The sequence below is a fragment of the Amblyomma mixtum genome, chromosome 3 (genome assembly GCF_055824585.1).
Source record: "Amblyomma mixtum isolate Tamu chromosome 3, ASM5582458v1, whole genome shotgun sequence".
In the NCBI taxonomy this organism is placed as follows: Eukaryota; Metazoa; Arthropoda; class Arachnida; order Ixodida; family Ixodidae; genus Amblyomma; species Amblyomma mixtum.
Window position 1 is genome coordinate 170,350,303 of NC_143014.1, and position 144,179 is coordinate 170,494,481.

Consider the following 144,179-nt stretch of genomic DNA (forward strand, 5'->3'; position numbering starts at 1 on the left):
TTGCGCAAGATATTTAATACATTTGTTTCGTCTTCTTCTGCTATCTTAACATCAACAATAAAAATATCCACAATAACGAGTTTTTTCGCTCTGGATGAGTACAAAAAACGTCTTTCTTTTTATCCACTTTCTTTTCGTCAGCACCACCGTGCCTAGCATAGATAAATGGATGTTAATGATTACGTGGACAAACGACGAAACTGCCTTGTTTGAAATAAAATGATGAAGGAGGCCATCTTGTTCAACAGGTATAATGTAGCGCCACGCTTCCCGTAGGTGTATTTCCTTAGCGGCAAAAGGCATGAACTAGAACATGCGCGCTGGAGCAGTGCCAAATGTGCAGGTCTGTAGTTCAGTAGGTCTTGCTCAAAAGTAACTCATGCAGCAAGATGGGCATACTTTGGACGTGACTATAGCCATGGGCCTACAGTGACGTCGTCGTACCTTAAATGGAAATCGACTGGGTCCGTCGAACGTATAGACACACAAATTCCCTTTCAGCCTTGTTTACAACACACTCTTTCACTTGCAAAGGCATATGACAGTCGGTCGTGACAGCGCCGGCCGTCGAACACTTATTTGAAAAATTTAATACCGTACGGTGACAGCGCTTTTGGCGCCTGTCTTTTATTTAGCGTTTGCATATACGTGATCTGCAGCCACTGGAAAAATATACAGCCCACCGATTTTGCTTCTGTTAGTGCCACGTACATGATGTGTGGCTCGTTTTGCATCGCCAGCGTTCAGAGTGGCTTGAAGGTGAGGGGAATTCTCGTCCTTACCCATACCACGGATGCTGCTACCACGGGTGCTACATAGCCCCACTGCTGGAAAACGCAATTCCCTTTTTTTTTTTAAATGCTGTACGTTTTAGAAGGCAAAATACAACAAAATTACAACAACAAATGTCAACTTCTTGTCACCGCAGTGAGCTGAAATGTTTTTATCGCACTAGATCAATCAATTAACGAAAAATGAACTGAGAACCACTCGGTAACATGCGAAAACCATTCAAAAAAGGCGCGCCCGGAGAAACCGAGGAATTGATAACCAGTCTTTCTTCCGAGGTCAGTATTAAGAACATGATAAAAAAAATAATGGTTTTAACGTGGGATGAAAGCAACGTGTTTTAATTTATTAACCACCTAAGCGGTTTGCGGTGGTTTCGAAATTGAGGAGCTCAGCGGGGAGGCCACCTGGTGTGACCGGGAGGAAATTAAAGGATTTAAAGTGTGTATACATTGTCAGATCTATGTGATAATTTAGAACAGATTGAATCAACTTATCACTGCTGCTTGTTAGTGTCGTGTCTTTTCTAGCCGAAAGTTAGTATAGTACCAAGGTTTTGAATTGCAACCATTGCAACTGAGAGGAGGTGGAAGAGGAGGGGCAACAGAGAGGCTGGTTCTTTGGCAGCTGCTGTGATGTATTCACCGGCTTTCGCTCATGTGTAGCCGTGCAGTTATTGAAGTAGTGTGTCTTGCGTGGTTGTCGATGCCCTGTCTGGCGTGTTTTAAACAGAACTGTAGCATGCTGGAAGCCTGACAGCATTGGATGTTCGTGTAGTCCGCCGCGATGGCATTCATCGAACCTCCGAACTCAGAAAGGTAGGTGTTTTCTTTCGCAGGAACCCCAACCGCATATAAAGTTATAATATAAACACGCACCTCATTTTGGGGTTGGCTGCTTGTAAAAAAATGCAAACTCTTGAGTTATGTAACAAAACAAAGCGAAACAAAACAAAACCAATCCGTTTATTTTGATGTGTAACCCGAGAGCCTGTTCCGCACTTCCCCACTACCTTGGTGCGTTGTGTTACAGGTTGGTACTTGCACCATGGAAAAGTACAGCGATTGCTCCGCTTCATGTGTTGAGGCGGAATTTCTGGAACTCGTGGGAAACGTCGGCAGTAAGCCGTAGTTAGACATTTTGCTTATCTGCAGGAATGTGGCCAATAGTGTGATAACAGCATGATTTCGGTTGGTTGCGAAACCTTCTGAAGCTTTATTTCTTGCACGAGCTTGGGTGTGGCTCCGTGTGTGTGTGCTGTGTTATTTGCAACTGGGCAGCGGAGTGCCCTTTATGCAAACATGCAATTGCAAAATTGCAATCAGGGTAAACACTTCAGATTGGTACCTGCAGAAGTGAGTCGGGAATGCATCCATCTTTTTTGCAGGTTTTCTCTTCTTCTGCTAGAGCCTGGAGAAATTTATTTCAAGGATTACAGTGTGTACCTGTATCCTGATAATCTTAAGGAGGCAGAAGCGCAAAGAAGGTGAGAAGAGACCGACCTGAGCTTTGTCCCTTTGTCAACCATGGGCAATTATTCTATGTCTGAACATTTCATTGCAGGAGGCAAAAGGGACGGCTCAAGGTGTGCTCAAAGTCCATACTCTTTGTACCTGAAGACATTAATCATCCAATACTTAAGGTACGAAAATGACTCTTTCCTGCACCATATTGTTATACTCATCTGTAATGATTGCACCAGCATGCATTAAAGTAAACACAGTGTAGAACTCTTGAACTGGTAAGTCACGCACACTTGCAAATGAATGCAGAGATCAATACTATTCATCCATTGTTGTGAATTCAAATGATACCAATACTAGACTATCTTTAGGGCTAACACTGTGTTCCAGAGTTTTCCATGTAAAACTCTAAATGCATATGGGAGGTTCAGACTCTGAAGCAATGGCAGGTAATGGCAGACTCCATGGCAGCCTCCTTGTAAGACCTCTGTAATAGACTAACAAAAGTGTTTTCACTGAGCTGGGCTCAAAATTTTGGTGCCCTTCAAATCATTGCCCTTGTTGATGTAAAAAATGATCTGCACAGGTTATGACACTATTGCTTGTAGAACTGGACACTAGTACACATGACAAACCTATTTCTAAAAAAGAATGTTAAAGCATTCAAAATGAAAATGGTCATAAAATAACATTCTCAACAGTGTTTTCGGGAGCCTGTTGTCATAGAACCTGACACTTCACCTGGGGCACAAGTACAAGACGCCTATTAAAATTGCACCATACTTGGGTTCTTTCAAAAAGACTGTGCATGCATAGTGTACCAATCAGCAAGGGAATCTGGCCTAAGTCTTCTCGATCCAGTACATAACGTGGGTCTTTGTAGGTCTGCTGGCACCTTCTGAACTAATCCAGTTCAGAGCTTACATGTTGCAGCCAATGTGTGGAGTCTATTCAGACAACGAACATACGTGTCAGTGATGTACACTCTGAAGATCAAATTGCTTAGGCATCACATGTGTCGCATGTTGTTAATTCAAACTTCAGCATCAAAGCCGCATGCCAGCAAACCAAGTTATAAGCAGTCTTTCCTCACACATGAGAATACTAGCTGATGAAATTGATGTGTCCCTTGATGTCTACCCAACAAAATCTATGAATGACGCAGCAGTTCCATAGTTAACTTAACCTATTGAGTGTGGCAAATAGTTTCTTGCTGTTCCTAAGAGGAAAAGCCCACTGTAAGCTATGCACTAGCACTTTCTGTCCCTTCAAGGAAAATATGATTGTGAAGAGCTCTATAGTGATGAGTGATGGATCTAAATGCACAGATTCCATTACGTCTACAGTTGTTGGAAAGTTTCTCTTGGCAACCAAAACCATAAACAAGGACGCTTCTATCTTCACTGCTGAAACAGTCACGATCCTTATGGCTGTAGATAAGATTTTAGAAAACAGAATAACAAAATCTGTCATGTACACGGACTGGCTGAGTGTTCTCTCAGCCCTTTCGGGTGCACAGAGAAATATGAATGCCACTTTCAGCACATTGTTAGAGCGTATCATGGGGTTGTTATACAGAGGTCTTCAAATAACATTCTTTTGGATCCCTAGCCACTGTGGAATACATGGAAATGAAGAAGCTGACAAGGGGGCAGCATCCAAAAATATGGGGTCTTTTGATATTACTCACATTCCTTACCAAGACAGCAGACACCACAATAAACACAGAATAAGTCAAATGGGACAGATTAAATGGGATAAAGAAACAGATGGTGGAATGCATGCTATTAAGCCTCATGTGTGTGACTCGGTGGAATAGCTTAACAATTGCTTTGTTGAGGGGGCTTTGACATGATTGAGGGTAGGCCATACACACCAAACGCACTCATATCTTCTCATGTCAAACCTTTGCCCTCTTTGTGACACATGTGGGTGTAACAAATCTGTTGTGCCTACTTTCACTGAGCGTAATCAATGCAAGAGTAACAGGAGAGCATGTTTTCCAGAAGTGTACAAGCAGTGCATCCCATTTCGCCCTATACTCTTCCTTGCACCCGATTCATTGACCCCATTGACAACAACTCTAATGAACTTTTTTTTTACAATTTGTCTCTTAGGTAAACAGTCGATATGAGGTCGTAATTTTATGCTATCTACACAGTGTACAATTTTGAAATTGTTCAAATGTGCAGGAAATTTACACCTGCCTTTACTATTTATTGATGGTCGCTCATGGTTATATGACACCCATCACTTGCTATAAATTTCTCTCATCCTGAAATAGCTGCCGCGGTGGCTCAGTCGTTATGGTGCTCGGCTACTGACCCGAATGATGTGGGTGCGATCCCAGCTGTGGTGGTCGCATTTCGATGGAGGGGAAATGCTAGAGGCCCATGTACTGTGCAATGTCAGTGCACATTAAAGAACGCCAGGTGGTTGAAATTCCCAGAGTCCTTCACTATGGTGTCCCTCATAGCCTACGTCGCTTTGGGACGTAAACTCCCAGAAAGCCAACAACTAAACCTCTCATTCTGAAATCATTGTGTCAGTCTGTGCCACCCTTTGACCTCAGATGCCCTTACATCAGTAAATACTATTAATCGATATAGCCTGACAAATTGTATGCTAGAGGCTTCAGAAGAAAATGCCATCACTACATTTGCAGTTTCCACTGAATGAAGCAAGTATTGTGAAGAGATGGACTGGGCCCTTGTTGTCCAAGTATGTCACTTTTAATATCTTAAAAAATGTGCATTCCTTTATATCAATCTTATGTGGCTTAATGTGTTCCACTGTCATGCTTTTCACAGGCTGTACAGCAAGAATAGTGTCATGAATCTTCAAAATGACCAGGTGGTGGAGATGCTGGAAGGAAACTTCATTAAGCCTTATGTATTCAAGAGGGTACGTTGAATTCTTATGTGTGTTGAATCAGCCATTTATTCTTATTCTTCCAAATTTCGATGCAATAATAGGTATAGTATTTGTGTGCGTGCGTGCGTGCGTGCGTGTGTGTGTGTGCGTGTGTGTGTGTGTGTAGTGAGCTTAGTCCTCAATGATAAGGACATCTTGTATTTTACTCCATATTTCATAATGCATTCAATGTGGAGTTTTGTGAGGAATTAACTTTGTACAGAGCTTAGCATTTGCTTCAAGTTCCTGATTTCCATGTCAAGTGTGTTAAAAAACTGTTAGTAAGGATTGGGCTTTGGAACCACATTCTTGTGTTCTTGCGGTTACTTGGCTTGCTTTGCCACTTACTGTCAACATTTTTGGCTGTTTACAGATCACACCATTTCTCAGTAGCACTTGAGTTTCATTTATATGTCTACATTTTGCCAGAGCATATGACTAGGTTTCATTTCTTGCCAGCAGGTTTCATTATAACATTAACATTAATGCTACTAATTTATAAGGCTCACAGTATACCAATAATTTGTTACAAATTATTTACTAAGCTTTCAGAAGCCGTTTTCTTCAAGGTATTAAACATGAAAACATGATTTTACAAATGGTAGTGCACATTATCAAAATTTTTCGTGGCAGCATTTGAAATGTTCATTGTATCCCCAAGGGTTGCTTAAGAAATCTGTGTTAATCTCAGGATTTCTGCACATGGAGCCACTTGGTTCTGCACTGTATTAAGACCACATTAACATCTCATCCTGTTGCATGTGTTACTTCGTATTTATTGCACTATGGATTAACTTTGCTAGACTAGTTTCACCTTGGCACATAGTGGGGTCTCTCCTTGTTATCAGTAGAAAGGCTGCACTAATACTGCCCCAGGACTCTTGCTGTTGTCAGCAGATTTATTTAACGCACTCCCATAGGGAAAAGAGAAAAATACTCGAAACATAGCATCACCTTGGTGGCTGTCTATGGTGATCAGAGTTATGTCTACTGCATTGCTCGGTCTAATACCGATGCCACACGGAGACATTGAAATTACATTTTAGCCGAGTGACATTAGAGACTCAAAATGGCAGTTGGACTCAACAGAGTACCACAGTGCTCCACAATAATTTTGCCAGACCTTCAAAAGCTTCAACATTGACTCTTCATATTGCTGTTGCATTGGTGCTGTGAAGTTTCGTTTACAAAACTTTAGTTCAATCTTTGAAACATATAGCCATGCTCCGCAATGAATGTCATTATGGATAACAGAAGGTTATTGACGACAAAATTTGGCATGTCTTTTTTATTTTTGGAGACTTGCTGTGAGCTAGGTGCTTGTCTGTCTGTTGTCTGACACGATTGCATTTTGGTCACTCTGTGTACACACATCATGGAGGAAGGAGAAGACAGGACAGGCCCTTTCAGTACCATGGTACAAAATTGGTACATGCTGCTAAGTGCTGAGGACAGCATGGGAGTTACCAGTTTTTCATGTGTCATTGAGGCACGGATGGCATCTTGAGACAGATGTGTCACAGTATGGCTTCGAAGCACTTCTTTTTACTGTGAAGCTAATTTTCTTACAGGATGTTTGTTTCACTTGCATTTCTTTGTGTAAGGTAATAACTTGTTGCTTCTTGTCATTCACGCATCCTTTACTATTATGCTTGATGACTGCGCTCTGGTTGTTAACCGTGCACTCACTTGTAACATTTTTGTGCTTTATTTTCAGGAGAAAGTCTCCTTTTTGTTTTCACTTATATATGGAAGTATTGATGAATGCCTCATGCATATCTCTCAGGTAAGCCTTCAGGTTTTTTATGTTCCTTCACTAGACACCAGGGACCACATTGGTTTGTGTTTTTTTTTGAGAGGTTGAACTGATTAAGAATAGTTTAGTGGAGAGAACAATAAACGAAAATAGTTTTTCAAACAAATAAGCATAGAAAAACAGAACAAGGGAAACATGACAATTTTTAGTACTGCAGAAAAAAAACTGGTTTCATCCAAACTGTAATTGCTGAAAAGCACAAGAAAACATTGAGGACAATAAAAAATGGACGCATTGATTTCAGGGTGGTATTTGTTTTGTCTTCTCTCTGGCCTACATCAAAACTTTTACTGTGCTGTCAGTGGAGGAACTAAACAGTTACATTAGGAGACACCAAGGGTTTCAGAAGCCTACGATCCTCGGCGTCCAGTGACTGCAAAACAGATGGCCAAGGCAGTGGTCAGATCTGCAATGCTGTGAAGGACGATGTTAATTGGGATTCAGACAGGCCGCCATTGAAAACAACTTGACAGTGTTCACTGCTAGAATTTTACAAAATAAAGCTTGCCTAGCTTTGTGGCTTGGCGAGCTATTAGGTATTAAGCACAGCAATGTAGAGCTTTGCAAGGTTGAGGATTGATGAGAAATTGGGGTGTTAAATGATGGTACTCTTATGGTACAGGAAGCTTCTTTAATAGGTAAGAGCTCTGATCATGGTTCTTGATCCACAAAGGTGTAGTGAGGAATGTTGACAAATTTTTCAATATTAGTGGGAGAGTGCCAGTGTTGTATTAAAACCTTGTAGTTGCAGACTGCAGGTGTACAGGCCTAAAAACAACCAACCATGGCAATGAAGTGGTTGAAAAGTTCTATGAGGATGTGCAGTCAGCAACTAAAGTAAACATTGATTGCAGTGGTGAATGTAGTGAGCAAGTCAGATTTCTTTTTTGGGTTGTTGTCCTTTGTGTGTCTTCAAGAAGATATTTGATGTGTTTGGTTGGGAAGATTTTAGGATAAGAAGTAAAAGGGAGAGGCCTTGGCAGCCTTTGATTTACTGAGCAAGTCGGGAGATGAGTGAGGGCAAATTATTTAGAATCTCGATATGTAAAGTATAACATTAAGTTGAAAATTAATATGAAGGAACTTAAGGTAAGTCGGGCAAGGGGACAACTTCTTAATTAATAAAAACAGTGATATATTGTAAATAGTGAGCAAGCTTATATGTGTGTGTCCACGCTAAACACTTGTGAATCCTGGGCGAGCTGAAGTTAAGGGAAATAATTAGAGAAATACTTTTTCAAGCTGAAGTATCCTGAAATATCCTAGCTGAAGTTAAGAGGGTATGGGCAGGATATGTTATCTGGAGAATGAATGGTCGCTGGTCTTTTAGAGTGGTAGAGCAGATACCAAGGTAAGGGAAAACATTCAGGACAGCAGAGATCGAATTGAACAGTGAAGTTAGATTTGCAGGTGTACGGTGGCTTAGAATTGGTGTTGGACAATGGGAACTAGAGAGCCCTGAGAGGCCCGCTTTAAATTCAACCGAGGGGATAATTGTGGTCACTTGAGCTTGGGATCAGTACAAAATTCTGATGGAAATGTTTTTGCATGTGGAAACAAAGACTACAGACACAATCTAAAACATCATTCTTGGAGGCTGGAGATTTCAGGCATTAATAGAAAGCAGGCACGCAAATGCTAGGCATGCCTCAAAATGCTGCTGTGGAGAGCTTGTATTCAAAATCGCTTTTGTGCTGAAATTAGTGCAGTGCTTTTGGCAGAAGGGTGGTTTGGTGGTATTCAGGTTTCCTTTCGATGGAATTGGTGACTGGCACAGGTATTGCTGGATGCTGTTTTTTTTTTATACCTAAACGTGCTTTCTTGTTTCATAGTTTGTGCTGGTTTACGCAATTAAAAATGTTTTTTTTTTGGTCACATAGTCTTACATTTCTTTTTATGTATTTCTTGGGCACCTTCAGCTTTCAAGGGCATCGACACTGTCACCACCAGAGCATGATTCCATGGTAAGGTTTAAATTTGTTTTTTCATTGTTATGAACAGATTTTGGTTGCTTGCCCAAATCACAAAAAACCTAGTAAGAAAGAAAAAAAATAATAGTTTGAGGTTTAAAAAGGCATCATTTAACCTAGAAATGCAGCACAGTTCACTCCTTTCAAGGTGAACATAACGACAACCTTGGAAATCGGTTGAGCGTGTGATACGTTCAGCTTAGCACGTGTACCCAAATGATCAATTTGAGAGCATATAAGCACTCTTATGACGATTTCCACTGGTCGTGCTGGAGCAGGTTTTCTTGCTCCGTGGGGGCAAAATGCAAAGAAACTTGGCATGTGTGCTGTGTGATGCCAGTGCACATTAAAAAACCCCAGGCGGTCTAAGATATCCTGGAGCCCTCCACTATGGTGTCCCTCGTAGTCATTGTACAGCTTCGGGCCATTAAGCCCACGGACTCTGTCAAATTATCTTAGCATTCTGAAGAATGCTTTATTTCTTGGGGTAATGCTTCTTTTGTCTTTTAATGCGATAGCATTAAAGGCCCCGTTGCCCAGAAAATCCAGCATCGGCGTTGTCGGCGTTGTGAGCGAAAAACTTGAAACTTGGCATGTGTGCTGTGTGATGCCAGTGCACATTAAAAAACCCCAGGCGGTCTAAGATATCCTGGAGCCCTCCACTATGGTGTCCCTCGTAGCCATTGTACAGCTTCGGGCCATTAAGCCAACGGACTCTGTCAAATTATATTAGCATTCTTAAGAATGCTTGTTTAATTAATGTTTATTTCTTGGGGTAATGCTTCTTTTGTCTTTTAATGCGATAGCATTAAAGGCCCCGTTGCCCAGAAAATCCAGCATCGGCGTTGTCGGCGTTGTGAGCGAAAAATCATGAGCATGACTCTGGCAGTTAGTGCCCAGAGAGCCGCCTACAAGGCAGGTGAGCCACCTAGGTGACGTGAGGGTGACGTGACTTTGCGGCATCATCACAGCCTGCCCACCATGGCAAGTGGCAGTTAAATTAATGATTGGTCGCTCGAGAAGATCAACCTGGGCCACACAAGGCCCACCACTGGGAGCACCTGCCATCGCAGGGCAGTGATACATCACTTAACCGGTGCACCACTGCACCAGGAGGGGTATGAGAACTGCCAGAGGTTTATGAATGTATAGTAGAGAATGATATTCTGCATATATGGGAACTAACTCATTATGCTATCGCGTCATACCTTTAAGGCGGAGCTTAAGTGTCCCATTAACTTTTTGGTTGAAATCTTTAGTCTAGGATTGCATGGCAGTCTCAATAGCCCTTAGGCGGATTGCTCATCAGTGTGGTTCAGCTGGAGTTTGTGTTAACTAGTCCACACATGTTAAACGGCTCGTTGTTAACTGGACTTATCTTTCCAATTCTCTCTATAGGAAACTAAACAGAGATTCCTGAACTGTTCATTTTATCAGTTAATTAAACTTAACAGAACTTCATTTAATAGACACTGAGGACAAATAGAAGTTTTTCTGTATTGATGCAGTACTGTGTGTTTTAATCTCAAAGGCCACACTCACCGAAAACTGAATTTTCATAAGTTAGAAAAGACCAAAAAACAAAGTACAGGTGTAGTCATCACCGGCCGACTTCGCAAGTAAGATGTGTGCATCCATGTAAATTTTTGGGCGTGGTTTCACCTCAAAACTATAGTAGCCTACCCTTTCCTGTAAGGACGTCGTGGGGTTGAATCAGCAGGCGGGAAGATTTTTAAATCCAATTTTCTCTGCGATAAATGTACCTTTTTTTGCCTGACAAATGTCGAGAGAAGGAGCTGGAGAGTCAGTTTTTACTAAGAACAATATTTCTATGGAGTTGTCCTCAATGTCCCTTTAAAAAGAGCCCACCATAGTTCCAGCTTGTTGCCATTTGGTTCCAAATGTGCTTTTAATACTTCCAGTTGGTTTTCTTTTACTCGGGAAGCTAGTAAATACTGTAGCCTTTCTTTTATAGGCTCTTTCAGTGTGGCTGCAAAATCTGCTGCATATACGCGATTTGTGTTCTGCCTTATTGACGTACCACAGTGGCTCAGTGGCTTTGGCGTTCAGCTTCGGATTCCAAGGTTGTGAGATCAATCCCAGCTAAGGCTGGGATTGGGTGAAATGCAAAAAACTCCCATGTGCTGTGCGATGTCAGTGGATGTTAAAGATCCCCAGGTGATCAAAATTAATGCGGAGCCCTCCACTGTGGCATCCCTCATGGCCCATGTGTCTCTTCGGACATTAAACTTCATAATTTACAATTTACAATTTTGTTCTGCCTTATTACAAAAGGTTATTTTATTTTGACTGTTTAGTGCCATTGCCACGTCCTTTAAGCAAACCTGTACTGCTGGGTATGATCTGGTAGATGGACAGCTGTTTAACTGCAGTAACGTTGGTGTATGGATAACTGGCGAGGAAAAGGTTAGAGAAGCCTGCTAATTAGGAATTTGTAACTGCAAAATAGAACTTGTCTCAGATTTTTTTTGTGGACAGTGAAGACTAGTAGTTGCCTGCACGTTTGTCAGTATTCATCCTTGTGGAGACTTTCCTTGACCTCTTCTTCTTGCAGTGCAACACCTAGCTAGATTCATTTGCATTCCTTTTTAGTTCAAGCATGAATGGAGAATGTAGAATGGTGTAAAGAGTAGTCTAGCTTGTTGTAGTACTATGCTAACACATACAATTTTACTTTCTTTTCACTATACAGATTGCTGCAATGGTCCTATCTTGGCAGTCACGAATTTCCTTTGACCGGAGCTGGTGAATATATTCAGTCACTTTGTTTTGTCGAAACATGGGGCGGTTGGGTTTGGAAGTGAAAGCTTCACACCAACAGCTTCACCAGCCTCAGGCCCTGTATGCATCAAAAAGTTACATGGGTACCTTTCTTCTTACGTGTGCATGCATGCACAGGTGCCTGTTTGTACAATTTATAAAAGAGGGCATTTTGTAGTCGTGACGCATGAGGGTGCTTGTGTTAAACCATCATTCATTTGACTGCAAACCACCATTCATTTGGCTGCATTCATTAATGCAGAATACAGATGATAAGAATGCTTTTCTGCATTCTTATTTGCAACGTTTCGGACTGACAACCACACCAGAATACATGTATGTCTTCCTTGTTCTTCCGCTACCTAATATCACATCTCAGTAAGGCAAGCGATGCATTTTAACTTGCCCACTTTATCTCTGTGCAGCTTGGAAGACTTGTATGAAAGGATTGTCCTGGAAACAAAAGCAAACAAAATAACTCCTCTTGTGATCAACCCTGGCTTGGTGCTGCTCACTTCACTAAGGCTCTACTTTCAGCCCTTCAACAATGTTGAGCCTGTGAGAGACTCTTTTTGTCTTTACTTCTCTTGGAGGAGTTTTGCCTGTCTTCTCCTTGGGATTCATTTTTCTTTGTATTCTGTTGCCACCTTGCTCTTGCATTGTATGTGCAGTCGCCATCAAAAGTAAATGGAAGGCGGCCTTGTCAAAAAAAATTAATTTCTTTAAATCTAAAGCATAGTGGTCCATGTTTGTTGGTGCACAGTGCAATTCGCACAATCACAATTAGTCTGCACATAAGTATTCAAGGATGCATGAATTGAGCGGGCAATGATTAAATTTTTTCGTTAATATTGCCTTCCATTTACTTTTGACGGCACCTGTACCACCATTATTGTGCAATGTTTTGGTGGCTCGTGTACTACCCTGCACACATTGCAGCAGTGCATGTAGTTTGTCATAAAAAATAAATTACTAAGTCTTCAGTGACCTACTTCAGAGCCCCTAAGAGAAAAAAACCTGAATGTAGGGGTGCGTGAATATTTGAAATTTTGAATACTAATTTCTAATATTATAATTTTGTATTCGTATTCTGTTCAAAAGATAACTCTCCTCTGCATTTCGAAGATTAAAAAGGACACCAGTATTCAAGATAAATTGAATGTGCAAAAGTGTTTTCACAAGTATGAGTTGTCTTGTTGGCAGACAAGGTTTGGTGAGGTTCAACGACAGGCATGCACGCAGCGACATAGTGGCATTGTGTGCTGTTGTTCAGCCATACACTAGTGGTTTGTAACATTTTGTCGTGAATGGCTCACACACATCATGGAGGACAGAAACAATTCCACTTAGCTGTCCACGAAGCAGACAAATGAAGTGGAGATGTATGGCCCCAACGCTTTTACAGCAACATCTGTTAGTGACTCAGACCAAGAGATCTTGGTCGCAGTGATGGCTGCATTATGTGCAGCCTGGAAAGGAGATACGCATATGAAATGGTCTGCGCACACATGGCTTTCATGGCAAGGCAGCTCGCACTAGCGCATGCTGGCTGGGTCACATCAGCTGGATCCTCCCTATTCATCCCTACCATGACTAGTATTGTACCTTAGTAATGATGAAGGTGATTGGGAGGGGTGGTTATGTTGAGACTATCTTTGTATTCTAGGTGGTATTGAACATACATAATAGGTATGAGGAGAGAGGGGTGTCACATGTAGAAGCTGGGAGCAAAGGTCGTGTCTAAACAAGCATGGAATATGTAGAGAGGGGTGGCAAACATGGAAGCCAGCTGTGGTTGTTGTTGGAAATTGGGGATTGGTCACTACCCATATTGATATGTCGCACAGTTTCTAGGCAACTCAGCAAGAAGTGCCCATTTAAATTAGCTGCAATGACAGCCCCTACCACCGATTGAACTGGGTGCGTAGTGTTCCTGCTCTCAGATGTAATCAGAAGGTTGGGGATGCCCGACCCTGCTGCTCCACAGGCAGAATGCTTTCAATGCATCCACCTGCATTCACATTCCATTGCCATGACTTCGACGTCAGTTTTTTTTTTACTTCTTGTTGAGAACATTGGCTTCAGTGGCTCAGTGCAGTAGATAAATTACAAATGCAAGCTTGTAAAATAACAAAATGGCTGCTATGTTGCACTTGATTTGCAGCCTTACAGCATTTTTGAATAAGTTCAGTTTTATGAAACCTATGAGAGGAGCTGTTGCTGTCAATTGCCATGGAACTCTACACTTGCATGTGTGTTTGTGCCATGGATGTGTGGCGACAGACAAAGAAAGGTCAAAGCAAGATGAGCGGCATATCCAAAAGAAACACCACAACAGTTATCTTCACTACCAGCATATAGACACCTCATGCTTAGTGAAAGTTATGAGAGGTTCACCTACTGTCGTACTCCAGACATATGATGCTCTCATGAAATTCGTTTTGCAAAGCTGTAAGCCATTGCACTGTTAACACTGCTGCTGTTGCTTGACGAGATGTGTAGTGGCTGAAGCAACAGATAATTGCCACAACACCTGTGCAGTGGAAATGCAGGTGTAAAGAAAATGCTGCTGGAACTACAAGCTGCAGGCAAAAATATATCATTACCTTGATGTTACAGCTACAGTCAAGCCCACTTATAACAATACTGGTTATAACAATATATCGGATATAACAATGGTCAGTCATGGCACCATCAGCTTTGCCACGTGTTCTATAGTAAAATAAACTGCTTATAGCAATGCTGTCAAGGCACATTATTGGTTATAACAATTAAATCTGGTAATTGAGTGTCAACCATTATAGAAAAAAAAAGAAGGAAATGCTACAACCACACCAGCAAAACCATGCTTACAACACAAAAGCGCTCATGTGGGGGGCCGACCAATGGACTAAGCTGGCGCAGCAACGCCACGAAAGCAAAAGAGGCAGGCGTCATCGCGTCAGGAGAGCTCCTGCATTGGCTACGCGCATTGTGCATACCCCCAATCAGTTGGTGCAGTGCGCACGCATGCAGCCAGCGCGGTTTTTCTCTTGTCAGCTGTCACCGCACCCTTGGTTCTGCATGCTTCTTGAATTTCCCATAAGAATATCTTCTGGAAAGACGGCTTGATTCCTGTGACGTGGAGGTGCGCGAAGCTCCCAGTGGTGCAGTGATGGCGGTGCTTTGGTCATTGGTGAACATTGTTCCGATTCCCTAAAGTTCAAATTAACGAGCTTTTACAGGAATTAAAACAATCAAACCCCTCCAGGTATTTACTGTCAATAAATGCGGTGAAGTTTGTCATCTTTTCTTTTTTTCAGCACAACCCTGTTATAACAATTATTGGATATAACAATGGTATTTCCATGGCACTTGAATATTGTTATAAGTGGGCTTGACTGTATTAATTTTGAGATTTTAGTGGCTGAGGAAGGCTTTTTGTCTCGAGTTTTCCTCTTAAATAAAATTTAAGTCTAGCTTCTGTAGCATTTTTAGCAGTTTCAATGCTATTTATGCTTATTGAATTTATATAAGACTGAAATATGAAGACTTTCATGAAAAAATGCTGATTATTAAAATTATTCAAGATTTTTATTGGGTTAGAACTTTATCTCATGCTTCTTGTAATATGCATATTGTAGTCAATTTCTCAGGGCTAGACATGCACAACTGTCCTTGCTATGCCCAAATAAGCATTCTGGCCTTGCTTGTTGGATCTGTGCGCAGGGCAGTTTGTTCCAGCACTTTAGTCAGAGACTGCGTTTGTCACTTGTGCAGTGCTTGATGTAGCCATGTGCCTGTCGCTTGTTTTGAATTTGTTGAAGCCAAGGACGTCAAGTTCCATTTGGTTTTCATTTGGTCATATTGCTGTCAGTCACCTGGCCAAGTTCAAGAAACCTTTTCCACACTTTGCATCACATTTTGTTTTGTGCTTGTCTGCAGTGGCCACACCTCAAGATCAACCTTTGTGATGTGAAAAGAGTCATTAGGCGCAGATTCCTTTTGAGACAAGTGGTAAGCATTTTTTTCCTTTGACGGTCGGGGCGGAACTCTTGGGCAGCAAGCATAAAAGAGCTTGACTCTAGCTTTGCCCATATTATCTTGGAGCAGTGCTTGGGACTTTGGAATAAAACCAATGGACTTAGTGATTTCTGCATTGATTCCTCTTCTCAGCCCCAACATAGCTTTTGTTTGTTTGTATTGATTCGTCGTGAAAGTGTACCCTTTTTGTGCAGATGGCATTTCCCATTAAGAAAATGTGTACTTGTGGGGTGGTTTATTTTGCAGTCTCTCAAGCTTTCAGTGCTCTGTTCTAAGGTAGGGGTCACACTCCAGCAGCAGGAATGCCCCATTTTAAGCTGTGTTTGTGCGGGAATTCTGCATGTTGGTTCTTGTTCAAACAGCACAATGTAGGCATCATTAGAAAGCTTATGTGTGCTCTGTCACTTGATGCGCACTGTATAGTGTAGCTGCATTATCAACTGCACAAGCGGTGGTATTACAGATGACAAATTCGGTAGTTTTGTTAATATTGTCACATAGGTAAATAGCCTTTGTGGGTGAGTCAAGGACGAAGCCTGAAGAACTAGGCACCACAGTGTTCAGTAAGAACGGCTGAGAGAAAAACACAAGCCACACACTTCTTCCTCGGAAATCTTCGTTGTCCTCTACACTGCTGGCGGCATTGGTCTTCCCGTTCGGGGCCTACTTAGATAACTTTTCTGAAGAAACTACTTCACTTAGGAGAGTTTTGTTTGGCCTCGTATAGAATAGATGTTTATCTAGTATCAGATCGTCTCGTAATGTGTGTTTGTTGAATTGTATTTGATTGGCGGTGTTTTAAATATGATAAAATTAGGCCATTTTGGGCACGAATGTCTGCTCTGTATCGGGGTGCACAGTAGCAGTATTTTACCACTTTGCCTGAACAAGATACTGGTGCAGTGTGCGAAGTTTAATCCAATTATCTTCAATAGTTCATTTTAATTGCCTTTCCAGTTTGAAGATTTCTGTAATGCTGCCTCACAATCAGAATTCTTCAAATTGAAAGGCCAATTAAAAATGAATTAATGAAGGTAAGTTGATTAAACTTTGCACACTGCACCAGTATATTATTTGCCCCAAGTGGTAAAAGTATTGCTGCTGTGCACCCCAATACAGAGCAGATATTCATACCCAAAATAGCCAAATTTTGCTGTATTTAAATGGCTGCTGATCAAATACAATTCAACAAACGCACATTCTGAGACCATTTGGACATAGATAACATCTGTTCTATATGTAGGTGAAACGAAACTGTCCTAAGCTGAGCAGTTTCTTCAGCAAAGTTATCTGAAGTAGGTCGTATCCACAAAACTACCGAATTCGTCATCTGCAATACCACTTCTTATGCAGTTGATAATGCAGCTAAGCTATTACGGTGTGCATCAACTGACAGTGTGGGCATTTAAGCTTTCAAGCGATGTCTACATTGTGCTGTTTGAACAAAAACGACATGCAGAATGCTGGCACGAGCGTAGCCTAAAATGGAGCGTTCATGCTGCAGGAGTGGGACCCTGCCTTAAAATGGGCTCTTGCTAATTCTGTAATAATAGTCCTCGTAGGGCTGGTTATGCAGCCCAGCGTCTTGGTATGTTGACAATGCGAACACGCCGAGCGGTGCGTTTGCTAACGTGGAGGTGCACTGAACATTGTCAATACAAAGCTCTTTTTCCGTGTCGCAGTTGCGTGTCATTGCACGAACTTCGTCCGAGGAGCGCTTAGAGAGGCACTTAGAGGTCCTCTACTGCTCCTTCTTTGTAAATCGAGGCGCATAACGAAACCATGCGGGCGCACAGAATGCATAGCCGCGAAGCACCCCAAAACATACTGAAACTCAAGTGGCCGCCTGTTGCGCCGTCATTTGCAGGTTTTCTTTGTCTTCCCACATTCAGGTTGTCTTTCTTCCATTTTCCTCATGGGATAAAAGTGCACTAGTGGTTTCAAAACAAAACTTATATACTTCAGTATCGATCAAACATGTAACCTTCATGCACCTTTGTCAGCCTCAGAGATCTGTGGTGTCTTTTCTCCTGTTGTGAGATTGGCCTGTGGCAGCGATACCTTTATTTTAGTTTTCACTCTTTTCTACCTTACAACAGCTTCGTTTTCAGAAAGAGTGGTGTTTTTGTGCTTAGGAACTGGTATTCTATCAATACAAAGCAACTTCAATTTCTCCTTAGTGTCCCTTTAATGCTTATGTGTCCTGGAGACTTTTGTTCCTGATAGTACATTAAGCTCCAAATTTATGTCACATGTGTTGCTGAAATTTATGCCTTGTCCAGTGCTGAACTTTCTTTTGTTATTAATGTGACAGTGTTAGAGCGGACGTTCGGAGGAAAAGCCGTGCGCATTGTCACACTAATTCAGGGTCGGTCGAGGGGGTTGTGATGTCATACACAGAGCAGGAAAAGGAAAGTGATTAAAGCTAGAGTTAAATTGCGATTACGCGGTCGTAACATGGCAGAAATGTCATAACTTGGGGTTCGACTTTTCGGTTTGAACCGAAAAACTTAAAAAGAAAGTATGCAAAATTCATTTTTCGAAATTATGTCTTAACTGAAAAAAGGCCAATATTTTTGGCAGCCTTGTCACAACTAACTAGCTATTCAGTACCAGTTACAAGGTTACAGCAAAAAATTAAAGAGCTGGAAGCGGGAACGCGGTGAGACTAAGGTATTTTAGGAATTTAGTACAGTGACTCTGAGTTATGAGTCATTGATCTGCAAACTCAGACGCGCTGTTGCTGATAGGAATGCTCGAACATTTAACTAGGCCTTACTGGCTAGCATAGCGCCATCTGCTCACATTAATCATCGACTTGGGGCCATCGTTTCTCTAAGTAGGTTCTTCCACTGCATGTAAGGACGTTGAAAAGTTTTGGAGCCATAACAAGCAACCGTCAATGCGAAACCATGCATAAACAGCACGAAGGTGTCGTGTTTTGACTCCTGTGATGGTTAAGCAGCAGTTCCATCACTGCCTCACGACGCAAAGGATAGGGTGCACAAACCTTTCGTTTTGCGCAGAATGCAACCAGAATGTGACAATAATGTTTTTAGGGCTAAACTTCCACTTGAGTTTTTGTCTCACAGTCCAGTCATTTAACTTCGGCATTTTTACTTTTTTTTTACGACTGTACGGCTTTTTTCTGCAAAGACAGACGGCCATTTATGTTGTGCATACTGCTACATGAGCGGCTGGTTAAAAACATGGTTAATATAAACTGTAGGTCACTTTTGACCTCACAGGGACATCATATATTTCACCGATAAAAACTCAAAATGGCATTCTGAAATAGACTGAGAATAGTACGCCGAACTTTCGAAAAATAAAAACCCAAACGACCTAATTGTAACATATAAGGATGTAAAGTAAATTATTTACGCTGAAAAGAAAATGGGGTATAATTAGTTGGGAATCAAATCCATGACCCTCGGGTTGCATGTCAGGCACACTACCCCTAGGCCACGGAGGCAGGTTCATGCAACTTAGTTCAAGGGAGGCCTTTTGTGTCTTCTGAGGTATCACGTGGTCTAGTATGCCTACTAATGTATGATAATGAGCGTGTGTAATTAGAAAGAGGTTTCTGTTTAAGAAAGTAGCAAATACCCATTTTGCGCTGTCGCGTCATACCCCTAGGGCAGAGCTTAAGTATCCCCCTAATTTCTGTTCTTCTGACATGTCAGTGGAGCTTTTAGATTAATGATAGCTCCTTGCGGAATGGTCTGTATATTTTGTTCTCAATTTCAAGGTACGCCGTACATCTAATGCAGCTTTGGCACTTACAATGTGATGGAGGCTCCATCCACCTGCACGTGCTGTCTGAAGACTTGCAACAGCTGCTGAAATGCTTCTTGCTATGATTGTCACAAAGAAAAAGTATCTTTTTTTTTCACTGTGAAGCCCTGAATGGCTCCAGTTTAATGGGTCAATACGCTTTCAGCAAGTACATTATAGTAAGCTTTAAATTTCTACAGCAATAAGTGTATTGTTGAGGATTTGGGATCGTGTTAGCAGTGAAAAAAACACCTTTGAAGATATAATGCTGATTGTTAAATGGCCCACTGGAGGTCTTAGTGCTTGCTATTTTGTTTTGTGGCAAGGCAAGTTCTGCAGAAAACTCAGGCTTAACTTACAATCTAATTCAAGGTACAAGTATATCAGAAAATGTCAGATATTACTTGGCAGAGGAAAATGTAATCAAATTACTCTGTAGTTCATACGCAATATTCATGGATTTCTGTAAAGCATTCGATAAGGTGTCACATAACAAACTAATGCATAAATTAAGTTATTACATTAAAAATGACAGGATACTTGCATGGATTAAAGCTTATCTCTCGAACAGATGTCAGTTCGTCACTCTGAACAATATTTCTTCTAGCAGTGTCCGGGTTATGTCTGGCGTCCCCCAGGGATCTGTTTTGGGACCACTCTTATTTCTTTTGTTTATTAATGACATTGTGGCAGATCTTTCAGTTCGCGTGAGGCTGTACGCGGATGACTGTATCCTTTATCAAGTGGTGTCTTCAGTTGACGACCAGGTGCGTCTAAATAATGACCTAGCGAAAGTGGTTGCGTGGTGCAACAAATGGCAGATGTGCATTAATTTTGAAAAAACCGTGTTCATGAAAATTACAAACAAGAAAATGCCTCTTCATTATGTGTACGGTACTAACAGCATATCATTATTAGAAGTCACAGAGTATAAATATTTGGGCCTATGGATTACTAACAACCTTTCGTGGTCAAAACACATAGACGCTGTAGTAGCAAACTCAATGCGGAAGTTATTTTTCTTGAGGCGCTCCCTAAAGTCATCCCCATCTAGTGTTCGTCTATTGGCCTACAATTCTCTCATCCGTCCATTACTAGAATATGCCGTAATCATTTGGGACCCTTTCACGTTAACAAACATTCAGAAATTAGAGCGAATACAGCATAAAGTGGTTAGATTTGTTTTTAACTCATATGGCCGTGCATCTATAAGTGAGCTCGTGAGGCGAAGTGGGTTACCCCCCGTCACTGAGCGCAATCGTGTTTGTCGACTGAAGTTTTTTTTCCAGCTCATAAAAGGACATTATAAAGTTGATACCTCTAATTATTTTTCTTACTCCTCAGGTTATAACACGAGACAAAGGCATGCACTAACAATCACCCCCTTGAACGCGCGAAATAACTGCTTTAAATATTCTTTTTTTCCGAGGACAATTACTGATTGGAATAAACTTAATAGCGAGACTGTTAATCAAAATTCTTTACTTCTGTTTGAAAAGTGCCTGTAAATGTTGTGAATTTGTGTGTGTTTATATGCTTGTATTTTGTTTTGTCCCACCCTGCTATGATCTGTACAAGATCGCAGTATCTATAAATAAATAAATAAAAAAATATAATTGACTTTTTGTACTGTTGGGTTGGAAAATTTGGAGGGAATCATGAATTTCTCTGAATATCCATTTCTTTTATTGCAAACCAATAATTGGTAAGGAAACATCAAGGAAATTTCAGTTTTATCAGAGTCAGGTGGATAGATGAGATCAGGAAAGGATGTAACAGGGCTAAGACTAACCAGCCCATATCAGCCTTCTTCTAGAGATCAGGAAGTTGTGGGTCTAGGGTTGGCACAGCTGGTACAGGACAGGGCTAATTGGAGTTTAGTAGGTACTTCTCACCGCAGCAGCGGCCTAGTGGTTTCAGCATCCACCTCGTATGTGGGAGGTGTGGGGATTGATCCCTAGTGCCTCTGAGTACCTACCGGTTATGCAGTGGGTACAAGCTTTCCCCTGGCCTGATGCTCAGCATCTGCTGCGTGAAATGCGGGGAAAATGGATCTGTGACCACACCTTGTATAGTAATTTGTGCCACGGTGCTTTTTGGCCAAAAGCTGCCTTCGCATCATTGAAACTCATCATCATCATCATCTTCAATGGGTACTTCTCTAAGGTCCTTTTTTTTATATAGTAAATGAGTAATTGACAAGAAAAATTTAGTTCTGTCAGAGTCAGATGAACAGATGAGATCAGGACATTTGTGAGGTTAGGGTCGCACAGCTCGTACAGGACAGGGCTAATTGGAGATTACTGGATGGGGTCTTTGTCTGGCAGCGTGTTTAAGTGGGCCAGTGATGATAATCATGACGACTTTTGCTGCTGTAAGTGGGTTCGCTTTAACTTGGTTAGAAGTGCATGTGTCAGCAAATTGTGGGTGTTCTCCTGAGGCCTTGGAACTAGGGGTGTGCGAATATCAAATTTTTCGAATACGAATCGAATACGAATACTTGGTTCCGAATATCGAATCGAATATCGAATAATCAAGAACAGACGCATTTAACCACTACAAAACATTATTTGAGCACCCAAGTACATCACAGTTCAACTAACAGTGATGAAATGAACACAAAAGATGTGTGTGGCTGCACAAAAAGTATCAAAGTCTCGAACATTATTCTTAGAAGAGTGGAAATATCAGAGAAGATGGCTAGTACACAGCATTGATTAAGGCTATAGCTTGCCATCACCACAAAAGCGCGTTGCTGGGATGAACATAAAAGGTTGCCGTGATGGAAAACCGGCTGCTCCACATGGTCAGGCAGAAGTAGTTAGTTCCCTTCTAGCTGAAGCCACTTCTTCAGACACAAAAATGCACTTGGCACTGAACTGGCACGTATTGCACAGCTCTTACTATACCAGCTGCGCAGGTATAGCTACAAAGAAGCTCACCAGCACAGTCAGCTACTGCATGGCCCAACGTTACGCATTGCTCTGGGCGCCGCCATATTGTTATGAATCTGTTGATAGGACTTGCGGACCGAAGTGAACGCCGGTGCTCGCAATAGAATATTCGGCTGGGTACTAATATTCGTGTAGGGTCGAATATTCGAAAGAGCACGAATACTTGGATTTCGAATCGAATACGAATACTAAAAATATAATATTCGAATTATATTCGAAAATTTCGAATATTCGCACACCCCTACTTGGAACCTCTGCTAAGGCTAGATTGCAATCACTAGCTACTGCTCAAAAACAGCATGTGCAGCTTGTTAGGCCATGGCAATGAGTTATTCAAATAGAAAACATGCAGAAAGGACACCGTACCATACAGAACGAGCACCTTGCCTGGAGCCAGGGGCAATGTTGCCATATATCTTGGTGCACTTGCCTATTGGATGATTCAGCCAATTGGCACAGACTTCTGTGGATGCCTGGTGGTACACGGTTGGGGCCATTCTTGAGGGAAGAGGGCACATTGCTGGCAAAGAAGCCACTTGTCTTATCGTGCTTGGGGAAACAAGTAAAGCACGTGCTTCCTTTATTGTTCACAGCACACTTCATCAGCACTGGAAAAATAGGGCACTCAGTAGTAGTTGTCGCAGCGTGTATTGCAATTTTATGACAGTGGTTTTCTAGCTGCTGCACTTACATTACATACAAATGTGCACTAAAATTTTGAATGCATGCATTGCAACTGTAGGCTGCGTTAAAAATGTGATGAATTGTTTATTCTTCCTTTATTTTCAGGGCCTAGAGCTTTATTGTTCTGAAAGCTCTGTGCTAAAGCACCTGTTCCTTTCTTTCAAGACACAGCAAGAGCGAGATGAGCTGTATAAGCAGCTTACCAGTCAAGAAGGTAACATTTTCCTTCTCGTTATCTCTCATCATGTCTGATACTGGTGATGTCAAGCACAGAAATAATGTCAAGGCTGTGCCTGTAGCAAGGTGGATTTACATTGTGAATATCATTAAAGCACCGTTTGAATAGCCATACATACATCCTGGCTCGCAGAGTGAATTGATTATGACACACGCACTGTAACTGGTCATGATCTCTGTGCACTGTGGCAGATGTTGGCTTTGTAGTTCATACGAGGGGAGATCTTGTGTCGGGGAGTCAAGAATGAAGGGTGCACTGACATGTGGCTAGTTTGCAATCACGAGTGTTGCAACCTATTTTTTTTTTCTTTTCTGCAGCATTAAAGCTTGAGGACTCTGGCCAAGAGAACATGACTTTGCTTTGGCAGAATGGTGTCATTTCAAATTATGACTATTTGCTGTACATCAACAGGTATGTTTTGTGCAAAAATGTTTTTGATGTAACTTGGTAGGCCTGAGTCTTCTGTCGTAGGGCAAGAAATAGGGCCATCGGCTTAGAGGGTCCCTGAACCACTTGTTCATGAGAAATTTCTGGGAGATTGTGGGACACCTTCCTAGCAACATTGTCCAGAAAGAATTGCTCCTAAATGCGCAACAGGAGCAAAGGAATTACATGTACATGATTTAACATTTGCTGTCTCCGTCAATTTTTCCCTCAGCTCCCCATTTCTCCCCTCATTTTTCCTCAACTTGTGCCTCTGGGAGGATTGCCCCACTTAGATAGGCTATAGCTGTTGCCCACAGTAACCTGGCTCTCATCACAATCTTGCATGCTGTCACGGGAAAGTATGTTAAACCTCCCCCAGCACTGGCTATCGTATTCAGCTCCTGTAGGCTACAGCTGCTCTGCCATGGTAACATGATGTTAGATAAGCTGAAAGAAAGAATGGAGAACTTAGATGAGCTCAGTTTGGGAGCATTAGGCACCAATGTAAGGCTCCATAACTTGGCTGAAATGTTCACAGCTGTGCAGTCTTTGCATTGAATAAAACTCACCTAGCTTGGGGCGAGCAGGGTTCAGGGACACCTTATGGGTGAAAAAACTTGCCATGATTCATTTGTAGATATGACCTCACGTAACATGAGGAGTGTTATCTGCTCACTTGACCTTTTGCATTTTTTCCAAAAGTGCTTTTTGCTAAACATCAAATAGCACATTTCAATATTCCTTCAGTATTTGTGCTTCTTTTTAGTGAATGGCTTATTTTTTGGCATGTTATAGCCTTTTTAAGTGCACAGTGCGTAGAGCAAGTACACAGAAAGGAAGGAAACCAGACGAGTCACTATTTTTTGTGTGTGTTTGTCCTTTGCACTGTGCATATTCATAAACTTCGCCATACCAACTAGCCAGTTGTCTGCACTGTTATAGCATAACCTATTCTACACCCTCGGTTACAGTTTGGCTGATCGCAGTTTTAATGACCTCACACAGTATCCAGTGTTCCCTTGGGTGATAGGGGACTACAAGAGCAATACTTTAGGTATGGTGTGAATTCAGTTTTTTCCCTCTGAGTCATGATTATGAAATGCAGTGTTGGTGTACATCAAAGTTTGTTGTACTTGTCATCAGTATATTTGTCGTCACTGGTTAATTTTGATCTTGAAAAGCAGCAGCCCTGCTTGCGTATTCCATGTATTGAGGTAAAGTGTAATGCTCAGACAAAAGTTTGGACTTGTTGCTGCTGAAGTGCCAGAAGACTGCCATTTGAAGGTGTCATTGCAGTGAGGTGTTGCAAAGCCTGTTTGAAAATCAACATGCTTATAGTTTTTCCACTACAAATTGTGTTGACACAAAGGCTGAATAGTTTCCTCTGAATGGTCTGAATGAAAACAAAGGTTCACTAGTTGAAGCATGGCTTTTGTATTGAAAATAATTTTTGATGCAAGAGACATAGAGCGCAGTTCTCTTCATTAACACAACCTTCTCTCCTGTTAGGTAAAAGCAGTGGTACTAAGGGGACCTTTTACCTGTTCTGTTGTAGCTTCTATGCATTGGTGCAGTCCTCACTACTAAGTCAGTGCAGTGGTGTATTTTACATAAAAATTAGTATTATCTGATTATTGCTTGTCTTATATGTAGTAGAATCTTGTAATGCATAGTTGGCATACATGTGCAAGAACTACATGCTAAGTAGTAGTGCAGGTTTACTGACAGCAGTAAATTTATTGAGGAAAAAAAAAAAAACTACCATATGACAATGCGAGAGTTTCAGTTCAATCCACCTTGTAAGAAATTGATTATTTTGCCGCCACTGCTGCCTTGCAGTGACAATGGCAGCATTAAAAAGCATTACACTCAAAAGCCAACTAACTTGTCTGGAAGGTACTAGACTCGTGTGTTTACATTGTCGCAGTGACATTAAGTGGCAGCAGTCACATGTTGGCGTGCCAGCTGATTGTCCAACTCAGCAACTCACCCTCGACATGTCACATATAAAAAGAAGCATGCTTCACATGATGTGTTCAAAATATTGAAGTTAGTTATTTAATTTTTAAGTTCTCAAAATGGTGGTCTTCAGTAGTGTGTTTGGAAATTCTTGAAAAAGAACATCACAAAATCGCATTCACTACAGGTATTCTTGTCAAATCACACAATTAATATTTCATACTACATCAGTGTACTGTGCAGCGTTATTGGAGTGACAGTTTGGGCGCTTTTGGTTTGAAGCTAGTGCATGGAGGAGGCAGGTCAGTCAACTCGTTGAGTGCGTCTGCGACTTGTTGGTTGCAATTCACAGTTGTACATGGCAATGCTGAGTCTTACTGACTGCCGCTGTGAAGGTGCCTTAATCATTGACCACACTTGACTTGGAAGTTACAACAGCGTTAGTTCCTGCTGGAACAGCTGACATATCTAAAAAGAAAATGCTACACAGAGCCACTTTGAGCTAAGACTAGCTGGACTGCATAATGGGCTGCATGCTCGGCAGGGTAATGAAGGCAGAAACTGTGATAAGGCTTGCAGTGGTAAATGTTTGCTATAAGCACACATCACTGCCCCTGATGGGTGCAACTTCATGGCATGCTGGCACTTCCTTTGCAAGAATTGATGGCAAGTTCACAGTTTTCTGTGTCCATTGGTTGGTTGGTTTATGGGGTTTAACGTCCCAAAGTGACTCAGGCTATGAGAGACGCCGTAGTGGAGGGCTCCGGAAATTTCGACCACCTGGGGTTCTTTAACGTGCACTGACATCGCACAGTACACGGGCCTCTAGAATTTCTCCTCCAAAGAAATTCCAGCCGCCGCGGCTGGGATCGAACCCGCGTCTTTCGGGTCAGCAGCCGAGCACTATAGCCACTGAGCCACCGCAGCGGGGTCTGTGTCCATTGTTCTTTGCAAGAGGGTGGAAAGGTTTTATGTCACTGAGTGGCACCACAAACCAGCCAGTCAGCTATATAGTAGTTGGACCTTTTACATGATAGGGGCTGCCGTGATGCCTCAGTGTTAATGGCGCTTGGCTGCTGACCTAAAAGACGTGGGTTCGAACCCGACCGCGGCAGTCAAATTTCGCTGGAGGTGAAAATCTAGAGGCCCGTGTACTGCGCAATGTCAGTGCACTTTAAGGAGCCCAGATGGTTGAAATTTCCGAAGCCCTTAACGATGGCGTCCCTCATAGCCCAAGTCGCTTTGGGACATTAAACCCCCATAAACCATACCTTTTACATGATAGTGAAAATTGTAGACATTAACATGCAGGTATGCGAGAAGCCTGTAAGAAGTAGTCGGCAAGTATGTTAGTTTCAGTGCAGCTACATAGGAAATCCTTCGTGACTACTTTTAAACTGTACCTGCGTTCTAAGCAGTATGTGTAATTAGGTTCCAGTGGGGTTCCACTCCATTTAGTGTTCAAGGACTTTGTTGTGCCAAACAAGTTTGTGGTTACTCAGGCTTCAGTAGCCTGTGTACGAAGCATGTGGGATTTTATTTGGTCTTAATGCTGTTTTAACAACAAGAAACTGTGTGCATGCCTCGTTTTCAAATTTTCGGCAGACCTGAGCAACAGTTCAAGCTACAGAGACCTGTCCCGACCATTGGGTGCACTGTCAGAAAAACGTCTCAAGAAGTTGAAGGCAAGTCTAATGACCACCATACCTGATTTGTGGTATTGAACATGAATGTACCAAATATTATAAAGAGATGAACTTAGTTAACCCTTTTAGGCGCCACTTTTTCGTTCTGTTCAAAGCAAGTAATTTTGCACTTAAATATTATATTTAGGCCCTGGTGAAAATAATTTATTAGTTTTTCTGTGCGAAATTCACAGGGTTGATATTCGAAAGGGATGTGCAAAACTTGGCACAAAGTGTCATAATTGATTAAAATAGCAAAATCTAAATGCCAAGAATTGTGATGTGAACACTCGAAGGCAAAAAAATTTGTTATTGCTGGTGGCAAAATCTGTCTGCACAAAAAAGGCAAACGACGTGTTACCTCGCTCACTGTTTCACGAAATATTATGTACTGCGTTCGCTGTAGGGCTTAGAAAACCATCTTATTTGCAACAAGGATTGTCAAATCACCTGCAACAATGAAATCACTGAATGGTGTAGCACACACGGAGAAAAAGTTGTAAGTTCGCAGTGTACACAATTGTGTACAAAGCACCTGAAAGGGTTAAGACAGAGTGTCAGATATGATGAACAGCGTGAACATTTGGTCGGGTCCCATGTACTCAATTTAAAAAGATCCACTCAAGATGGACTGTTTCATGTGGCCCTCAGTTAAGACAAACTTTTTACAGCTGCCGCAAATTATGGACTTCGCAAAGCAGTATGCACAGAGCATCTTTGCAACACTCTTGATGCAAACAAGATGGCAAAATTAAAAGCACTTCCCCTGTAAGAAAGCACACCCTTCACTAGAGAGCTTCCCACACATTTGCGCAATGGTACGGGGAAGCGTCCTTGCAGGGGTGCTTTCTTGCCTACGCAAGGAAGACTGAGAACCTTTGTCTGCCTGCGTGTAGCGCATAGGTCTACCGTGACCAGATCTCGATGTCACGCACGCGTCGCATTCTACACGTTGGCTCTAGCGGACAAAAAGGCACATAAGTGTGGAGTGCCTCTGCTCATCGACTTCGGACCTAAACAGTTTGATGGGAGCCAGATTTCTAACTGATGCATCATTGCAACAAGTATTCTCATGGCACAGAGACATGTCATCTGTGGCAGATGGGGAGATGTGTGGTGCACCTGCTTGTGGAGTTGGTAGCTGCCGTGCTCCTGAAGGAGCGAGGTAAGAGAAAAAAAAAAGACATTCATGTGATTTCAGAGCCTGTGCCATGCAGCTAGCCAGCTGGGGAACCATCGGAGTGCTTGGAGCTTGAGGAAAGGCAAAACAAAACAGACAAAGAACATCAAATAGTGGTCACTGCAAAAAAGGGAGAGAAAAATAGACGACCGAAAAAAAAAGTAGCTCACAATGCCATTTTCAAATGGTATGATGTGATCGTGTTTCATGCTCTCCTCAGCTCACTTGATGTGTAGTGCAATAATATTCTCTTTGCAATTGTCTTCATTACAAGGTCATTTCATTTGTTTTGTTTTTTTCATTATATTTGGACCTAGCATGCTGATATATCCTTGTTTTGGGGGGGTTTCGAGGGAGTCTACTGTGTATTGAACAGGCTTTTTAATTGCAGAACTGCAGTGCAATAGCTATACCAAACGAGAATATTGGGCATTTGCAAAGGTATGCAACTGTGGTCTTTGAAAACTGCGTGATGCAGTGTGGCTTCAGTTAATTCCACATCATAAATTCCCAACTGTCTGTGTACTTGCTGCAAGGCTTCTGTACGAGCTCAAGTGTGCATTTTATTTCAGCTCTAAAACTGACAAGAGGAAGTTCAAAGTTATTGTGCACAAGCAGCCAAACAGCCAGGATGATATGCAAAAACGTCACAGTGTGGCTTTGAAGCTGTGCACAAATGAACTAAATTTGCATTTGTATCGTCAACTCATTTTTTTTCCTGATGTGAAAATTTTTCAGGCTTATGCTTTGCGCGTTTTTGCCAAGGTGCACTAATGCATACCTCTTGATATCTGTTGGTTTTTTCGCTGCTTGTCTCCAGATGGGTGATGTCTGCAAAAAATTTGTTTATCACTTAGGATCGCTATGCAGAAATGGCTGAGCCCAAATTTCTCTATGGGTCCCACTACTCCACCCCTGGCTTCGTGCTGTACTACTTGGTGCGCAAAAGTAAGCAGGTTACTCTGTCCCATATCGGTGATTGCAGCAGAACTCAGGTCAAAGTGTGGTGAAAGAAAAAACTCCATGACCCTTCACCCGTCCCCATCGGGGCAGAGAAGTGACTGTTGCTGCTCCCTGTACCTGAAGTTTCTCTATTGGCCCGGGGTGCCATAAGTGGACGTTGGTAGAATGGCAGTAGTTTGATCCTTCCTGCCAATATTCAATATACATGGTCTGTTCTGAAAGTAGTAGGACTGGTTTTTTCCTGGGCGAACGGGCGGACGAGAGGTGGTCTGCGCGTGCAGGTTCGTTGAAGCGGGATATTGGGAATGCTGGGGAAAATCGGCAGTCGGCTCTCGGCCGTTGAAGAGAGGAGGTCGCTTGTACTGTGAACCCTTGTCGAAACGTCTCGTCACGCAGAATCATCGAGCGTTTGCTCGATCAGCGATACTCGATCAAATTTTGAGTAAAACTTGGTAAAACGGGCAAAGAGACTCACAACATGATTAAGGAGGCCTACGGTGAGGCTTCCATGGGGAGATCAGGTGTTTTTTGAGTGGCACAAGCTGTTCCGAGAAAATAAGGAAAGAGTGGAGGAAGACGACCGCTCCAGACGCCCTTTGGACCAGCAAGACCAACGAAAATGTGTGGCGAGTGAAACGTTTACTAAACATTGATTGTAGAATGAGTATCAGAATGGTTGCTGATGACTTGAGCATTCATCAAACCCAAGTTTTTGAGATCATGACAGAAAACTTAGCCATGAGGAGAGCGTGCACGAAGTGGTGCCGGGCGTTTTGTCAGAGGAGGAAAAGGCCAACCGGTAGGATCTTCTTCATGATGTGAATGAGGACCCCGATTTTTTGCCCAGCACAAGGCGGCAACGCTGCCTCAGCCCCCCTACAGCCTCGACTTGGCCCCGCCAGACTTTTTTCTATTCCCGAGAATAAAATCGACGCTCGAGGGGAAACATCACGGATCGGTAAAGGTGGTTCAACAGGCCGTGACGAGGGAGCTAAATAGCATTCCGGTCCAGGCGTTCCTGGAGGCGTACGAAAACTGTAAAGCTCATTGGCAGCAGCGTGTAGGTGCGGAAGGGTGCTACCTTGAAAAATTGTAATCGTTTGTACTATTCTCTTGAACATATTTTGTTTAAAAAAATGAGTCCTACTACTTTCAGAACAGACCATGTATTTGGTTTCCCAGTGATAGATGGGAGCACAGGGGCAGATTGATACTATATCTTACATTGATGTGCATATGAAGCAAGGATGTGAGATGAGATTGCATCTTTTGGAAATAATTGCACTCTTTGACATGCAAGTTTTTGTAGAATGCTCATTGTGATGAGACAGTGGACATAAACAGAGTGAAGCAGTTAGCAGTGCATTTTAGGACAGGTGGCAGTGATATCATGGATAAACCATGTTCAGGACAGCTGTGCACAGCTGTGCACAGCTGTCACACTGGTAAATTCAGTGTGTCTCATTCAGATCAACTGCACAAATCAGTAAATTGTGTCAAGAGACTTCTCTGCGGAGTTTGATCATGGGTGGTAAATGTGCTGACATCCCATTTCATCACCATGCCATTTTAATTTGTTCACTTGAGTCTGAAGGCAATCCATGTTGTGGTAACATGGGATGGAGGCGAAATTCTGCAGGCCCGTGTACTGTGCGATGTCAGTGCACGTTAAAGAACCCCAGGTGGTCGAAATTTCCGATGCCCTTCACTGCAGCGTCCCTCATAGCCTGAGTCGCTTTGGGACGTTACACCTCCATAAACCATAAAACCTGCTCCTTGGTTTCGGTGACTGTTGGCTTCCGTCGCATATGTCATAACGAGCCCCTCTTTTCCCTTCCCTTGTCTGCTCAGTAGATGTAATATGTAAATATTGAGGAGATGAATTTGTTAGGGGTATAAAAGGCATGTGGCTCGTTAAACTCTGCATATTTTTGCTGACAGTATAGCTTGTAAGCACATCTTTGTCCTCATTGAAACTGATCCCAAGGGGTATAAATTTTTTAATGCTGCACATTTTTCATATAGAAACAGGAAGACGTTTGTTTTGCATAATACCGTAAATATAAAATCTGATTACATTCATATGGGCAAACCAGGAGTATAGTAATGCCATCAAATGTGTGTTTAATTAAACCTCCTCAGATTCATTTATGATGCCATAGTGCAGTCATCATCCAAGTGCCCGCTTTATTTGCTAATATTGAATAGTCTTTTGAATTTGCCATTAAATATAGTATGCAATATATATATGACCATTGTTTATTTCCCCAGTTCATGTTGGAATGATGACATCACTTTAGAAAGCTGGTGAGCTGCGTTTTCAACAGTTAGTGAATTTCAGACGTAACCTCACTTCAGTTTCACACTGATTATATCTTAATCTCTAAATTTTATTGCAGCACTGCTCTACTGACACAGTGAAGCTAAAAATTTTGGTGATTGGAAGAGGTGCATGATAAGATGTTGCAAGGATGCAGTATAGATGCAGACAGATCCAAGATATTATAATAGAGCTAACATAGAACATGTTGTGTTCCGAAGCACTGGCACAACTGCAGCGCACAGGAGCAGTAATATCAAGTTGTGGCAGACGTAGTGTTGTTTGATGTCAAATTTCCATGTGCATACAAGGCAAAGGCAAACTAGCTTCTTGCTTCAGCATAAAATATTTCATAAGGTCCATTTTGCTAATTAGTGGCATTTTTCATAGAACACACCTCCAAAAGAACTGTAGTTTTGGAGAAACGTGCTGAGAAAATGTGCTATGTATTGTAGTGACATAAGCTTGTAACTTCCTTTCATTTATTGCTTTGCTAATGAAGGTCTGTTTTCTACCTGATTTCAGTGCCGCAGTATATGTTGTGCCTGCAGAATGGCCGCTTCGACCACCCGGACAGAATGTTTAATAGGTGTGCTTTAAGGCTCTCTTCAGTACTGCCTGTCCTTGGCTTTGTTTTGCATGCAGTATATACTAACTTGAAATGATGGTGATAATGCCAACTTTCTTGTTTTTTAGTATTTCTGACACATGGAGGAATGTGACTACGGATGCAGCAGATTTTAAGGAACTTATTCCCGAGTTTTATGACCCTGCTTGCAATGGTGACTTCTTGGTCAACTTACTGGTAAGCTCCATGGTGGTTCTTTTGCCAGGTGTTCTACACACTACACTTTGTTTTCGTGGCCTTGAGGTTAATGGTTTGGTTTGGTTTATTGGGGTTAAACGTCCCGAAGCAACTCAAGCTATGAGAAACGCCGTAGTGAAGGGCTCCGGAAATTTCGACTACCTGGGATTCTTTCATGTGCACTGACATCGCACAGTACACGGGCCTCTAGAATTTCGCCTCCATTGAAATTCGGCCGCCGCGGCCGGGATCGAACCTGCGTCTTTCGGGTCAGCAGCTGAGCGCCGTAACCACTGAGCCACCGCGGTGGGGCTGCTTGAGGTTAATGTCTGGTATTTTTAAATAGAAATATCAGTGTCCATTACATTTTCACATGAACATTTTCATGAAAAGCCAGATAATGACCAATCACAGTCATAGGTGAACCTTCGAACCTCAGCAGTAGGTGCAGTTAGCAACACAGTCATCATTAATCAGATGGCTCTGGTATGCTGCTCATTACCAGGTATGTTTAGTACCTTGGCAAGTAGAGCTAAGCATTGAGCCCTGGGGCATGCACGGCAAAATAAACCTAAGCTTCAGCCAGATTTGGTGTCTGGACTTAGTCTTGACTTGTTGTCGCCTGCATTTCACTTGATAGTTAAAAAATTGAGGTCTTGTTTTTTGAAAAGTCAAGGTTTTGCTGTCCCGCTACCCTCCTTGAATTCGTCGCACATGTGGGACAAGTGGACATAATATTTCTGTGCCTGTTTGTGTCATCATTGTGCAGACATATCCAAACTTTTTTACTCTGGGCAGTTTGTAGCTAGCAGCTCTAACACTTCATCACAGGGACACCTCAAAAACCTTTACAATCCAACCTTTTAACTCAAAGGCACAGAGTGTGCAGCTACATGGCAGAAATGTCAGGTCTTTGCATTGAAGGGCCATGTAGGGGAAGGCAGCTGTCTAAAATCTTTAACCCCAAAGAAGCAGCCTTATGAAACTGTAGTGTATGGCGTCATAAAGAAATGAAAAGAAGCAAAGAAATATTGCCCTTTACATCTGGCGTGAGAAACATTGAAACACCTCCTCTCTGGACTTTCGCAAACCGGTTCTGCTGCCACTTCCACTGTGCTACTACCGGGTCCATACAACAGTCCAGCAAATAATGGGGCCCAGGAAGCCCTTATTGGAAGGGTCTATAAGCTGCTTAAGGTATTTAAAAGCAGTCCATAAATGAAAAAGGTGTCTTGTTCTTTTTATACAGGTTTATTTTTTTTTGCTCAAATGGTAACACTGCATCAAAATGTAGCAGCAGCAGTGAATACGCATGATGACTAAGATGAAAAGAAAAGCTACGACTGTTAACCCAGGAAAATTGTGAACACTTCTTTTATAAGTAACCAGATGTAGATTTTTGGGCACAAAAAAAAGAATGGTATAGAGTCGAATCCCGCTGCAGTGAAATTCATGTGACCCACGAAAAATTTTGTTGAAGCGGAAGCTTCGTTGTCGTGAAATTGGGCCACAACATTGACAGAGTGCACTGGACAGTTCATGTACAACGTTTATTTTACAAAAATTTGTTAGGTTTGATCTTTTGCTGTTTCGAAATTGACATCGTGGCGATTTTCTTGGCACTCCGAAAAGCTAGGAATCACGTAATTGAACGCATCCGCTACATTTGTGATCAAAGCAATTTTTTTTCCCGCATGCGCTTTAAAAGTGCCCTTGCTTTCATTGTGCGAGAACCTGTACTCAGACCACGTTACTTGGAGTCAATTCAGTGTGGACTACGCTTGAGTGTGCCCGTGTCACTGTGCGTTGAGTAGTGGCCACATGCACCTTGAAATCGTTCCTTTAGACGACATGCCAGAAATGCGGTTGCTCCGATTCTTTGAAGACATTTTACGTTTTGCAGCGCGCAGTAGAAACATACCGGTGGAGTGTCGTTCTGTTCAGACATCCGCCAAAAACCACTGACACTCGCAGTGGCTGTATTTGAATATGACACCAAGCAAGTGGCATGCAATGATCCGCTGTCGCCCGCCATGCTGGTGGGCAGCAAGTCATTGCAAGAAGCCTGACGCCGGCTAGGGTGCACTTTAGTCTCGCTTTTGCGCCGCAGGCGAGCACTGCGATAGCTTTTCTTTTTTTTGTTCCCCCGTCCAGTGCACTCTGGCACTGACCGAAATCGCAGGCGAGTGCTGCGGTAATTTTTTTTTTTTCCCGTCTGGTGCACTCCGCCACTGGCCGATGCGGCGCAAAAGTGAGACTAGAGTGCACCCTAGCCAGTGTCAGGCTTCTTGCAATGACATGCCGCCTACTGGCACGCCGGGCGACAGCGGATCGTTGTGCGCCACTTACTTGGTGTTGTTAGGCCTAATGCCTAACATGCTCTGCAGAGAAGTCTAAAAAAAAAGTGCTCTGGAACTAGCTACCGGTTACCATATAACGTTCAACATTTGCACCGATTTCCGTTGACATCATTGCTGTTTCACACTGAAATGAACACTGTAGAACTCATTTCCGTTATGCCCTCGTCAGCAGTGAAGTGAAAAGCCGAAAGCCGCCTTACACCAATGACCGTGGTTTGCAAGCACAGAGTCCAGGCAATTGGCAAAGTCGTCGCAGGCAATCATGCGTCGCATTGCATCTTTATGCACACATGACTGCATATTAATTCCGATTGTCCAGGGAATGTCAGTGCAAACTGTCTTCGGCGGCTGTTTTTGGTGAAACCTAAAGAGATACGGTCATATGTGGACGTGCAAAAAAAAAAAGGATGCTTACCCAGAACAATTTCGTTGAAGCGGAACCTCGCTCTGAAAATTGTTCGTTGTGGGGAAAAATAATTGCTTCGCCTTGTGTGGTATACTTAAGAGGAATCAGAAAACTTTGTTGTGGCAGGAATTTCACTGTTGCGGCTTACGTTGTAGCGGGGTTTGACTGTAGTTCACTTCAGTATGAAAGTCTCTACTGACGCCGCATGCACAGCTAGTGGTGCTAGAAGCTCATCAGCTGCAGTGTGTTTTAACTGTGGTATGTAGCTGGCATGCAGATTCTATTATGTTTTGCAACTTTGGGGAACTTGGGTGTCTTTTGATGAGTGTCATATGAAAGCGAGTATAGTTAGTGCTGTTCATAGTGCGATGCATCCTTTGTGTGGTTCTCTCTTGTTTCATAGACGTGAGTGCTTGTCTTGTCTGAGTGCTTTTGTATTCAGGTGTTAAATGTAGCACTGCGGCAGCTGTCGGTAACATTCTTGAAAATAAGAAGCACGTGATTAGTGTCAGAATCCATATGCAACTACGTAGCTACACACAGCTATACAGCTATACATGAAAACAGTTAAAGCAACTTTAGAATATGTCATCAGAGCAAGCTTGAGCTTTTGGCCAAGAAAAACTTTCATTGTTTACTCCTTTAAGTTGTTCTATGCCCACCCCTGTTCCTTTCCACCTTTGAGACCCTCCGTTCCCTTCAAACTGGCAACAGTGAAACAGTACTGTGACCTCCACCCAGAATTCGGAAAGTAATCCCTTGTCAGCACACCTCTAATATTTACTGTCTTCCCCGGCAGTGACAGTAATTGCTCTCAGTTGGCTAAGAAGCGAGGCACCGCCCAATAATGGCTTAAACTTAAAATGCTTATCATTATGAGCATGAATCAGTGTACCTAATACTCAGCTCTGGTGAAAAGCGTGAGGGTAGCCTAAGATCGCAGGGTTTCGAAATTTGTGCCAATAAAGCATATTGGGTGTTTCAAAAGTAGCACATAATTTTCATACCTAGTTACTTTCACTGAACTTCTATTTTTTTTTTGTTTTGGTTCGATGATCGTGCTTGTTCCACAGTTTTAGGTGTACTGTATCATATATTTTTGTTGTTTTCTCTATGTATATAAGACAGCCTTTCTGTCAGGTGTCAGCAGCATTGTAGGTGTTTAGGAAGCAGACCGTGGTGTGCTGTTTTAGCATTCTTTTGTTGTTGTTTTTGGTTTGTGTGCTTTAGAACCTGGACTTTGGAAAGCGCCAGAATGGTTGTGCTGTTGGTGATGTGGAACTTCCACAGTGGGCTGAAGGTGCGTTTGTGCCTGTTTCCTCCTCGTTCTTTCCTTGTTTGCTTGCTTACTTTGAGCTTGCCAGCCACTCTTCTTCATTACAGGCCCTGCTCATTTTATACGAACATGTAGGGAAGCTCTTGAGTCATCTTTTGTCTCTGAGAACCTTCATGACTGGATCGACTTAATTTTTGGCTACAAGCAGACTGGAGAAGAGGCGGTGTTAGCTGACAATGGTGGGTCTTTTTGCACCCTTGATGTGTGCAGCATAAAGATCAGGTGTTGTAATTTCAAATGGTTTCTAAAAATCTTATTGTGCTGAAAACTTGAAACATGCTTCATAAAATGTTATAAGCCTAGCCTATCATAAAATGTTAGAGCTTTTTTTTCTTTGTCACCATATATACAACTACTATATTACTTCATAAAGTCAGCAATAAAATTCCAATAAGGAAGGTTATCAGGGGGACACGATCTCGCCAATGCTATTCACTGCCTGTTTACAGGAGGTGTTTCGAGGTCTAGGTTGGGAACAGTTGGGGATAAGAGTTAATGGAGAATACCTTAGTAATTTGTGATTTGCTGATGACATTGCCTTGCTGAGTCACTCAGGAGGTGAGCTGCAAAGCATGTTCAATTAGTTGATCAGGCATGATCAAGTGCTCGTGCATGTCTTGTGTGTCCTCTCTTCTGTCTCTCGTCCATTTTTTGTTCTGACTTCTTCACAACGGTCAGTGAGTTAGACAGGCAGAACAGAATGGTAGGTCTTAAAATTAACATGCAGAAGACCAAAGTAGTGTTCAGCAGTCTCGCAAGGGAACAGCAGTTCATATTTGGTAGTGAGATGCTGGAAGTGGTAAGGGAATACGTGTGCTTAGGGCAGGTAGTGGCTGCTGATCCGGATCATGAGAGGGAAATAACTAGAACAATAAGATTGGATGGAGAGCTTATGGCAGGCTCTCTCAGATCATGAATGGCACTTTACCAATATCCCTCTAGAGAAAAGTATACAACAGCTGTATCTTACCGGTACTCACCTACGGGGCAGAAATGTGGAGGCTAACAAAAAGGATTCAGCTTAAGTTAAGGACAACGCAGCGAGCTATGGAAAGAAAAATGATAGGTGTAACGTTAAGAGGCCGCAAGTGGGCAGAGTGGGTGAGGGAACAAACGCAAATTGATGACATCCCAGTCGAAATCAAGAGGAAGAAATGGGCTTGGGCAGGGCATGTAATCGGAGGCAACATAACTGCTGGTCCTTAAAGGTGCACTGAAGAGGAATCTGAACTCGTCCTTTTGTCGCGGGAACTCGATCTACACGTTCTGAGCATTCTTAGAAACTTCGATTGATTGCCCTGTGTGGCTGATTTTCCTAATTAAATGGAATTAACGTCCGGCCCCCTTCTTTATTTTTTTAATTCTCCCTCGTACGGTGGGCGGAGTCGACCAACGCGTGGAGTGCCTTGCAGCCAGCTCCGTGGAGGCTTTGCTTTCGCTTTATTTTGTTTTTTAGGTTTTCGTGAATAAATAGTTTCATTCGCAGATAATATAGCCGCAAAATAAGCCCGCAGAAATAAAAATACGCGCGGACTATTTGCTTCTACGGACTACTACGTATTACTCCGCCGATGGCAGAGCGGCAAGCCGCCGCGGGACTGGCTGAAAGGCACTCCACGCGTTGGTCGACTCCGCCCACCGTACAAGGGAGAATTAAAAAAAAAAAGGCGGGAGTTGGACGTTAATTTGATTTAATTAGGAAAATCAGCCCCACAGGGCAATAAATCGAAGTTTCTAAGAATGCTCGGAACGTGCAGATTGAGTTCCCGCGGCAAAAAGACGAGTTCAGATTCCCCTTCAGTGCACCTTTAAGGGTAACGGAATGGATTCCAAGAAGGCAAGCGTAGCGGGGGGCGCCAGTAAGTTAGGTGGGCGGATGAGATTGAGAAGTTTGTGGGGATACTGTGGCTGCAGCTGGAAAATGACAGGGTTAATTTGAGAGATGTGGGAGGGGCCTTTGCCTTGCAATGGGCATAGTCAGGCTGATGATGATGATGAATTTCGTGACTCAAAGGCCAGAATTACAGGACACTTCACTTTAAAAGCTGTTGTGCTAAACACAGAAAAAATGTCTGCAAGTCTCAATGTCACTTGTCTGAGATGCTTCTAGACTAGTTGGACAAAGCAGTCCAAAAAGTGTAAATGTGGAATAAGTGCACAGATGTGGAACAAGCCTTTCCTACTATGACTGCTGCAGTTGTTAATGTTATTTGAGCATAAGGCACTATGTCTACTGAGATTAATGATGCAGAAACGAATTTTTCTGCAGGCTTTCTTGAGGGTTTCTGTTCTTTATTTTTCTTTGAAGAGTCACAGTAGTTTTCTGCTGTACTGGTGCAGTGGTACTAGTTAGTAAAAGAAAGCTTGCTTTTCCTTAAATGGCCATAGTCGCAGGCAAAGTCCTCCCAGGTATCCACATGAATATGTTTAACACTATGTTGGAAAGAAGTATAATTGTCTGTGCAACTTTGGGGGAGGGTGATTTTTTTTCTGCTGTTTTTAGCCATCATTAGTAGCACCTTGTATTTGGCTCCCAAAGGTAGTTAGCAAGTTTGATGTTGCAGTTCTTTGTGCAGCATGGACTAACACGTCAAAGAAGTTTCTAGCTGCTGCAGAATAGAAGAGGAATGGGATAGTACCATTGTTACCTTTGGCTGTGACAGAAATAGTTTGTTCCATTTCACTTTCATCAGTCACTTGTATGAGCACGGAGGGTTTTTGCACTTGTTTTGCATTTTTCTTTTCTGTGATCACTTTTTGCATTCCTTGAACTGTAAGGGTTTCCCTTCTAATAAGCTTTTTTTATTATTTGACTGTCACTGGGTAATGCCTATTATCTGAATTAGTGAATATGTAGGCATTACAATACAGGTAAATTTAGAGGCAGCTTTTAAAGGCAGCAACATTAGGCATATTGTTTTCGCTTGTCGTATTACAGGTAGCAGCATGATGAGAAGCTAGAAGTAAGCAGCCATCCATCTTATAAAACCTTCCCGAATGAGAACTTTGCATGCTTCGTTTTGGGCTAAATTTGCCTGAAACCAACACTTTTATTTTTTGCAGTGTTTTATCATTTGACCTATGAAGGAAGTGTTGATCTGGACAGGTGAGCTCGTATTTCTGTCACTTTTATTTTTGAGTGTGTATTAAAAGTTATGAATATAAAAATGTAGAAATATGCATCTATTTCAAGCCATTTGTTGTAGTTTAGCCAGAACTAAGAGGAGTTGTGACAACCTTTGTGTCCATTTCTGGTATTTTTTTTCAGTCGCTGCTCACCTTCTGGGTGTAGTGTCAGCATGGCTTTCGTTGCCGCCTTTGGCCAGTTTCCTTGCATAAGCTTATCATCAGCTAGAATAAAAGAAAGTTGGAATTTATCTAATAAAAGCAGTGCATTCATGTATACCTGGCCAAGCATTGGGGTTGTCCCATGTGCGGCATTGAGTATGCAGGTTGTATCCTGCGTGTATGCTGGCACTAGACCTTACGGCATGTTTGAAATGCCAAGTGGTGAAGGGAGACTCCACAGAAAAATAAGCAGTTGTGCAGAAGAAAATTTTTTCAGGGCCTCTTTGATGTCCTTTCCAGTCTCCTTGCTGCAATTAAAAATCTTGGTCAAGAATGGTTGCTTTTGTCATTGTTTGTTTGGAAAGGAGGTATGTTTGAACGATATCATCAATTTTTTAAGTTGTCAGGCTATGCACTGAAATGGCCATTTGTTGTAGACTTTTCCATGACGTTAACCTGAAGTAGCTACGGCTTGTAGTTAGCTTGCCCCTTTGGGAGCAAATGATCACCATGGGAAAACAATGGAGGTTGTTCACCTTATACAGTGAAACCTCGATTATACGTCCCCCGGTCATGCGACGACCCGCATTTTACGACGAATTTGTGTGGTCCCGGCAAAACCCCCATAGAGACAATGCATTAAAAACCTCGGTTATACGACGCAATTTTAGAAGGACCCCGCTTCGTACGACGGCTGGCTCGTACCGTCCGTCAAAAAAGGTCGTCAGCAAACGCAGGCCGGGATGTGCCGTATTTTCGCGATTCTAAGCACCCCCCTATTTTCGGAAAAAAATTTCTGAAAAAAAAAAAAAAGACTGCATGCGAATCTAAGCACCCCCGTTTTTGCGCGGAAGAGAGCGTTGCCGAGGCCGCCAAGTGCACTTGCTCTCTTTTTCGTCGAGCCTGTGCAGTCGGAGTCCCAAGGAGGCGCGGCCTGCGTGTTGTTGTTGCGACTGAGAGAAGGATGAAAAGGAAAGCGCACGGGCCCGCCTACTGGCGTGAGCCAAGCCACCACCGCTGCCGAGAGGAGAGTTAAAAGATCAGAGGAAAGATAAAGAGAAAAGATAAGACGCGCGTCGGTCGCAGCAACAGATGCGTCCGCAGGAGCCGACGCTGATGAAAAAACAGATAAGCGGGCGAGGCCGCGCTCGCCCAAGCGAGGACAGCGGCGTCCACGGCGCTTTTTGTAATGGAAGTAATGGATGCTTGTGCCCCACGATAAAACTTCCGACGAAGAGGAAGTGGACAACGATGCAGAGGTTTGCGCTCCCATTCCTAGTTACGCGGACGTGTTGCAGAGCGTCGACAACATCCGGCGCTTTGCTTGCGCGCGCGACGATGTTGGCGACCTACTGCCGGACGTGGCAGCCCTTGAAAGAAAGTTGATGCGCCGAGGTTGGGCAAAGGTGCAAAAAAAAAAAAAAAAATTACCGATTTTTTTTAAACGGTAATAAAGATTTTTTTGCAAATCTGTTTCAAATAAATGCTGGGTTTTGCCTTTTTTAATCTGATTGGCGTACTTGCCGCGGGCTTGAAGCCGGTCAACAGTTTTCGGCGCAAGGCCAAGCGCCACTGGCCGCATTCTTTGATTTTCGATTATACGACACCCGGATTATACGACGGTTTCGCGCGGTCCCCTGAACGTCGTATAATCGAGGTTCCACTGTAGTATTCTTCAACACTTCCCTCAGCTGTTTTACTCAACATTTAGTATTTCCATAAATAACTGGCTGGTGCCGTGCAGTGGAAGCCAAATTATTTGGTGATGAACCAGCCCTATATTTCCTCTCAGCATCCAGGACATCCACGAAAGGCACTCTCTTGAGGTTCAAATCATGGAATTTGGCCAGACACCAAAGCAAATATTCAAGCACCCTCACCCTCAACGCTGCTGCACTGTTCTTCCGAGATCACTGAGCATGGCAAGTGACTCTTGCCCTGACGCCGTGCTTGAAAATGTCAGCAGTGTCACTGAAGGTTTGTAAATGTTTTCATCAACTTTAAGCCATCTACAGTGCAGTTTTTGCAACCCAGTTGTTGTTTAGTGTGCTGGTTCACTGTTGTACAAAGCATCAATTTGTTTAGCATTAATTCAGAGTGAAGCACGTTGCTTATGTTGCTTATGGTTTCATTATAATTAAAGTGTGCACATAGCTTTGTCTTCTCTGTGCAACCATTTTTTCAGTTTTCCTGTAATTATGAGAAAATCTGGAACTTTTTTCTGCCATGGTATTGTAATGCTTACCCAAATGTTGTAATTGCTTTACGATCTTAAGATAAAGGAATGTGTAGTCTTTTTCAAAAATATGTGGCCTGCAGCATGGACAGATGGGCTGCGAAGCAGCACTTTGGCATTGCTGTTGGTGATGCACATTTTCTGCGAGGATACTTTGAGTGATGGCAAACTTCATTCTTGCGTAGGATGTGTAAAAAACAGTTTGCAATGTTTTTTTAAATCAGTAGAATCTTGGTGATATGAATCTCACAAGGTCAGGAAAAAATTCTTGTCATCCGAAATTTTGTATCATCTGAGTGAACGAAATTCATATGCAGAAGCATGAAAAATGCATTCATTCAGATTTGTTCATGGCTGATGGAATTCATTCACAGCTGTGCGACCACAGCTTGCTACTTACGGTATGTACAGCGTGAGTGGCGATCATGACATCAGCGACGTGCAGGCCACGCACCGCCGCTCACTGCTCGCGGTGCGTACCACGCAATTAGCGATCGCAACGTTGGCATTGTACGGGCAGCACTTAAGCACTCCAGGGTGCAGTCGCAGCTCGTGCATTGGTATCATCCGTAGTGGCGCAGGAGAGAGTTCAGAGCATCCAAAATTCCACATATAGTACACAGTGCACACAATACACTCCGGCAGGGGAATTTTACGAATTCATATCGGCTGTGTTCGTATCGCCTTGATACTATAAATGCATAATGAAAGAACAGTGAAAAACGAAGTGGTGCTTCGCCACTCAACACTGCAGAAACTGACGTGCACACTGCGCTAGCTCCCTAGCACACAGGTCCTTCAGAGATTGATGGCAAAGTTTGTCATCACTTGTAGTATCCTCACAACGAGGACGCAGCAGCCATGGCAGTATCGTGGCGTGGCCCCAGTTGCTCCAGCTATGCTTGCCAGGGGCTGCATATTTTTGAAAATGACTGTAGATATACAATTGTGAAGGAACTGAACTATGTATGTATGAGCAAGGGGAAAGCTGATTTTAATAGATGGCTCCCTCTTGTTGTTCGTATTACTTTATTCTTTCTCAATCTTCATTTCTTTTTCTGTCCAGAGCTTGAGACACGGGACCGAGCACATTCAATTTCTTCTTTTGCTTGGAAGAGGAACATGGCAGATCTGACTAAGATGGCAGAGCACACACTTCACAAAGAGTAAAAGTTTTTGAAAATTATAACAAGAGCTTTGTATTTGTCCTTATTAATCCAGTTTTTCATTTGATGTTTCAGGCTATGCCTGTTCTATCTTACAAAACATTTACTATATTTTCATCTGAAGCCTTTTCATAACATTGTAACTTTAAATGTAAGGCCCAAGCATATTGAATAAGTATTTTGTATAGCAGCATGCTAACAATGGAGCAAGTTCACAGGTTGCATATGGGATTTTGCTGTTTGCCACCAATATGTACTGAACGTTCCAGATCAGGAGGCAGGTGTAATGGGTGCTGATGTTAATTATCTATGCCTAGGTGCTCTGCATGATGCCTGATAGGATTGCTGCATATTTTCCATTCTGATGCCCTTGATTTGTTTTGCTTCTGAATGGACTAAAATTTGCTGTCATGCTGTAGTTATTTCTTCTGCATGGTATTATGGTTGCATATTTATGAAATGTGGACTTTTTTGAGAAATCTTGCAACAGCTGACACATTAACGAGCTAGAAATAGGCTGCACCTGACATTTGATTATTAATGGGCTGACCGCATGAGGCGGTAATTCATCGCACTATGGCTTCACGCCATGAGTTGAGGGCCACTTATCGCGTTGCTTAGGTTCTGAGTTTGCTGAAAATTTCATTCATTACCCGGTAGTGGCTTGTGAGACAAGCAAACAGGCATTGCGGGTATGCTAGTTTGCGAGCAAAGTTCGTTTCTCAAGGATGTGATTTCAGTGAAGAGGCTGCCAACGCTTGCTTTGTCTTCACCCATGCATCGAAACAGTTCATTGAAAGCCTGTTAAGAATTGTGGAACAGAAAATGGCATTTTAAGGTACAGGCGCGGACAAAAGTAAACGGAGCTCGCAACTGTCTTTGAATATTTTTCACGTGTCACCTAACTGAAATTTCCAGCAGTGGTGCGCGCATGCTGGTAGCAGAGATTGGTGGGCTTTCTTGTAGACAAACAATGCTTCTTCACTACCAGTGGAGAAAGCGTGATTGTGCTTCGAACGCAATAGCGTGCTCCGTTTACTTATGGTCGCGCCTGTACATCTCTCACTCATTACAAATCTCAGCACCTCAGAAACGTAGTCAGGTGCCACTGTGCACTGTGCTTTGGGCCTGTATATTTTATTAAAAATGTCATGTATTAGCAAAGAAGTATTTTTGTAAATGCTTTTATCGTGCTTCATGCTATTTAAAGACTTGAAAACATTGTACTAGCGCAGTTGTACTTGTCTGATAATGCAAGGTAACTGAACACTAAAGTGGCTGCAACCGAGCAACACTGCTGAAACGTGTTGCTCTGCCAGCAAGTCTGGCCACTTCGTGCTGGTGTACCAGCGGCAGCGATAGGCGATGGCCGTCACCACCGTACATCATGTCGCGAAGAACATTGCTTCATGTGGTTACCGCTTAAATGTGTTCAGCATAGTTGTGAAGCAAGAAAAGACGATAAGGGACTGTAAGGAAGTGCTGTATTTTGTAGTTGGGAGCTACAGATGATGTTTAAAAATAAAATACACTAGAGAAGGCAGGCAGCATAAGCGAAACATGTTTGACCTGGATGGGAGGTGCAAAGTGCTGGTAAATATTACCTGTATTGTCTGGTCGGTAATTTCCACCGTGGTGTCAATCACACCTCCTATAAACTAGCCTTGTTCTGGGAATTTCATTGATAAGTTGCACCTTAGTGTATGAAGTTGCATGTCTTCATACAATGCATGATGGAACTGCATCCAAATATGTGCATTGTTGTGACCAAATATGTCTGAGCAACAGCCTGCCTTTTCTTCTGGCTGTCTTGCTTGTGTAGGCCTCCAGCATATTACCTTGCACAATGAATAACAATGGAGCAAGTTCACAGGTTTCATATGGGATTTTGCTGTTTGATATTAATCTTATTTGTGCTTTCGTGAGATTCATTTTTTACAACCATTAACCTGATCAAGATTGAGACCTGTAGTGCTTTTATTGGTTGTAGGGTTAAAGAAACTAGGAAATGGGTTTGGAGATTGCTGGTACATATGTTTAGCGTGTAGAACGAATGCTTTTGAATATTTGCAGTAAATACGAGTCCTTGGAACAGAGCTGGCGATTTATTATTAATTTTTAAAAACTGTGTTTTCTAAATGTGTGGGCAGATAGATAAGCACGTAGTGATGGTTTCTGAAACTATTTTTCTAACCGTTATACCTCACTAGGACAGGCCACTAGACGCTGCCACAAAATGTTGGAACAGTCATTCATAAAGCCTGGAGAAAAACATGGCATTAACTAAGGAAGTCTTCTTAGCAGTTTGCACTAATGCTAAAGAAGAAAAACGCTCATAAGGCACACCAGTTCGTAAGCTGCATTGATGAAAATTTGATACAGAAAGCAGCAACTGGTAATTTGTAATGCTGTACTCTTAATCTGTCTTAGGAGAAAACAAAGTCCTGCAAAAACGGAATGATGTAAGGGAGCCTTTGTAAGGAGACAGGGTTTCATTATATAATACTGGGAACGTTGTGGTGTACTACATACTATACACCTGTACAATTATCTGAAAGTCATATATCACTGTCTTTTAGTGCTAGCTTAGTAATCTGTGCTCCCGTATTCTAGAATTTTCTTCTGATGTACTCAAACCTGGATTTCTGCTTGGAGCATGAAAAATAATCTTCGTAGTTTATGCCTTTTAAGTTCATAATTTTTACCCCTTTGTTTGAATTGCTGGGAGAAATCTGTCTTAGTGAAGACTTTCATGTGGAAACAATGCAATTTAACATTTTGTTTGATGTTGCACAACACTCTAATGAGAAATATTTGTATATTTTTGCTGGTGAGAAGTTTACTAATGAGCATAATAAATTTTTTGTTTAATTACAAGTTAGAGATGCTGTTGCCTATGCCAGACAACCTTTAATGCCACTTTGTTTGGTTTATTCGTCTAAAACTGTCTAGTTCTTTTCAGAGCTTGGCTTTGCTGAAGTGTTCCACTTATATGTGCAACATTCATTTATGCCTCCAGCTTCAAAAAAAAAAAGAGACAGACACATGCATATTCATACCAAAGTTTGATGTTTCTGACAAACTAACATTGTGAAAATCTTTGATTTCAGAATGGTGACTCACGTTTGCTTCTCAAGCAGCAAAAGTAGCATCTTCTCAGTTTCCCAAGGTAAAAAGTGGATATTTATGCTTTGAAGTCCGAGATTTTTCATTATAGCTAAAGGCATGTTTTATCTTAGCTTGCATTTTTTTTTATTCATGCTATTATTTGATCACTGTTGTGGCTACAGGTTTCAGCTGTTTGTGTTCTTGTATAAGGTGTTCTTGCACATAGGGGTGTCAGCTGTGTCGCGGCTGCTGGCCGTTCATTATGATTATATTTACTTACTGGATGCATAAAAATGTGTACTTTATGCAGACTCTTATTGTCGTATCCGCAAGCACCCCAAAAGTGCATGCTTGTTTGCTGTTATGACTGATCATGGGTACAACCTTTAATGCCTGTGCTTAGCAAAGTTTTGATGCTGTTGATCTCTTTCTGTTACGTTAACAGGTTTTAAATATTTTTTAGAAAGTAATAATTGCTTGGTTCTGCAATAGTAATCAGCTACAAAGTAGAAATCCTACTCAGTATGCTGCATGAGGTTCCATTACGGTTAGTTGGGTTTGTGCATCCTTGTTTGCTCAATAAGTGCTTATAAAACTTGTCTTGCTTATGAAGCAGTCCTTTCTTGGTGATTAATCATGGGCAAAATGCAAGTGGGGCTACAGGTTGGCATGCTTACCCATGTGTGCACTCATTTATTAGGTACTAGTAGTGGGAACGTGCCTGTGAGCATGAATGGCTGTGACTGACTATAAACCCTAGTGAGTGCTGGTGGCTGTAAGTGGGCATAAATGCTAGCATGAACGACTTTCTGTGTGTAAATGTCAGTGTGAGTGCAGTTGAATGTGAGAGAGTGCCCATATACATGTGAGTGAAAGGAAATGTAAGTGCATAGGTGTGCTTAGCTGAGAAAAACCTAGATGATTAGGTTCTAGTCAGTACCTTGAAATCTTGCTGAAGTAGTACCTGCAAATGGTGCCGTATGATGTTACTTGTAAGTATACCATTCTGAGATTACGATCTAGGTATCTGTACTTTTATTTAGCTTTGCTGAAGCACTGCTCTTGCAGAAACCTCTAGTCTGTTTATAGAGTCCACAGCAGTTACTTCAATTTATTGATAGCCTCTAATTAGAAATAGACTTTGTTACACTGCACTTGGAAGATGCTTCACTTCGCTGTGAAATGAATAATGTAGAAATATAATTAGAAAGCACTGTTGAACTTCTCAGTCTGCAGAAGAAGTAGAAAAAAAATTTGATATTTATGCTTCAGGTCAGTCATTTTCAAATGGTTCTTAGTGGTTCTCAGGTGCCCTTTCAGGGTGCTTGAACACATTCCTATGGCCCCCAAAGCTCTTGATCCTCACAGAAGCCCCCCCCCCCTCCTCCCACACACACACACATTTTTGGCCAAGTAAAGTGGCCTAGTGTAGCAGTGTGGAATCGGGCATAAGAACCATCTGATGTGTGTGCTTAGTGTATAAACAGAATGGCACTTTTTCAGGCACCTGTTCCAGGGCAGTTGTTTTGAGGTCTGGTGTTTTTATTTTTTTCTTTTATGGATGCTTAACATCCCAAAGCAACTCAGGCTTTGAGGGATGCCGTAGTGAAGGGCTCTGGAAATTTCGACCACCTGGGGTTCTTTAACATGCACTGGCATCACATAGTACACGGGCCTCTAGAATTTCGCCTTCATTGAAATTTGGCCACCACGGCCGGGATCGAACCCGCTTCTTTCGGGTCAGCAGCCGAGCACCATAACCACTGAGCGACCGTGGAGGCATAAGGTCCAGTGTTGTGACGGAGTGGCAACATGCGGATGATCTAGCACAGAGGTTCAGAAACATTTTGGCCTTTGGAGCATCAGTTTTCAAAAAGTTCTGAAGAACCTCCTGCTATATCCTTGCCCTTGCTCTTTCTTGCCAGGTATGCATGCAAAAAAAGAAAAGTATGAATATGTTTCACTCCTCAAGATGTGCCAAAATTTATTCTATCAGTAATTGCTCATAGCTGTGGAAGTTTATGGAGTGGTATATTTACAGAGTTGGGGAGGAGCATGCACGGACCTGAGCATATCGGGAACCCAAAAAGAGCCCAAGGAACCTATGGGTTTTTAACAACATACCTTCAGAGCCCCTGAACTTGCAAAATGAACTGCTGTGTACGTTATAAACCCAATTAATGGTCACTAGTATACTTCAGTCACTCTCTTGGGTTCTTCAGTTACTTTCGCTTGCAGTCAAGGGGTACTTAACACATTTGGCTCAGCACTGCTGCTTTAAATGACATGGTGTTGCAGAATAAGGGTGACATGTTGTTATGCTGTCCTGTTTTAGGTGACCCTTTTTTGAATAAAACAGATTTTAAAGGGACACTGAGGAGAAATTGAAGTTGGCTTGTATCGACAGAATACCAGCTCCTGATTACAAAAACGCCACTCATACTGACAACATAGGTCTTGTAACGTAGAAAAGAGCAAGAACCAAAATACAGGTATCGCCGACACAGGCCAAACTCTCAAGTACAAGCGTGCTGACGTCATAGGACAAAACAGTGTTGCTAGAACCAATGGTTCTAGCAACACCAGAACACAAGAAGCCAGCAATCACTGAGGCGCAGCCAATACATGCGCAAATCTCCCTAACGTCGCCAGATGGCGCCATGATCCCGGCAGCTACGCGCACTCCTGCAGCATCGGGACCAATCAGCGCCTGATCACCGGCGGTAGGCCGGCTCCCGGTATTCCGCTAACGGTAACAAGGTACACGGTATGCTAAAGGTGTCTATTTGCTAGAACTTAGTTGACGACTTTGGGAACGGGATCCATCGTAACGCTGGCAAAACAGCGGTGCAAACGTAAACGAAGCGACGGTAGCGACGGTAGCGACGGCCGCAATAGCCGATAGATGCCTTCAACGTGTGGCCTGCGGTAGCTTTCTTTTCGGCTGCTGCCAGGCCGCACTGTTGGCCATCAGAAATCACGGAGTCTGCGTTACGTCATGTGCACGTCACGTTTCACGTCACTTAGTCCTGTGTCGTCATAAGAGAATCCTAAGTTTGAATCATAGCGGCGGGAAAACTTTTTCAACTTCGAATCCAAATTTCTTAGAAATAAATGCATCTTTCGCTGCCGGCCAAGTGGCAACAAAGCCATGAAATGCCGAACTATCGGATTTTGCTGTAAAAAAAATATTATTAGAGCTCTCCTCACTGTCCCTTTAAAGAAACAGCTTCACTGTTATGAGCATCCTTTCTGCATGTTATTGTATCGAGCATCCTGTCTTGGAAACTTAGCATGCAAGGGTAGCACGAGGGCATGTGTGTGCTGCTGCAACATTTTAATTGCCTTCCAAATTATGTGCAGTTCTCCTCAGTACTTCATATACTAAATGCCGTGTTGTTCTCACATTACTGTGCTTCAATTGTTGGTCGTACAGTAACAACTTCATTGGTAGATTTCCATTTCTTCTATCTGTGCAAAGTCCACAGTCGTCATGTATTTTCTCACCTAATTTGTTATCATTTCATGATATTCCTGCACCTTGCAATGCATTATGGGCAAGGCAGGTATGTAAATGGAGCACTCAAAACAGAATATGTAGTTTACTAAGCAAACATGCTCTATCTGATGTGCAAATGGACCTCATTTGCATGGGTGAGCCTTTTAGAGGTATGACCTTAAGGCATAGGCAAGTCGTTAGCTTATTGTGTTATTGTGGAAATCTTGAAACACAAGCACCAAAGAGACAGGGGGAACAGCTAGATGCGAAGTTTTTACAGGATAATGCAGTAAAGTGGTGTCGCACTTTGTGTTCAGGAGATTCGTTTCTTCATTTTGCTGTCTTGTGAGCAAGTTTACACTGGGAAGGCTGCATAGTGTCACTGATCAGCTATATAAGTGTTGTGGTAATCAGTCACTCATTCAATCAAATGACTTTATTTTGCAACTTAACAAGGCAAAAGAGGTGGCCAGAGAAAAAGCTGCTTCATTGTAGCTTGACTGGGCTCCAGCCACCCACCAGCAGTGGAAACACAGTGTACAATCATGACGGAAAGAAACGCGAACAGCACAGTGCCTACGCACTCCGCTTTTCGAATTTCTATTGATGGCGCTTTTACCTGGTTTGTAAGACCGACAATAGAGTTGTCCTAGAATGCATCACGGACAACTCTAGCATTTTTTTGCTACCACTGCAATTAAAGCATGTTTAAAAGAAGTGCGAACAGCGGAGCGCCTAGGCTCCGCTGTTCGCACTTCTTTTAAACATGCTTTAATTGCAGTGGCTCCGCTCTGTTCGCGTTTCTTTCCATCGTGATAGTACATGCATCAATCATCGCATCAATCATATCTTAATGAATCAAATGAAAAGCGAGAGCGAATACAACACAGGAACATATTACCGAATAAGAACACCATTATATGAACATACAGAAATTAAGAATGCCAACAACACTGTGACTGGCCATGTTCAAATTTGACAGGCAGCAGTCTGTGGTTTTCTTTTAGCTGTTAGTGGCTAGTTTGACAAAATAAAGTCTTCAGATTAAAACTACATACATACATTTCATACATTTCATACATTTTGATGGTTTTATGGCTGTTAATATTTTTTTTAATTTTTCCACGGCCTTGTGGAAAACTTATCGATGAGATTAAACTATATATCTTCACACATACGAGGTCCCTAGTTTGTTGGCAGTTGCTGTATGTGTAACTTATTTTATGTTTCTTCTAATGTATTTTATCATTAGCATATGTAGCATTTCTGTCATTAACTGAATTGCTTTTTTCTGCTATTTTTAGTTATTTAATTGATTTTAGTTTTATCAAGTAATTTGGGAAGAGTCCTTTAGCTCACCTGAATGCTCTGATAATTTCTTTGTGAGAGCTTGCATGCTGCACATGTTTTGAGTTTTGAGCTCTTAACAAGCCATGGCTGCCTTTTTCTTCCTTTTCAGACAGCCTTCTCAAACTGTACTCCCTTGAGCAGAAGCAGCAGCTGCGGAGTGTTAACATATCCCACATGGTGAGGTGTTGGTATTGATTGTATGCATACCCCATCTTTTGGCAGCTGGCTTTGTGTAGGCTTGCACATGTGACTTGTTTTAACAGTAGGGACTTTATCAAGCCTAAATAAAGTAAGCAGAGGCTGCCAAAAGCATTGCTGAAGAAAGCATATAGCAGGGGTCTCAAACATACGACCTGCAGGCCTTACCCTAAGGGTTTCAGCCTTTGTACCAGGAGTTCTATGACAGTGGAATCTTTGTTTTTTTTTTTTTTCGTACTGCACCTCTTCATCACCGTTCACACTTTGACAACGGCGGGTTGCTTACCATGTCTTATGTACAGGTCAGCAGGTATGACATGCTTTCTTTGCAAGTAGAGAGTTAGTTGTCTCCACTATCCATGGCTTTGAGTCGCCGTTTGATGTTTGCTACGTCCAAGGCAGCAGAAAAATTGCAGTGGTCTTAGGTTGCATAAGCGCTGTGCTGCCCCCTCTACTTCCCTTTCTTCCTCTCCCTTTGTGGATGCTGGCCCGCAGGTGACAAAAGTGTGCTAATGTGGCCCACATGACAAGATGAGTTTGAGACCTCTGGTGTACTGGATGCATCATGAAAAGAATTGACCTTAAAGGGCCAATAAGTACCTTTTCATGCATTGCTCATTTGCCTCCAGATTTTAGAGTGAGCTTCATATTCAGAGCTTGTTGTCCAAGTTAAATGCATGCGACGGCCGGGAGAGGGAGGAGCGGGGAAGGGGAGAGGATAAAGAGCGGAGTGCAGCAGCCAAGGAGATGGAGAGAGAGGAGGAGAAGGGAAAGCAGCGCCTGCTTGGCTGTCTTACTTTACTTAGTGGCATGACCATGTAGCATGCTGTAGAAAACTAATGGTAATGTGTATCTGCCATATCTCACTTATCGCCCATAAATCTTTTTTATTCATTAAGTCAGTGAAGGGGAGGATTATAGAGGTCACTTGGAATACAGTCATAGCTGCAAAAAGCCAATTTGAAATTTTTGTCCTCTGCACTTCTTCCACATGCCTTGTATACTTTGCCTTTTGCACTGTGTTCAAAATGTTACTTGCCTTGTCACTAGTTCGGTCGTTTTTTGCTTTTTCAGGTAACTGTTTCTCTTACCTCCACTAATATATGAAAATTTTAATACGCAAGACTCGGTGAATAATCTATTCAACAGATTAAAATGGTTTTACTTTTACCACAAAACTGTTGACATTCTGTGATCAAGTTTTTACAGGTTGCGCCTGGCTAGTTGAAAGACATTTCTTTCTTCTATGTACAGTGGATACATGTCATTGGGTAAACAGATTAATTTGCAATAAAATCTACTTACCAGCTTCACACACTATGATATTTCATAATGCTAAGTATTAATGTTGTGTTCTTGTCTGCAGGCGCTGTCATCATGCATCGTAATGAATGACAAAACAGTCGTTGTTGGATCATGGGATAATTATGTGTGAGTGGCCTTTTCTCTGCTACAAGAGCATCTTGATGTGCAAATATTTCATATCGATAAGTTGAACTGGAATCCCCTAAAATAAGTCTTTAACTCCTTCAGTTTCAGATTATATCTAGTGTGGAGAAACATAAATTTCCAGGTTTTTGCAAGGAAGATGCCAAAATTGTGCACAAAAAATTCCTATCTTTTATGATTAATTATGCAGTTTTTCTGATGCCCTTGTATGTCCAAATTGTTGCTGAGTGCTGCTTACAGGCATAAGCATGCGCAGGTCTCTCCATTAGGGGGGGGGGGGGGGGGGGGGGGGCAAAGTTCATGGTAGTGCCTGTCCATGTCTGCACTGTGGGACAAAATTTGCACCCCTCTCCCCCATGCCCATTAGAGGGGCCCCTGCCTCCCTTGCCCCCTCCCCCACCAGCACATGTCTGTGCTTGCAGGTTATGCTAAGTTGGAGACCATGAGTATGGGATCAGTAAAGGTTTAACTCAATCAGTCAGTCAATAAATCAATCACTGTTTGGATTCATTCATGTTATTGGACATTGTTATATAAACAGTTCTCATTCTAGGCCTTTTAAGAGGGGAAGGGGGCCTTAGAACGAAAATATTTGTAATTGAGTCACTGTTATGAAATCTTCAGGGAACATGTATTCTTGTGTGCTGAATCTGAATATGCCTTTCAACCTAATGTATAATAAGTCCTTCTGCCTTTGTATAATATGTTAGGTAAGTATTTTTCTCAAGCACTGTAAAGAAATTTTGTTGTAGGGAACTTCACAAAATGCATGCCATTGGTCTTTCCTCACATCAAGGAATGCAGTAAGGGTAAAATTATGATCTTGCCTATCATAGAACTCGAGTTACAGGGTTTTGAAGTTGCCCATTCAGAAACCGGAATAAAAGCTCTTCCTGTTTCTGAAGTGGCAGTTTCATAACCCTTACCGCATGGAGCATTATACATGATGTGCTGCATAATTCTTGCTCTAAGTAGTGGTGAATGGTAAGGAAGGAAGTTGTGCTTACTTGGCATCGCAGTATGCACTGTCTAGCAGCAACGCCCGCAGTAACTCAACCTTTGGGAGGATTTCTCCTGTGATTTTCTGGTCAAATGTACATGGAAACCATTTCGTGTGTTTCTTGCAGAAATTTACTGAAAAGATTTTCTTCATTCTAACTTGAGGCAGCATTTTAAAAAAAATTATTAGGTAATAAAATTACTTTTTGTCATCCTGTAGCAGCATCAGTGGCATGATAAGCATTCAGACTGAGTTATGAGAGAGGTATTTACTTGTGTATCACATATGATACAGCATGCAGTTGTGGGTATTTTTGCTATTATATGGCATTCTGTAATTTTAGTGGCATAAAACGAATTCTGCACTGTTGAATGGTTCTACATACCTTTTCGTGTTTAGAAGATTAAGTGAAGCACTTCTTAATGAAGTTCGCTGCTTGATTGAAGCAGTGATAAGATTCCAGCAAATTTTATGGCATAATCAGAAGTATGGTCCTATATCCATTCATCAAGTGGTGATAAGAGCAGCGCTAGTATGCTGACTGAGGACAACAAAGATGACAATGTCTCATGGGTAGAAAGAAAAAAAAATGTGAGGGAGACAAAGATAGGAATGACATATAAAGAAGAAACGAAAGCGGTAATGAAGCTGTTCCTGATGCAGCAAGTACTGAAGGCCAGAAACTAGCCTATATCAGAAGAAAAAAGAAAATATTCATAGAGATTCAAAAGAAACTGCATTTGTCTAAAACACTGATTGACCTAGCATGGCCGTTGTGCCGAAAGACAAGACAGTGAAAAGACATGAAATCATCTGTGTCAACCTATTCCAGGAGCATGCTAAATAGTAGCATGATCTCGGGATAGGCTCTCGGTCACCAGATGAAAGAAAGTGACCTGCATGAATAAGCTCTGAAAGGGAAGTGCTCATCCAAGCAACCAAGAGGAGAGCCCCGTTCATGGCAATATCGACTTTTAATGGCTGCTTTGCCAAGTGAACGCTTTGCCTAGTGGAACAACTGCATTTTATGCCACCCTGCTCTCGCGATTAACTTTTTAACTAAGACGAGAAATGGTACCTTGTTTCAAGACACCCCGCCAACTTCAAGGTGTTGCATTGAGAGCAGATTGCAACAACTGCAAGGGGTGCGGAGGCATTACAAAGCATTTTAGGGGCCCATATGCTGGCACTCTAAAAAAATACAAAAAGATACCATTCTGTCATTTTGCATGTATATTCTTGTTTGTTTATGGCCGTCTCAAATGCAGTTCTGCATGTTCACTACGTGCTGTATCATATAATATGTGAGGATGCTGTTTAGTTAAAATGTCACAACCATAAAGTTTTTCTGAAAACTAAGGTTGGTTCGTGTGCTTCCATTCCAAATGGAGCTGACTGTAATTTTTTAGCTAAAATAAAAATTAATGTGGTAAGGGGATAATATTGCATTTCTTAATGTAAAAAAAAAAATGCATACATTTTAGCAAGTTCCCTGCAGCAAAATCTCCTAAGGCTCATGACAAATAAACTTACAGAACACATTACATATGTGCACAAGGATCTGTTCTACATGAAATAAAGTGACATACATAGAGTCAGCACACAAAAATACATGCTTCCTGAAGATTTTCTTACTGTGAGTTCATTCAAAAAATTTTCAGTCGAAGACTGTCTTCCCCTTTAAAGTGCTCATGCTTACGAAACAGCCAAATGAAAACATTCTCACCAGAGCTATTCCAGAGCTGTCATAAAATGCAAAATTGTCCATCTCAAAAAGGGTTTTACACATTACATTCCAGCTGTAACCTGAACAGATGCCAAGCAAGTTGTGTGCGCATATGAAAACACTGTGACCAAAGGGGTTAAGGTGCATCGGCATTCTTTTATTTAATTGGATAGGTATAGTTTATGCCTTCTTTGTTCACCCATGCAAACTATAACATAGGGATGGATGTATTGCTAATTTGCATGCCATCAATAGCATCCATGCTTCATGTTGCAGTTTTGTATATTTTTTTATGCCATTGACAAGTGTCAAGACCTTGAGCTATGTCACCTTTTTCATTGCAGTAGTAAAGGTGATTTATTTAAAAGCTCTAAAAGTAAAGTGTTGATATTCATTCGTATCGCTACTGTTGTGGGTGATTTGTTTTAATCAGAGCAGATATATTTAAAAAGGGTGGCTTAACTGGGCATTACTTGAAATGCCATCTGTGCTGTGTGTCCCTTGAGCTCATTGGACATCAAAGGGATTGGTAGCCATAACAATGCATTTACTAATGCAAGCTTACTAGTAACCTTTTAAGAACCAGAGCTACAATGGCTGTGTTGAAGGAAACCTTCTTGGGAGGCTAATGTGATTGACATCATTTCAAATGAGCCTGTCTTGTTGAGGTATTCGTTGAGTTTTTCACCTTTATCTACCGCTGTTCTGAAACCAGACACACAGAGTGCCGGAAACATTTCTTATATGGTGCTTGAAAAAGTTATGTATTTGTGATATGGAAACTGTCAGCATTTCACTGAAGCCCTAGATAAGCTACTTACTCGACAGTCTAGTCTCGATACATGTAGCCCATGCACTTGGGTTGTGACAGTGATTGCCTGCTGCTGGCATATTGACTTTGTGAGATAACACACAAGTACTTGTGATGACTGTTTTTGCTGCTTAAAAAACCAGCGATCATTTGCAGTCCTTGAGTGCAGCAACTGTTTTTGTGTTCGAACAGTGTAGGCAAGTGTAGTAAGTTGCTTATCTTGGGCTGCTGAGAGATGGTAACAATTGCCTTATCACAAAAGCATAATTTTTGCAAGCATAATATCTTCTGCTTGTAGCACTCTTTGTACACAAATGTGGAATTGGAGTGGAAAAAAAAAATAAGTTGTTGACAGATATATCTGAAGAACAGCTCTTCTTTGAAACTGTTTAAATTACATGAGCCTGTCACAGCGAGCCCCAATAATAAAGTTACATAACCAATATTGGTCAGCCAACAAACAGACTGTGATGGTCACTCAGTGTCTGTTGTTTAAAGACATCATCCTCCTAGTGTTAAAGCCTCCTTTTTATAAACTGTTTTTAATGAAAAAATCACTGGGCAGTTATGACTGTTGGCTACTCTGATAACAGCTGTGAGGGCAAGTAAATACTAAATATCTGAAATTCTCTGGTGCAGTTTTTTAGTGCTGGATTAGTGCATTCTTCAGAGCAGCATCATGAGCGTGGTATCAGTGGCTTCATGGGTTCCTTTTGTTTTTAAATAATGTTTAAGTTGAAAGTCGGTGCTTTATGTTTGTGTATTCATGCATTGCCAACAGCCATTGACAGGCTACTGTTCTGTGTTGCAGTGTTAGTTGAACTGCAGCTAACACTGAATAATTCTTTCAGAGAGGCCAGTCTAGACAGTCTGTTTACTGAAAAAAGTGCATTTGACCCTGTGCTAGGTAAAGCAACAATGTGTTAATACTGAGTAAAAATTACAATCTCAAGTTTTATTCTCTGAAGTATCCATCTTGGAGCACAAGAAATTGTAGATGCTTGATGCTCGTTTTTTTTTTTTGTAAAAATTTGATCCTTCAAGCTTTAAAGTAGTTTTTTGGCCAGCCTTATTATTAAAGCCTTCAATCTTATGACTGTTTTTAATGGCAGAAGTTCAAGGTGCTTGTTGCTTTGTTGCTCTGTGTATGCTGTTCATTTCATTAGGTGACAGCTAGCTATTGAAAATTGCAGTATATTAATGCTCGCATTTTGTATTGTAAGCGTGACTATGTTTGATCGCAGATATGTTTACAACATGGAATATGGGCGTGTCACTGAATCAACTTTGGGTCATGAAGACGCAGGTAGGTTTCCTGTTCCTGTAGATATCTTTTTTTCTGGAAGGCAGAGTCCAATAGTTACCTTTGTGCTTTTATATAAAAGAATGGTAAAAACATGAGTTGTGCACAGGTGTAGTCTAAAATAATGAAAACACGCAAGTAGTGATCATTGCTTGCCCTAGCAGCACCGTATGGCACTGATTAGCATGTTTCTGCACTAGACGTTGATCGCCCTAGCAGTGCTCATCATGATCTTCTTGATGGCCTAACCACGACTGCACTGCTCCAAAAAGTGCTGCGTCAGAGGTTATTTTGACACTGACGGTGACATTATGGCCACAGCTGCTCCGACTAACTGTATCAACTGCCTCTAGCATGTGATGCTGGACAGCTACAGTAGATCGAGATCCAGCAACAACAAAAAGAGTACTTCTGTTGGTGGCTCGCCTTCAATTATACTTTCATTTCGGTTTGACTAGGTGATGAGCATTTACAGCAGAGCATATTTTTACTTTCTTGTGCTGCATGCATAGTGCAGCAGGAAAAAGGGGTGGAAAATTTTAGGTGGCAGCTTTGTAACTAGACTCAAATACTGTAAAGTGACCCTTTAGACAAGAACACGTGACGAAAATTAGCAGCTACCAACAAAGAAGTAAGTTTGCTGAACAGGTACAGTCAGGTCAAAATGAAACGCGAACAAAGCATGTCACCAAAGCAGAATATTTTGCCTGTCTACTTTCAGCTGCAGTATGCAACTAGCCTAATTCGTGTATCTGGTCAAAGAGTTTACTGAAATACATATTCGTAAACTGGCTGTAATGCAATACCTTGCAGCAAAGCAGAAAATACCTTGCAGCAAAGTAGAAAATGGCGTATACGTGCATATATGGCGTATACGTGTTCGCATTTCATTACGGCCTGACTGTACAATGTTTCCCTAATTTCTCTGACATTTGTGGTCTCCTGCCAATGTGCATTGCAGTATCTGACCTTTCCTGGAAGAATGGAGTGCTGGCAACTGCATCCTGGGACTCCACAGCAAAGGTATAATCTAGTGACAGTTACTGTTATTTAGGTCTGATTACATTGAGAATTTTATGCCGTTAGTACATCGTTTCACTGTTATTTTTTAACGCCTTTATTTTTTGACGCATTTAATGCCCTTTGAGGCACTGATGTTGTAGTGCTGTCTTCCATAACTTATGTTCAAACCAATTTTTTTAATAAAATGGTTCACATTCATGGATACCTTTGTGTAAACCAAAAAAACTTGCAGATTCTCTTATGCAGCTGTAGTAGCAGTCTTCTCTGTAGTGTACCTATTGTGCAGCATTTCTTTTGGCACGAGTGCTGCTACACGCACTACAGAACTCTTAGGCTGTTCAGCTATCATAGTTTCCTCAGTGATCACAATGCGTGCATGAATCGCGAGCAAATGGTGCCAACACTAAGGTCTTTTATTGTTTTTTTTTTTAATAATTCATTATTGACGGTCCTGCAGTTGCCATTGAGTTAAAATCTAGGCTTTGAGAAATGCTACAAGAAAGATGCAGTATGTCAGTGTTTTTGGATATATTGGGTATGCTCTGTGTTTTTATTTCATTTGATTGTTCTGGATTTCATCATACCAATATGGCAACATTGCTGAACAAGTCTTAGTACTACTAGCAGTTTTTATCTTATGTGAACGTCATTGTTAGGCACTTCTACAGTGGTTTATTCATTCATTCATTCATTCATTCATTCATTCATTCATTCATTCATTCATTCATTCATTCATTCATTCATTCATTCATTTATTCATTCATTCATACAGGTTCCTACAGTGCTCTGCTGGGCATTATTGTAGGGAAATGCATGAAACATGATGGAATACAGACATTCGATGTACTATACAAAATATATATTATGCAGATGAAACATAAACACTGCAGAACTTCGATGATAGCACTGTGATGGACAGTACAAATATACAGAGTAGATACATAATAAAACTGGGAAAAAATACAACAATTCATTTAAGTTAAGATGTGGTTGTGTAATAATGTGAAAAAGAACAGAGAAGGCACAGTGACATTGAATCTGGAAGACAGTTCCAGTCGTGTATCGTGCAGCGGGGGAAAAAGAAAATTTGGAAACATTTAGACGGCAGCTATACTCTTATTTTCATACTGTTGTCCATGCGGGCGGACACGTAAGCAGGCTCCTTTAGGTAGTTTTCACTATTAATTCCAGTATTTTTTATAATGTTAAAAAGCGATGCTAGCTGTAAATACTTGCACCTATCAGAGAGCGAGGGCCACCACCCCAGTCGCTTCACAATATTAGATGAGCGGTACGTGAAGTCATAGTAGCCCGTCACAGATAGAGCCACACGCTTCTGTATTCACTCCAGTTTATCTAATATTCTTTTTTGTTGCCAAGTCCCATACCATGCACTCATACTGTAAGATCGTGCAAACATTTGCTATATACAAGGTTTGTTTTAAATCCAGCGGAGCATGCCTGAAGTTGCGTCGCAAGAAGTTCGACACCTGGCTAGCCTTTGCTGTTAAATACTCTATATGAGCATTCCAGGACATCGTGCTCGAAAAAATAATGCCTAGGTACTTAAACTCTGTCACAACGCACAAAGCAATGTCATTGATAAGGTAATCTTTAATGAAAAGCCGCTTTTTATGTGTGAAGCTTGTCACATTGCACTGTTAAATATTAAGTTTCATCCTCCCTATGCTGCACCATGATAGGACAGAGTTGAGGTCGTCCTGCAAGCAGTCATGGTCATTTTGGCAGCCAACATCGCGATAGATGCAGCAGTCATCAGCGTATAGTTTGACATGGCTAGAAAGAGTTTTGGAAAGATCACTAATAAACACCAGAAAAAGAAGGGGCCCCAAACAGAACCTTGCGGGACGCCAGATAAGACATTCACGTAAGATGACTGTACGCCATCGAGAACCAGTCACTGTCTTCTATCAAGTAGATAAGCTTCAGTCCAGATCATAAGTTTGGCTGGTAGCTTAAGAACAGAGAGCTTTTGTAACAGCAGTGTGTGCGAGATCAAATCAAATGTGAAACCATGCTGTTTTGGGGAGAAAAAGATTTTGCTGTTAAGATGGCTCATCAGGTTGGTGTAAATGATATGTTCTAAAGTTATACAACGCACACTAGCCAGAGAAATGGGTCTGTAGTTAGGGTTGTTTTTGCACCATTCTTATAGATCGGGATAACATTTGCACACTCCCAATCAGAAGGCAATGCGCCTTGTTCAAAGGACGTTTAAATAGTGTAGTTAAGAAAGGAATAATAGAAGTCTCGCAGTTCTTCAGGATGAAGTTGGAGATATGATCTGTACCAGAGGCTGATCCCATGCTCTGTAAATTTGATATCTGTCATTTGAGCAAGCCTAGCCACTCTCGAAATCTGCAATCGCAGCTAGCGGTAGCGAAAATGCGGACTGAAAGTGAAGATAAAAATTTCTGTTTCGGTTTCATTATCAGCCACGCAACTGACGCTGTCCAAGGTGTTAGGAATGCCTTCTTTATTTTTTGTCTTATACTTTCTTTCTTAGATTAAACAAATATGCGTTTTGAGCTTCACAATTCTCTTTCATTCTCATTTTGCTGAGCTTTTTTCATTTTTGTGCACACGTCACGATCGGTGGGACTGAGATAGTGACGAAATAAATGGCTCTTATTTATTAATAGCCTAATGTATTTTTTCATCCAGGGCTTCTCATTGGTACGTTTGGCAGACATGAGTCACGATGGAATGTGGCTCTCGGTCAACGATAACAGTTTTGTTTTGAATACGTTCCATTGTGTATTCAGCTCTAAGAATAAGCTAAGTGACTGGAACTCGGGCAGAAACACACTCATTCATAGACACCTTTTTCATAAAAGAATATCTTGCACGGTGTTTTAACACAGTTAAGCATGAGAGGAACGGAGACGTTGACAAGAACAGCGTCATGATCAGATTCCCAGTATATTCAGCACAGAAGCGACAAGGCTGCGATCATTGCACAAAAACAAATCTAGGACATTCGTACTAGTGGGTCCAGCACGTGTGGGAATTTCAACAAATTTATTTATTTATTTGTTTGTTTGTTTATTTATTTATTTATTTATTCAAATACCCTAAAGGCCCTCTGGGGAGGGTATTACATAGGGGCTACACACGAAGCACTTTGATGATAATTTGTTCAAAATCTAAGGTGCAGAAAAGAGAAAATTAAAATACAGACACCATTTTTGAAGTACAGAAAAAAACAAATAGAAAACAAAAAACAACAATAGAGCACAATAAAAGCTAAAAAATGCAAACAGCTGAGATTAAGAATACAAAAACAACGCAGAAAAAAAAACAGCGCAGATTAAGAACACAAAAAAAAAATAATAAATGGGCACTTATCATTTCAAGAAAGGCTGCATGCAAAGAAGACGAGTTGTGCAGCACTGGCTTGTACGAGAACCATTTCACATGTGGCAGGTTGAAGTCCGCAAGCATTACATATGGTAGTTTTCAAAGATAGTAAAATATTGCTCAATGGAAGGAAGGGCTGCGAATTGCTTGTACATGGCGGTCTGTAAAAAGAACCAACAGTGACAGTGGACCCATTTTTCAAATTGAGTTTGCGCCATACAGGTTCACATTCATCGGTGTCAACTTTCAGAGAAATGCTACTGATACTACTGTGAATCAACACAAAAACGCAGCCACCATTTTTATTTCTATCTCTCCGGTCAACAGCATAATTTGGTGGAAATACTTCATGATCACCTATTGTATCATTGAGCTAGGATTCGGTACCGAAAACGATGTGAGGTGTTGACGTTTCCAGAAGTGGTTGCATTTTCAGTACTTTGTTTTTTAGGCTGCGACAGTTGATAACAATGCACGATAAATTATTTTTATCGGCGGGCCTAGATTTATATTCGGTGGCATTCTGTCGTTGCTGTCGGAGTGCTTCTTTTACAGTGTCCGTTTTACTATCGTACAGGAATGACTGATTGGACATTACCAGTTTATTAAACTGCAGTGTGAATGGGCACCCCCTTTTCACAGGCGTACGAAGAAGCTTTTTCCTTTCAAGTCTAGTTTTGCTTTTAAAGTCTTCACTGATTGCATAACTGAAGCCCTTTAGTTTCCCGGCAGCTACAAGTACCCGCTGCTTTTTATTTAGTAAGGAACCCACAGCGCCGTGGCATTACAGTGGGGGGGGGGGGGAAATGTACAACAAAGAAGCACACATGACACCTCCGCTCGCAGGCAGAGTTACAAGCACAAAACTTTCACCATGTACATCTCACTTCAAAAGAACACATCACAATCGCATCACATCATTAAAGAACGAAAGAACGCATCATTTGATGTCACACTCACAACATCGCTCAGTAGTCTGTTCCATTCTCTAATGGTTTTCGGAAAGAAAGACATTTTAAATAATTCAGTTTTTGCCGCAAATTCGCGGACTTTAAAAACATGGTCAACACGGTTGGATCTATAAAAAGGCTCCTGCACATACCTTTCGCGTTCAACCCGAACAGTTGAATAATAAACAGCATGAAACAGCTTCAGACGCAACTTCTTTCGGCGCGTGTCAAGCAATTCCCAGTTGAGTGCATCCTTCGTACGCGATGCACTGTAACGAGCCCCGCGTGTGCCAGACACGAAACGAGAGGCAATGTTCTGCACCCTCTCCAACTTATCTTTATCTCTAGCAGTAGGCGGGTCCCAGACAGTGCACGCGTAGTCCAGAACCGACCTGACATAAGTCTTGAATAAAATGTCACGACATGACAGTGGAAAAGTGCTTGCATTTCGGCGAAGAAATCCCAAGTTTCTGCATGCTTTAGCAGAGATATAATCGACGTGACGGCGCCAGCTCAAATCAGGAGTAAAATAAACGCCTAGGTATTTAAATTCGAATACCTGTTCTAACATTGTGTTCCTAATAACATATGAATACACATCAGGGTTTTTCTTTCTTGTAAACTTCATATGGACAGTCTTGGACAAATTCAAATTCATATTCCATTTAACGCACCACTCTGAGATTCTGTTCAAATCTTCTTGGAACATTTCCGCATCTCGATCACTAGTGACAACACTATAAAGAACGCAGTCATCCGCAAATAACCGCATTTGAGATACTATTCCGTCACCAATGTCATTCACGTAGAGCAGGAACAATAGTGGTCCTAACACGGAGCCCTGGGGAACACCAGACACAACCTGCACTCTTTGAGACTCGGCGCCATTCATAACCACAAACTGCTGCCGTAAACATAGGTAATCTTTTACCCATGATACCACTTGAGGGCTAATATTGTAAAAAGACATTTTTTGAATTAGTAAAGAGTGCGTCACGGTATCAAAGGCCTTTTTAAAGTCCAAAAACACGCAGTCCACGCTAAGTCGCCTGTCCAGTGCCTCAGCCAAATCGTGCGCAAATTCAGTCAGCTGCGTAGTACACGACAGGCCCCTTCGAAAACCATGCTGACGAGGATTAAACAATGAATGTGCGTCCATATGTGCTGCTATACTGGTGAACAAAATATGTTCGAGTGTCTTGCACGCAACTGAAGTTAGAGATACCGGTCTATAATTTGATACAGTGTTGCGAGGGCCAGATTTGTAGATTGGCACAACACTTGCAATTTTCCAGTCATCTGGAAGGCAGGATTCTTCAAGCGATTTTTCAAAAATTATCTTTAAGTAGGGTGCAACCGACTCAGCACACAGTTTGTAGAATTTGTTTGGCAAGTCATCAGGACAACCAGCCTTAGCAATCTTCAGATTCTTTGAACGATAAGAACTTTGTGTTCACTGGTCGGTTCTTTGATGGTGCAAACTGCCTGATTCTATGAGCACGTTCAATACTCATGGAATCAAGGGTGACTTTCAATTTCTCGGAGCAGAAGGAAATAATCCTATCATCTGTGTCTGCCTATGTTTCTGTCTGGGAGTCTGAAATACCGAAGAACATTAGATTATTTCTTCTTGATCTGTCATCTAGGTCATTATAGTCCTGTGGTGTCGTGCACTTTAACGGAAAGGTTTCAACATGAACAGCTAGCCTCTTTACTTTCTTTTTTAGTGGCATAAGAGATAAGATGTTTTGTTCCGCAGTTGTAACCATGTTCGCCAGCTCAGCTATCTTCTGCTCAAGTGCCTGTCCTGTACGGATGGAACGAATTTCACAGTTGGTTAGGTACATCTTACAGGTTCTGTTCGGTGTACCGAAAGCAAAAAGCCTGGGCTTATGCTTTTTTTCGTGATGCTTTGCAGTAGCAGTGAGGATAATTTAGAAGTTAGATAACTTTGGGGTGATTCTTTTTATTTTGTCATATTTCATGCAGATGTTTTCAGGTTTTTGAAGCAATGTAGCCTTCACGTGATTGAACAGAGTTCTTTGGCAAAGCTTACAAGTGTTGCTGATGATTTCTAAAGACGCAAGGAAGCCGAAATCTGCTTGCTTACTCTTCCACTTAATCCTTAGTGGTTGCCATTATAGTTGAATATAACTCAAGTCTGCAGTGAAGCTTTGCCTGTATTCAGGACCGCTGCACAGAATTCCTCTACGACAGAACGTAGACTGTTGTTAAGGCTTTCTTGTTATGTAAACAAGAAGCTAATCACAACACGAAATTATAAACTCAAGAATTCTGTTACCTCGGGCTTGTTCGATACAGTCACATACTAAAAAGCTGATTTTGTTCGTTGTTGTGATTGGTCAGCGGATGCTGTTCTTTTAAATTGTATCCTATTAAAGCTGGAGCACCATTGCGGTGAAGTCTTTCATTTGAAGTAGTAGTAGTAGTAGTGGTGGTGGTTTGATGAAAAAACAATGCAAAATGAGACAAAAAGGGGTTGCCGGCCATGGCAATTGCTATCTAACATCTTAAGCACCTGAACTGTGGCTGGCAGAAATAAATGGGACAGGGAGAAGACAGCAAGAAATACAGAGAGGAGCGATGGCAAGAAAGGACAGGGGAGAGCTATGTACACGTTTTACTGAAGACAAAAAATAAAAAAAATTTTGCACTGTTCGTGCACGAGTGTCCAGGCACTGTCTGAGATATAACTGCATGTGAGTGATCACTGCCCATATTTACAAAACATAAAAAAGCACTGTGTATGCTAAGTCACGCGCACGTAGCGTCCTGTCACTAATTAATCGTGCGTGCAGCACACTGCACAGGTGGCCAGGGTGGGGTGCCTGGCCGCATCATTTGAAGTAGCTCATTTGCTTTTTAGTGGGCCTTATCAGTTAATTCAGGAGCTGTGGTAACTGCAGTGTGGTGCTGCCTTGTTCCGTTCTACCTAGATCTGGAAGCTGGTGGCCCATGGTGACAAAAGTGGTTGCAGCCTGCTTGCAGAGCTAGAGCATGAGTCGGGTGTGGCCTGCATTGCACTGGATGCTGAAGGGGAGCACTTGGTCTCTGGCACTGTGGAAGGTTGTGTCAGCCTCTGGGAGCTGCAGGGCTCCACTTGCATCGGACAGTTTGACAGTGGGTCATTTATGCTTTTCTCGTATACCTGTACTTACTTCTGCTCACTAGCCAGAGACATGACATTCTGAGTCATCTATCGTAATGTCTGTTTAAACTGCTGCGCATCATCACTTATCCAAAAGATGCATTGCTGTGTGTGTACTATCCTTGATCACACAGCCAGAAATTATGTGGTGCAGTTTAGCCAGATAGTCTTCACATAGATTTGTAAATGTCTGGTAAACTTCCAGCTTTGAAATAATGGTAGAGAGAGGGTGTGGTTGATGGTCCTTTGCGATCACAAAAATGAACAAGGGAGGGGAAAACCTCAGGTTGCTTGAGCCAATGTTTCGACAAGGGGACTTGTCTTCGTCTGGGCAAAGCGTTCATCATTGGCAGGGATTAAATAGGGCCTTCGCTCTGAGGAGGAAGGCCCCGGGGGTGGGGAAGGAAAGTGGTGTGAGAGGGGATGCATGTCAGGAAGGGGAGGGAGGTGAACCTTGATTCGTTAAGCTGCAATAGTGGAAAAACTTATATCCGGGGGGTGTGTAATGAACAAAGGCTTTGAAGGGGCTGCGACGGGGGGAGGTGCTGTAGGACCTGAAAAACTCAGATAAGAGGATTAGTCAGCGTGGTACAGGGAAATGAGAAGAAGGCAAACAACATAGGCTGGCACTGGAAGGAGGGGCATTTCCAAGGAAGGACAAGGCGGGGGGGGGGGGGATGGCTCGAGTTCAGAGAAAGCCAAAAAGGTGGGGCGGAGGGGGTAACAGGAATGTCATGGTTTCCGAGAACTGATAGTAGGGGATTAGTAGAAAAAAAAAGGGGGGGGGGGGGGGGGGGGGTGAGTCACAGAGAGACGGTGAGAAGGCCGGAAATGTGGTGGAAGATATGACGTGGGAAGGGTGCAAAGAGCGATAGTATACTCAGAAGTACTTGTATTTGGCCGTGTTGGTTCATAACTTTTCAGGAGGACACAGGGGCGCAACAAAAGACCCGGACATAGAAGCAGACAGGGACAAGCCCTTGTCCCTGTCTACCTCCACGCCCGTGCCCCCCATCCCGCCCCTGTGTCCTCCTGAAAAGATAATATACTTATGCGAGGTTCTAGGAAATGGTCTGAGCACTCGAGCCATTCCCCCCCCCTGCCTTGTCCTTCCTTGGAAATGCCCCGCCTTCCAGTGCCAGCCTATGTTGTTTGCCTTCTTCTCATTTCCCTGTACCACGCTGACTAATCCTTTTATCTGAGTTTTTCAGGTCCTACAGCGCCTCCCCCCGTCACAGCCCCTTCAAAGCCTTTGTTCATTACACACCCCCCGGATATAAGTTTTTCCACTATTGCAGCTTAACGAATCAAGATTCACCTCCCTCCCCTTCCTGACACGCATCCCCTCTCACACCACTTTCCTTCCCCACCCCCGGGGCCTTCCTCCTCGGAGCGAAGGCCCTATTTAATCCCTGCCAATGATGAACGCTTTGCCCAGACGAAGACAAGTCCCCTTGTCGAAACGTTGGCTCAAGCAACCTGAGGTTTTCCCCTCCCTTGTTCATTTTTGTGAGCTTTGAAATAAGTTTGAAGTCAGTTGTGCGTGCAATTTTTTTTTCTTCCCACATACTAAAAATAGAACGTGAAAGTGAAATGGCAAAAAAAAGCTGTACCGAAAACAACTATTGCCCATAGCATTAAGCCATAGGCACTTTAATGGAATTGCCCCTGATGGTGATGGTGAGCTCGTTGTGGGTATGTCAAAAAATGGGGGGAAAAAATTCACACGATGTTCATAGTTTGTTTCAAAATATAACGTGAGGTGTTTTCTGAGGCAGATGATTTAAGGAAAAAACTCATTTTATTATTGCAAATATGGTAATGTCACTTTCAACAGGCACCAGTATTGTGACTCTCCCATATTAGTGTGTGAGCATGTTGCTTTCAGGGCTGCTGGACTTGATGTAATAGCTTGATTGAGCAGATGGGAGAGCAAGCATGTCAAGGCAGCAACAGAACTTCATTTGTTACCAGATTCTACATTTTAATAGAACTCAGATGATTAAATTAATCAGATTCCCCTCAATCATTTGTTTCCACTGGTGACCACAAATGCAATAATCACCGAAGAGAGCATGTGGCCGCTAGGACACAATTCCACAAAAATTGCAAAAATCTGAGCATTTTTCGCAGAATTGAGGGAAACTAGGGACCTTAGCCATGCCACTCAAAGGCTGGCATGCATGCAAGTGGTGTCCATGCACTTATCATATACAGTTAGTGCTTAACCCCCTAGCGAACTCGTCTTAAGCCAACTGTCATTTCTGGCTCTTGACATGTTCTTGCAATCTGTGACTGGTTTAAGGCTAGTAGGGCTCATCCAATCCATTTTTTTTTGGCTTGCTGACAGATGGCATTATAGGTACTGCATGATCATTTTGGTACTACTTTCGAAAAAAAAAAAAAAAATGTGTCCATTAGGGGGTTAAACTACTATTTCTTACATACTGCAGAACTGACATCATCTCATCCAAAATGCAATTTTAGATGCAGGAATGTTGTGAAAACAGTGTATCAGGCAGGAGTACAACGCATGGGAATATATGGGCTTTTGTGCTGGGGCTGCTCAAACATCTCATATCAGCCAAAGAAAATACAAGAGTCATGAGTGCATCAACAGTGTTCTACTATGAATGTGATTGATTTTTGGTACTCTGCGTGCTGTTCCATTGAGAATGTTGCGGTTTCATGCAGGTGGTAGCTTTATCCACGTACTCTGTTTGATTGTGATAAGTGTTTTCTGCAGTCAGTCATGTTACTCATTTTATTGGCAGCCACTTCTCTGTCTGCATATAATTCCATGATGTTTAGAAAAAGAGTGTGTTGAAAAATAATTGCAATTTCTGAGTTACCCATGCTTGCACAGAGGCAATTGTGATGAGTTTGAGATTTTAAAATGTAGAACTTCAGCAATTCTAAATAACCTCCTTTTCCTTTCCAGTTCACAAGGGCACTGTGTCAGCTGTTTCATTCAGTCCAGGTTGGTACCATTAAGTTATAAATTTCATTATGAGGTGCCGCCGCGGTGGCTCAATGGTTATGGTGCTCGGCTGCTGACCCGAAAGACGCGGGTTCGATCCCGGCCGCGGCGGCTAGAATTTCTTTGGAGGAGAAATTCTAGAGGCCCGTGTACTGTGCGATGTCAGTGCACGTTAAAGAACCCCAGGTGGTCGAAATTTCCGGAGCCCTCCACTATGGCGTCTCTCATAGCCTGAGTCGCTTTGGGACGTTAAACCCCATAAACCAAACCAAACCTTCATTATGAAGTGTACACTGATTACTTTTTTCCACTGTGCTTAGTTCACTCTTGTGATAGCAAATTTGCTTTTAGGCTTTTTTCTGTAGCGGCACATGTAAGATGTGCATATCATATGAAAAAAAGAAAAAAAAAGTACTGCACTTTCTTTTTTTCTTTAAGATGGTCACAGGATAGCATCATGCAGTGAAGACAAAATGCTGAAAGTTTTAGATGTCCCGACTGGTACAGTTTTGTTTAGCAAGAATGCTGGTTGGGCCATGAGGTAAGCATGTACTCTTGATTGCTTACTCAGAACATTGTATTGACTTTTCTTGTGTAGATGCTGTATGACTGAGGGACGGTTTCCACTAATAACTGCCTGTAGTGTTAATAACTGCACAAGCACAAGCATAGTAGAAGTACTATTGTGCTCAATATGAGCTGCTACACAGGAACTGTGGCCGGAGGTCCGTGCTTGAAGCATTGGCAGCCCTGCGCTGCTGGAAATTTGTGCACTTACTCGTTGATGCAAAGAACAATGTACTACACTCGGTGTTCGTGCAGCTTAGGTGCTTTGTGTAAGGGCGCATTATTTTACTATAAAGCGGAATCCTCAACAGGTTCACTGCAGATGCGTTTTAAGTCGTTGAGCACGATAGTACTTTCATATACAGTGAACTCTCGTTAAAATAAACTTTTTGCCATCGCAATGGCTCAGTGCGTGTGGTGCTCAGCTGCTAACCCTAAAGACACGAGTTTGATCCCGGCCACAGCTGTCTCATTTCGATGGAGGCGAAATGATAGAGGCACATGTACTGTGATGTCAGTGCATGTTAAAGAACCTCTGGTGGTTGAAATTATCTGGAGCCCTCCACTACAGCATCCCTCATAGCCAGAATCGCTTTTGGATGACCATAAACCAAACTGTACTAAACTTTCTTAATTCGATTTATTGGTTTATTAGAATTTATGATTTTGACCTGTCAACATCAAATGTGTTAAAGGCTCTCATTAATTCAAATAAATTTTCAGCCCCTTCGAGACTGAATTATCAAGCGTCTATCATGGTAGGGTTTGTGTATGTTTTGGGTTTGCTTTACAAGGCTAATAAGGCTGAAAAATGGTATTACTGGGCTTGCGAATATCTAAACATTGGTAGCTCTCACTTTTAAAATGGTGATTCAAATGTATTCTACGATATTAGTTATCGCATTATATTTTCGAAGCATTTTGAAACTATTCAGGTCAGAATGGCTTTCAGTTACCATGAAACTTGCTTCTACAAAAGCCTTCGTGGCTAAATGTGTTTCAGTGTGATAGTGTGGCACAGCCTTGTATGCAGACATGAAAATACACTTTATGAAGGCTGGACAGCAACTCTAATCATACAGGTGTGACATGCCAGCTTCCTAATGCCATCTGGTATCACATAAAGGTATCTAAATACTATTGCAGTCAGTTCAGTCTTTCCATTCCTTTTCTGGCCCCAAAGAATATTTTTCTGCAAATCAAATAAAAATTTCCTCTGAAGGAATAGACATAAAATTTATGGGTCACATTATTTTTCATTGTAAACATTGTGCACAGCATCAGTAATATTGAAACACACAATGTATTATTTATCAATGCACCCTGGGTAGTTTATTATTGCATAAATCCTGCACAGTAGTTTTGTTTTCAGTTTTTTCCAATTCTGAGTCTTGGTAGAATGTCGAGAGTGCAGAAGCACAAATGGCACTTTCCTCTGCATGTAGTGCACCATGCTATCAGCAGGCAAATATTTTGCCTACCATGCCGGTCACACATGCGCAGGTCAGCAGAAATATCTTCCTGAACCTCATTTCATGCATCATACTGATGCCACTCATGATAGGTTTTGAAAGTCAATCAAGCTTGGTCATGCATACTTTAAAATCCGCCCAAAATATGTTTTAGAAATTGCATTCTCTTTATACTTGCCTGTATGCTTCCTTGGACACAGATAAAGCCTTCTTTATGCTAGCTATTTGTACCTTTGAAATTTGGTATGTCTGCTCCTTTAAATATGAAAAAGAAACAGAAGCAGTCAAGTGGGATCACCGGATGCAGTCAAGTAGCAATTAGGGTGGCTGAATACGTACAAGCCTCCAGTAGAAGAAAAGCGAAAAGTGTTCTTTGTGTGTGCACATATTTCCACTACTAGTCATAAAGTTATCCTGCCCAGTGTAGTTTTTCATTCAAATTATTGGTAATAAAAAACAAAATTAGTTGTTTACAGTTTGAATGAACACAAGTTGACTGTACTTAAAGAGGCACTGAGGATAACCCCATGCAGTTATTTATTTCAGTATAAATTGATTCTTTAGCTCTTTCGGGTATGTTGGCATTTGTCCGGCAGGAAAAAGACACATTTATTGCAGAGAAAACTGAATTTAAAAATTTTCCCACCAGTCGATTCAAACTCATGACCTCTTTACCGAAAAGGACGAGTTGTCACCATTTTGAAGTGAATGGCGGTATAGCATAGCTTGTGGAATCTGCGCTGAAAAATTTGTGTTGACGCATGCATGCATGAAATTGACCGCTGATGTCGACACGTGTAGTTAGTTTTTTGGTCTTTTCTAGCTTATAAAAGTTCAGTTTTCAGTGAGAGTGGTCTCTTTGTGATTAAAATGCTGTACCCCTGTACCCTATTGATACAGGCTATCTTCAGTTTGTCCTCAGTGTCCCTTTAAAGGTCTGTTATGCTTTTTTCTAGCATGGTCAGCTGAATATTTGTGATAAAATCAAGAAGTGTTTTGGCTAATGCGGTGCAAATTTAAAAGTCAGTTCCACATCAGAAGCATTTAACATTTCTTTTTGATCAGAGTGTCTTTGGACACCTTGCTGACTTCGCATTCCTGTGGACGCTACGCGTGTTGAGTCTGTCAGTATTTGCTGTGTTGTTATGAACTGGACTGTAGGTGGTTTTTATTGAAAAACCTTTGTGTTTTGTTTGCAGTCACTAGTGGTATGCTTGTTATTAAGGGTTTGCACACGCCCTTAAATCCTTGAAATACCCTTGATCTTCAAAAAACTGATTGAAGTGCCCTTGAAACTCTTTAAATTTTGATATCATCCTTAAATTCCTTTAAAACTTTGAATTGCTCTTGTTTAACTCCAAAAATCAAGAGTACATGTCGACCAAGAGTGTCCCTCAGAAGGAACACTGGAGGACATGGAAAGGATGGGCAAAACCCAAAGTGACAATGTGGCACTGGACTGAGGTTATGAGTGGCCCCCCTTTCTCTCTCTCTCAATGGGCCATAAATCCTTCAAGATATGCTTCCTGCTCCCCTCCCCCCCCCCCCCCCCTTTTTTTTCCCCGGTAAGTGTTTTTTTGTTTTCTTAGACCATCTTACTCTTGTACAAACAATTCCAAATAAATTGGTCTCGAAGGGGAACCCATCGAGAGCACAAGGTTTCCTTGAGAATCTTTTGGGTGGCAGGGGTGCTTGTTCTCCCTGTCCTCTCCCTGTCTTCCAGTGTTCCCTCTGACGGGCACTGGCCCTGAAGTCACTGACCACAGTTGATGTCACGACATCGTTTTGCCTTTGTGCTTTGTACCATGCGGTGCGAATTAGAATGCCATGCCATGTGGAAAATGCAAGTTTCAGCCTGCCTGGCTTCAACATGTGGATTATGGTGGGCGGGTGAAAGCAGGCTTGAGTGGCCCACATAGAGCAAAGTGCACATTTTGCCAGAACATGATTGATGTGGTGGCAGTGGGTGAATTGGCACTGAAAAGCTACCTGAAGAGCTTGGAGTATATCTCTAGGTCAGCAGCATACAGAAGCAGCTAGCTATTGGAAGTTTCATGCGTGCTGGCAAAGAATCTCCCAGAATGCCTGCACGTGATTGGGAGGACGCAGCAGAGAGTCGGTTGGCAGTAAGAAAAGGAAGGCACTGAAGCTGGAGCCTGAGAACTTCAGTTCAAAAGAAAAAAAAAAAAGACGAAACTGCAGAAATCCTCGAATTTCATTTGGAGTCGACATGTAGTCTCTGCAAGGATGCCGAGATTAAAAATCACATTACTCTCATTGTCAAGTTTAACAGTTTCTGCCGAAAGCTAGGGAACAGGAAGCAAGATGTTGGCGGTGGAGAGGGAAATCAGAGCTCAGCAAGAGTCGAAGGGTACCTAATGTGTGTGATCCAAAAATATATTTTGCCTTCCTTGCTCGTTGTCCCTTCATATAATTGAAACCTTGGAATTTTCTTTGAATTTCAAGCCACATATTCTGCACAATGCTGTACTATGTGGCATCATGTAATTATAAGTTTAGGCAGAGATGTGTTGCTGTCATTACTTTTGTGCTCTGCGGGGCTTGAATGTTGTGGATGAAATGAAGGTTTTTTTTTTGTTGTTAAATGTTTTCCCAGCTTTCTACACAATATACACCAGCAAGCCAGCTTTAAACTTTCCTCCTCAGGGGTTTTGTCAGGTTGTGTAATGTAATCTAGCCTCCTACAGCTGTTGAATGCAGGCAACATTTGTGTGAATGTGCAAGGGAACAAAACAGTGTAAATCATGGAAATTAAAAATATTTCCCAGTCAAGCATGAAGGGGGAGGAGCAGGCACTAACAGAATAAACAGATGTGCCGCTATGACATAAGCTTATACGTCCGTTAAAGCCTGCAAAGCCAGTCTCGGAGCTGTCTCAGAGGGAGCAGCAGACTTGAAATTTTCTCTTAGTTAAAGGCACCACTATAGAACTATAGAACATAACACAGACTTCCTTGTTGTCTTCGTGTTGTATTAACCTGGTGAACTTTAACCAACTAGCCCAACAGCAGCAAGTCCTCCAAGTTTATTTGTTTTAAGTTTTTTTTAAGTCTGCTAATGCTGCAGCCTGTTACGATGTTTCTGTGAGAAAACAGTCAGTGGCATACAAACTTTAGTGTATATCAGAATTTTTTTAATGAAAGCAGTTTGGAGACACTTGAGTAATCAACTTTTTTTTTCATGTGCTAAATGTTATATACATTGGTCAATTGCCAGGTGTCTATGCTGGGACGGTGCTACAGTGCTGACAGGCTGCGATTCTGGAAGCATCCTTGTCTGGGACCTGCTAAGTGCAAAATTAGTTGCAACTGTGTCAGCACATTCTGGTGAGGCCTTTCACCCGTCTGTAATTGGTATTGCAGTTATGTTCCGAGTTGGGAAACTGTGTGGTCATTAAAAATGTTCCGTGGTTTAACAATGAACACAGTACCGTTAGCATACAATGCAACCGCCTACATAAATTACATGATTCTACCACCATTCCCCCTTGTAGTCCTGGGCGGGTAAGGATACTGCAGGCAGGGACAGAGTTGAAGCTTTAAAGGTGCACTAAAGAGGATTCTGAGCTCGTCTGCAAGCTCCGAGAATTCTAAGAAACTTCGAATTATTGTCCTGTGCGGCTGATTTCCCTATTGAATCGAATCAAACGTCGCGACTGCCGCCTTTTTTTTTTTAACTCGCCTTTGAAAAGAGGAGGAGTCAGCCAGCCGTGTGGTGGCTTGCCGCTCTGCCATCGGCAGAGTGATATAGTATAGCGATGGGCGAAAGCAAAAAGTCCATGCGTATTTTTATTTCGGCGGGCCTAATTTGCAGCTAACTGAAACTGTTTATTCACGAAACCTAAAAAACAAAATAAAAGCAAAAGCAAAGCCACCACGTGACTGGCTGAAAGGAACTCCAGCTTTGGCTGACTCCTCCTCTTTTTGAAGGCGAGTTAAAAAATAAGGGTGGGAGCTGGGACATTTAATTCGATTGATAGGGAAATCGGCCGTACAGGACAATAATTCGAACTTTCTAAGAATGCTCTGAGAGTGTAGATGGAGTTCCCACGATGAAAAGACGATTTCAGATTCCTCTTTCTTTAGTGCACCTTTAATGCAGTGTAATGTTTTCTGCATGAAACAGGCAATGTGAAGCTCAAACATACCAACAGTAAAAATTGCCTCGCTAGGTATGGGACACTTTTTAAGACAGCAAACAGCTACTATAAGAAGTATGCACCAACGTTACGGTGGCCGCCATTTTTTGGTGCATGTAGTGTAGCGAAAGGCTGCAGGCATATCCAGTCGACTTATCGCCACCTTCTCCAGCTTGCACTGCTGAAACTGCACGCTGTACCACAAAATGGCGCCCATGACGTCACATGACTGCCTCCTATACTTATTCCAGCATATCAAAGTTTTTAGAGCAGGTAATGGATGCATGCTTTAGAATGTTGAACTTCTTTGTGGCTACTTTAACGCAAATATTACATGACAGCATTAAGCTCATGTTCAGCAAAGAAACAGTCGTAATTGTTGGCATTGGGATGTTGAGAAAATCCCGACTGGTGGAAAAGGTCGCGACATCACACTTTGAGAAGTGGAATAAAAATTATTGAAACTTGAGTTAAATTGTGATTACACGTGATTGAAATGTCATTATGGCGTGTAAGGATGTAAAAATGATTACAGTGAAAAGAAATTGGGGATAATCAGTTAGGAATCGAGCCCATGCCCGTGCGGGTTGCAGGTCAGTCACAGGAATCGAGCCAATGCCTGTATGGGTTGCGAGTCAGTCACGCTGCCCCTCAGCCATCGAGGCGTTTTCATTCGACTTGGTTAAAGACAGACCTTGTGTGTCTTGTGATGCATCATGTGGTCTAATAGTATACCTACTGATGTATGCTGTACTGATGTATGATGTAATGAAAGAGGTGCTAATTAAGAAAGTAGTAAATAACCATTAACGCTGTTGCGTCATACCCGTAAGGCGGAGCTACTCATGCCACTGCCCAATCAAGGTTCTTTTCAGTCATGGGCGAACTTTCATGAATCATGGGTAAAGATTTGTGCAAGATTTTAGCTAAACTTGCTGGCCAAATGGGATGTGCTTTTTCCCTGATAGCAAGAATTGTCATAAGTACAGGGCAAAGCTTTCGAACCATGGTTTGCCACCTAACCAAATCAAAGCAAATAACCATGGAGGAAGGAAAAAAATTCGGGAGAGGCAGTTACGTCAAATTTTTTGAAGCCAGACATGAAGGCTCTCTCCCCCCCTTCTTGGCCGCCGTCTCGGCACTCTTGCGCATGTGCAGCAGACGGCACCGCTGCACTCAGCGTTACTATTGGCTGCACCGTCGTCCAGACTCCCAGTAGTCCTTGTAAAAGCACGTGATTTCTGGCGCACTTTTTGCCGTGCAGCTCGGATAGCAAGGGCCTCTCCCGAGGTTTCTTTCCTCCATGCAAATAACTTAAGTCAATCTATGTAGTACAACCAACACATACCTCCAAAATTTATCATAAAATACGACTTCTGAACTGCGGCCTCCATATTGTTAAAGCTAGTATGGTTTCATAGTTTAAAGGATTACTCCACAGGTGAGCTGCTGGAACAGCTACATGCTTTCATTTGCAGGTTTTGCGCAGTTTCCAGTGGAAATTTGGGAGTGCACTTCTCTTTAGCTTGCTACAATGCTAATTCTAAGCTTTCTACAATGTAAGCAAGAGGCTGTTCAAATTACAATTTCACTTGCCATTCATTTTCATAAGCAAGGTGTGCACTTGCTCCTTTAGTGGTGCTGCAAGGCCTGCAATGTCTACAGGGTGACCAAAACGTACTGTAACAAAAATAAACAACCATAACTTTACAATGCACAAATGAAATGAGGCGTGCTTTTCGCACATTCAATTCTTCACAGCAGCTCATGTTTAAATTTCAAAGTGTTCACTTTGTGCATCGGTGCAGGCTCCTATACGTTTCTCGAAATTCTTCACAGAGTAGCTGCAATGCCTTCTAGAGTGATCTTGCTCCAGACCTTCTTAAGAGTATGGTTCAGCGATTTTTTGGATTTGTGCTTGAAAGAGCATGCTCTTTTCTCCACTATTCCCTAAACAAGTCCTCCTGCCTCCTGTCTTCTTGAATAGGTTTAAGACACGATGGACTAGCACTTCAGAAATTTGAGCATCTCTGGAATTAGCACTCTCTGCCTCTGGCGCCTGGCGATGGTGTAAAGTAGTTCTTCATAGACCATTTTTTTTTTTTTCCCCAGCAATACCACACCAACAGCCATGAAAATAGCAGTTGTATATGAAAAAAAGCAGAAGGAAAATAGAACAACATTGTAACTCTGAAATGTGAGCAAAATCAAGTAAATTATAATTCAGAGGGTGTTACAAGAAGGTGCCACTTTCTTTTTGCATGTAAAAGCATGCACTCTTCAGCTTACGCTGTCATTGTCTGCAGCCAAGAACAAATTAACAGCAGATATATCTAAATACACTGAAGGAACATCGCTAGCCCTTTATAGCTGCCATTCATATGTATTGAGTGTTCCTAACATGTATTCAAAAATAGGCAGAGTTGTCCTTATATCAGAATTAGCTGAAGCATAAAATTTGCTGACATTTTCAAACCTGTCCCAAGCATTGTGAGGCTGGCAGTTGCAGTGCATTAAGCGTCGTGTTTTGGTTACAGGGCCAGTGACTTGCATTCACGTGTGCGAGGATGGAAGCCTTATTGCAACAGGCGGAAGTGATGGTAAAGTGGTGGTGTGGCAATCAGCGGAACTCTGACACTTCTCTTCAGCTGTTGCTGTTTTTACATTTCAGACACAGGTGGAAAAATTTGCTCTAAACTGCATTCCATGGATTCAAGGAATGTGTAAATTTTTGGGAAGAGAAGCTCATGGAAAGAGTGTTCCATTTATTGCTGTACAGTCAACGATGTCTTGATAATATACTATACACATATTTTTTCCACTGTTTGGTTTTCATATTTGAACACACAATAAAACTGAGTTTATTACTACGATTCCAAACATGCATTAATTAAAGGTACCATGGCTGATCTGATGAAAACTGCATGGAGCACAATTAAGCACACTTTGATGGTATTATCTTGAGCTGCATCATGATCTATTAGGAAGTTCTTGATCTGGACAATGTCTTGATAATATACTATACACATTTTTTCCACTGTTCGGTTTTCATATTTGAACACACAACAAAACTGAGTTTATTACTATAATTGCAAAACTCCAAACATGCATTAATTAAAGGTACCATGGCTGATCTGATGAAAACTGCGTGAAGCACAATTAAGCACACTTTGATGGTATTGTCTTGAGCTGCATCATGATCTATTGGGAAGTTCTTGATCTGGACAATGTCTTGATGATACACTATACACATATTTTTTCCACTGTTTGGTTTTCATATTTGAACACACAACAAAACTGAGTTTATTACTGTAACTGCAAAACTCCAAACATGCATTAAAGGTACCATGGCTGATCTGATGAAAACTGCATGAAGCACAATTAAGCACACTTTGATGGTATTGTCTTGAGCTGCATCATTTGCCACTTGCTTGCTGATCAATTAGGAAGTTCTTGATCTGGTGAAGAAGTTCACGCTTGATGACGTCTGGCACGGTAGCTGCAAGGGAAGGAAATTCCCCAATGAACGAAGCCTTAAAAACAGTATGGCACTTGCTGAAACAAATGTCCCTTAGAAAGCATATTATTAACACTGAGCTGCATGTTTTCTAATAAAGTTCAACATAAAGCATGCATAACCCTTTGCAGTCCTTAGTCATACACCACACTAAACTGAATAACAGCCATTTCAGCCATGCTAGGTGGCATCCGCCAGTAAGTGCTTTCACTTCTAGCCAACCCCTGTAATGTCTTCTCACAAAGGGACACCGAGGACCAATTTTTGTTCGTAGCAGCTCTATGTTTATGTTCACCCAATAGCAAAAGACATAGGTATTTATAGACCTTTCCAATAAGAGCTCCTGGGACGATGCCATATAGCTCACCAGTTGTGTGCACCTGGCACTAGCATGGTGGAAGCGGCAGCGGAACTGGTTAACAAAAGTTCCGAGAGGAGGCGTTGCTACATTTCCCGATGGAAAGGTCTACCGGTGAGGAAATCGCACTAAAAATTTTCCCGCCACTCGATTCAAGCGCACGATGCCTACACCGAAAGGAACTCTGTAATCACAGTTTTGAAGTGAAGTGGTTAGTGGTGTAGCCTAGCCTTCGGCATTCGCGCCAAAAAATCTGTATAAGTGTACTGCAGTTGATAAGCTGTCTTAAGCGAAAAGAACATCTTTGTCATTAGAATGTGGCTATCTGTTCATACAGGCCAACTTCAACATGTCCTCAGTGTCCCTATAAAGGCTTTTCCCATGTAAACCCGTCGTCAAAAGTTTATGGAAGGCAACTCTGTGAAAGACCAGTGCGTGCTTGTTGCCGATACACATCACTTTTCTGAACAGCAAGTCGAATTTAACTTTCTTTTGACTTGGAGTGCTATAAATATTCAGAATGAAAAGACTGCGTTGGGTCTTTTTGGCCGGAATAAGTTCGACAAGGACGTGCTCTATGTGGCAGATGCCCGTGTCATGCTCAATGCCCGTAATGTTCCTTCTAACAAATGTGGTAACATTAGGTTTGTCGCCTGTGGCGTTAAAAGCTTGATAACCAATTAATTTTGACGCGCCTCCAGTCTCCTGGAGGGCGATAACCTCTGGGTGGACCTTCAGAGACTCAAGGAGCTGCTGGAGGATCGGCCTTCTCCGCCGATACCCCCGGCAGTTCCACTGCCACAGCGAGTAGTTGTAATTCTTTGTGTATATGGCCATGTTGAATTTGCTGAATGGTATTTTCCACAGTTTGCTGCCATATATTAATGGCTAAGAGCTCATTCCTGTGGCATTGTGTTACGTCTGTGAGTCCCTGTATTGCGGAGAGAATTGACTGAATTTGGTTTTGCATGTTAGTTTGCAATGCCTGAAATTGCGCCTGCATTTTGGCATCCAGGGCCTGAATCTGGGTCTGAATGTTGGTCTCCAGTTTATGGCAGACTTCCTCCAGCGTAAGTTCGGGTTGTGCGGCCTCTAACGATTTTCTCTTGCTGGGTGGTGGTAGGGATTTCTCCACCACCATCGTACTAGGTGACTTCAATGCCCACCACCCTGCGTGGGGCTACCCGCAGCCCTGTACGAAGGGGAGAGAGCTATGGCTAGACATACAGCAAATGGGCTTCACCCTGCTCACGGATCCTCTCACCCCTACAAGAATGGGTAACACCGTGTGCGCTGACACGTCCCCAGACCTCACCCTGGTGAAGAATGCGGGTACAGCTAATTGGTCCAACTCCTTGCTAAACCTAGGCAGGGACCATTACATACTTGTCACGGAAACTGACGTTGGCCCTGCCAAGTGCGAAACGCACTCCCCGCATATTATCGAATGGGACACTTTCCGCAACGCTCGTAACCAGGACGGGAGAAAGGCAGAAATCACAAGCATAGAACAATGGGCGGAGGAACTCCGCAGGGATGCTAAGAATGTTACTAAAATGCTCGACGACAATGCGGAACTTGAAGTACTAGACAGCTGCCTTCTTCATATGTGGGAGGCCAAAGCTAGTATGGAAAAGCGATTAAAGAGACAAAAGTGGAATCGCAATCTCAGAAGACGCCTTGCGCGCACAACAAAGAGATTGAGGCATATGCACTTAGCCTCTGCGATCAGAACTGGGAAACAATGTGTGACCAGCTTGAGGGCAATATCGGCCTTGCCAAAACATGGAACCTCTTTCGGCACCTCCTCGACCCAGAAGGGAGTAAATTAACACAGCGACAAAATTTACAGAAATTAGGTTATAAATCTGAAAGTTCGGAGCAGGAACTCCTCGATGCAATTCGTTGTCGATATATAGGCTCCGCCACCAAAAGTTCCTTACCGCGCTATGAGGGTAAATCCAACAGCAAACTAGACGCCCCTGTTCACAAATTCGAGGTTCGAGCAGAAATACTAAAACTGAAAACCAAATCAGCCTCCGGACCCAATGGTGTAACCAATAAAATGCTTAGAAACCTAGATGACAAATCTATAACAGCGCTGACCAATTTCATGCAAGAATGCTGGGAGAAGGGTGACATTCCCAAACAGTGGAAAACCGCTGAGGTAATTTTCACACCTAAGCAGGGTTCGTAGCAGTTTTAGTGGAAAAAATTCAAGGGTTTTCAAGGACTTTAAAGGCCCTGGCATAGCAATTTCAAGGACCCAAAGCAATGTTTAGTAGCTTGGACAGAAAATAAATTTCACAACAAAATCATTCATTTTATTGACAAAGAAAAAAATAGGCATACACTGCCTTGAAACACACATTAATAAACACATAAACTGCCTTGAAGTGCACGCTGGTTAAGATTAACAAGAATGCACAACAACAAGAAGTTTTTCAGCGATTGCACAATAAATTGCTTGAACCTCCTGAATCTTTTTTTTTTTTGCAGTTTTTCTAAGACTGTTTGATTTCAGAATATATGTGATGTCATTAGCCGCCTCAGCTTTTACGACATAACTGTCTGCAGCTGCCAACAAGTCTGCAACAGTTTTTGTAGCGCGAGCTACACTGGCCGTGGATGAGCAGTTTCGCGTGAGCGTGGATGAGCCAAGATGCGCATTCGCGAGGAGCTAGTGACAACACAGCTGTGCAACTGGTGCGCCGGAGCCGACAAGGAGGAGAGGATGATGAGGAACGACAGCCAGGCTACAGCCATGGAGAAGAAAAGCAAAGCCGCTGCTGAGCAGCGCAGAAGAGCGGAAAAGTTGAATTCGCTGGATCCCGAGGTGGTTGGCTGGCAGCACGGAGATAGAAGGCTTTTAGGAGGCGCAACTCCAGGCCCCCGCGGCCGGCGCGGGCGGCCAGAAAACGTCACAGTGGAGGAGAGGAAGGGAGGTCGGTTTCCGTGGCGCGCGGTAGATGGCGCTCACACGCGGTGCCCGCTGTGCCTGCTTGGGCAGCGCGAGGCACCACGCTGCGCGGTGCATGGCGTGGTTTCGGGACGGTTCTATCTCCGTGGGGACGGAGATAGAACCCCCCTCCCCCCCCCCCCCCCCCCCCACCTCACTCCCTGCAGAGGAGCTCCGCCAAATCTTTTAGCAGCTTCGGACACAAACTGGCGGAAGACAAGAAACCAAGAAAAAATAAAAAAAATAAGGAATACACTGTAACACGTAACACCCTCGAAACAGCGAGTGGGGTCGTGTGTTCTAGTCTCCAGAAACTGTGTGACCGGCGTGGTAAGAGTGCTCACGCTCGAGTCCTGGTCTATAGATCTCCGTGGACCCGGTACGTCTTACTGCCTCGTTATAGCATACGATGGGACGTAAGTGCTTTGTTCCTAACTGCAATAGCGGATACAAGTCCTGCAAAGAAAGTGTCATCTCCTTCAAGGCTCCCAGTGACCAGCAGCGATGTGTATCCAACGAATTTCTTTCACGACCGTCAAGTAAAAAAGGGCAGCCATCGCGCGCGGCACTGCCCACCAATAGGCGGAAGAGCGCCAAGCCGCAGGAAACATCAACGGTTAGAATTCGAATGTCGATTGCCTCCCGTACTATGAAACCACGTTTTACCGCGTGATAACTCAGGGCAGCATGACATTATTGTGAAGAAAATGTTGGCCGCGCAAATGCTCTCCCGCGGAAGCACTGAAATGCGCGCGACGGCGCGAGCGCGCGTCGTCCTCGGCAACCTGACGAGGGCGGCATCCGGCGGCGGTCGAAGGAAGCAGACAGCGCCTGTGACTCTCCGCGGTCGTGGGAGAGAGAGGCGAGTTTCGCCTCCTAAATGCTTCTATCTCCGTGGCTGGCAGTTAGCGGTTAACCAGAGGAGGAACGAACAGGCTAAGGCCAGGCGCGCAGCGGAGACGCCAGAGTAACGAGAGGAACACTTATCAAAGCGGCGTCGCCAGGAGGCTGAGCGGCGTGCTGCACAATCAGGGCATGGTCTGGGCTAGAGAGCGGACACAAGCAATACACGCGACATTGGATTGACTTGGATTAGGACTTGCCAGATGTGGCCAGACGTTCACTCGAATCCGCTAAGCCTAGTCCAGCGCAAAATTCAAGGACTTTCCAGCACCTTTACAAGATTCATGGGTTTTCAAGGCCTATATCCCTCACATCTTGCGTTGGAAAACTGATGGAACATGCGATACAAACGCGACTAAATTTCATGGAAGACGACGACTTATACACCCATTCAATGATAGGTTTTAGATTGCATTTGTCCATGCAAGATGTCATGATACAGCTCAAACATGACATATTACACACTAAGTCGCTCGATGCGAAAGTAATAGTGGGACTTGACCTCACTAAAGCTTTCGATAATGTAAAAGACGAGGCGATACTAGAAAACCTGGCTCTTTTAAACGTCGGGGAACACACATACAACTACATTGCCAATTTCCTTTCGGAACCCCGCAGGGTTCGGTACTTTCCCCTCTTCTCTTCAACGTGGCCATGATACGGCTCCCGAAGAGGCTGGAGGGGATAGATGGCTTGAATTTCTGCATGTATGCAGACGACATCACCAAGTGGATGACCCATGGACACGACGCGCACATCGAACGTACGCTACAGAAGGCCATAAAGAGGTCGAAAACTATGTCAGCCGTAGGGGCTTGCAATGCTCGCCGCAGAAGTCTGAACTTTTTTTTTATCGACCTCTGCATCAAAGACAAACTAGAACCATCCCCAACATCAAATTACAAACGCAAGGGGTGGAGATTCCTCATGTTGAAAAAAATCAGAATTTTAGGCATGATTATACAAAGCAACGGGTATAACGGTGATGCAATAACTAAGATGGAAAACTGCGCACAACAAACGATGAGACTCATACAGCAGATTGCCAACAGGAGACACGGCATGAAAGAGCAGAATCTCCTACGGCTGGTACAGGCGTTTGTAGTTAGCCGTATCTCGTATGCTGCCCCCTTCCTGGATCTTAAAGTTTCAGAAAAGGAAAATATAAATGGAATTATCAGGCGGTGCACGAAACAAGCTCTAGGACTGCCCATCCGTACATCCACTCACCGCCTCCTAGAGCTAGGCATGCATAATACCCTGGAAGAAATTACGGAAGCAGTGAGAACATCCCAAATCAAACGCATAGCCGGGACTACAACCGGCAGGTCCATTCTAGAAAAACTCCATCTGAGCCGAGATAACAGAACAACCGCCAAAGTTGACATGCTCGGAGAAATTCGGGACAATATAGTTGTACCCCTATTACCCAGGAATATGCATCCTATTCATCACTCAGTGCGCCGGGCCAAGCGGGCAGAGGCGCTAGAGAAACACTTCCGCTCCTACAAAGACGAGGACGTGGTCTACGTGGATGCCGCTGAGTATGATAAGAAAACGATGACCGTCGCGGTCGTCAATAATAAACAACTCCTCAAAATAAGTGCCTCCATACTCTCGGGTAACCCAGAGACTGCACAGGAAGCTGCGATAGCACTGGCTTGTGTAGGCACAAAAGCGAGGTACTACATCATCAGTGACTCCAAAGTCGCCATACTAAATTTCAGCAGGGGCCGGGTCTCCCCTCTAACGAATACAATTCTAAGCCGTCATGTAATAGACCGGAACATTACACTAGTCTGGACACCAGCACATGCATCCCTGCCTGGTAATGAGACGGCCCACGAGTTCGCCCGAGGCTTTTCCTTCCGGGCAGACCCGAGCGAGGTGGTCTTTACAGACAGGGATTGCATGGTGACATACAGAGAAATTACACAGCACTATCGTTTGCAACGAGCTAGACTTCCTCCAGCGGATGGATCCTTGTCCAGATACCAAGCCATCAAATGGCGCCGGTTACAAACTTACACCTTGCCAAACCCGGCCCTCTGGAGTCTTATGTACCCAGGGCAATTTTCAGACAAATGCGCAAACTGCGAACTTAGGGCCACCTTGGACCACACACTATGGGAATGTCCTCATGCCCCCCGGGAAGGACGAGGTATAAACACGAAAGACCAATGGGAGACCTTACTACTGAGCTCCGACCCGGCGACTCAGCTACAACTCGTCCGACTGGCCGAAGCCGCCGCCAAGAGCCAAGACCTTTCGGCCGTCGTCTAGGCGGGTGGCCCTCTGGCTACCCTCTGTCTGTTGGACATTAAGAGTTTTCCTATCCTATCTATCTATCTATCTGTGAAAGAAATTGTATTTCTTTGCATCCGAAGCGCACTGCTTGACATTTAATGGTGCACATATATTTCTTTGGATGAGTGGGAAGATGGCAGCAAGAATAATTTTTCTCTCTAATAATTATGGCCTTCCATCAACTTTTTGCTGCGGGTGTACATTCACACCTGTAGGCTGGTAAGCTTCACAATGCATGGCAATTTACCGCCAAGTTTAAATGTAAGAAGCTGATCCAATGAAAATAAACGTGACAGAAGAAAGACTGTTTTGCTGCAAGACGTGTGCCTAACACCCTTCCTTCCACCTGGCCGAATGCCTTGACATTTTTTAAGGAGTAAACCAATGAATAGATCCAGGGGCTTGGCACAAGTAAGTTTTTCACTAAATGTTTGTAAGCAGCAGCGTCTGCCGCACCTTGGAATTCGCAAAATGGTTCCAAGCATAAAGTGAGCACAACCGTACATCTGCGAAGGATCAAATAAGTGCACCAAAACAAACAAGCAAGTTCTTCGTGTTTTTTTTTTTTTTGCATTTCCCAAAACAGTAGTCCTGTGGTAAAAGCCACAATTTCACTTCTAAAATATGCACTTATCAGATTCTGCAACCAAGCGCAAAACCAATTTTTTTAGGCACTTACCTCGTGCCCTCGGTGTCACTGCTACTATAAGGTCATCAACTGATACGTTTTCAACACCTTTTTCTTTAATGATTTCTGCAAGAAAGAATTCAGAAATAGTCTTACACAAAGTGCCTCAAAATTACAGGTATGAATGGAAATTAAGCATCAGCAATGAAACAGAACTGATTAGCAACTTGCAATACAGAAACACGTACAGCTAGCTTTCAGCACATTTTTGCATTAACTAGAACTATAGTAGCGCAGATATTCAGGAAATGCAAGGGCAGCAGGTGACGACTAGGCTCCAAAGGTATGTATGCACCACTGTACAACCTTTGGGTAATGCACTTTGTGGAAAGGGAAAGCAGCACAATGACACATACACACTGTCTGTCAAAACTGCTCAGAACATAGGGCTTGCAAGTTCTGCATGCATGAGTCTGTCTATCCAGAACAACTTTTACAAGCCATTTAGCTCATTAGCCTTAAAAAGTATCTCTGAACTTGTGCTCAAGGCAACTGCCCATCCTAAAGACCTTACCAAGTGCACAAAAACTTTTGTTAAAAGGCCAAAATACCAGACTCTCATCCCAGCAGCACACCTACGAAGTAAACGACTTTGTGCTATGTCCTATAGTTCATATTTAGGCAAAATAACTACGGAGTAGAAAATTATTACCTTTAATATGCGGAGTTTGTACCTTCACCTCATTGAAATGCAACACTACTACAGAAGCCACAGCAAAGTGGCGTCAGCAAATCAGGTGCTCAATTATGAATTCTGTTCTCAACACTGTCTTTTAACTGGTTTGTGCCAGTAACCTCAGTAACAATCAATAATTAGCCTTTCTATAGTTGGATACAACTAGAGGACAAAGCAACAAACAACCCTCAAAAGAGGCTCTTCAGCCAATGGTGTTGACAGTTTGTCGGGACATCAAGGTTAATCCCTTAGCGTGACATTGCAGGTGGCTGGGATTTAACCGCAATGTCATGACAATAGGTCAACACCACAGGCAGGCGGGCTGGGCCTCTTTTGAGGAGCATTTGCTGCTTCGTTAAGTTGTATCTGACTATAGTGTGCAAACAGTTTCACGCACTCTGCCCTTAATGTGCCAACACCAGCTGTAGCTACCACTATGCTCCAACATCTTACTGAGAATGCACAAGTTTTTTTTCTCAGACCACACTGTACTGCTAGCACACAAAGGTTCTTCAAGCTGGTATCAAATGCTGACAAAAATAATTCACCAAATTATAGGCACAGCACGATTGCAATTCCTTTCAAGACTTTTTTTTTTCAGTCTGTGCAAAATGTTTGGATCCGTAACTGGTAGCTAATAACAAATGTATGTAAGCATGGCACCAGCATTAATCTAAAATTACAAGGAGTAAGTGTGGTTTTTCATGACATTGTCATCACAACAGTAACTTTATACATGCCAAAGCACCTATAGGCCACAATCTGCAAGAAATTCAAATAAATAGCGTTATGTTCGCTTATAATACCTGTACAGAGACATTTTTCTCATTGAACCAGCAACCTCTAACCGCTTACAAAACTTTTTCTAGTCCTTGGTAAACACTTCACTGTACCAACCTTTGCAGTACGCTTTCAGTTGGTCCTTCCATCCACATTCGATTAACCTTGTACGCAGTAACTCTTTTAGTCTAGAAAAAAAGAAAAACAGACATACTAGTAAATTTATGCAAGACTGCAAGGACATCTAGACATTTAGGAGCTAGCACTTCAGGCAGAGGCATTTTGTAGATGCACTTCCTACCAGAGTTAGAAAAAAAAAACGTTGCTGAACTCCATTTTTTGAAGCAATGCAACAGAGCCGAAGGCGACTATCAAAAGAAGCTAAGAGGCATGAAAACGTACATTCACAACAGTGTATGATCAAGCAACAGTGCAGTGCTGCCACAGGAACATGGCTAGCACATGTAAATTACGCTGCCACAAGCTTAGCTGCCTACAGGTGCAAAGAAAATAACGGTGCATACGCTGCCGTTGAAATGCAACCACATAACAGAAGGGTCGCGGTGTCCTCATGCACGACCGTACCACCAAGAGTGCAGTAGATTCACATCCCACGCCTAAAAAAATCTCTGCCTCTCACGTAACCGAGAGTAGAGTAAGCATGAAATGCAGGGCGATGCAGAAGCGTACGTGGACACGACGAGATGCAGGCCTGACAAGAATGTATACTTGTCCACTGACCCCGGGGAACCAGTTATGCGCACTTCCTTTCCTTAAAATTATCGCAGAGCGTAAAACGTTGTCAACGCCAACGCCAATGAACACAATGAACGCCGAGGGCCTATGTCTTCAGCGCCGCGTTTTCGGCACAAATTTGCCAATGCCTGCAGCCCACATCTCTTTCTCACCACCCCACGTACCTATAAGCGCGATTCAGGCGTCCACTGACCCAGGGAGCAAGGTATGTGCACTTCCTTTCCTCAAATGGCCGCCGCGGTGACTCAGTGGTTATGGTGCTCGGCTGCTGTCCCGAAAGACGCGGGTTCTCTTTCTCTAAGCGGCCTTCTCTCAAAGCCCCTAACAGATCACATATGACAACGAAGTGTATTGTGGCATGTATGTGCTTTTTGCACGCGTTATTAGAAATCGGAAATTATGATTCCGTGCATTATAAATTGCACAGCTCGACTGATATCTTGATAAACATTGAGAAGACACTGGCAGCAGTATTTTTTGTGACTCGTTTGGAGAGCAACCGGCGCTTGTATGCCGGTCCCGTAGGAGGGCTTAGAGAGTTTCGTTAAATCTCGTTAAGTCCCGTACGGTGTCCGGGTGTTCTCGTTTCAGGGCCCGGATGAGTGGAATTCAGTGCCCGGATGAGTGAATTTCAGTGCCCGGATGATGGCTCTCGATCTCGGCGTGACGTCACCACACTGCCGACAACGGAAGCTAAAAGCATTTCATGCTTAAAACAGCCAATAGGCAAAATGTGTGAGCGTAGAGAACTGCTGCGTGCTCCGTCTGTGTCCGTGCATTCATGAATCAAAACGGCCAGTGCACACAGCGCGGCATCCCTGGCGCACAACAGAGTGTTCAACAGCACATACTTTAATGACGGAAGCTCACTATAATGCACTGCAACACTGCTCCGGCATGCATTTCCACCAGGGCATTTTACACAAGTCAGGCCACAGGTTCAACAGCTGCTTGCTTAAGTGTGAACTGCTGACGCTAGTACCAACTTCACGGCCATGAAGGCACAAACTGCACGTTTCTTTGCAAAAGGCAAAAGAAAACGGCTTCCGCTGCAGGCGTGCGGCGAAGGAACCCGCCATAAGTATCCTTCTGAGGCAGTTTTACTCTTGTTCCTCTGCGCAATTTTTTAAGCGCCACATGTAGAAAAACAGACAAACCTTAGGGTGAAACTCTTCGACGGATTCTCCACACCGGCGACAGATCCCTCGACGGGAATGCTCTCGCTTGATAGTACCATGGCAGCACAAATAGGTTGCGGCAAGAACACGCACCAGCTCACAAAAATGCTGCTCTGGGCAGAAACCGACGCAAGTGTTCCATGTGCAAGCACACGACATTCGAATCGGGCTGTGGCGCACGAGCTCGCTCGAAGCTTTGCTGGGCAGAAGCCGACGCAAGCGTTCCGCGTGCAAGCACGCGCCATTCGCCAGCCTTCACGAATACGGAACAGCAGCACAAGCGCGCACACAGAGCAGTAGAACTTACCGATCCCGCTCTCCGCTCTCGATCAGTTTCTGGTTTAGGGAGGCTTTCATTTGATACACTTTCTGCTGACGTTCAAGAGGTCTGAAACACAAAGGTTGGGAAGAGCAATCATGGTAGTAGTACAAGCGCTGCGGATGCAAACTATGCGGATTGTCATGAGCTGCTCCTAATTGTGCGACGCGCGAAGCTTCGCACTTACTCGCTCATAGCCTTTACACAAGCTATGTATGCACGTGACGAATGTCGAAGCACAATTTTTCCAAAATATGTGCGGCAAATGCAGCCGCGCGAGCCGGAATTAAATGCTCGCAAAGCTCTACGGCACTACAATATCCCATGTTTCCGTGTATTGTCGTATTCTTATACGGTCCGTCGTATTAGCATATATTCGAGCGCCTCTTATACTTTTATTATAGAAAAAGACAGATGCTCATTATACTCACCCAACAAGTTCTCGTTTAGCGGCTGGCGGCAGCCGCTGCGCAAAGTTGAATACCATACTGCCTGCACACCGTGAACAGTCAGCGGCTGAAACCTTGCCTTTGTCGCCCGGTGCGAGTTCAGCGCTTGCAGGTTGCTGCCAGCAGTGGTCTTCAGGCCGTGCGTATGTGGAGGTAGCCTGCGGCTAGTTAGGTCTCAGCAGAGAAGACAGCGTTCTACACTAGCAGCAAGCTGCGGACATGTTGAAATTTATTGTGAGTATCGCGTGACACCGCAGTGTTGGGTGACCAAGGCTGGCACAATGTGCGCTTGCATGCATATACAGCGTCGCGTTACGACCTTGAAATGTGTAGTTTCTTCAGTGCATTGTGGACACCTGGAATGTAGTCGCCTAATTTTGTTTTTTTGCATGCTTAAGCAGAAAGCTTTGGTAATTGTTCGCTTTCTGCATTAAGGAGAGACCTATGGTACGATATTTTTGCTCTTGCTTAGCGGTGACTATTGTTTTTGCAGACGCTTATATATTAGTGTTTTTCTGTACACTTCAATAATGTAACGTTTTGGTTTTAGTATAGAAAGTTTTAAAATGCGCATTATTGTGTGATTCGGCTATTGTGCGTTGGTGCGGCTTACAGTCGCAGTCATATGATCCGAGTGGTATGTTTTACAGGTTTCCTTCGGCGCTGGAGTCTACGCGGGCGTGTATATATCCCAGAACTATCAGGTGTGCGTTCACACACTATAAGAGATGGGGTGGCCGAGTTCAGCAAGCAGTTCTTTATTCTATAATGGTTTCAGCTGTACAGTGTTGTATGTTGTTGCCTGCTTTATTGGACCATGAGAGATTTTGGCCACAAAGTGTCATTTTAGCAGTTACCCTTGGCAGCCAGCAAGTATTAGTGAACTGACTGATTAATTCGGCACATATGTAGCATCATGTTTGTGAATACGACGGAAAACCGCGCGTGGACACCGGACACGGAAGAGACGCACGCATCCACGCGACGTTTTTCGTCATGTTTGTAGTTCACATTTTGCGACTGCGAAACTGTTGTAAACTGTTCTAATGTGCCAACTTTATTCAGAGCCTTTTGCAGTTCAAGAATATGGCATGATATTAATGGCATCAGTACTTTTGGTTCGCCCTGAAGTTAAAAAAAAAAAAATGTCGCACATAGTGAAGCTAGCCAATGAAAGCCTTTCATTAATGTAATAACAAAGCCCTTGAAGGGCCAGTGCTGTGGTTTTCCGAACGTTTTGAGTTGACGGTCGCACACATTTCTTAAAGTCTGTTGTTTCCGGCACAACAAAATTTTTCAAAACGCCCAGTGGGACCATTTTAAAACAGCAAACCAACACTCAGTTTGTGGACTGGGACGTGCTTCGCGTGATGCAACGATAACGTCACAAACATTGCTAGAAAAACACCCGTTCGCGCGTTGAATTCCTGAAGTAGTCAACGATAACTCATTCATTATTACAGCGCAAAGACGGCACAGAACAAGAAGGGGACAAGAAGCGCTGTTGTGTCCCCTTCTTGTTCTGTGCCGTCTTTGCGCTGTAATAATGAATGTAGGTAACCAACTCGCCCAAAATGTTGTATTATGGAACGATAACTCCTTTCATGAAATGCCCATGACGACCTAATACAAGCCTCAAAATTTTGTCAAGTGGGTACTCGCATGGGGGCAGCATTTGTGACGCTGTAAATCGTGCAGCGTCACCAGTAGAATTCACCAGAACTGAGGCTACAGAAAAGGCAAATTTTTGAAAATAATTTGCGCCGGAATGAAATGTCACATGGCTGCCGAACATAAGTTTCATTTGAATGTGGTAACTGTGTAAAACCCCCAGGACTGCCATTTAATGAGGCTATCATTGCTGTGCTATCATTGCTGTGCTATCATTGCTGTGCTATCATTGCTGTGCTATCATTTCTGTGCTATCATTTCTGTGCTATCATTGCTTTAATTTCAGGTGCCACGTGTGGACGAGCCGCAGGAGCTCTGGCGAAAGATAAAAGACTTTGCTGACCAGTACAGGAAGTCTCCTCCTGGTGTTTAGCATTCTAAATCAGTAGTTTCAAGTTCCGTCTTGATGTGCTTGCACAAAGTGCATTCTGTGCATTTGCCTTTTGCACTGTTCTGTTTGTTGTGCTGAGTGGGCAATCGTACTGGGTTTGTTATTTTGACATGGCAGCAAGAACATGCGAACAAGCAAGGCAGTAGCAAGCAGTTTCTGTAAGTGCAGCCAACTGCCTATGCTAAAGCCATGTTTAGGAAGAACTGTGCATTTTTAGCATGCCTATTGTATGTACCAAGCAGTACACTTTTCTACTGCAGAGGTAGATACCAGGAAGCTTTGTCATGCATTTTTCATTGCATGCTTTAATGTGGGATGTTTTTGCTTTTGAGCTTCGAGGTTATGCTGGTCTTCTTGCACTGTAGAAACACCATTGTGTGCTAAGACAGCTTGGGCAGTGTAGAACAGTTGTTTGTGTTCAAAAATGTATTTTTTGTAACAAAAAGGCGAAGAAGAGACGCTTTATAACAACTTGGCTATTGTCATGAGCACTTTATTAGCAAAATCTGAAATTGAGACCCAACAGTAAACTGTACACTGCACAGGGTGCCATGAAGGCTTCCTGTTTCACATGATGCACGTTCTGTTGAATGTCTGATACGAAACTACACGGTATGTACATAGCACAACTGTAATAAAAGCTTACGACAATTGGTTTTGTAAAGTTGTCTCTTTAACTAGTACAGCATTTCACTGACAATGCGGGAAAACAATGCATGATACCATCTCAAAACATGGCGCATTTACAATGCCCACAATGTAGTGTTTGGCACTTTGCTCCCGCTGCCCAGTTCACAGAAACAGGCATGCCATCTTCAAATGGCTAAGCAACATTTCTCTAAGCTTCCTTGTGCACATAAAATGAGCTTGCTAAGAAAAAATGGAAATTGTTGCAAAGAAACTTGGGCCAACTGCTATGAAAATACCAAAAAATATATGATACATGTTCCGTACTTAATCATGGCACTGCAATCCAACAAAACCTTTTCAAGGTGCTTGTGTGACATCAGTTCAGCATTTACATGATTCTATTACACGACCACACCATCTACTTTAGCCTGCAGAGGAACTGTAAAACAACGTGCCCCTAACACAAAATGCTTTTCACAGGCATGTTAGCGAGGTCACACAAAAATGCCTCAGGATCACATAACTGAGATTACCAAAACTGTGCTGTTCAAAATTCACAATGCAAAAATTCTTCAAGAAAGCAATCTAGAACACAATTTGTGCAAAGGTGAGAATAACCTTACTATAAAAATGCTCCTAAACTGTATATCACATAGCAAATTCATGCTATATAAAAAAAACACAGGTAGTCATACCACTAGCAGGCACAAAACTTTCAAACCATTGTTGATAAGTAAAATGAGAAAAGCTTAAAAACCAGCAGTTGTCTAGCTGCCACGAAAACTGACTACCCTCAACTTGCTGCTGCCATTTTCACATCTTCACTCCAGTTGTGCTGATCCTTCATGCCTAGCAACTACATGATTCCTGCGTTTCTTCTGGTTGGGTGACCTTGAACGAGTCTTTGGCCACATCATCCAAATCTTTCACTCTACATGACATAACCAGCTGCCGTGCAATGTCGGTGAACATCTCCTCAATGCCTTGGCCTGTTTTACAAGAAGTGCGATAAACCCCGCTAATGAGGTTGTGGCACTGCTCACAAAAGGCTTCTATGTCTGTTTCCGAAACATAGATGCGGCCCACGAGGTCGACTTTGTTTCCACAGAGAAAGATCTTGGCATTCTCGGCATAGCTTACAATGTCAAGCAGGTGCTGTGACAAGATGTTGAATGAGTCAGGATTGTCCAGGCTAAACACCAGCACAGCTGCCTCAGCAAACTTGTAGTAGCTGGACGTGACGGATGCCACACGCTCCATGCCCCCTGTGTCCCAGAGCTGCAGCTACAGTCATTCACAAATTAGAAACAGCACTGTTGGTCCTGGATGTCGGGAGTGGGCACATGCAGCGATGGAAAGTTGCCTACTTTTGTCAACATGTTCGCAATACCTCTGCTGTATGCTGGGCTTGGAACCTTGAGCTGATAGAATTTTTTTCGGGCAGCAGCCGCAAGTCAATTATATGTTTTCCGAGACAACTCTCACTCAGAGAAAACATTAACAGCACTGCTATGAACTGCAAATACTTTTGCACGAGAAATTTACCTCCGAATTTATTTACAGCACATAAAGGAGCATGCTATGCTGTCAGGCAATATTTTAGGGCAGCTAACAGGCACTCATAGCAGTATATGAAGAACAAGGAACAAAACACACATGATGATGTCGCACAGTGAAAAAGTTTTCATTCCTTACTATAGATTGTCTTTCTACACAATACAGGGTAACACATTACTACACTGCACATCTGATCGCGTAAATAATTCGACAGCTCTGCTAAGAACTTCAGACGTGACGTCCTTCACTCAACTGAGAGGGGACTGCAGTACACTCAGCTGGGAGACGGGCTTCACTACAGGCAAGATTGCTGTCGGGTCTTCTAATGAAGTGGTGAATAAGAGGACAAAAATTTAGTCGGTAATTCATGTGGTTTAAAGCTTACCTTGAGGTCCCGTCCTGCAACTTTATAGACTTTATCAAAATGGTCTAACCCAAGCGTGGAGCTTCGATCGTTGCTTGCCACAAAAGTGTTGGTCGTGAACCTGCGGAACAGGGAGCTTTTTCCGACGCCATACTCCCCACACAGAATCACCTTCTGTTCAGGCAGTTTTGTTGATGCCATTGCTGAGAATGAAGACCTGCAAGCAATATTACATTTCGGTTATGAAAGGTATACGCTACAGAGTAATATATGAACGGTGGCGAATATAGTTCGAAAGTGCTAACAAAGATAAGTTACATTACAAGTGCTCGCTCAAAAACAACCTACCCGCATCCTCTCGAGAAACTACGACAATTTTTAGCGGAGGAGAACAAAAAGAAACGGGAAATGTGGTCCGCCTGATGTCTCAATAGAGTGAGGCCACGAGGGCGGTCTGTAATGCACGACCAACCGCCCTGTAGACGCTTACTCTCGCATGTGTTTCAGATTAGTTCGCGATTCAACGTTAAATCCGTGTGAAAATAATAAGCGTTGCTACTGCAATATGGGGGCTATAATCATATACTCACAAAAAACGCCTCCTTACGTAGTGTTTTGTTCAGCGGTGCGTTTGGACGACCATGAGACAAATGAGGTAAAACTTTGATATTTCAAAACGGGGAAAAGAAACGCAGCAGAGAACATAAAAGCGGAGATGCGAAATCAGTTACTCCTAATTATCAATATAACGCAATTAGGACAAATGATTCGGCAAGGTAACATTTTTCTGTTCAACGCGTTGAACGCACCACTACGGCGACACTGCGCTTCCCCGTGCCATAATCCTGTGTGCTGGCGCCATCCCTGGCGGGTGACAAAAGCAGCGCCACAACTTTTTGAGCGCGGAATTCAATTTTTGTTTGACAACAAAACTGATGAGTTGGAATGGGCATTACTCTTTCTAACGGCCTTGCGATCAGACAGCTGTGGTTTCGTTTGAAGAATTCGCCTGTTGGCGGTCCCTGCTTCATAACTTCAGTTCCATCAGCTCACTACCCTAACAATGAGTGCAGTCTGCGTGTAAACAAGGCAAGCATTTAAGATGATACCCTGCGTAGACTATTTCATCATGTCCGATCTCTAGAGCCTCTTCCCCTTCACTCTTACCCTGCATTTCTTAAATGCGATTTCATGATCGCACTCTCAGATTTGCAAAGCGGTCCTCCTCAGGCTGTGTTCCGTAGAATAACGCACGCTTTTGAAACCAAGCGCACTTTTGGTGCATCCTCGTGCCGTACTAATAAATGCGATTCCATAGCGTGAAATATTTGATTTTCAGTGCTTTAATACACAGCGTGAAGAGGTGATATTTAGTTCATGAGCTACTAGGGAACGAGTATGGTCCTGAAAAAGGGTGTAACTTGCGTTCTATAATTACGAAAGCAGAAGAAAAAAGGTATACCACGTTTGTCCGATAAGGCCACTCTATTGCCAGACTGTGTTCGCTTGACTCGCAGGAGTTTCTCATATGCTCACAGAAAGTTCTCAGTGCAGTTGTACAAACGCTTAATAGTTCGCATCGGCTATCCGCTTGCACAGCGTGGGCGGAGACAAAGAAAACAGACATGAAAAAAGACAAAGGAGTCTGACACTGACCTGCAGTAAGTCGTCGCTCCCGGTCTGAACACGCGTTTCGTTATGCTTCGCCGTAAGCTCCCAACTGAGATGAATTCTCGTTGCGGACAATGAACAGGTAAACACCTGCGCCGTGAACGCTAACAGTAAGCACAGTGCCGTGAATTGCATACTAAATTTACGGCATGTATAATCACTTCCACCAGAAGCTTGGATATAAATTTCGTTGTCTATGTATGCTCCCAGTAGTCAGTGCATCTGATGAAAATGGCGCGACAGTGAGGCAGCTTTGCCAAAGAAAGCGGGACGCGAATGTAGTGCGACTGCTAGCCAACGTTCAACGGCACCTCTTGCCCTATTTTGTGAGAACTGTTTCGCAAAGAATAGGAGAAACAATATTTCACATTTTTTACTCCCTGAGTCTGACGACGTGTGTGTGTGTTTTCCAGTGACAACACTTACGTCCAGCGGACATCCATACGATGTCTTGATAGGACATGTGGATATTTATAGCAGATCCCGAAATCATCTGGAGACTTTCCCTACACATCACTCTGGTCACGGTTTTTGTCTTTCACGGAGGTCCATGGCATGTCCTTTGGGATCAACAGGGAGCCAGATAGGGATGTGAAGGCCATGTTTCATTTCGCTCTTTTGCGGGTATTTAAAGTGCTAAAAATTTGAATGTCCAACCTTTCTCCAACATCAAGTAGCGTTCCAGCGCAAACAATGAACACTAAGAAGAAAAAACATGACAGCGTGCGTCCTGTGCTTTCTTGCCAGTCTTTGTTGCTTGCACTAACCGTATGTCACTGACCGCGGCGCACTGTACATGTGTTGATGAGCATCGGCCGACAAGCACGCCTGGAGTTCACGATGGGGTGCACGGGCTGATAAAATATGCACTAACGGTGACGAAACGTCCGTCTTCCTCTGGGCAACCCACACCAGTCTGTAGTCCAAGATACACGAGAACTCGCGTGCACGTTAACTGCGCGACGAAATGACCACCCATGGAGTGTCAAGAGATCCATTTCCGTGACATGGCATTGCAGCCTGCGCATTGCAGCCACATGACGTGAGGCACGTCATGTAAAGAGGCCCTGTTTGGGCGTTTGCACAAGATGTGGAGAAAGACCGACACCTATTAGGCATACTGATTGTCCCGCTTTTACTTTTGCTGCCACACGACGAGACGGCGCCAAGCCCGCTATGGTCGGATACAACTCAAGAACGAAGCGGCTTTTCCCCGACAAAGGTACCCCTTCCAGTCAATGGCGCCGGCAGATTCTCATGAGCCTGCTAGCGGGACAATGCAGGGAGTGGCTGATAAAGGGTGATAGTCCCCGCCCTGCATTGTCACGCCGCTCCTTACGTTACTCCTTACGTACCGCCGCCGCCAGCGCACCCTTGGGCGCACCTCCTGGACGGACGGACGGACGGACGGACGGACGGATGGACGGATGGACGGATATGGATGGATGGATGGATGGATGGATGGATGGATGGATGGATGGATGGATGGATGGATGGATGGATGGATGGATGGATGGATGGATGGATGGATGGATGGATGGATGGATGGATGGATGGATGGATGGATGGATGGATGGATGGATGGATGGATGGATGGATGGATGGATGGATGGATGGATGGATGGATGGATGGATGGATGGATGGATGGATGGATGGATGGATGGATGGATGGATGGATGGATGGATGGATGGATGGATGGATGGATGGATGGATGGATGGATGGATGGATGGATGGATGGATGGATGGATGGATGGATGGATGGATGGATGGATGGATGGATGGATGGATGGATGGATGGATGGATGGATGGATGGATGGATGGATGGATGGATGGATGGATGGATGGATGGATGGATGGATGGATGGATGGATGGATGGATGGATGGATGGATGGATGGATGGATGGATGGATGGATGGATGGATGGATGGATGGATGGATGGATGGATGGATGGATGGATGGATGGATGGATGGATGGATGGATGGATGGATGGATGGATGGATGGATGGATGGATGGATGGATGGATGGATGGATGGATGGATGGATGGATGGATGGATGGATGGATGGATGGATGGATGGATGGATGGATGGATGGATGGATGGATGGATGGATGGATGGATGGATGGATGGATGGATGGATGGATGGATGGATGGATGGATGGATGGATGGATGGATGGATGGATGGATGGATGGATGGATGGATGGATGGATGGATGGATGGATGGATGGATGGATGGATGGATGGATGGATGGATGGATGGATGGATGGATGGATGGATGGATGGATGGATGGATGGATGGATGGATGGATGGATGGATGGATGGATGGATGGATGGATGGATGGATGGATGGATGGATGGATGGATGGATGGATGGATGGATGGATGGATGGATGGATGGATGGATGGATGGATGGATGGATGGATGGATGGATGGATGGATGGATGGATGGATGGATGGATGGATGGATGGATGGATGGATGGATGGATGGATGGATGGATGGATGGATGGATGGATGGATGGATGGATGGATGGATGGATGGATGGATGGATGGATGGATGGATGGATGGATGGATGGATGGATGGATGGATGGATGGATGGATGGATGGATGGATGGATGGATGGATGGATGGATGGATGGATGGATGGATGGATGGATGGATGGATGGATGGATGGATGGATGGATGGATGGATGGATGGATGGATGGATGGATGGATGGATGGATGGATGGATGGATGGATGGATGGATGGATGGATGGATGGATGGATGGATGGATGGATGGATGGATGGATGGATGGATGGATGGATGGATGGATGGATGGATGGATGGATGGATGGATGGATGGATGGATGGATGGATGGATGGATGGATGGATGGATGGATGGATGGATGGATGGATGGATGGATGGATGGATGGATGGATGGATGGATGGATGGATGGATGGATGGATGGATGGATGGATGGATGGATGGATGGATGGATGGATGGATGGATGGATGGATGGATGGATGGATGGATGGATGGATGGATGGATGGATGGATGGATGGATGGATGGATGGATGGATGGATGGATGGATGGATGGATGGATGGATGGATGGATGGATGGATGGATGGATGGATGGATGGATGGATGGATGGATGGATGGATGGATGGATGGATGGATGGATGGATGGATGGATGGATGGATGGATGGATGGATGGATGGATGGATGGATGGATGGATGGATGGATGGATGGATGGATGGATGGATGGATGGATGGATGGATGGATGGATGGATGGATGGATGGATGGATGGATGGATGGATGGATGGATGGATGGATGGATGGATGGATGGATGGATGGATGGATGGATGGATGGATGGATGGATGGATGGATGGATGGATGGATGGATGGATGGATGGATGGATGGATGGATGGATGGATGGATGGATGGATGGATGGATGGATGGATGGATGGATGGATGGATGGATGGATGGATGGATGGATGGATGGATGGATGGATGGATGGATGGATGGATGGATGGATGGATGGATGGATGGATGGATGGATGGATGGATGGATGGATGGATGGATGGATGGATGGATGGATGGATGGATGGATGGATGGATGGATGGATGGATGGATGGATGGATGGATGGATGGATGGATGGATGGATGGATGGATGGATGGATGGATGGATGGATGGATGGATGGATGGATGGATGGATGGATGGATGGATGGATGGATGGATGGATGGATGGATGGATGGATGGATGGATGGATGGATGGATGGATGGATGGATGGATGGATGGATGGATGGATGGATGGATGGATGGATGGATGGATGGATGGATGGATGGATGGATGGATCGTCCCCTTTGAAACGGGGTGGTGGCAGTTGCCACCATGCTCGGCTTTTTAATTTTTTTTATTGTGATGTAAATTGTTATTAAAATTCGCCATTTTCTTTAAATACGCTTTCGCACACTTCTAACCTTGTGTCTCCTCTCTGCTTTTGAGCCACCAATCTACCAATCGCTTTTTGCTTACTTCCACCGCAGATTTATTTGCATGACCATTGTTATCTCTAAACCGTAGGGCCTCAGGAAGAGTGCCTTGGCCTGCCATCTGGGTAGATGCCATCACATTTGAGTATGAGGTATTCAATTGTTTCTACAGATCTACCACACACAGCACATGTGTCATCTTATTCGTTAAATTTCCTTTTGTAGCTGCGTGTTCTAAGACACCCTAACCTAGCTTCAAAAAGTAGGGCACTGCCCTTGAGTTGTCATAGAATAATTCCTTCCTGATCTGCCTTTTTCAGCATTGATACAGTTCTACACTATGCTTATTTTACATTGAATAAATCCAATTTTTACCCTCCACGTTTTTAACCTGTTGTTTAATGCTCTTTCATTCTCCGTCCTCGTTTCCGGCATACTTACTGGTTAGTTTCCTAGTTCCTTTCCGCCATTGAGAGTCAACGCTCTTTCTGTATAAGTATTAAAATACCTTAGCTCTCCACCGGTTATCGTCCAGTTTCCTCAGGTCTTCATATTATATTTTACTCTGAGCTTACCGTGCTTCCAAGGATGACCAGCCCATATCCCACTGTACTGCCTCGTTTGTGGTTTTGCCGTGGGCACCTAGTGCTTATCTTCCAACAGATCTCTCATTTACTTTTAATCTCGACTGAACTTCTGCCCTTAAGTACAGAACCGCATTCCCGAAAGTAAACCCCGGCACCATTATTCCTTTCCAAATACCTCTCCGTTCTTCATATTTGTTGTACGCCCCAAATGCTCTATGTTTAATTATCCCGGCATCTTTTCGCCCTTTTCCCATAGGAGACTGTTCGTGCTTTTTCCGTGTATATATCTCCCCTTCGTTTAACCATATCCCGAGATATTTGTATTCGGCCACTCTGGGTATTTCATGGCCTTGTATTGTAAGCACCTTATCAGTTGTATAATCGCTGAAAATCATCACACCTGACTTAGTTACGCTAAAACTGAAACTTAGAATGTCTCCTTCGTCTCTACAACAATTAACCACAGTTTGCAAATCTTCCTGGCTATCTGCTAACGCTACAATATCGTCCGCATACATTAAACCCGGGAGCCGTTGCTCAACAACATTTCCGCATTACTTACAAGAGATTATAACCCAGATTACTTTCTTCTAGCCTTCTTTCTATATTTATCATATAAAGCATGAACAGCAGCGGTGATAGAGGACAATTTTGCCTTAATCTATTGTGTACCTCACAGTTGTCATATTTTGTTTTCCCTTCCCAAATAATTTCAACTTTGTTATCTCGGTATATTTCCAGTAGAAAATCAGTTACCTCATGACCGATACCTTCGTCTTTTAATATGTTCCACAGGAGTTCCCTGTTCACGTTGTCTTATGCACCGCTTATGTTCAGGAAGGCTAGATACAGAGCTCTGCTTTCCGCCTTAGCTATATATATCTGTGCATTGGGTAAGCACGAACAGGCTATCATCCAAGTGCCTACCCCTTCTGAACCCGTTCTGATGTTCTCCGAGTATCCTATTACTTTCTACCCATGACTCCTACTTTGAGTCATGCGCGCCACGCGGAAAACCAATGATCGGAAGGCGCGCCGCGAGAACTCGGGGAACGAAGTGCGCGGCCGAAACGTGGAAACAGCGAGTTCCACTGCGCGGCTGGCTGGTGAGGAATGGATTGCTATTGTGCTGTGGAATGCTCCAATCGTAGGTCGAAGAAATTTCGATTGTTTAAACTGCTTAAAGAAAAGAAAAGAAGGCGCATTTGGATCTGTAAAATCCAACGCAACAAGTGGGCACCGACTGACCGCGCCGAACTTTGTGAGCTTTTTTTTTTTATATAGGGCCGCTGCTCCAGATAAGGTGATATACTCGCTTCCCGATTTTTAAGTGTCCAATTTCTAAGCAGTGAAACAGCGTTTACTGCTGGCTCGTACATTCACCTACATTCAATAAAGTGTTATGATCTTCAACCTGCCTTTATAATCACACTTGTGAGGCTTTTAAATATGGCAGTTTGGTATAATGTTTATGTTTGTGGTAATCATACCCAGCTAATGATGTGCACTATAACAGCTGAGCAAGGGAGCAAAATAAGAAAATTTTGTGCACTGCGTGAAACTTGATACTCGAAAAAGTGAACGCAAGACGTTAAATTTCTTGCACGCCGTTCTTATGTTTCTGAACTTAATACGAACTGAAGTATATCTAACAAGCTCGCTTGGAGGACTTAGCTTGAGCAACACAGGTAAGATGAATGGAGAAGACTGAAGTCCAGAGAAGTGTTCACAATTTTTGCCTGACAGGTCAAACAGCGGCTGCCTACAGTTCTCAAAATGCGGCGAGAACTAGGCGTACTTCGCACCCGCGCCATACTTTTGTGACGAATATCACGCATCTGTGCTCAGTCGCTGTCAGCGAAAAAGAAAAGTTCGTAGCGGTCTTTTTGTGTGTGTGTGTGTGTGTGTGTGTGTGTGTGTGCCCTGCTTGTCACGCGATGCAGAAATTAACATCGAAAATACCCATGCCAACGGCAGTAGTGTAGGTATTGCGACAAAATGCACATCTTCTCCAAAACGTTCAAACAAACGATGAAAATATTTAACATGTGCACGTATATTCGGCCCAGGCATAATTCTACATAGATTTTTCTCTAAACAGAATCATTTTAGGATGTTCAGACAATTCATCGCTGTCTCGACAAGAGCTCTGCAAACGAGCTGACAAGGTATAGACGAACTTAAGTACTCATGAAGGGCGGAGACGTGTACGATGGCAGATGGAGTTATGTATGGCACACTCGAAAAAAGCGTTTATTCTAACAACCTGAACATGCAGCGCTGGCAGACGAGGGACAAAGGAGAGACGACACACACAGGGCGCTGAACAAACAACTTTTATTTCGAAGGAGGGTGATCCGCACGTTTTATATCGTACCCAAAAACCCGTGATTGTATGGCACATGCGCAAGTAAAGGCAACTAACAATATAACCAAAGAAAACAGGGTAAGCGCGCAGGTGCGTATTGACCCACACAGTACAGAAGCAAAAAAAAAAAAAACCCAAGAAGTATTCAGTCATTCTGGTCGGCCAGGTACCAGGTACACCCCTGCTGACACAAACAGCAAAGATCTGCAGTGAAGGGGGCAAGGGGAAAGACATAATAACAACACTTGGTGAAAAAGGAAGATTACACGCGCCAAGGAGTCCTGCGCAGCTTGGTGATGACAGAGATAAAAAGATAAAAACGATAAAACGCAAAAGGCAACGATGTGAAAGACCTTAAAATCTCTGAAGACGGTGTGAAGACGCACTTAAAAGGAATGAACTGAAAGGGTGGTTGAAATGGGGGAAGAATTGATAGTCTAAAAGCATGCGATGAAAGCCAACCGAACAAACACGGCCTAAAAAAATGCGATGCAAGCCAACAAGGAACACGGCTAAAAAGTGGGGATGAGGGTAAATCGACCTAAAAGAACAAAGATGGCTAAAGCTAAGAGAGGAATGAAAGCTAGAAAAAAAAGAAAAGAAGTAGTATCCCCAAAATATTAAAAGAGAAGTGGCGAAAGAGCTGAGTGGGGTGACAATGAGCCGCGTAAGGAACCAAGGCGCCAAGTTACAGTGACTGGGAAAGAAACGCAAACTCCTTTTCCAACAGGGCTACTGAGGGCGTACTGACGCAAACGTCTTGTTGCTTGTTTATGAAACATGCCTCAATTATTTCCCGAGTGAGTTGGTTGCTGCTCTTTGCGAGAATTTTTGTTTGTTTAAACATCGGAGGGCGCCGGCGACAAAGGCTGCAGTCACGAACGTGGACGGCTAAGTTACTGGAATTAGCTTTGTGTTCGAGCAGTCTCTTATTAATACATCGACCAGTCTGGCCGATGTATTCCCTGCCGCAAGACAAAGGGATTGAGTACACGACACCAGTGGCATCACTGGTATAGTGCCTAGAATATACTGGCTAGTGTGCTGAGCGCGGGTGGCGCGGTGGCTCCCGAGTTGATGCCTGCCGCGGCGACCGCATAGCGGCGCTGTGGTGCGAGAGGGTGTAGGGTGAGCGCGCGCGTCGGGGCGAGCCGGTTTCTCGCACGCGTCGCGCCGCTGAGGGTTTGAAAAAGCTAACCAAACCAAACGCTAACCAAATGTAAGCACACGCGAGCGTAAGCGGTTGATGGAATTCAAACTAAAAAAAAAACACGTTTCACAAAACACACAATTCGGTTTAATAGAATGAATGCAGCATGTTTAATCAAAAGGGAAGTGCGAGTGGGGGTAATGCTTTTTGACCAACAGAAAGTACGAAAAAGCGCGTATTCAATTGTAGTGGCAACAGATAGACACTGTCACAGATAGCCAGCAACAGATAGACACTGTGTAGGCTTCACCTACACAAATTAACTTTGAGTGTGATAGAGTAGCACATTTTATATTTGCCACAGCGGCAGGATATCAAACTTACAGCTTTTGATTATATTAGTACGGAAACAGATAAAACACTACGCTATTATGGATCTATTGCCGCCTATAATTTATATAAATTTTAAAAGTTCCAAGTAAAGAGAACTTGTTACGATTACGGCTGAACGTGTCCATGCTTTTGGTCTTTTCGCTTAAAACCTCAAAAACTTTCGTGTTCAGACCAAAGCCACCCTTAAATCGTTGCAGATATTTTTGCAAGCATTTTCGCCCAGGTAAAATTATAATGCTCTGCTTCCGAAGGTGCTCGTAGAGCCTTGGGCTCCACATCCTCATTAGCAAACATTCCACAATCCAGGCATCTTCATAAGGCATGCCTCTCAGAGACTCTCGTCTTGCGGCCAGGAAAGCTCTCACAGCTAACTGCTGCTTCTTCAGGAGTGACTGTATTTTTGTCTCGAGTGCTTCTTTGTTCAGTGCATTGTTTTGCTCCTTCATTTGTGTCACATGCTGCTGATGATGATGTCCTCGGGCTGAATGGCACATACCCACGGCGGGGGATTGGCCAGGGTACATGCTGCTGAGCATTGGCCACGCATTTCTTTGTCTTTCTCAAAGCACGAGAATTTTTTTTTTTGTCACTGCAAGCATCTTTCGTCTTTTTTCTTCTGTACATGTTGTCCTGCGAGAGCTTCCGTAAATATTTGCAGTGCAAGCATGACTCTCCTTTTCCATCGGTGGTCAGCAAGCATTTCTCTGTAAAGTACATATACTTCTGTATGAAGTGTGCTTGCCTGCAACAGGAATCATGCCACATCCATTACAGAGGCCACGCAGAGCCATTTCTTTGATTAATGTCTCTGCCTCATGGCGCGGTGTAAGCACGCGCTTTTCCTTTTCTCTTCCTCGGAAGTAAATTGTGGCAATTACAGAACCGTGCTCACTCAAAGGCTTTCCAAAAGTCACCATTCTTTCGATGAATAGTTTCGAGAAGTCACCAGCTTCGGTCTCGCAACAGGCATAAGTTAAAGTGCCATTTGACGCAGCAGGCAACTTCATCCATGTCATCGGAATCAGAATTCCATCGAACGGGTGCCGAACATCACTTGGGCACGGACACTGCAGTATCGCTTCGCTATCACACACCGGTCCTGTAGCAATGTCTGACTGCTCGGAATCGGAACGCTTCTGGAGTTCCTCTGATGCACCTCCACGAGCGACGCAATGAGAGTCAAACCGCGTATGATATCACCGTCGACTGCAGAGCACAACTCGGGATCCACCAGCTCGACATTTCGCTTCCGTTGTTTAGGTGCTGGTCCTTAGTCGCAAATGTTTGGTACCTTCCTTTTCACCGTCTTTTTAGGTACAAGATGAGGTGGATAATTTTCGACTACTGTAGGGACAGCATCGGGCTTCAGACGTGGCTTCATTCGGGCGAGTTCATTCACAACGCCGTTCACCGTAATCTTAAAAGATCTTTCGATGCATTCGTTCTCGAAATGTTTTTCGCATCCGACAGCCTTCGGTATCAGCCTCCTGTCTGCCCTCTTGATCTTATTCGCCCATTCAGCAAGCCGTGCTGGGTCCGCCGGTGCAGTGAACAAAGACGCCTTTTCTTCGTTAGACCGATAACCGCTTCGACACAACGGAACAAAACACGTCCTCTCTTTGCATTGCCGCTTAGCCTTTAACATTTCAGGATGTTTTTGCTCACGTTTAGCGTCTTCCAGCTTCACAATCCAAGAGATGATGCCTGTCAAACATTGATTTCACACGAGCAATCGCGCGAGGTAGCGGTATCGGCGCGACAGCAGACGACAGGAGTCCGGCGGCTTTCGCGCACCCTCCCGACCGGCAGCGCCCCTTGCGGCCTCTCCGCGCAGGCATCGCGGCGGGGGCCTCGCCCTCCCGTACGAAACGCGCGCGCTGCGCACACTAGCCAGTATATTCTAGGCACTATATCACTGGTGTCGTGGTTCTAACACTGGTGGTTCTTCACTGGTTCTAACAACTTCGGCGTCAAACACTGGTTCGGGCCGGTCGCTCTGTTGGCCTGCTTGTCGGTGAAACTCCAGGAGAAATATTTCGTTCGCTCATTATATGCTGAACTCTCTTGTTTAGAAGGAAGGGGGGGGGGCATTCTTTAAAGAACACAGCTCTAGGCAAGAACAGCGACGACTGAAAAAAATTGGTGGTGATGAATTGGATTGATGCGGAGGAAATGCGATGGCATTCTTATTTCACTCGCCAGTCTATTCCAGTTCTGATTTTATTACAGTTTAGATTCTATTCGTAGTCTGATTGTGATATATACCCTTGCAAAACTCCGAAAGTCAACTTTTCTGCCCAGCAAAAACCCCTTTAACATGGCGATGCGGACCGCCCTAGGGGGAGAAGTTGGGTGCAGCGCTAAAGACACATTCCACGCCTTATGTTGTGCATGCACTGACGAGCAGAACTTAGGCACAACAACCTTTCACCCTTCCTTTGCGATTGCAGCAGGCAGGGTGAATTGTACCTGCAAAGCAATGGCTTGGGAGCTTAATCCGGTGTCTGCGGCTTGGTCCCTTCACGGACCCACTCGCTGCTCGTCGAAGGGGTAGCGTGGTAGGCGGGCAGAGTATGGTGCCCCGGTGCTCGGAGGATAAGCGCAGTGCACGCACAAGCTCAAGGGGTGCGGACCGCTTCCGTCGACACCATTCGGCCATTCTTTTTATACGACAGCATAAGGAGCTCGTCGGACCATTTTGTGTCTAGGACGTCATGTCACACCGGCCTATGCTGATGTAGGGGAGTTCGGGAATATGGTGGTGCCGTGATGCTGTGTGGCAAGAGTGTATGTGTGTATGAGTCACGTGACCAATCATGACTCATGACTATCGACCGGATTTTAGGCAAATTCCTATTTTTTTCAACGCTTCATAGGCGCACCATTTTTACATATGAGCACGAATTAGGTGTTGACAATATGGTTAATGCTCTCTTTATAGTGCCTATAAATGCCTATATTGGGTGTCAGTGCCTATAAATGCCTATTTCCGACGTCGGTGCCTAAAAATTCCCTATTTTACAGAAAAGGGGCCTGAAATACGCTGTGGTTTTCAGGAGTACTTACCGGTGAACATTCTATGATACCGGACAGTGTAAAGCCATCAAATGTTCCTAAGTACAAGCACGCTCCTGTAACATCCGTTGATGTTGAGCGTTCCTTTTCAGCATACAAGCTTGTTCTTACTGATAAGAGGCATAGACATAAATTTGAGTCCATCAGCCTGTAGATGGCGCTTGCCTGCTACTGCTTCCATAGCTTTAACAGTGATTTCTAGATGGATGATGTTTATTTTACCATGGATCCTCGTGGATGTACGTACTTACGTAGGCCCATTCAGAACCATGATTCTTTTCGGCATATTCCTCATCAAGCAGCACTGTGTGTAATATTTTCTAGCATCTCGTATTTATGGTTTCCAGACCCTTCTAATGGCAAGCACCATTTGATAGTCGCGTGGCTCCAGACACGTGAAGCCACAAACTATAAAACACTGTTTACACAAATGGCAACATATTAATGTTGAAGCATCGTGTATGCCTGCAATAAATAAGTTCAATTCCTGTGTGAGCGAAGACTGAAGTCATTTGTCAGATGCTTTGAATTGACAATGTTTCTATCAATTTCTAAATACACGGCCTTCTGTTAAGGTGTTCATTGTTTCTACTTTTGTACACGACAAGCGAATTGTTTGTTTCGAGGTATACCAAAGTGTTTTAAAAGGGTTGGTAACCGTCCCTTTTGCTCTGCTGAAGCATGTGTATTGTACGAAAAGTTGCGCGACAGCTTGAAAAATAAACGGCTTCTAATGTTCGCACCTTCCTTAAGTTCCCAAATAATTACTGCTGTGTTTTTGTTTTATTTTACGGCAGATATTGCACGCTGAAGTTCGGAATTGTGAGCACGTTTGATAAAGTTTGTAGTGCCTATTTTTCTCCGTTAGGTGCCTAAAATGCAATTTTAGCCGCCTATTTATGGCGCCTAAAACGTGATTTTTAGTGCCTAAAAATCCGGCCTCTACTCATGACATTGGTCGGAAGTGATGCCACCAGGCCGGTATAGTGACAGATGCTGTGTGCGGCAACTGTATATGTGCATGTGTGTGAATCATACGACCAGTCATGACTCATTACATAGGCCGCAAATGGCGTCACCAAACCAGAAGTGACGTCGCCATGCCGGAAATGATGTCGACCTGATCGGAAGTGACCTGCCCTAATCCAGAAGTGATGTCACCAGACCGAAAGTTCACCGAGCTCCGGTGACATGTGGCGCTATGCTATCGTATTACACACATAAGGAATTAAGTGCCCCCAATTTTTTATAGCCGCTTCCGGTTGGAATACGTGCTCTCTCCGTTCCTCTTTTTTTTGCACACTACGTATGCCTCGCACTTGTTACTTCTGGTGTTCAATGACGGATCCTGGCTGTCCGTGGTTTGTATCGCAAAGTGCTTCGTTAGTCCTCGCTCTCACATATTTTTCCGCGCTCATGGCTCATCCTCCCTCACCCTCACCTGGCCGAGTGAAGCCCTTATGAGGTGAGGGTGAGGGCGCCCTCATGGTGGCTCGCACTCGTCAAGGTGGCCATGTCTGGTCCCAACAATGCCCCTACATGGCTTCACCGCATGACCACGGTGTCCTATGATGGCTAACGGATACGCAAGACTGAAGGCTAGCAGTGCTCCGTCCATGGCCGTCTTTTTGTCAACGGAAATTGTCATCCGCTTTCGTTATTCACCAATGTCCATCATCTTGGCCTTACGAAACTAGCGGGATGCAGTCGATGCAGTCAAGCACACCAAACGCACTGCAAAACGGTCACACGACGCGACCACGCCAATCATGTGCAAAATTTTGTCGCTTCGAAGCCGACGAATATGTAGTCTGGAGAAACACTTACGCGGGCCCCACTTGAGGCGGGAAAATTTTGCACATATTTTTTTATTTGTGTGTGTGGTGCTCGACAGAGCCGGTTATGCGAGATAATTTCAGTTTTCCCCATGAAATGGCTACGGAACTTTTGCGTACCTTAAAAATGGATATAATCGGCACGAAATGGCCAGTGAAGTTCATTTTCGGTCGTCATGTGCCTTCGTAGGATATTTTGTTTGCAAAAGCGAGATATCATATCCATGGACTTATATGGGACCTCCCAAGTGAAATTGCCAGCCTTTCGTTACATTCATTATTTCGTTACAAGCCATACCATTTCGTTATAGAGAGGTTTGGCTAATTGGCGAATTCTGCCAGAGGGCCGAAACTCGGAGGCTAACGGAAAAGCTCCAAATTAAATTAAGGACAGTGCTGCGGGTTGTGGGAAGGCTAATGATGAGGATGGTCCCGAGGGACAGAAAACGGAGCAGCGTGGATTAGGGCCCAAAACGTGAGTGAATTAGTTGAAATAAAGTGCAAGGGCGCATCTCGTACCTCGACAGATAACCGACGGTGTGCTAAGAAAACTAAGTGGATACCAAGGAAAGAAAAACATAGCCGGGGGCGGTCGAGAAGTTTAGATGAGATTAGGGAAATCTGCCGGAGTGGCGCAGCCGCGGATGGAGCGGGATGGGGCTATTATGAAATCAGTGGGAAGGGTCTTTTAGGGCGAAAGCTTTTCTTCATGATCAAAGATGCAAAAGTCGCTTCACCGCTGAAGCCTGACCTTGAAGTGACCTTGTGAGCCTAAATAAAGGAAATAAATATTGCCGCAACTGAGTTTCGAACCCGCGGCGGCGCGAACAGATCAGCTTCGCTGACCTGTGCACGAGAGCACTGGGCTATCATGCATTGCACACCGTCGTCTTCTTCAAATAATGCTACTATCGTAATAACATTGTCGCCAGACGTGCCGACGACCCAGCAAAGCAAAATAATGAGCCAACCACGCCAAACACATACTTTCGCACGTCTACTCGGTTTAACTACTTTAAAATCAAATCAAATCAAATCAAAAATTTATTTTCAACATTGATACAATGTTGATGGCTTCCGTGACAAAAAGCTGTGAGGACAGCTTGACTAGGTCAGGGAACCATTTTGGCAGCAGCGACTTCATATACACTTCAATAATTCAAATACAAATGAAATGTGCAACAGAATACATACATTGTCCTACTTACTGAGTACAATAGTTAAAATGCAAGTGAATATTGTAATGGAATACACGGACTTCATTCATCAACTTAACTACGCCACAAAAGAACAATGTGCCCTACAATAAAACTACGCAACAAACGAATAAAAATTAGTACCATAAAGCGTTTTACACATGAGATCCCGATAAGAAGGCAAACACACACACTCACTCTGTATGCCCAATTTCACAATTACCACTCAAAATCATAAAACAGTCTTAGAAAATTGCCCAGAAACAAACATGCTGCGCAATGCGGTGCGCGTTAGGGCAATGGAACCAGAAAATTGTGTTTTAATCTTGTTTAATAGAAATGGTACGTTGTACGTTAATGTTTGCAGAAGATAATTAGTGCGTGGCCGCGGTACAAACCATTCCTCAGACGCTCTGGTTCGATATGTGCGAACACTATCGCTTTTTCCTTGCAAAGGACTGACCTTGGTGACGAAGATGAATACTTTGCACCGCAAGAGCGGCGAGTGCTTTCATGGGCGGGCAAAGAAGCATAAACTTGTCAAGCAGCGTACCAAATTTTCTGCTGCACATGCTCGCTTGCCGGCCAAAAGCGCGCTCAGCCTCATTAACACGGTTCTGGATAGTACTGCCCAACTCAAGGTTAGCGTAGGAATTTTTTAAAGGTCTGTCTGCCAAACAATATGTTTGCGAGGCATAACCTGGCTGCTGCAGGGAAAACAAGAAGAGCAGTCTTGGCCATGCAACTTGTATCGTAACTTGTTTAGCATCACCAGCAGGTCATCTAGAGTGCGTCTGTAGCACCTTGTGTGTTGTATGCCTACCGTTTACAGCAACGGAAAATTAACAAACAGTGTAAACAAACACTGTGACAGTGTGGTTAAAAGGAATGTCAGAAAGCATTGTGTCAAACAACGAGGGTTTTTGACTACTATTATTAATGATTTTCTTAAGTGTCAAAACTGTACTGTGAACTATGAGGCGCGCAGTATACGGGATTTAGTTCAGCCTCCTGGAGTTGTTTAACGTCATAGAAATCTCGGAATTTTTTCATTTTGATGCCAATCGAAATGCTTCCAACGCTACCCACGACTTCCTGCTCAGTAGCAGAACGCCGTAGGCACCGACCTACTCGTAAGTAAAAAGAATGGAAAAGCACATCTGGTTTTGAGAGATACTTTTAGGCTGAGAGTAGTCGACCATTTCCATTTGTAGAAAAAAATGTACAGTATTACATTTAAGCCTGCTTAAGGGCGGAAATGCGAAAGCCTTTCCCTGCCCTCTTTTCCTCCCTTCATTTTTACTTTACATTCTTTTTTTCAAACTTTTCCCGTAGCAACATTTTATCACACTATCTGTCACAATCACTCTTTCCCACATTCATCTTAAGATAACGACGTAATCGTGCGGACAAAATTGCAGACACTTTTTGCTGATGCGATAGAGCCATATAATGCTCTCGCATTAAAAAAAAGGAGCTACTCCTAGAAATTTCCTAACTGCCTAGTCTAGACAAATATAGAGACATATAAGAAGAACTTTAACCAGACGGAAGGAAGGAAGGAAGGAAGGAAGGAAGGAAGGAAGGAAGGAAGGAAGGAAGAAGGAAGGAAGGAAGGAAGGAAGGAAGGAAGGAAGGAAGGAAGGAAGGAAGGAAGGAAGGAAGGAAGGAAGGAAGGAAGGAAGGAGTGTAAGTGTCTGGAACATGAAGGGCCGACATGCAAAGTGGTCTAGCCACGGTGGAAACCAATCGGCGCTGGACTCAGGGCATTGGCTTTCGGAAGTCGCGAGCCAAGACGATTATGTACGACTCTTTTAATAAACCTTTTTCCCGTTTGAATTCAACGCGATAGCTCTAGGATATGCTGCTGAAAAAAGCCATTCCCCGCGTCCTTTAAAAGTAAGTTACACTTGTATGCATCCATTTGCTTCCTATGAAATTTATTGCTAAAGTTCTTCGCTCAAAGTTTTGCCATTCCAGCAGAGATACCATGACGACAAGGAGCTACAGATTGCATGTTATAGTCGGATAGAGCTCAAGAAGCGGCTTTTCCTCGACAAAGGACCCCCTTCCAGCCAATGGCGTCGGCCGATTCTCATCGATCTGCTAGCGTGACAATGCAGGGAGAGGACTATTCCGGACCATGGAGGGAGGGGACCATCCCCTTTCATCTGCCATTCCCTGCTTTGTCATGCTAGCAGGCTCATGAGAAACGGCCGACGCCATTGGCTGGAAGGGGGTCCTTTTGTTGGGGAAAAACCGCTTCGTTCTTGAGTAGGTGACCTCGACTTCATTCATTCAATTCCAATGCTCATGGTTGGTTGGTTTATGGGATTTAACGTCCCAACGCGACTCAGGCTATGAGAGACGCCATAGTGAAGGGCTCCGGAAATTTCGACCACCTGGGGTTCTTTAACTTGCACTGACATCGCACAGTACACGGGCCTCTAGAATTTCTCCTCCAAAGAAATTCGACCGCCGCGCGGCCGGGATCGAACCCGCGTCTTTCGGGTCTGCAGCCGAGCACCATAACCACTGAGCCACCGCGGCGGCTCCAATGCTCATGGAAAATTTGGCAGGACTGGGTATTGGCTTTGGAGGCGTTGGAAGCGGCCACAGGCAACATGCATTCTGTCCGTCTTCTACTCTGTTCAACACAACCACCAGAGCGTAGCTTGTGGTACAGGCTCAATATTGTGATACCTTTGCTAATGCTTCAACTAGATATCTCAAGAAAGCGCGGACGGAAGAAATGGCCTCGCCAACGTTTTAAATGTTACATACTAATTCCTCGGCTTTACTTCTCTCGCGAGTGTACGACATAGCACTGACAGGGTAATATCATGGCACACGCCGCAATGTGGTGTTGATCATGGCCACACTCCCACCATAGCTGCCAACAATCTCAAATCGGGAAACACATTACAGAAAAGGTTACATAGCGACCGCCGTTGGCAAGCGCACACTTTTGGTTGACATTTGCCTCTTTAGTAGCTGGCACGCGACACGCGCGTGCGAGCGGAGACATCATGCAGTATGAGACAAGCGCACCCGCAAGGACTATTCTGTATTTGTTTATGCCGCTGATATTTAAATAGACTGATTCGAGTACACTTCTAGGAAGATAAATGTTTACTAATGAATCGTAGTACAACTTCGCTGTCCGACCTCATTCGGTTTTTGCGAAAAGAAATCCGACAGTGGACAGATTTGCTTTTCGTAGAGCACGAAGGCAAGCGTTTCTTTCATAGGCGTTTCTCGCAGCAAGCGGCTGCGAGGGTGCGCTTAAGAAGCAATTGATCATTTATGCGCGTTACATGTATGGGCCATTTATTTGTTCTTTGCCCATGGTGGTAAAATGCAGGTGCGAGATTCCAACTCACAAGGATGAGCATCTGGTTTGAGCATTTCGCGCTTGTAAGTATAGGTACCGGCTACTTCTTGAAGCCGCGGCAACATTGCATCAGTTGCCGGATGCCTGAATGACGTTCTTCAGGAAATTGGAAGGACGACTGCGCAACACAGACGATAGAGTAAACGACTCGAGGGCGCCGTAGACTGATGCATACAAGCCGCGGCCAGCAGAGTACGTGAGGTTGGGTCAACGGATTCGATAAAAGACGGCAATGATAGGGGCTAACCAAGAGGTCTGAAGACGTGCGTCAAAGGCACTTCGATGCAGTTGGCGTAAGTATAGAGAATGGGTCGTAGAAAGGGCTTTGGGCGGAACGGTATCCGCTTCAGTCACAAATTGGAGGGATCTGTTGGCTGGCGACTGGCATGAAAGGAACTGGCTTCTCTTGAGGATCGGTGCGCAAGCACTCGAGAAAGTGAACTTCATGTGAATGTAGCCAAACGCCGCTCAGAGCTGCTGAAAGCACGTTGCATAAGAGAAGAGAAAGAAAAGTTGTATTTTGTGGATTATGTTTGATGGAAAAGGGAAGCCATCATCCGTTGCCCGAAATAAACCCAACGTGTACAGAAATAAAAATGTGCCTCGACGAAAACGAAATAACAGTAACAAGAAGAAGGGAATAAAACAGCCTGCCTACTCAGACGTACGGAGGGCATGCATGGAATAAGCAAAAGTAGATTCAGTAAAGAAAAAAAGGTTACTGAGGGCAAGTCTAAATCACGAAACGCTTTCTGTCTGCGCCGTCAGCAACCTCGGCAGAGCCGTGCCGTTTGGCAGAACTCCGCGGCAAAGTCGGCCGCTGCCAGTTGAAATCTGATTCACGAGACCCGAAAACCTTTGACAGTGAATGCTGCTGCCACCGCCGCTCTGCAGGTGCCAACGTAACTGGCTAAGCTGATGGGTTAAAAGACACGCATCAGTTGTGGTGCAAGGTTTGATAACATGCACCAAGCCACAGGCTCGAATCGCATTAGTACCAGCGCTAATTTGAAGCCAGTTCAGCGCTGAAAGCGGTTACATGAGGCTGTATTTCCATATAGTGTATTTGTACATAGTGTATATTGCCGCCTTACCCCTATCCTTTTTTACTATCGCTCCCTCTTTCTTTCCCTCTCCCTGCCCTCTCCCTGCCCTTTTATTCCCGCTAGCCGCAGTGCTTCAGGTTTCGATGGCGGATGCTGCGGCTAGCAACATCTTTTTCTTCCATTGTTATTTTTTTATTAATAAATAGCCGCTAACAACAGCAACAACTGTTCGACGCAAGGTTCGAAGAGTCCGGAAATGAGGGAAAATTAATTTCACACTTGAGAAGTGTGACAGAGTTAGAAAGGCGCGGACTCTGATGTCAATGCGTAGTGTGTGCGGGTCCCTGAATGGCCTCTTAATGGGCCATGTGCTCTGAAATGGTGAAAAATTTGAGAAATTATGGCTCAGGGTTTTTCTTCACGAAATCAATTTCATGATGTCGTGGTGGTGGTGCAGCGTTTTTCATTCAATACCTGAAGCCAGCTTCTGCAGTTGAGAAGATACCACTCAGGCCTGGATGTTTTTGCCCCATGCGAAGCATAGACGAGGCGACAAACTGCGTGCTGATCGAGGACATAACTGCGCACCGGATAACTATAGCGTTTCAAGGAAGTACAAAACCAACAGCAAGCGCCGCTACTCACTGCTGCCATGCTTATGCGCTCAACCTGATCTCGCCAAATTCGTGCATAGCGCAAATGTCGTTGTCTTGTCCGCATTAGTAATGCTTCTCTGGTTTTTTATTACGTGGACAACATACAACTCGAAAGCCATTAAAAAGATTGCCAGCCTTATACGTTCGGTCTCCTCTGTCCGGCGTCAGTTGAAGCCTCCTGGAGCAGCAACGCGGTTATGCGCGCTCCACACGACCACGCGCCCCGAGGAGGAGGAGGAAGACGGGCGCGATGGACGCCACCGCCGTGGGCAGCCGGCCTCACGCCGCCCTCTTGTTCATGTCGGTGCTGGTGGTGACAGTAGTGGGCTCCGTCTGCATCATCGGCGTCTGCATTCGCCGCATCGTCCAGGTGCGCCACGAGCTCATGGTGGCCCGCCAGGTGCACCGGGCCACGGCGCTCGGCCTGCCCCAGCTCGGCCTTCACGACGGGGACGAGGCCGGCGGCAGCGGGGCGGAGGCCGACAACGCCACCGAACCACCCTCCCGTCGGGTGCGGTTCTTACTCAACAACACGGACGACTCTTCAGACTCTGAGTTCACGCCGGTCCAGTTCCTCGCGCCCGACGCCCCATCGAACAGAGCCGACGCGTTCTCGAGGTCGCTGTGAGGTGTGCGTGTTGCTTCGGCTACGAGCGCGTTCCGGTGCAGCACTGCTATGCGTGGAAAGACGCGGTTATTCTGCCACCCCTGCTGAATAGTTGCCTTGGTGCCAGAAGGAAGCAGAACCGCTGACACTCGTTGTCTTGTAACGGCCTTGGTGTGCTCGTATTTCCCCCTCGGTTACGCCGCGTCGCCATCGCGTGTGCCACTACGACCACATCATGTGCGTCGTTACCATTTTTACTTATCTACGACTGTATGAGTCTACTAGTGGCAGTTCTAGAATGAACCAGGCAAGATCGCCGGGCTGGTTTTCCTCAACGAGTGTTTTTGTTGCTTTTTTATCAGTAGCGATTGTAACCGCACTTGCTTGTGTGAGACAGTTGCACGATAGGCAGTCTTTTCAGTTTGTTTGGAACGAGGCGGTATCCCCCCCCCCCCCCCCTCTTTTTTTAAGTCTTGCAGAAGAGTTTCCTTCTCGTCAGGTTTTGTTTGAACGGTCTATCGTGTCTTATTCCGGTTAAATACCTTGAAAGCTGCAGCAGTAATGCACCGGTTTGTAAACCAAATGTATGTGCTAAAGCAGGGTGAGTTTGCTTGGGAGCCGCTAGGTCACCGCAGCAGTGGATGAGTGATAGAGAATCCACGTCGCGCACGAAGGTGCTTCGTTCGAAGCAAGATACAGCCAGAAAACTCACCAATGTTTATAGTGGGTATACAAGTATATTCCCAGTATGAAGCACACTCAGGGATGACAACACATTGAAAAAGATGCCACTCCAGGTATGGACGGATCGAAACAAGGCGGTTTGTACTTCCTGATCCTGACGAACAGCTCTGAGGAGCAATGATGCTGTCAGCCAAGGAACAACTGCGCTAAAAATTAAGACCCCCGGAGCGAGAAGAGAAAACGTGCTTTCCCGCACAAGAACAGGAAGTGATAACCTTTGTTTAGCTCTTGCAAGTGCTAAGCCACGGCCTCGCAAGTACGTACTGAACCCCGTTTGAAATGGACCTCCCGAATATGGAGTCCTAGACAATATTTTGAATTGAATTGAAAGTATTTCCAGACATACGAAGTAGGCCTCGCGCGAAATGCTACAAGGGTAGCTTGATAGATGCTCGAGGCCTGGTAAAGGCAGAGCAGTAGAACATGTGCACATTCAAGGTGGATATACATATAGAGAATGAAATTAAGTAGTAAAGTAAACAGCAAAAAATTGGCTGTGGCTTTGCTCAGCTATGCCTGGATATACAAGAGAAAGCTTTATTATGACGTCGTTACCACCGCAGCTGCAGCCTCCACGGCTCTTCGTTGTCGTCTTTCAATCGCCGCTGAGCCAGGCGGTGCTCCCTCTCTTCGCCCGCCCCTGCCGCCAGATTGGCACGTTTTCGTTCCCTTCTATTTGCTAAATCCCTCGCATAGTTGGCAATGCCAGCCGGATCAGACTCGGCCAGCCGCCTGTGAGAAGACGTCGGCTCCAACAGACTCGCTTCGTCCATAGCGAGAAACTGGCAGGCGCGTACGCGGGAGCGGAGTCTTCGCCTTTTGAAGCGAACGGAGTCATGTGGCTAGTCACGTGACCACAGCTGGCAAGACGACGGTCGGCGCAGCGGCGGCAGCGAGCGCGCGGCTGCAGCTGCGGCGAACCGCGTTGTTAGTTACGTGACAGACACCCCCCCACCGCTCCTCCGCTTGAAGGTAAAATGTGGCCTACCGGTGACCTTGGTTCCTGCTAGGTCAGTAAAGCTTTCGCTTTAAAACAGGATAAATAGTAAATTAGAATGAATACAGTAATTAACGGTCAACTATCGTCAAGCAGTATATAGGCAACATGGATGAACCTAAAAAATAGTGAGGACTCATGACAAAGCTCACCTAGGCAAAGAACAGAAAGACTGTGCGGTATTGATGAAATATAACTTAAATCCTTAATGGGGGCAGTAAAGATGTTTGGGGTCTTTATATGCTACGATGACTTAACGTGTACGGTAAAACGAAACATGCTTAATATGCTTGAGAAAGATCCACGGCTGTGACTTACAAGTCAAAATCAGTAACGATTCCAGCTTTTTACTCGTGCGCATCAGCCACTCATTCGACCCACAGATGAAGCATAATAAAAAAAAGAAAAGGAATCATTGGTGCTGCTGAGATGTTCTGTGTTTGAACTCTTGAGGTCCTCGCTTTCGGTTCACAGCTGCGGCAGCATCATTTCGATGGGAGTAAGACACAAAACTGTCGATTACTTCCAAAAAATCAGCTCGGTAGAAACAATTCGGAGTCCTTCATGCTAACAGGTATATCTTTCATGAATGAGGCTGCCTGGTTGAAGTCACATCTATGACATTATAAGCTGTCACAATTCGACAGAGCGAACTCTGGTTTCGGGAAAAAGTAAACTGAGAAAACGATGAGAGAGATACCGCTAATTTTCTTCTCATGCAACTTTTCCATGCTATAGAAGCAACGTGCTAGCATATTTCTTTGAACTTTACGACGACAGCTGTATTAGGCACTTTCTCTAGGGAAGCGGTGTGTCGTCATCGTGTATCGCGACGGAAAACTCCCGCGTTCATATGCCTGCCGATTAGAGTGTTTGCGGGGGGTAGGCGGGGTTGACTAGGTGCTAGACGTGTGATCCGTGTGGTCGCTTCCATCAAATTGGGGAGGGGGAAGCAACCTTGTAGTTTTATTGCTTGGTTTGGTTTGGTTTATGGAGTTTAACGTCCCAAAGCGACTAAGGCTATGAGAGACGCCGTAGTGGAGGGCTCCGGAAATTTCGACCACCTGGGGTTCTTTAACGTGCACTGACATCGCACAGTACACGGGCCTCTAGAATTTCTCCTCCAAAGAAATTCTAGCCGCCGCGGCCGGGATCGAACCCGCGTCTTTCGGGTCAGCAGCCGAGCACCATATCCGCTGAGCCACCGCGGCGGCCATTGTAGTTTTATTGCGTAAGCAGTACTAGTGTCACAGTGCGAAAATGGTGGCGTCCGTGTGTAGCCTCGGAAAGTGAAGCCTCCACCCTTCAGAAGCACCACCACCCGTACCACCTCCACACCGCACTTTCCCAACTAGACGGCTGCCCACCCACCCACCGCAATTCTCGATCCACCTCCCGATCCCACCTCCACCCACCTTCACCCTCCAGAGGCGACATCCAACATCCCTCCACCCATGTATACCCTCCACAAGACCCACTAGCAGCCCACGTAGCAGCGCAACGAAAAATTGGCAGCGAAACTGGATTCACAAGCACAATGGGAAAGCGAGCTGTCCTTCCGAAGCACCACTCATCAGCCATCTCCCCACCCAACACCCCCAGAGAGGGTGCAGTCCAGTCACTCACCTGCGGCTTTCTTCATCCACCGAAAAAACTTTGTCGTGTGTGTGAAGCGTCGACTTAGAGTAAAAACAAAAGTAATCATCAAGGGTAATCCAACTGCTTTCGCAGAACTGTGGCATCAAATGACTGATTGTCCCGTAATGAACAGAAATTCAGTGCATGATAGCTAGTTCATTGCGACTTCAAACTGTCGCCAACCCGGCGCGGTTGCTTAGTGGCTATGCGATAGAATCCAGGTCGCGGCGTCTGCATGCCAATGAAGGCGAAATGTAACCGTAGCCCTCCACTACGGCATCCCTCATAGCCCATGTCACCATACCATACCATACCATACCATACCATACCATACCATACCATACCATACCATACCATACCATACCATACCGTACCGTACCGTACCGTACCGTACCGTACCATACCCACGTGGGACTCTAACATGCTCTGACATCGCGCAGCACATGGGAATTTCGGCACATCGTATCCATCTGAATGCGGCCGCGATTCGATACCAGGACCATGGGCTCAGCTGCCCAACGCCAAAGTCACTGACGCGGGCAGACACGCTGAGGCGTAACCTGTAATCTACATCAACCGCCTTCGCGTGAGGGCATCTAAATTGTCTCCTGTTGCAAAGTAGAGGGCGATGCTCAAACAGACTGTTCTGCTAGAATTGCCACACGCGGACTATTGAAGCTCATTCCGACAGGCGCCTTTCTTTTTACAGCGCTAGCTGTTATTGGAAGGTTCTCCCGCATTCGCGTCGACCGTCGTCAGCCCGACGCATCCCCGAACACCGGACAGAGGCACAGGTGTTGGGGCACACTGCCCGTCACACACCCAATCCCCTTCGCCAGTTGCTGCACCCGACTACTCCAACACTCTCAGAAAAAGAGCAACATCCCAGCTGAGGCAGAAATTCGCATTACATCAAGGGTAAACGTCCGGTAATTTTCACAGCGCCAGCTGTATTGGCCTAGTTTCTCCGGTTTCGGGTCGTCGTCGTCGATGGCGTTGTGGTCGTTGTCGTCGTCGTCCCGTTCGCATGCCCCATTCCACAGCAAAAAGACAACTATACACGCATGCACAAAGACAGTGTGCGGCCACCCTGATCTCCACTCGCTGGCGAAGGCCAACTTGGGCGACAGATTGCGAACCGGAGGTCTAACTAACCCAGACCGTGATGCAGAGTCGGCCACGCATCCGCCCAGTCAATCACGTACTGCTGGAGCTGTAAAAAAAAAAATTCCTCTCACTCCCTCTGTCTCATAGGCTGTACTGCGGTCATTCGTTTTTGTTTAGTGGCAGTAATTCGTAGCGTCATTATAGTACTTTAATCATTTCGAGAACTGCCGCCGTGATGGCTCAGTGCTTATGGTGTTCGGCTGCTGATCCCAAAGACGCGGGTTCGATCCCGGCAGCGGTGGCTGCATTTCGATGGAGGCGAAAAGCTAGAAGCCCACGTACTGTCCGATGTCAGTGCCCGCTAAATAACCCCAGGTGGTTGAAATCATCTGGAGCCCTCCACTACGGCATTCTCCATAGCCTGCGCCGCTTTGGGACGTTAAACGCCACAAAACCAACAAAACTAGTCATTTGGAGAACTAGCTTGCCCTCATCACTCGTCGTACCCCGAGAGCAAGCGGCTGTAGCTTTTTTTGGAGTGGCTGTTCTTCCTCACTAATGTGAAACTGTTTCCCCCCAAGAGTGGCACAGGGCTAACCCCCGTGTTACAGACCCCCGCCGTTCATCGGGGCTGAGAAATCTCTGGTGCGTGCTTGAGTCTAATGTGTGCGCATGTAACGTCGTATTAGTCTTCAGGTAAAAAAGCGTGTTTCACTGGTGGACACGTTATTTTAAATACTGACTCGCGCCTCTCAGCCGTTAGTAAACAAGTAATTGAAAATCATGGGTCGCTTGCATGTGTCGGCAGTAAAATGAACACAAGCCAGCAGCTTGATTTCTGCAGCAGTGCCACAGCACTGCAAGCGCAGGACATCGAACAGGATTCTGCAAGCTGTTCTCATGCAAAGGTTTGGTTTGGTTTATGCGGGTTTAACGTCCCAAAGCGACTCAGGAGGCTATGAAGGACACCTCATTGAAGCGCTTCTGAAATTTTGTCCCCTGGGGTTCTTTAACGTGCACTGACATCGCACAGTACACGGGTCTCTAGCATTCTGCCTCCATCGAAATTCGACCGCCGCGGCCGCGATCGAAAGTTCTCATGCTCTCATGCAAAGGGCGCTTCGATTAAGTGAAGGGACGAAACTCGTCTTCGCGCTCGTAAATTTTCTCGGTCACATGATGCGCAATCACAGCTTTAATGATTTGGCCCTGTAGAGAATGATGAGTTCATTGCATATAATTGGGTCGTGAATGGCAGGAAAAGAAAAAAAAGAGGCGTATGAAACACGACATATGACGTAAACAAAAGTGTAAAAATGCTAGACCAGCTCAGTCTAGCGTTTTTAAAGCAGCAAGTATTTACAATGGCGTCTAAGCCCTCCACAGTGCATTAAGTCGCAATAAAAGCGTGGTCAGTTAGCAGTAAGAAAGTGATAAAAAGGCTATTTGCTTTAATTTACTCCCGTGTATATGAGACTTGCAACCAGCACTATTATTGTATTTGTGACAGAAACAACTTGTTCTGAAAGTTTGTGTCAGCATTTAAAGACATGTAGTTATTTTTCGTAGTTTATACTTTAATTATTGTCGTGAGCAACGGTCAGTGTTAGCTATCTGTCGTTCAATGGCTTTACGTTTGGCCATTCACGGGTTTCAGGAAAAACAGAATGAATGTACTCAACATAAATCAAATACTTAAGAGGAGAAGTGTTTAGAAGATGTCAACCAGCCACACCGCTAGTACGCTTAATGGTTTTTTTCTTTTTTTTTTATTCCAGCTAAGTTGGAGAAGGTCGGTATTGATAGCAGAAGGTTTGGTATAGGGTGCTCTGCCGCAGTATTTCTTTGGCTGTTAATATGACAAAGAGCTTTATGCACGGTGCGGCAAAAGAAAAGGAAAAATCTGAAGTCGGTGTCCCTTGTGTCTACACTTGCATTTGTTTCTGATGCGAAGCATTACTAGTCCCATTGCGAGGAAAGCCGGCGGCGTGCGTGTGTGTATGTGTACTCGCCGATGGTACAGAAAATCCCAGCGATGGCAAGAAAAATAGGGTGACATCATCAAGCGGCCGTACAACGCCCACAGCAAGCTGAGTACCGCCTCTTCAGATAACCCTATACATGCCGTTCGTCTATACCTACATACACCCCACTGACCGACCAACATGTGCCTCCAGTGCTCCCGACAGCATTCGTACCAAAAATTGTGACGCAATTGTTCGTCGTAAAGCGCTCCGGGTGGCGTCATACGATTTCTCGTTACATATAGCTTACACGAGCTAGTCAAGATGGTGGCTAGTTTGCGACAGGGATTCGAACCGACGACTTATGCAGTTTCAATTGTATTCCTTCCCAGACCCTTTACTCCTTTCCTTAAGGCACGGTCGAGGTGTCCACCGAGATGTGAGACAGTTAGTGCTCCAATTTCTTTCTTCAAAACCTAATTTTCGTATTAAAATTGTGATGCAAGCGTCCATCGTGCAGCGTTGCGGGTGATGCCATACGCGCGCGCGCGCGCGTGTGGGTGTGTGTGTGGGGGGGGGGGGGGGGGGGGGGGGGGAGGGCGTCACACATCGTCGCTGGATTTCTTTGCGGCCGGTTGTCTGTGTGCTAGTGCAATGAACAGTGAACCAGCACCGTCTGCAGCTTTGACATCGGCACCAGGCGAAGTGAAACGTGGTCGCCCGAGCATATACGCAAGGGAGAGAGAGAGAGACTCTTTAATGAAATACAAACGTCGGAGAAACACGACAGCGTTTGTAATGATTTCGCATTCCCGCATGTAAGCAGCCTTAGGTCTCCGCCGAAATTTTTTTACCAGCAGTAGAGGTCGGTGAGTATTCTAAGTATTCATAAACAAATTAGTTACGGCTGAATTCTAGCTGTTGTTAAAGAGGAGTGCGTCGCAGGTGAAAAAAAAAAAACGGAACCTAATTCAATGAGCAACCAGAGAAGCTACTGCGTGGACCAGCTGCACTGGAATTGAAATCTAAAGGCGGTCAGCTAAAAAATGCCGTTAAAATGACATTTCATGGCATGCAATTGTAATCTTTTTTTTTTTTCTCTGATAGGCTTGTCTCCATCATATTGTTCGATGCTTTTGCCTTGTTTTCGGATTTCAAAGCATCTTATTGCCCTCATTCCGATCGTGCTTGAAATATTTGGTGTCCTTGAACCTTCGAAAATGAAAAACCGATATCTGACATTGAATGTTGGGAACATATACAAGGAAGATAATAGCTGCGCTGCTTGTTAAAGTATAAAATAAGAGCGTTGGAATATGAACGAGACAGTCGTATCAACGTACGGGCACAAATGCAAATCAATTGCACGTAAATATTCAATCCCCTCCTTTATTCTGTTGCATTGGCTTGCTTGGAAAGAATTTTATGTATGCCGGAACGGCTGTCCACTTCCCTTTATTTCCTTTATTTTTTTTTTGTTCAAGCTTTGCCCGAGCTAAACGTGAGATACTGACAACTGATGCGTGTTTCGGAGTGGCGTGTGTATCTAATAGGAACGCAACTGCGATAGAAAAGGAGCGAGATTCGTGGACCTTCTTGAACACTTTTGGCAGCTTGCGCAAACTAAAGCAAAATTACGAAATTTTTTGGAAGGCTCACGCCAACGTCTGTGTCTCGCCACTCTGTGCAAAGAAGCGGCGAATATGACTTTCACTATCGTACAAGTTTCGAGCTGCTTTCAGGTCGGAACGCATTATATGAACGTTTGAGCCCCTAGTAAGACTCTGTGTAGGAAAATGGCTACAAACCCTTGAAGTTGCTGCCAATGCCGTTATCTCGTTTGCCTCGACTGTAAAGTACACATGGACGATACGCGTTTAAAAAGTTGAACGTGAGGGTATTGTGTGGAGACAAGAATATTACAAATCAAAGGAATCTTTAATTTGGTGAAACGTGAGCGTGACCGGTTGTCATTCGCATGCCTCAAATACATGGTCTATAGAGATTAAGGGGGTGGGGGGCGTGGTTTTGAAATCCCCCAAAATAGCCAAAATTGATTTCTTTTAAATTGTTGTATCTGCTTGTGTGCCTAGTTTTTTTTATGTTGTCATGTGGTTTCATTGCTGAAGTCGACCGGGAAGTACACTAAAAATATTGTTTCGTGAACCGCGGCGGCTCTGCACTACGAGGCAACGCTCGAACAATAGACGTTTCCTCCGTTACGTTTTCAGCCTAGAACTCACCTCGTTGGAGTGGATTTCTTCACGACTGTTTTATCTTCTGACCCCGTTTGTTTTATCGCACTCCCAGGACAATAGCGCAGATCAAGGCATTCTTTATTTTTAAACTTTGCGAATTTTAAATTTCTTGTAGGAAATTCTCACTTTAGATATGTTAACAGAGACTACATCTCAAAACTTTAAGACTAAAATTTATGCCTTGCAACAAATTGTAAGAACGTCTTGACATGCAGCATGCCAGTAGAAACACAGTGCATGTTGAATCAGAGTTCTGGAACATTTTCTTAACTCTGCAGCCTTTTCAGAAAATTAGGAAAAATCCATATTAGAAAACATTTTTCTGCAGGTATAACAGAGAAACCTTGTGAGAGTAGTCATGAAATTATTTCTAATATTCTAAAAAAATTCTGAAAGCCGCGTCTCCCTTTAAAGAAGCAGCAAAGATGAATGAAGCGACTTGCAGGTTGCTCAAGGGACTGAAGCACTGCGCATATCGTCTTCCTTTCATATGCTACGCCTTGCGTGCATGACCTTGCCGTCTTAGACAAGCAGTTAAGTTTAAATGTATGATGTGAGCTGCTTCACAGTGGCCCAGAGTCGTCTTGTGAAAGCAATCGGCATATATTTAGACGGAATTAGCTCATGTAAAACGGGCATCAGGTGCGCAAAGCGTCTTAAAGAGCTCAGGCGCTGGAGAAGTTCTCTTTTATTGCTTCTCTTTCTTTTTATTTTGCTTCAAGTGGAGAGCGGCTTCAAGTAGAGGGATGGAGGGATGCGCACATACGAAGAAAAGTACTCTTGGTGAAACTTTGGCAAGCTGACTGAGCCTCCCCCTCGACCCCTGTTTATTTTACGCAGAAATAGGGTTATCTCTTTTTGCTGTTGATGCAAGGCTATAAACAACGACTTAGGCCTGAGATAATTCAGATCAGCCATTTAGACGATTCACAGTAATGTTATTAATAAGCGACGAAACGTTAATACTTTACTGTCATCTACTGGGCGATGTGAACAAAGCAAGTCCGACACGTCTATGCTTGGCAGCATGTGGGAAGACATTTCAGGAATTGCTAGCTACGTGAGGTGCATGAGAGGCTCTGCGCCGCAGTTACGTTCGTTGGTGAAGGCTCATAAGCCGTTGACCAATCCTTCACTTGCGCGCCGGTGAAATTTATGAGTGTGCCGACCTGAATCAGCCGACATGATGGCTATATTAAGGCGGAAGCCTTTAATGCCTCATCGTTGTAAGCAGGAGCTGTCGACAGAAATGTCACGCTTTTCAATTGGTCGAAACGGTCGTGACGTCACAGTGCGCGAATTTCAAACGGGGCCAATTGTACTTTGGCTACTAACCATGCAACAAATTAAAGGGATCGTATAGTGATGCTCCAAGTAAGCTTGACTGAGTTTAGTTAATTGCTTACTTAACCAATTAGTCTAATTAACCTTTCTAGTCCGACCATATAAATAAATAAAACCGAGTAGTAAATTGGCCGAGCTTGGGAATCGAACCCCGGTCTCCGGAGTGCGAGTCGAGCGCGCTACCACTCAGCCATGCCAGCTCGGTGGTTTGGAATGAACAAAGGTGCGTCTAGTGAATACGTTGTCTTCGTTCACTCCCATCTTCCTCCCTTCCCGTTACGGCGAGGTTTAGGTGTCCACCGAGATATGAGAGACAGATACATTTCCTTTCCTCAAAAATCAATTTACCGACTAGCAAGGCGTATTTGTCCGCTCTTCAGATTGGTCCAAATTGTTGTGACGTCACCGCGCGCGAATTTTGACGGATGTCCACCGAAATATGTGAGGCAGTTACTGCGCAACTTCCTTTCCTCAAATACAATTTTCGATTAGTGTCTACTGAGATATGTGAGACAGTTACTGCGTAATTTCCTTTCCTCAAATACAACTTTCATTTTCTTCATTACGGCCCTTCTTTCTTCTTTCACTCCCACTTCCTCCCTTCCTGTACGGTGCGGCTCAGGTGTCCACCGCGATGACAGAGAATTACAGTCCCATTTCCTTTCCTCAAAAAGCGTTGCGTTCAAAGGGCAACGCATCGTGCCGAACGGGTGGTGGCGTTCCTTGGACACCGTGGCAGCGCTACAACACGCTGTCGCGTTCCACTCCTAAAGGCGAAGCTTAAGCGTCATTAATTGGCAGTTAATTAATGCACCAACAAAATGTGCAGTGAACAATCGCGTAGCAGAATGCAGCACTCAGGCTTTCGCCTTTCACCACTTTAGCCGCTAAAGTTCCTCGTAATTTTTTAATTTATATTTCTTCTGAAATATACATACCCCTTGAAGCGCTTACATCACGTCGCAGGCTAATGACTGTACAAAACAACTACAGCCGACCCTCGTTGTGTAATTGTTCCGTGCAACCCAAAATACGGTGTAATTGAAAAAAAAAAGCCGAAATAATGAGTAACTTTGCTGGTAAGACTGATTTTTCATAATTAATAACTCCGGCAGATTTGCACAAAAAAAAATAGTCTCTTACACTTTCCTTTCCTTTCGATGCTGCTATTTTATTGAAATCTTTCACCGTATAGAGGATGACACATTAGAACATGCATTAGCGTGTTTTTATTTAGACGCCGAATGGTTGTACTGCGAAAATAAGGTAGGTTGTCGACGACAGAGTCGTTCCCGTTGCCAAGCTCGCAAGCTGCATTGCAAGTTGAGAGGCGTGTTCATGAAATTCCTTTCACTCAAACTCATTTCACGATGTTTGCTCAATAACGATTTCACAGTGATTCCCGCAGCTGTCTTCAATGTACACATTAAGAGAGAGTATGTGCCCCAAAACTTTATTTCTTCAACGGCGCTTGCAATGTATACGACAAAAAGGAAAAAATAAATAAAAGGGCACAAAAAGCTGAAGGATACGATTCGACTGACGAAATATCCTAAGGCACGCCAGTCTTCTGAACCGAGTTGGAGCACTATACGCCTCAGGGCCGGTCGAAGCGCGTTCTCTTTACTTCAGGAAGGTTTGGCAAGCGCCGGTTGCATTTTTCCGCGCATGCGCAATCGTCCGAGGAACGCATTTTCCCAGAGGTGGCGGGCGTTCGCCCCATGCTTGGTGGAAGCCTGTCGATCGCTGCCATTTCCATCATTCCTTAAAAGCCGTGTCGGGAGCCCCGTATCTGTGAGCTTACACTCCCTGAGCTGCGGGAAATGTACCGAGCCTTGTCAAAAGCACGCTTCCATATTGCTGCTAGAGGTAAGGCAGCGGCATGCGCTGAAAAAGTTTGAGTCCAAGTTTTTTTCCTTTCTTGAAATGCGTGGTGATTTTGCTGCGTAGCAAAAACTTTTCTAGCACTTTTTCTTCCATGGGAGAACATGTATTTCAGAACACGACGGAATAGAAAACGACAAAACATCACTCCTCAGAACGACGAAAAAAAAGGAACAGCGGCACAGTGAAAAACAGCACGGCGACGAAACAGCGCACTAAAAAATTAAAACAGTAACAGAGCAGTACTGCAACAAACGAACACGAGTGACAGAACAGCAAAGCGAAGAATAGCAAAGCGTTACGGGACAAGCGTTACAGGAGCGTGATTAAGCCGAAAAAATCGCCGCAGCACCGCTCGCCTCTTTTGTGACGTTACATGTTTAAAGACGCACGTACCGCATTTCCTTCTCTCCAAGGCGCATCTAATCGACGTATAGGTGGTTGGTTTATGAAGTTTAACGTCCCAAAGCGACTCAGGCTATGAGAGACGCCGTAGTGAAGGGCTCCGGAAATTTCGACCACCTGGGGTTCTTTAACGTGCACTGACATCGCACAGTACACGGGCCTCTAGAATTTCGCCTCCATCCAAATTCGACCGCCGCGTTCGGGATCGAACCCGCGTCTTTCGGGTCAGCAGCCGAGCACCATAACCACTGAGCCACCGCGGCGGCGAATCGACGTATATATCCACTGTCACTAACAAAACTGCACTGCTGTCGTGAGTTCGACTACAGCTGGGGACACGAAAGAAATGCACACGACAAAACAACATGAGTCAAAGCAGCGCACAAAAAGCAGCACAGCGACAAAACAGCACAGGGAATAACGACACCGCGACAAAACAGCAAGGGAAAAACGACACAGCGACAAAACAGCACAGGGAAAAAACGACACAGTGAGAAAACAGCACAGCAAAAAACAGCATGGCGACGAAACAGCACAGGGAAAATTACACAGCGACAAAACAGCGCCGAGAAGAAACAGCACGGCGACAAAACAGCACAGGGTAAAAACGACACAGCGACAAAGGAGCACAGGGGAAAAGATCACACAGTGACAAAACAGCACAAGGGAAACAGCACGGAGACAATACAGCCCAGGGAAAAACGACACAGTGACAAAGCAGCACAGGGAAAACAGCATGGCGACAAAACAGCACAGGCAAAATGAAAGCGACAAAACAGCGCAGAGAATAATCAGCATGGCGACAAAACAGCACAGGTAAAAACGACACAGTGACTAAGCAGCACAGGGGAAATGATGACACAGCGACAAAAACAGCACAAGGGAAAACAGCGCAGAGACAAAACAGCCCAGGGAAAAAACGGCACAGTGACAAAGCAGCACAGAGAAAACAGCATGGCGACAAAACAGCACTGGGAAAATGACAGCGACAAAACAGCGCAGAGAATAAACAGCACGGCGACAAAACAGCACAGGTAAAAACGACACAGCGGCAAAATGGCACAGGGGAAAAAATGACACAGCGACAAAACAGCACAAGGAAAAACAGCACAGAGACATAACAGCAAAGTGGAAAAGCAGACGGCGACAGAACAGCCCAGGGAAAAAAACGACACAGCGACAAAACAGCACACGGAAAAAAATGACAGTGAGAAAACAGTGCAGGGAAAAAAGAGCACAGCGACAAACAGCATAAGGGAAAACAGCATGGAGACAAAACAGCACAGGGGAAAAGCAGACGGCGACAAAACAGCAAAGTGAAAAATAGCACGGTGGTAAAACAGCAAAGTGAAAAATAGCACGGTGGTAAAACAGCACCGGGAAAAAACAGTACGGCCAGAAAACAACGTAGGGAAAAACGACGCAGTGACAAAAAGAACAAGTAAAAAACGACGCATGCAAAACAGCACAGGAAAAGAACAGCATGGCGACAAAACAGCACATGGAAAAAACGACAGCGACAGAACAGCACCAGGAAATACATTACAGCGACAAAACAGCACGGTGTGAAAACAGCGCAGGAAAAAAGCAGCATGGCGACAAAACAGCACAGGGTAAAAACAGCACGGCGACAATATTTATTATCAATACCTCAAATACCCCAGGAATGGGGTATTACATGAGGGATGGGCTGAATGTTTCACTAATGAGAGATTGGATGGCAGCCTTGAAGTGCAGTGGATCGGAGTGGTGCACGGAGTCGATTGGCAGGCTGTTCCAGTCTCGAGCAGTTTGCACGAAGAATGAGCGCAGATGAGCTGTAGTCTGTGCAGGGCTCCGGAGAGTAGACTGCTTTGGGATGGTTGGTACGGCTTGATAAGCGATGAGCTGGCAAGATAGCTGAAACATCAAGTTGGCTGTGATAAAATTTATAAAAGAGGCAGAGCCTAAAGATGCAACGTCTGGACTCGAGATTAGTAAGATTAGCCTCAGATTTAAGTGCAGTGACGCTGGTGTGATACGAGAAGTACGAAAAAATAAATCTAGCAGCGCGATTCGGAACTGATTCGAGGGTGTTCGAAAGGTTATATTGATGAGGGTCCCAGACTGGACATGCGTACTCTAACTTCGGCCGGGCAAATGTAAGGTATGTTAATGTTTTAATTGAAGCAGAAGTGAGTCGCAAGTTCCTACGGAGGTAGCCAAGAGTGCGATTGGCTTCGTTTGTTATGTTTGTTTTGTGTGCTGACCAATTAAGTGTGTTAGAAAATGTGATGCCGAGATATTTATACGATTGAACAGATGCTATTTCAGATGCACTTATTTCATACTTGAAGGGTTGGTAGTTTTGGCGCCGATGGAAAGAAAGCAATGACGTTTTATTAGTGTTTAAGGACATTAACCAATTGTTGCACCAGGCTTCAACACGTTTAAGGTCGTCTTGAAGTAAGCGAGAGTCAGAGGTGTTATTGATGGGGCGGTAGATTACACAGTCGTCTGCAAAAAGGCGGATATGAGAGGTGATATTATTAGGCAGGTCGTTAATATAGATTAGAAAAAGCAGCAAAGGGAAAAAACGACATATCAACAAAACAGCGCAAAGGAAAAAACAGCACGGCGACAAAACAGCACATGGAAAAAACGACACAGCGACAAAACAGCACAGGGAAAAAACGACACAGTGACAAAACAGCACAGGGAAAAACGACACAGTGACAAAACAGCACTACTATAAACAGCACGGCGACAAAACAGCATGGCGACAAAGCAGCACAGAAAAAAACGACACAGCCCAGTGTGGTTTCATATCGCTGCAGTGATACGCGTTATGAATTTTCACTTGGGCATACCTGGAGAGGTTAGCTCTATCAGTCCATAGCACCTGGTCAACAAAGTCCTGTATTTTGCCAGTCCACCGAGATCCAGTTCGGGAGGTCAAGCTGACATTGCGAGTTTCTGCCTTCTAACTTTTGGAGCAATTGGAAATGGTACGGGTTCATTTCAACTTTTTGCAGAATCCTTGGCACTGACGTCATTGAATGAATGAACTGTATTTTCCTGAAAGGGGATGGACCGCCGATGAAAAGCTTCAACTATGCAGCTCAAAAGTGTCTGCGACCGAGAACAGGAGCAAAATAAATAATAAAGTCGCATACAGTGCAGCTCGCAAATAGGACTAACAATTTACGAGAGAATATATATATATATATATATATATATATATATATATATATGCCAAAAGCCACAGAAATAAAGGGACACCGGGATTTTAATGTATTTATTTATTTTGTGGCGTTGATCAATTTAGAATATTACTGAATATGTTATCGCTTAAAGCTAATTGATTAGAAAAGCAGAAGAAAAAACAACCACAAGCCGCCGGTGGGAACCGAACCCACGACCTCCGAATCGCGCGTCCGGTGCTCTACCTCTGAGCTACGGAGACGGCTGTCAAATCTTCTGCTTTCGGGAGTATTTATGTTTATAAGTAACCTAACTTTGACCGTGTTCATCAGCGCCACCCACGTTCGTAAGCGGCGAACGTAGCACGTCCTGAGTTACCGCTGGTGTGACGTGAACGTCACCGAACGACGAGGGTGGAAGCTGTGTGAGAACCCTCTTATGCTTCCTATGGCGTCAAGGCTGCCAGAACGGAGGCCGTCGCTAAGCAATTAAGCAAACAGGGGAAGGGCAATTAGGGGCTCGTTATAAGTATGAGAGAAGCCAACAGCCACAGAAACCAAAGGACACAGGGGATTTTAATTAATTTATTTATTTTGTGGTGTTAGAATATTACTGAATATGTTATCGCTTAAAGCTAATTGATTAGAAAAGCAGAAGAAAAAACAACCACATGCCGCCGGTAGGAACCGAACCCACGACCTCCGAATTACGCGTCTGGTGCTCTAATTCCTCTAATCCCTTCCCCTGATATATGTTCCCCTGCACATATATCAAGTGCAGCTCGCAAACAGGACTAACAATTTACGAGAGTATATATATATATATATATATATATATATATATATATATATATATATATATATATATATATATATATATATATGCCAAACACTTCAAGTGTTGGTCTACTCTTGTGTTTGAAGGTGTACCAATATATATATATATATATATATATATATATATATATTGGTACACCTTCAAACACAAGAGCAGACCAACACTTGAAGTTACTCGGTTCTGGTAACGAAATGTAACTTTAACGTCCTGAGAGGTAAAGACATCATTTTCCCTTGGGGTAAATTTGTTCAACAAATGAGGCAATGAGAACTGTAGCGCCTGTCTTCCATAATTTGTTCGTATGCGTTCCAGAACCCATTAGTGCATCGGAAGTGCCCACCCCAGCAGCGGGCACGCTGGCTTGAGGGTTTGCTGCCACGAAATCCAAAACGTCTGTGTGGGCCTTTTCCCTGATGGTCCCCTTTCTGCGTTGCGTCTTCGTGAAGCTGCCTGTTTCTAATTCCTCATTATTGTTTCCGCTAGGTCTTTCTCCCCAATGTCACGTTTGATATACCTTGGAAGCCTTCCTCTTGTCGACACCCGCGCTCCCAAGGCAAGAACCATGTTCGCCATCTGCTCACTTGTGTAGGGCATGTTTGATTCGTTGGAAACGAGAAACTTTGTAGCGGTTACAAGGTAGATTCTAGTAGAGTGATAGCGCAACTTGCATAGAAGCCTATACGTTAAAAAAAATGGCTGCTTATGGTGCGGAGCCAGCGCCTTCTTCGAAGGTTAAGGTGTACTAAACAATGACGTCGTAACTAAAAAAAAAAAAAAAGTGACGGGAAATCCACGTGTTTTTAGGCGGTAAAAAAATTTAAACGCCTCGGGGTTCCTTGTGACACGCAATACAAGGGCGAAGAAAGAACACACGACGAGTGCAGACTATAAACGCCATATTTCGGTAATCAGTTCTCGTTGTCTTTTTCCTTTGCCATCGCGTCATGCGTCACGCAGAATTGCAAGGTGTTAACGTACCAGCAGGGCCAGCTATTTGTCTTAATGCCTGAGAGGTACATTTTTATATATATTCATAGGCTCTTGTTTGAGAGCTGTCTTTTTGCACCTAAGTTTTAGAGCAATGCGTTGTGATACATTTCTGTTGATGGAATTTCGCAAGCAGAGCAAATTTTTATGAAAGTCATTTTATTAGTTGAAAAGCACAACGCAAACTCAAACTCTGAATAGCGACGCAATAAGAAGCGGCTAAACTAACCCGTTCATCTACAGCGTTCTCTAAAGCGTTCATCTACACACCAAATCTATCAGTAAAAAAATTTCATTTGGAATAAGGGTGTTAATAAAAACTAGACTTTTCTTTCAACGCCATGTTCTCTTATCCCTGTACTATGCTTTCATTAACAGTCACCTTAATTATTGCCTATCATCATGGGGTAATACCTATTCATGCCATATGTCATGTATTTCTCATCTTCAAAATCAAGCGCTTCGAATTTTATCTTTCAGCCCATACACAGCCACTGCTTCACCTCTTTACTCTGACCTAAACATTCTGCCATTGAAATGCCTCCTTAATCTTAGGTTAGGTCTTCTAATCTACCGCGCTCGCAATAATAACAATCAACTTCTCTGTTTTTCCGCATCTTTCCTTTCTAATAGCAATAACACTAGATTCTCTGAACAAAATAATATGCTTCTACCAAAAGTGAACACAAATTATGGAAAACAAACTGCTTTTTTCTCCGCCATCAAAACCTGGAATTCATTACCACTAGCAATCAAATCCGCACGTTCGCAGCCCGCTTTCTACACTTTACTAAAAAAACATCTCCTATCAACCCATTCAGCTTCATGCCATGCTTAAGGTTGCCTTCATCTTATTTTATGTTCCCCACTCTGACAGCAAACGGTCATATTGTTAATCTTCTGGAACCTCTTTTTTTTTTTATCCGCCTGTGTATTATATCTGCATTTACTCAATGCCCATTGTTATCTGATGTCTTTTTGTGTTCTTTCTATTGCTCTTATGTCTTGCTATTTTATGCCTTTTTTGTTAAATTATGCCCGCTAACTATTGTATAACTTATTCATTGCCGCAAATTACACTAATAGGTTTTAACTTGATTGTATACTTTTATAGCTCCTCTGCCAAACTTATGCACTTTCCTTATGTATTCCTGATGGGAGGTCCCCCAGACAGTTTTCACTTTGGGACCTCCTACTGTACTAACTTTTTTATGAAACTTACAACTCATTTGTATTTCGTTTTAATAAACCTTCAAACGAGACAAGTTGCATGAGCAAAGAATAAGCTAGTTGCTTGCTGTGCATAAATGGCAGAAGACTACTGTAAATAGCGCTGCACTTTCCCAGTGGAATTACGGTTGCCTTTTAGAACATAAGGATGATAGGAATTTTCATCATTGCAATCAAAACCTACGCAGACCAGACGAAACATACAATCAAGCGCTCACACAATGAGAAAGCAAGGGGAGGGACTGGAAAATGAGCAAATATTGACACGACCCAAGGAGGCCGTGCAGGTAGGCGTAGGGGAGAACCCAAGAATGAGGTCGGTCCTTTTAATCCCAGAGCCAGGTCCAGTCCGAGCGCGCCCCTTGAGCCAACCGCCGCTTCGTCGGCGTATCGACTAAGCGCGGAGGCCGGGCGGTGCCAGGCACGTGGCAATATGAATAGTGACCTTGCAGCCGCCGGGAACGTTCAAGCAACCACATACACCAGGAGACTACACAGAAGTATTTCAATAACTAGCGACCACATTATAGACTGCTCTGTGCCCAAGAGACAAATAGAAATAGCACTTGAGCATCAAATTTTGTAAAGCGCCACGGCATGTGACATGCAACACCTCTTCTCTGATATAAAATAATAAAGAAATATAAAAGGGCAGTATCCCATCATTATAACATCTACGAAACTCATTGTGTACAGTATGCTTCTCAGTTGCAATTCTGAGTGCCCAGTAACATGTATGTGGTGTGAACGGTCAAGGCAGCATTCATTCCGTGTTTGCAAAAGACAGTTTTGATTACCGATTCGTTCCCCAATATCAAGTGCATCAAGTGCGATCAAGTGCACTTTGATCGGAGTGTTTCTTCACCACACAATATTTCACCCAGTATAGTCAACACAAGGCACACTCATTCGGTCCCACTGCAGGGGCCAGAGAATTGATAGAGTTCACTACGTAACATGCACTTTCGTACAAACTACTAAGCGATCATCCGAAAGTCACATCTGACACCTCTCACACAGACCTTTTCAGGCACCTTTCTGGCTGTTATAGACATTCAGTGGAAACGGCTTACCACAGTACTAAAGCGACTGTAACAATCTACCGTTGCAATGCGATGCCAACGGAGCACTTATCACATTGACACTTCCCTACGGCCGGCACCTCAACAACCAATACACTCGTCTCACAAAGACAGGGTCGGGTCGCCGCCTTTTAGCCCGACTACACATCCAGCACACTCAATTCACAGAGGAGAGATGCCGCCTTCCCGTAGACTGGAGACGCGCCCTCCACGTGCGGCCTCTCCCCACCAATATGTCCAAAGAGGATCATAATGGCATGCGCCTGGCGCGGGCGGAAGCCTTGGACCGCCATTTTCGGAGCAAACCAGGAGTCTTCTACGTGGACGCGTCCGGCCCGGACTCCAGGGGATGGTACACGGCCGCGGTCGTCCACGAGGGTAAAACAGTAGACGCCCTTACTTTCAAGGCCCAGTCAGCAATTCACGCAGAAGAGGTTGTCATCGCTTTGGCAGCCTCTGACCCCTCCTCCAAATACATAATCACCGACTCACGAGGGGCTTGTCGAAACGTCACGCAAGGGTGGGTTACTCCCCTAGCTTATCGTATTTACCAAAATTGTAGCCGAGACTCGGATCCCGCGCACCGATCTATCGTTTGGGCTCCAGGTCACCAAGGCGTCCACGGAAATGAGGCAGCCGACGCCGCCGCCCGCGCGCTCTCTCTCCGGGCATTTCCCACGGGACCCGACGCCGACCAGGACTTCCATTTCAATCCGATTTACACTTTTAAGGAAATATGCGATTATTACAAATCCACGCACCAAACTCTTCCCACCCCATGCAAAGGGCTGGGGAAGGTCAACGAGCGGGTACTCCTGCGCCTGCTCACCAACACGATGTTGTGCCCGGCAATTCTACAGCATTTCGATCCTAAATTCGACGGGCGGTGCTCACACTGTGGGGAGGTGTCTGACACCTACCACATGGTGTGGGCCTGCCAGCAGAACCCATCCCTACCCCCTATCCCGAACCCCACCCGAGAGGACTGGGAGGCGACCCTGTCCGGTTGCTGCATCCTCGAGGCCCAGAGGGCCTTAACGCAACGCGCCCGGGCTGCGGCAAACGCCAATGGTGTGCCTGACTAGGCATCCCACCTAGTGGTTGTAAGGGCGTGACCCTTCAGGTCACGACCCCCAACACCTCTCTCTATGATTAATAAATGTTTTCACCACCACCACCACCACCACCACCACCACCACCACCACCACCACCACCACCACCAGTTCTTCGAGTGCTGTGCGCTCTTCGTCTCGAACCGCACTGTCGTTCCGAAGGCGGCAGCGTTAGAACCGTACGGCTAGGACTGTCGCTTGTTTGGCGAACAAATTGACTGTGGTTTGACCAACGGCCATCCCGAGTAGAATTGCGGAAGCAACGGCGCGACAATCGCAGCGGCGGCGGCATCTCAGGGGGCACTTTGACTCTCTAAAGTGCGTAGAGGCGAAAGCGTTTTCCGCACCACTTTGACTGCCTCTGTGGCACTGGTGACGTCACCACTGGATGACGTCACTTATAATTAATGACTAATTACTGTTTAATGGCTAATTGCTGATCAATAACTAAATACTAATTAACTGCTAATTAATGACGCTTAAGCTTCGCCTTTAGGAGTGGAACGGGACAGCGTGTTGTAGCGCTGCCAGGGAGTAGACGGAACGCCACCACCCGTTCGACGCGATGCCTTGCCCTTTGAACGCAACGCTTTTCGAGGGAAGGAAATGGCGCAGTAATTCTCTGTCATATCGGTGGACACCTGAACCGCACCGTACAGGAAGGGAGGAAGTCGGAGTGAAAGAAGAAAGAGGGGCCGTAATGAAGAAAATGAAAATTGTATTTGAGGAAAGGAAATTACGCAGTAACTGTCTCAGATATCTCCGCGGACAACCGTTATCCGTTTGTAGAGGAAGGGAGGAAGCGGGAGTGAAAGAAGAAAGAGAAAGAGGGCCCGTAATGAAGAAAATGAAAATTGTATTTGAGGAAAGGAAATTACGCACAGTAACTGTCTCACACTCGCTCCTCGCGCATGCGCAGTTGGGGCTCTCCGGGGCTCCGCGAAATCGCTCACACCTAGCGTAGTGTTGCTTCCGCAACAAAAACTAGCACGCACATGTACCCGACGAGACGAGGGCAAAAGTAACCACGTACTTCAAATTAACGCTGACAAAACGCGAGCAGCCGCACGCAGCGAAGTCACGAGATGACAAGATACGCAGGCCGGCAGCTATAGCGGCAAGCAAGCCGCAGAACATAGCTTCCTTCATGCCGCAGATTTATCAAGGGGGATGGCATAAGTGTCGCTGCCCGGGGCTGTGAAGGAACGCGAACATCAACATATTTTTTAAATAAGCGTTGTACTTTCTAACCAAAAATACGCAACTAAAACATTTTTAAGACCAGTAATTACAGTGGTGCCTAAGGACCACAAATATATAACCAATTACTTTTTTTCTCATTTGTGTCGCACTCACCGGCAATTTTGGTGCTTCGGTTCCACTACTCAGTCGAAGTGGCTGTCACTTGGTTCCAGACCGCTATCGAGCCCCGCCTTCGCGACCCATGTGAAGTGATTTTGGCGGTTACATGAAGCGCGACACTAATCAAGTATACTAGCACCCGCTCATCCACAAAGCGTGGAAAGAAAGCTGGGATGCGTACAAAAGATATGCTGTCTCGCACAGTCGGATCAGCGCAGATATCTGAGGCAAGCTAATGACTGCGTAATAATTTTTTTTCTTGTCCTCTTCGATTTGAACGGCGGGTGAACAAAGGCGCCATATCGCGCATAGTGGAAAGAACGGTTAATGACGGCTCGCTTTTACCGGGGTAGACATCGGCGGCTGCTGACCATGCACATTTTCGGCGCACCGTTTGCTGCCGCTTCTCGGAACCAAGCCCGACGCGAAGACCTGCAGCGGGCGGCGCAGAAGGCGCGAAGCAGACGGCGCTTTACCATGTCACGGGACGCACAGAGCACGCTGTCTCGTGGAAAAATCGTTGTCTTTTGTTTTGGTCGAATAGAAAGGGCTAGGGTAAGGGCTAGGGTCAGTAGCAGCTGGGTCGCGCCATTTTTATGGTGACGGAGAACTTTCTCATCCACACCTGATACTTTAAAGTCATATTTAAAAAGGTAATTAATTAATGTCAATAATTATTAAAATAGGGAGAATGAGGACCTACTATCCTGCGCTTTACATAACTGCTGAAAACATTAAGTTCGAAATAAAGCTTTGGAATTCTTTAAATTTTAGTCCATTTTAGCTGGGACGCCCTGCATACAGTACGCAGGCACGCAGGCACGCACGCACACACACACACACACACACACACACACACTTGTTCCGCCTTCAAGCAACCCTAAATCCACCTCGTGCGGTAAAGTCGACTTGTGGCCCTTAACACCTCGCGTTCGGGAGGTGCTGGGTTCGATCCCCAGTGCCGCCGGGCACCCACCAGGTTTCTTTAATGGCTGGCTACAAGATTTCCCCCGACCTGGTGCTCGGCTTTTCTGGTGTGAACTGCTTGGGAAAAGGACCTTGGACCAAACTGTCTTGAACCAAACCCAGCTCCTCCTGAATACGAGGCAGATGCTCTACCACAAGGCCACAATGGCCACAAGTAGGCTTCTACCGCGGGAGGTGGATTTAGGGTTGCTTGACGGCGGAACGAATCACTGGCCCGTCAACGCAACGGTTTGGTCGAAGACCCTTTTCCCAAGCATTTCACCCTAGACGAGTCAAGCTCCAGGCCGAGAGAAATCTTGTACCCATTAGAAAAACCGGTGGGTAACCAGTGGCACTGGGGATCAAACCCAGCACCTCTCGAATGCGAGGCGGATGATCTAACCCCCCCCCCCCCCCCACACACACACACACACAAAGATACGGCATTTTTTTTAGCTGCACCAAATATGCACAAAAAGACGGCTCACATTAGCACTTTTTTATTTTGAAGCTAGCTTGCAGGGCATGGGAGCGACTTGAAACACGTGTGCTTGTACACTGAGGCGGCTAATTCACAAATATAGTTTAATTTGCTTTTAAATTATTGACGTCACAGTGCATGTTGCAATAGCGACATCGAAGGGCAGCCCGCGCATGCACCGGTAGCGTGGTGAAATGAGGAGGGAAAAAATCATTGCGGGTTCTACAGGCGAAATTATTTCACCTCCGCACTCCTCTTAAACCGAAACTGGTCGGCGAAAGAGTGGCGGTGACGCTATTACGCGAATTTCCCTCGGTTCTCTTTTCTTCTTTCGGCCGCAGCTTCCAATCTGCAGTCGACGCCAGCCGTGTGAAAAACTTTGCTTGCCTTGCGCGGTCGTGGCCAAGTGCCTCATGAATACCTTTATTGCCATTGCAGTATTACGAATAGCTTCCAGAAATTCACGGTTACGTCATACTTCACCAGATGTGAAATCACTGATAAAAAGTTCAAAAAAAAGTTTATCCACACTATGGTTAGGAATTGTGGTTAGGTCACAGCTTCGAGGATGCGGCGCATTAAATAGCGTTCATTGGTGGTCTGTTCTGCAGTTTCAACACAACTTTCCCTCCCAACGAAAATGATTCCCACTTGCCGCAATTTCCGGTACACAGCCCGCACCGCAAGGTCTACACTACCTGAAGCCCTATACGTTCAACCATCACAGAAATGATGAGAACTACCATCACATATTATTTGCAGCACGCAAGATGTGGTGGACGCTCACTCAACGCAAGAGGGCCGGAAGGCGGCTTGACGAGGGCTCAATTTTGACAAAAAAGATATATATATATATATATATATATATATATATATATATATATATATATATATATAAGAGGGTACTCACACAGCTCCCACCCTCGCCGTTCGATGACGTTCCACGTCACACCAGCGGTAACTCAGGACGTACTACGTCCGCCGCTTATGAACATGGGTGGCGCTGATGAACACCGTCGAGGTTAGGTTACTTATAAACATAAATACTTCCGAAAGCAGAAGATCGGGTCGCGTGTTCGGTTCCCACCGGCGGCATGTGGTTGTTTTTTCTTCTGCTTTTCTAATCAATAATCTTACGCGATAACATATTCAGTAATATTCTCCATTGATCAACACCACAAAATAAATAAATATAAAATAAAATCCACTGTGTTCCTTTGTTTCTGTGGCTGTCTTCTCTTAAAATGTATATTATAACGAACCTCTCATTACCCTTCACTTGTCTCTCTCTCTCTCTCTCTCTATATATATATATATATATATATATATATATATATATATATATATATATATATATATATATATATATATATATATATATATATATATATGCACCCACTGATTAGTATAATCCCCACTGTCAGAGCAAAACAATGCCGTTTCTGCGTTGAAAGAAGCCTCGTCATTGAGCATAGGGGTGACGTGTTAGCTCACTCGTATACCGGTTTGCCGGACGCCTGCGGCGCACATGCAGTTATAGGGTGGGGAGGAAGATGGGGCGCGCAGCTGCCACTGTGCCTGCGCAGCAGGCATACGTTAATCTGGAATACGTCGACGCTAATACGTCCCTGCTGTGCTAAAGCTCCCCATTGTCTTTGGTATCACTCTGTCACTCTCTTCATCGAACAAAGACGTCCGACTTAGGCGAAGCCATTGACGGACATGACAAGGGATCACTTTCCAGGATTCCAACCCGCACTTGCCCACTTCTGCGCAGGTTCATGGTCTTCAAAAGCGACATCGCTACTAGAGCCAGTGAACATACGTGAAACCAGTGAGCCACGCGATGACAACCGAATCACAGTACAGGTATAACAAAATTGCATGACAAGATCGCTTTGGGAATTTCATGCTATATTGGGCGGTATTGAAAAAAAAAATAGATAGGCCGCAAAGCCCAAAATTTCGCCTTTTAAGCACGCATAGTCCGCGGGCTGTACACCAGAAATTACGGTAAATGCATACCTTCGTCTACTGCGCTTTCTGATGCAATGTTAAAAAGAAGGTGTCACCAAGCGTTTGCTGACTGTACAGACAAGGACTAAAAGTAGAGAATGTCGAGGTGTCATGAGCGCTGAAGAAAGGGAATTTCCGTGGCGACATTTATACTTTCGCGAAACAGCAAAAAAAAGTGCTGATCCTCAGAGCGAAAGCACGATCGTCAGAGCAAGAAAGTAGAAAATGAAATAGAACATGCACACGTTGAGCCCTCTCTTTGAATTTCAGAGTTACCATCGCTGTTTGCTGCAGAAAACTATTGCTTCAAAAAAAAAAAAAAAAAGCGCAGCGCCAAGCGCGTTAGGCTTGGTTGGGCGTGCTCGCGAGAATGAAACGCGAGGGCGAACGTCACCGCGAAAAACAGGAGGCGGTGCGCCCTGCAGCACGCGCTCCAAGCTTCCACTTCGAGCAGACGCTTTCGACACATGTCGCCACATCATTTCCTCGCTTACGATAACATGCGTCGAAGCTGCTTACTTGGGCTCTATACGGGGGCGGCAAAACACGTGCGTCACTTCCCGAATGAGAATCTCCGAAGAGTTAGAGGTACAGAAAAAAGGGAGTAAACCCATGAAATCGGCTTTGCAGTGTTTAGTATGCGCAAGCAGGCACGCGCTGACTGTGACGCCCGATCGACACGATTCGCGGCACCAGCCACGCACTCGTCAGCCCGGCGCCGCTGCCCCCGCGGAATCTGTGCGCCCGTCGCCGCTGAGCACCGTCGGCTGCAGACCGTGCGAGCTCGGCCCCGCTATTGGCGAACTCTTTGACGCGAATGATTCGCGTGTCGCGGCGGCGGCTCGCCAGACGATCTCGGCAATGATCGAGTGTCCTGGCGAGCGGCCGCTGTGAATGGCTGCTTCGCCGTTGCAATCTTCCTCGCTGCCAGTCGCAGGAAGAGCTCGCAGATCTCACAGAAATAGTAATATCGAAACTGTAAAAGTTTACTTTTTCAATTTAAAGTTAGAGTTATCTAGGAGTTCATTTTCCGTGTACCAAGGGCTGGAACACGAATGACGGTATGAAAAATGTGGCGCTGAAGTTGCGCAGAACTTTCTTGCCACAACTCGTGAGAAGCCACGAGGAGACTGACTTTTTCAGACAAGAATAACAGAGCGAATTCGTGAAAGAACTTACTGGAACAACCGCATTAATTTCCGCGATTGCTCGATAGGAGTCTGCCTTCGCTCATTCAGCCTGCACAGGAGTTGTAGGGGTTGGAGTGTTCACTTCCTCGTGGCGAACGGATGCAAGCAAAGTGTTGTAAAGGGTCGGCGCGAGCCGAGTTCTGGACAAAGGCCGCAATAGTGCCAGCCTCCACTTCTCAGCCCTGGCGGCAATTTTTCTTCCCGGCGTTCGT

General features: G+C 44.2%; 3 protein-coding genes, 1 long non-coding RNA gene and 1 other non-coding gene across 13 annotated transcripts; 2 read left to right on the forward strand and 3 right to left on the reverse strand.

Annotated features, from left to right (window-relative positions):
• The first annotated feature begins 1,254 nt into the window (after positions 1 to 1,254).
• On the forward strand, positions 1,255 to 78,556 carry LOC149352686 (protein FAN-like). 5 transcript variants are annotated; one of them, XM_089581907.1, is made up of 32 exons: positions 1,256 to 1,607; positions 2,177 to 2,275; positions 2,353 to 2,431; positions 4,918 to 4,973; positions 5,063 to 5,156; positions 6,883 to 6,951; positions 8,901 to 8,945; positions 11,665 to 11,717; positions 12,158 to 12,290; positions 15,657 to 15,728; positions 23,336 to 23,384; positions 23,726 to 23,819; positions 24,806 to 24,888; positions 27,399 to 27,478; positions 29,516 to 29,606; positions 32,467 to 32,530; positions 32,638 to 32,746; positions 36,743 to 36,812; positions 36,896 to 37,027; positions 39,912 to 39,954; positions 41,929 to 42,113; positions 43,439 to 43,538; positions 46,649 to 46,707; positions 51,605 to 51,672; positions 53,060 to 53,124; positions 57,924 to 57,985; positions 58,944 to 59,005; positions 66,294 to 66,477; positions 69,447 to 69,485; positions 69,924 to 70,026; positions 74,762 to 74,871; positions 78,221 to 78,556. In XM_089581907.1, the coding sequence occupies exons 1-32, from the start codon at positions 1,576 to 1,578 to the stop codon at positions 78,316 to 78,318; spliced, it is 2,682 nt and encodes an 893-aa protein (XP_089438033.1). In that variant the 5' UTR covers positions 1,256 to 1,575; the 3' UTR covers positions 78,319 to 78,556. The 5 variants fall into 5 exon arrangements, 4 of the variants coding, with proteins under 4 accessions (XP_089438034.1, XP_089438033.1, XP_089438032.1 ...); XM_089581906.1 differs by having other exon boundaries at positions 1,257 to 1,607; positions 23,276 to 23,384; XR_016290836.1 differs by lacking the exon at positions 69,924 to 70,026 and having other exon boundaries at positions 1,255 to 1,607; positions 23,276 to 23,384.
• LOC149352687 (transcription and mRNA export factor ENY2-like) lies at positions 78,429 to 90,851 on the reverse strand. 2 transcript variants are annotated; one of them, XM_089581914.1, is made up of 5 exons: positions 90,556 to 90,851; positions 90,113 to 90,193; positions 87,989 to 88,059; positions 86,407 to 86,481; positions 78,429 to 79,182 (listed from the first exon to the last, which is right to left on the reverse strand). In XM_089581914.1, the coding sequence occupies exons 1-5, from the start codon at positions 90,609 to 90,611 to the stop codon at positions 79,100 to 79,102; spliced, it is 366 nt and encodes a 121-aa protein (XP_089438040.1). In that variant the 5' UTR covers positions 90,612 to 90,851; the 3' UTR covers positions 78,429 to 79,099. The 2 variants fall into 2 exon arrangements, with proteins under 2 accessions (XP_089438040.1, XP_089438041.1); XM_089581915.1 differs by lacking the exon at positions 90,556 to 90,851 and adding an exon at positions 90,312 to 90,469.
• Positions 90,608 to 93,286, forward strand: LOC149352688 (uncharacterized). Its single transcript, XR_016290837.1, has 3 exons — positions 90,608 to 90,807; positions 91,224 to 91,277; positions 92,531 to 93,286. It is a non-coding gene; the product is annotated as an uncharacterized LOC149352688 (long non-coding RNA).
• On the reverse strand, positions 93,113 to 96,045 carry RabX6 (RAS oncogene family member RabX6). 4 transcript variants are annotated; one of them, XM_089581913.1, is made up of 3 exons: positions 95,996 to 96,045; positions 95,208 to 95,403; positions 93,113 to 94,549 (listed from the first exon to the last, which is right to left on the reverse strand). In XM_089581913.1, exons 2-3 carry the CDS (start codon positions 95,385 to 95,387, stop codon positions 94,115 to 94,117), a joined length of 615 nt encoding a protein of 204 aa, XP_089438039.1. In that variant the 5' UTR covers positions 95,388 to 95,403; positions 95,996 to 96,045; the 3' UTR covers positions 93,113 to 94,114. The 4 variants fall into 4 exon arrangements, with proteins under 4 accessions (XP_089438039.1, XP_089438036.1, XP_089438037.1 ...); XM_089581910.1 differs by having other exon boundaries at positions 95,794 to 96,033; XM_089581911.1 differs by having other exon boundaries at positions 95,777 to 96,025.
• Positions 96,046 to 132,894: 36,849 nt separating this feature from the next.
• On the reverse strand, positions 132,895 to 132,969 carry TRNAA-CGC (transfer RNA alanine (anticodon CGC)). Its single transcript has one exon. It is a non-coding gene; the product is annotated as a tRNA-Ala (tRNA).
• Positions 132,970 to 144,179: the final 11,210 nt, after the last annotated feature.

Coding starts and splice junctions, on each gene's coding strand:
- LOC149352686 (XM_089581906.1), top strand. CDS start 1,576: ATGGCATTCATCGAACCTCCGAACTCAGAAAG. Junction 4,974..5,062: donor ACTGGGCCCTTGTTGTCCAA/GTATGTCACTTT, acceptor TGCTTTTCACAG/GCTGTACAGCAAGAATAGTG. Junction 43,539..46,648: donor GAGCACACACTTCACAAAGA/GTAAAAGTTTTT, acceptor CTTTGATTTCAG/AATGGTGACTCACGTTTGCT.
- LOC149352687 (XM_089581914.1), bottom strand. CDS start 90,611: ATGGTATTCAACTTTGCGCAGCGGCTGCCGCCAGCCGCTAAACGAGAA. Junction 90,194..90,555: donor GCTAAACGAGAACTTGTTGG/GTGAGTATAATG, acceptor TTTGTGTTTCAG/ACCTCTTGAACGTCAGCAGA. Junction 79,183..86,406: donor AGTGACACCGAGGGCACGAG/GTAAGTGCCTAA, acceptor CTTCCCTTGCAG/CTACCGTGCCAGACGTCATC.
- RabX6 (XM_089581910.1), bottom strand. CDS start 95,891: ATGTTCTCTGCTGCGTTTCTTTTCCCCGTTTTGAAATATCAAAGTTTT. Junction 95,404..95,793: donor ACCGCTGAACAAAACACTAC/GTAAGGAGGCGT, acceptor TATTGCTTGCAG/GTCTTCATTCTCAGCAATGG. Junction 94,550..95,207: donor TTGCAGGACGGGACCTCAAG/GTAAGCTTTAAA, acceptor GAATGACTGTAG/CTGCAGCTCTGGGACACAGG.